This window comes from Mustela erminea, chromosome 15 (assembly GCF_009829155.1).
Source record: "Mustela erminea isolate mMusErm1 chromosome 15, mMusErm1.Pri, whole genome shotgun sequence".
NCBI classification, from domain to species: Eukaryota; Metazoa; Chordata; class Mammalia; order Carnivora; family Mustelidae; genus Mustela; species Mustela erminea.
In genome coordinates this window covers 29,871,277-29,993,172 of record NC_045628.1, presented here as the reverse complement: position 1 = coordinate 29,993,172, position 121,896 = coordinate 29,871,277, and the positions used below count along the sequence as shown (strand labels likewise).

At 40.8% G+C, this 121,896-nt stretch overlaps 1 protein-coding gene and 1 pseudogene across 3 annotated transcripts; both read left to right on the top strand.

The window, feature by feature from the left end:
- The first annotated feature begins 651 nt into the window (after positions 1–651).
- Positions 652–59,554, top strand: SLAIN1 (SLAIN motif family member 1). 3 transcript variants are annotated; one of them, XM_032314654.1, is made up of 8 exons: positions 656–1,440; positions 14,665–14,804; positions 42,187–42,336; positions 43,448–43,597; positions 45,666–46,007; positions 51,835–51,990; positions 56,613–56,898; positions 58,577–59,554. In XM_032314654.1, exons 1-8 carry the CDS (start codon positions 836–838, stop codon positions 58,650–58,652), a joined length of 1,905 nt encoding a protein of 634 aa, XP_032170545.1. In that variant the 5' UTR covers positions 656–835; the 3' UTR covers positions 58,653–59,554. The 3 variants fall into 3 exon arrangements, with proteins under 3 accessions (XP_032170547.1, XP_032170545.1, XP_032170546.1); XM_032314656.1 differs by lacking the exons at positions 56,613–56,898; positions 58,577–59,554 and adding an exon at positions 56,525–56,605 and having other exon boundaries at positions 652–1,440; XM_032314655.1 differs by lacking the exon at positions 42,187–42,336 and having other exon boundaries at positions 657–1,440.
- A 13,195-nt stretch (positions 59,555–72,749) lies between these two features.
- On the top strand, positions 72,750–73,521 carry LOC116574459 (annotated as a pseudogene).
- Positions 73,522–121,896: the final 48,375 nt, after the last annotated feature.

Below are 121,896 nucleotides of genomic sequence, written 5' to 3'. Positions count from 1 at the left end.
CAAACATCGGTGGTAACAGAATAATTTGAATTCGACTCTTTTAGAATAAACTAAACACCCGGCTCTTCAGCAGCGGGCCACTCTCAGGATTTCTTCTTTCTCCTTGTGCTCCTCTCCCACCATTTTGTCTCTGGGTTACCAATTAGTGGATGAATAGCATGGTCTCCAAGTCTTTCTGTTCCACTTTCTCATTTCCCAGCCCTTAGGATAACGGTCCCTGGCCCTCTGGTTCCTCAGCCAGTGGCTAGTGGCTAAGGTCACTGAGCACAAGCTCCTAGACCGTCGCAAACGAGAGGGCGCGGCGTGCACTCCTCCAGGGCAGACACCTGCAGCGGCTTTTTTGGAACAGGCTCGGAGATCCGCACAGTTCGCTCTCCCCGCAGCTGCGGAAGCGCCTGTGGCGGGAAAGTTCGGGCCAGGTCCAATCAGGCACCTAGGGCTAGGTAGCGCGCGGGCGGCGGCCCCAGGACCCCGGCCTCCGCTGCCTGCCCCGCCCTCCCGAGTTCCTCTTTCCCCGCGGCAGGTCCTCCACCGGCCCCGCCCCCCCGGCATCGCCCCGCCCCGCCCCGGGGCCGCGGCTAAAACCCGGAGCCGTCGCGGCGCCCAGGGGACTGGAGGGACGCTCTGAGCATGTGCAGAGCTGTTTGGCGGCGGCTGCCTCGGCCGGAGGCTGGGGCCCGGTGCTGATGCGAACAGCCGGCTCGGCCTCTGTCCCAGCGTGGTGGGCGCCCCGGGCCCGGGTGGCAGGGAAGGAGCCATAGTCTCTCCGCGGCTCGAGGAGCGGGGCGCGGCGGCGCGCACCACCCCGGCGGCCGCGGCGCCTTCGGGGCCCACGATGATGGCGGAGCAGGTGAAATGCGCCTCGGCGGGGGGCGGCTCCGGAGCGGGCTCCGGGCCGGTGGTGAACGCGGAGCTGGAGGTGAAGAAGCTGCAGGAGCTAGTGCGCAAGCTGGAGAAGCAGAACGAGCAGCTGCGGAGCCGGGCGGCCAGCGCGGCCGCCGCCCCGCACCTGCTGCTGCTGCCGCCGCCGCCGCCCGCCGCGCCGCCCCCCGCCGGGGCCTGCAGCCCGTTGGGTCCGCGGAGCCCCCCGGCCGCCGCCGCCGCCGCCTCGGGGGCTCTGGGGCTCGGGTTGGCGTTGGGCGCCGGCGGCGGTGGCAGCGGCGGCTCCAGCCCCGCGTTCTCGGGGACCTACTGCCTGCCCAGCCCGGCGCCCTCCCTGCTCTGCAGCCTGGCGCAGCCCCCCGAGGCGCCCTTCGTCTACTTCAAGCCGGCGGCGGGCTTCTTCGGCGCGGGCGGCGGCGGGCCGGAGCCGGGGGGCGCGGGGACGCCGCCGGGGGGAGCCGCCGCGCCGCCCTCGCCGCCCCCCACGCTGCTGGACGAGGTGGAGCCGCTGGACCTGGAGAGCGTAGCCGCCTGGCGGGACGAGGACGACTACACCTGGTATTGCCGGGCTCCGCTCCTTCCCCCGGAACCCCGGCCTCGGAGGCCCCGGGACGGCGGGGGAGGGCGTGGGCCGGGGAGGAGAGGGGGACCTCGTCCTTGCCCCCGGACGTGGTGGCCTGGCAGGTGCCCAACTGGGCGAGGAGCGGAGGCTTTTCACGGGGGCGGAAACCTGTTTCTCGTAGCTCAGGCTGAGCCAGCTGGGGATGAATGGGTCCCCTGCATCTCCCTGTCTTCTGCTCTGCGCTGATGACTCGGTCCCCAGCTCCCTGTTAGCATTAACTAAAAAATCCGTGCCATCTTTTTGTCACTCAGTCCTGCCCCCCCCCCCCCCCCGTCATTTTTGGGAGTAGCGGGGGATGGGTAGGGGTTGGCCTCAGTCTGCGACTGTTCTGGTCTTTCCTTCCAAACGAACGCTGGGCAGGATTTGCGAGCTCTGCGGTCTCGTCCCGTGGCGTCCCAAGCCGCCCAGGGACGGATCGATCTCTCCTTAGAGAGTCGTGCTTGCAGCTGGACTTGTGCAGTCGCGTGTCCTCCTGCGCTGCCTTTTCGTTGATAGCGTCTCGTTTCAAAGGCTGACTTGCTTTTTGAAATATGCTGCCCTCACGGGCTTTCCTGCCCGTAATGGTGTCAAAAACGAGGGCTTTTTCAGGGAATGGAGTGGCAACATGAAAGTACGGTTACTTAGAAATCAAGGACCTTTCTTCAATTTTTAAAACTGAACCGTTGATTGAAGAAAAGAGAGAAGCAACTTTTTATTTTATTTTATTTTTTTTAGAAACCGTGAGTTGGTTATCAGAAGACTTGTGGTTGGCAGCGTCTTTTCATTTGAAATCTGGCTAGCTCTGTTTTCCATCAATGAGTAACTTTGGGGGGGGTCTGATTCCCTTATTTTTCATGCTCCTTTCTCATGGGGTTAGTCCTTTCATGACTGACTTCTGGTTGGTTCCTTTGCTTTCCTCCATCAGGAGAGGTAGTGGGACATGGTAAGATGAGTTGAAGCCTCAGAGGAGGTCAGACTTAAGTTCCTGCAGGGAAAACGAACAGCCTTCACCTTTCCGGAGCTGCGGCATGAAGCACAGTTGTCCTTTTACCTTGGGTCCTTCTACTTCTGACCCTTCCTGTTTTTTGCAAGCTGGGTTTTCCCTACTTTCTCTGTGGTCCTGTTGCATGATCCCACAGAGGGAATGAGAATGGAGAATCCTACCGGTTTCCCCGTTGAGACCTGTGGTGTTCCCTTATACTCTCAGAACTCTTAATGGTAACGTGCATTAGCTAGTTGGCCTGATTCGGAGAATCAAAACGGATGGAGCTACAATAAAGCATCCTTCTCCTCCTCCTCCTCCTCCTCCTCCTCCTCCTTAGTGCTCCACCTGTGGGCAACTGTGCTGGTTGCTCAAGTTGTAAAGATCAGAACAACTCCCCTCTCTGCGTAGCTTTGAGCCATTCTTTAGAAATGACACCTTTGTGTTTGTGGAGCCCAGGCTGTATTGTAAACAGTTTCATCCTGAGCATGGTACTAGAAAGTGCTCTCATGGCGGTTCTTGGGTTATAATCACTATAAGCCCTTATGCTACTTCCAAATTATGTTATCTTGATTTAGGGCCCACTTGGCCTTTTGTGGAGATACGTGAATGGTAGAAGGCAACTTATTTGTATTTTTGATGGGCATCAATCCTATCCATTAAAAATGTTAGCATTTTAAAACCTGTGATATAGTTATGATTTTATAAGTGTATTCAATTGGGTTGGTATATACATAGCTAATAGAATTACAAATTTTTTTCCATTGAATGGACTTCTACCTATTTATCATCCAGCTACTGCTAGAATTTTGATAGGCAGGCTTTTCATAGTTTAATTTTTGTCAAAATAGTATTGGAATAACTTTGGGGGAAAAATGATCTGCTTAATGGAATCCCTCTGTTAGCACTTGAGATGGTTTGAAGTGGATGTAAAGTATAGCAGGTTCTACTAATTTCACTCATCAAATATTCAGGGGAGTACATAAATCAATGTTCCGACACTTTATGGATGTTTCCACAGACAAGCGGCACACTGTTTTACAGCATGTCTTTCTCAGAAGAAATTTAGGACTAGAATCCCATGTGGAAAAATGGAGGGATAATTACTCTTTGGTGGAATGTAATTAAAACATTTTTAAGGTCACCTGATTTACAGAAAACTTTCTGTCCTGACACCTTATACATTAAAATATTTTTTATTACATTATCTTGGCCTATTGATGAACAAGTAGCAGGCCTCATTGTCCAAGTTGAACCTACTTGTTAATGCTGATGACGCTCTTCATCGCTGTAAACTGTGTACGTCCCTGTCCTGTAGTCTCACAAACAGGGTGTTTTTCATTTGGATTGCCTCACATGTTTGCAGGGAGACAGCTTACCTTTATTTCGCCTGTTAGGAAACAACTGTAGTGGATAATAAGTACCTGATTATTCTAAAAATACTTGAAAATAGTTTTACATTTTCACCGTGGAAGAAAAAAGCCCTCACAGATGTGAGTATGAAGTCATAGGAGTATTTCCTCTTGTCCTGAATTCATTACCATGATTCAGAGTTTAACTGTTAACATTCTGCAGAACCTTCAAGATACAAACATAATTATCCAAATCCTTAAATGCACATCAGTATTTTTTAAACTGCCTTTCACTGAACCTATCTTGGACATCTTTGTCTCCCTGTAACAGTTGCATCATTGTTAAAGTAACAATATTTATTAAGGACCCATGTACTGTTGATGGTCTCCCCTATAATTTTTCATGCATTTTTATCATGATTTTATCCTGATGACTTAAAATTGATATTTGATTATTTAGAACAGTATTTCCCGCAAGATGTCTTATCTTCAGGAAAGAAAGTTCACAGATGTAGATTAATCTTTGAATATTTTAGAAGTTCTTTCATGTAAGTCCCATTTTTTTCTAATAAAACCTTGTAACTCTTCACCTTTTATTAACAACCCCGACAATGCTTGGCTCAAGAATTATGTGTAGGAGGAAAACCGTTAATTGTAGAATCAGTATTTGCTTGATGATAGTTCATTAGTTAATGAATGATCAATCAAGTCTCTTAGGTCTTTTTTTCCAAACAATTATTTAACCAATTATTTAACAATTATTTAACAAGTATCTTTTGTTAATAAAAAACCAAAACTTTGTGAGAAGTATAGTGTGTTCTCCTTTTCATTTTGATGAAAATCTTTGAAATAAAACAGTTGTCTCATTTCTTCAAATATTTATCTCAGTTGAATTTAAATTATTTTTTCTTTAATCTTAGCGTAGGGCTGCTAGAAGTAAATGTCTCAGGAAATTGGATTGTAGTTCCAGGACCTTAATTTTTTTTTTTTTTAAAGACTTATTTATTTTAGAGAGCGTGAAAGCACATGAGCAGGGAGAAGGACAGAGGGAGAATCTCAAGCAGACCCCCTGCTGAGCACAGAGCCCCACGCTGGGCTTGATCCCACAACCCTGAGGTCATGACCTGAGCCAAAATCAAGAGTCAGATGCTTAACTGACTGAGCCACCCAGGCGCCCCCTAGAACCTTAATTCTTAAGTCCAATTGTTATAATCCCATAGTAAACTTCACGTCCTGCTACATGGGCTCTTCAGGGATCGCTACTAATTTGACAACCTTAGCTCTCCAGAAAACCATAGGCTAGAAAGGGGGGGGGTTCTGAATTTCAGGAGCAAATTAAGCTCCAAGGATGGTGACTTTGATACATACTTGGAACATATGCCTGGATGATTTGCCAGTGTGTATGGAAGGATGTTTTCAAAATCACTGTCCCGTGTCACCAAGCTGAGAAGCAGCAGGGTATCAGGAAAAGAGAACAGATTGGTGTGAAGTGGCCAGAGGAGCAGTAAGTTGTTAACTTCACTCTAGACCTTTCCATGACCTATTTCAGCTCCCCTATTTCCTGACTGAGGGACTGAAGTGTGCGGTGAATCGACTTTAAAAGCTCCTCCAGTTATTTACTGAAAGGTTAAAACCACAGTTCAGATGGTTGAGACCGATTCCGAAGTGTGTACAGCACGGCTGTTCTTCCCGAGCTTGGTTATGACCGTCAGCGTGTCATAAGGTCAGTTTAGTGGCTTGACCAGCATTTCTTCTTTAAAAAATGAAGAGCAGTAGAATTTAAAATCAGAAGGCAGCATATCTTGTGATACAAATTTGTATCGATTGAACTTGTTTAAGTTTTACATGTGTGTGCCCTGGGCCGAAATAGTAAATATATTTGTGCGTTAAGGTCACAGTCAGAAAAACTCCATTTTACACCATCTGAAAGCAAAATGGTGTTGAAGAAAGCAGGTGGAGAAGCCCAGCTCTCTGAAGAGGGTAGCACCGGGGAAAGTCAGGTCTTGCGCACCTCAGTCAGGGAGAGAAGTCCATATTCAGAAAATGTCAAGATAATGATATGCCAGCTAACAGAAAATTCAGTCCTGCAGGGCCTTTATTTTAGGGGAATGGCAATTAGAAGAATATTGAAACTTATGTAAAAGGGACGTGGCAGAGATTTTAAAGTTACCCAATGGAAAGGACAGTAGAAAAGTCATGATTATAAAGGGGAAAGAGTGCTATGTACAAATTAAGGAAAATTTAATGAATGAGCTATTCATCTTTCGAGTGTAACACCACGACCCTCGACAGCTGGCTGAAATCCTTGCCAATTCTCCATCAAAGCTGCTGAACACCTTGTACTGTACATATGGCACAGCTAAATTAGACCACCTGAACTGGTCTTTTTTTTTTTCCCCCCATAATTGATTTTCAGTGAAAAGACCAGAGGGTGCTTCACTTTCTGACAATGCTAATTGAAAACCGCAGTGTTTTCTAGAGGCAAACGGAGTGGAGTGAAGTATGTGCTGAGGTCTTTGAAACCCTGCTGTGAGACACCAGAATAGAATCCAGCTCTAACTGTGGAGGGACAGTGGTAGAGTCTGCTGTAGGACAATTCTGTAACTCCCATTTGGGCTTCGTGTGTCCTTTTAATAGCTTAGTGGTTGTGAATTTGCTTTGCGGTGGCTGCCGAGTGTGGCTCTAGTGGGCGCTGGTGAATCAGATGCTTCAGTTCCCCCGAAGATTGATTGATTGCCTATCAGTGCTGATGCTTCAGCTTTCCTTAAAATAGGACTTGTGATGTTTGAAAGCTCTTAAATTACACGTCTGAAAATTGCCACATATTCCTTCTTAGTGACAGGCATGTAAAACATATGCATATGTTTTGCCGTATCATTTGTTTTTGTGTTATCAGAAGGATGACTTTAGAATCAAACATTTACTTGAGAATAACTGATTTTTTTTTTTTTTCTAGATAGTTGTAAAAGTCCTTTGAAGCACTCAGGTGATTATTCTGATGGCAGGTTTGATGTTGTTCCTGTCCTCCCTGTGTTAGCATGGGAGTGAAGTTAAGTGAGGGCATCCAGAATGTGAAATGTATGGAGATTCTACGAGAAAGCTAATTGTTTCTAGTCACATGCCTTTGGAAGGTCTTGATGCAAAGTTAAAGAAAATTAGAGTGTGATGTTTTCAAAGATAGCTTTCCTAATATTTGAAGAATTCTCAAGTTTTAGGTGAGGGTTTTTCTTGTCTCTTGCTAGATTCTAATATAGTTTCATCAGTGGAACTAGAGAAATTGAAAGAGCAGTTTATAAGTCACTAGGAGGTATGTGGCATTAATGATGGCAAAATGGAATACTGTAATGACAACAAATAAGGTGGTTTTTATGACTTTTTGGAAGATTGGAGCTATTTGGGGCGAATACAGGTTTTACCCTGCTTATCTAATATTGGTGTTATGTCACACTCCAGGAGTTTGTAGCTCTGTGATCTCCATCTTCCTGTTTCTTTAGGTCCAGCTCTAGGCCTCCCCATAGAAATAGTAGGCTCAGAGCTATCCTGGGTGCGTTGTTTGGAGACTGACTCTGAAAATGATCCATTGTCTTCACGCTTTGCACAGTGCTTCTAAAGTTTTATCAAAGTAATGCAATAAGCAGAATGTAAATAGCGAGGCTTTTTACAGAAAGCAGGAGCCCTCTATCATTCGGACCTCTGAGTCCTCTGCACAGGCATCACTTGATTCTCATATGGTTGTTTCTTTTGCTCTTTATTTCTGAGCAGTCATTTGTACTATATGATCTTAGACGTCTGTAGACTTGTTCTGGAAGATGAAGACTAAGCTCTCTTCTCCTCATCCCCACTCCACAATGTCATCTTTCCCTTCTCATAATGGTTTTCATTATTTTTGTGTTAAATGCTATGTAACACTTGTATTATGACTATAGTGGTTATTAACTGAGCCCTGTTAATTATATGTTATTTTCCTCTCATCCCTTTTTTCCTCCAAGAGTTACTAATGACCTCTCTTTTCCCCCTTCAATTTCTTTAATCCCTATTATGAATTACTTTTTCAAATACTCTCCTGGAGCCATAAATTCCTTGATAAGGTCATGCATACTTGACAGTCTTTTAAGTCTGTTTTTAACAATTTACTTTGTAATGCCATCCCTTCTGGAACTTTTAAGCCCATTGCTCCGGTCTTTACTGTTTACTTCTTAGGCTGCATGCACAGTGCTGTGTTAATGGGAATTTCTTAGGTTTCTTGCTTATGTAGGACCTCCCATTTTTAAAATTCTTTGTCCTCATATATTTTGTTTAATCTAGTGGGGGTGGGCACAGCCTCCAGTAGTTTTCTGAGAAAGGGCATTATTATGAGAAGGATAATGTGAAATTCTGCTTATTTAAAAATGTCTTTATTCTAGCCTCATGAAAGATTCATAGTTGGGCTGGGTATAATAAGCCTAAGTCACTTTCTCTTATGTTTGAAGGCATTGTTTCATTTTGTTCTAATTTTTATTAGGTTTTAGATATTGAAGTGTCCTGTGGTTTGGATATCTAATCCTTGACTTCTTTTGTAGTGTTTTTTTATCCCTAGTTTTCTAAAATGCCATGTTGTATCTTGGTATGGGCCTCTCTTATTTGTGGTACTGGACATTTATGGGTGTTCTCACTTGAGAATTCAATGGCCTGCCTTCAATTCTCAAAATTTTCTGTCCCCCCCCTTTTAAAATAATCTTCTCTCCATGTGTGTGCATATATATATGTTTGTGTTTTAGAACTTGCAATAATCAGATGTAGGCCCACCTGATGCAGTCATTTAATTTTTTTTGTTTGTCTTCTTTCATTGTAAATCTGTGTCTTTGTTTTGCATCTGGGAGACTGCTTCAACTTGATCTTTCAAACTCACTTACTGAATTTTTTGTATATGCTAAAAGTTTCATTTTCCAAGAATGAAGAATCTTTCTTTTTTTAATATCTTATTATTATTATTTGTGAATGTAACTTTTTCTCTCAGATGATACCAGTTATGGTTATCTCGGATTTTTCATCAGTTCTCTCTGTTGTTTTCTCAGTTCTTCTTTCCCTCTACTTTTGGTCTCAGCTTTCAATTTAAAAGGAATGTTCTAAGTTTCTGGTGTCACTGATTATTTGCACCAAAGAGGGGGGCGTTGAAGTTGATCTAAAGCTCTGTGTGGGTGGAGCTCTTCAACAAGGGTTTGGGTGGGTAGCCAGTTCAACTTTCAGGATGCCTCGGTCTTCTCTTGGGTTCATCTGTCTCTGGACCCAAGTTTCTGTACTCCTGGGAAATAAAAGAGTAACACAAGACAGGTCTAGGAATAGTAAAGGGAAAATGGGACTAAAGTTTGAGCCAGTCGACATGGAGGTGTTCATTTCACCTCTCTGTTTCAGTAAAGTACTTCATCCCTCCTTCAGCTGAATTTGTGCCTGAAGTCAGAGCTTCTGGGCCATCCTCTGGTCTTGGGTCGTGGTGGGGAAGAGGTGGTGGGGGCAATGCTGCATTTGAATATGCTATGAGTCTGTGTGGTCCAATGAAGGAACTATAGTGCATAGACCCTAACAGATAAAGGAAATCTTCGGAGTTCCCCTATAAGCAAAAACAACAAAACGAAACCCCACAAAAAACTACCAGAAAAAAATCCAACTCGTGGGAGTACCTAAAATCCTGAGGTAGACTGGTTGGTGGAAGCTTTGTAATAGAAGGTAAGAGCAGTTCTTATGATGCTAGAGGTAATGAGCAGAACAGTGCTTCACCCAGTGGCTTCTTGGGGCAGGGAGAGGGGTTTGAGAACAAGCAGAGACTCTGGCAGTAGAATGAATTTGTGTGTATATAAAACAGTAGGGATAACTTATTAAAGAAGTCTAAAGATAAGTTCCATTCTCTCTCTCTTTAAAAAAAAAAAAAAAAAGCTAAGTAAATAAGAAAAAGGCACCTGGGGGCACAGTCAGTTAAGCATCCAACTCTTGATTGCGGCTCAGGTTGTGATCTCAGGATCTGAGATTGAGCCCTGTGTTAGGCTCCGCACTGGGCATGGAGCCTGCTTAAGATTCTCTCTCTCCCTGCAATCTCTCTCCCCCTCACCTCTAAAATAAAATAAAATAAAATAAAATAAAATAAAATAAAATAAAATAAAATAAAATAAAATAAAGTTCCATAGTTGACTAGTTTAGTGGCCCGTTTATGTCAGGGCTGTGGCACCTGCTTGTTGTTTCACCTGAATTCCATTCACCTGGAAAGGCTGCTCAAGTCTCGACACAGAAGGACAGAAAATAATTGCTTTTGTAAGATCTTTTTTTAAAACTTTATTGAGGTATAAGTGAAGCGTAAGCTGCATATATTAAAATGTACTATTTGATAGGTTTTGGCATACATATATATCCCCATAAAACCATCACTAGAGTCAAGAGAGTGAACCATATCTTAATGCTCCAAGTTTTCTTGTGGCCCTCTGCATTTCCTCTCTCCTGCTCCCGCTTACTTCCCACCAGGGCACCCAGCCACTGGTCTGCTCTCCCGTCAGTCTAGGTTAGTTTGCGCTTTCTATACTTTCATATCTATGAAATTATATAGTATGTGCCGTTTCTTCATTTGTTTTTGGTCTGGCTGCTTAGGATTGAGAGTTATTTTAAAATTCTTCTGTGTTACATGAAACAGTAGTTCATTTCTTTTTATTGGGAGAACTATTAGATTATACGCATGGAACAATGTTTTTTTTTTTTTTTATCCATTCATCTTTTAATGAACGCTTGGGCTGTTTTCAAGTTTTGGCTATTACAAATAAGTCTTTGTGTGGACACATGCATTCATATCTTTTGGATAAATACTTAATGGCTCTTGAGAGGCTGGAACAGGAATAGGTGTATGTTAACTTTTTAGGAAGCTGCCAAAATCTTTCCCAAAGTGGTTAGGCTGTTTCCTATTTCTGCCAGCACTGTACGAGAATTTCATTTGTGCTTGTCATGCTTGCCGTGGTCAGGCTTTTTAATTTTAGCCATTCTAATAGGTGCATATTAATACTAAAGTGTTATTCTACTTTGCATTTACCTCCTGACAAATGATGAGCATATTTTCTATATGCTGTTCATTCATAGATTTTCTTTGTTGAAATGTCTGTTTTAATTTTTTGTCCATTTTTAAAAATTGGGTTTATTATTGAGTACGCAGAGTTTTTATATCTGTCTACATACAAGTTTTTTTTTTTAATCATATGTGATTTGCAAATATTTTTACCCACTCTGGTTTATCATTTATTCTTCTGTTAGTGTCTTTCAACGAGCAAAGTTGTAATTGTAGTTTTAGTGAAGTCGAATTGATAAAAAATTTTTTTCTTTAATGGATCATATTTTTCCATATAAGAAATTCTATGTAAGAAATATTTGCCAACCCAAAGACACAAAGACTTTTCTTATGGTTTCTTTTAAAAATTTTATAGCTCCAGGTTTGACGTTTTTATATCTCTGTTTTGAGTTAACTTTGGGTATTGTGTAATGTATGGCTCAAAATTTATTTTTTGTATATAGAATTAAATGCAGTCATTTAATTCGTATATTAATTCCTGTCCTCCCCGAGTTAGCATGGGAGGTCAAGCATTGAGCACTCCCATGTGGTGCTTTGGGGGTGCCATAGTGGAATTGAGTGGTTGTGACATTTGTTTCAGCATGATTTGCTCAAAAGGCTATCCTTTCTTCATTGAATTGTCTTTATACTTCACCAAGAATCAGTTTTCCGTACATGTGCAGTTCTGGACCATCTTGTTTCCCCATTGATCTGTTTGTCTTCACTGTCCTCCTCAACTGTCTTCACTGCTATAGGTTTGTAATGTGTCCCACTCACCGGTAGCTCTCCAACTTCACTCTTTTTTTCCAATGTTGTTTCGACTGTTCTAGTGTCTTTGCATTTCCATATGAATCTCAGAAATCAGCTTTCAAATTTCTTCAAGAAGTTTACTGAACTTTTGGGATTTATTAAATGGATACATTTAAGGATAATTGACATCTTAATATTTAGTCTTCTGATCTGTGAACATGGTCTGTCTTCCCATTTATATCTTTAATTTCTCTCAGAGTGTTTTATAGTTTTTAGCACATGGGGCTTGACATCCTTTATCAGATTTATCCTTAGGCATCTTACGGTTTTGGTGTAAATGGGAAGTGAATTTTCAACAATACTGATTGTCCCTAGCATAGACATGCAGTTAACTGTAGTGTGTTCATCTGGTATGCTAGAGTCTTTTTTCCTAAACTCCATCGTTAGTTTGAGTATCTTTTTTGTAGGTTCCTCAGATTTTTTGCAGAGATGATCACGTCATCTCTGAATAAAGATAGATTGACTACTTATATCCAGTCTAAATGTTTTAATTTACTGTGTGATTGTACTAACTAGAACCTCTAGTCCTTGTTTTGTTCCTGATGTTAGGGGAAGAATATTCAGCCTTTCACTGTTAAGAATGCTGTTTTTGTACATACCTTTAATCAGAAAGTGTTTCCTTCTTAATTTGCTGAGAGTTTTGTTTTGTTTGTTTGTTTGAATCAGGGATGGGTGTCAGATGCTTTTTTGTTTTTGAGATTATCTTGCCTTTTCTATGGTAACCTACACTGACTGAATGTTAAACCAACCTTTCATTCCTGGGATAAACCCCACTTCCTAACAATGAAGTATCCCTTTTATATGCAGTTGGACTCAATTTGCTAAAATATCCAGATTTTTGCTTCTGTGCTCATGAGGGATATTGGTCTTCAATTTCTTTTCTCTGTGGTATTTGGTAGAATTCAGCAGTGAAACCTGGGCCTAGGCTTTTCATTGTGGGTATTGCAACATACGTGCATGTGTTGTAGGCAAGCATATAAATGGGTCTTTTGTGACAGCTTTAAACATGAGAAACTTGCCCATGTGCCCATCAGAATATTTCCCATTAGTTTTTAGTGGCTAGAATTGTATCCAGAGCTTGTGCCTAAGCCAGTGATGGGGCAAACAGGAATGCCGCAGGGATTCAGATTGGCTTAGCCATCTGAGATTGGCAAGCCATTTTAGCCATCCAGCCATTGGTGCGTCCATCTCCAGGTGAGGTCTCCAGACAGCAGTACGAGCATCACCTGGAAACTTGTCAGACAGTCACGTTCTTTGACCACAGTCCAAACCTTCTGAATCAGGTAGATTAGACCTGCCTGCAGTCGAGTGTTAGCAGTTTGTGTTTTAACAGCCCACTAAGAGATTTCGATGCACCAGAGGTTGAGAACAGCTGACTTAGGCTAGCCTGAACTTGGGGAATTAGAGTGAGCTATGGGACACTGGACTCTTCAGGGGTCTTTTAGCAAGGTGGGGGGGGGGCTGCTGGTGGTGGAAAGGATGGATTTACATAGGTGGGTGTTAATCTTGTCATAGGAGACTGAGTTGTCCCCAGGAATAAGAATTTTCAACTAATCCATATACTCCTGATGAAAGGAGGTCCATCGTGGTCCACCGAGGAACTCCTGAATGGATGAAACGGTGTTTCAGAATCTGCACCTGTAACAGGAGTTAGCAGACTGTGTCTTGGGGCAAGTTGGCCCTGCTGCATGGTTTGTATGGTTGGTCAGCTAGACATTTTTAAATGACTGAAAAAAAAAAAAAAGGCAAAAGACTACTATTTTATGACTTTGAAAATTATGGGAAGTTCAAGTTTCAGTGTCTCTAAATGGTTTATAGGAACACAGCCTACTATTCACCTTGCGTACCCTCTGTGGTGCTTTGGGGCTGCCATAGTGGAATTGAGTGGTTGTGACAGAGACTGTGTCCCATGAAGCCCAAGTACATACTGGCTGCCCCTTTACAGAAAAAGTTTGCCAACCTCTGATCTGTAAGGATAATTTACTGAATACTACCATTCCCCAACTGTCTTGGGTAACTGAGAAATTATTTTGACAGGTGGGGGTCCTGACTACGATGGCATGAGCGTGAATAGTGAAGTATGGTATTTCAAGAACATGTACTCGTTAGAATTATGGTAACTTTGTTTAAAGGAGTGTTACTTTAGACTTTAGTGTGATTTATAATTATAATCCAGCTTCGTAAATAAGTTAATTACTAGAAGCAGTGATTATAATTCTTTTCTCTTCTTTTTTTAAGTCAGCTAAAAAGATGAACTTTTTTTGTATAACCCTGTGACTGAAAATATGCTATAGTTTACCTCAGCACCATATGTCAGAGAGAAAATCTTTAACTTAAAGTGCCTCATGGTGGTTATTTTGAATTCTGTGTAATGTTATAGATGATGAAAGCAAATTTTTCCTAAAACGTATCATTGAAAGCTGTTTGGCTTTTGTAAGAAAGAAGCACATACCAAGTTTAGTACAGATTTGAGACAGGGTGGGGGCAGATACCTGATTATTTAAGGGTTGAGAGAATCAATGGACTTTCACTAATTTTTAGACTTTTTTTTTTAAAGTACATAAAATTTGCCTAGTTTGTCATGTCATGTTTACATATTAGCCCGGTTCACTTAACATTCTGCTATCAAAGAAAGAGATGAAAGTGTTCATTTCTACAATGAGGTAGTCAGGTCATCATGGTGTCCATTCAGGACATCATGGCGTCCGTTCCAGGCTAGTTCAGTAGCAAGAGCCTCCGATCTCAGACTCTGAGACATAGTTTCTCATAGTGTTTTGAAGTCCTCCTTCCCACCAAGCTACAGAAAGCATTACATTTTATTTGGGGGTATTTGCCTGTTAAAAAATAATTTTGGTATTTGAAGTAATCCAATGTGAGTTTTATGTTAGTAGAAACTGTGAAATACATGTTGTTTTCCCTAGAAGGGAGGTCATGTCCATATACCTATATAATACCTATAATGTAGATTTCTTTTTTTAAGGTTATACGTTGGCTCTTCAAAGACATTCACATCATCAGAGAAATCCCTGAGCCCTTTGCAGTGGTGTAGACACGTCCTAGATAACCCGACTCCGGAGATGGAAGCAGCAAGGCGTTCCCTGTGCTTTAGACTGGAGCAAGGTAATTTCGAACCTGTACATCTACGTTCTCAGACTCTTGCCACTGTCAGCTCTGTTAGTCGCTGGTTTTGGAATTGACACTTCAAAGGAAAAGCCTTACCCCAAGGGGCAGCTGTTGCATGCGATTTGCTCCACACTCATCCCACATCAGACTTTCTCAAGGTAGAATATAGTTTCATGCTTGTTTTTAGTCACATTCTTAGCTTGTTTCAGTTTGTATTGAAAGGTAGGAATGCATATTATTTTTCTGTGTTTTTTTTTTCTTTCTCTATGCAAATATACCAATAAGTAAAATGGTTTAGCCTTAAATTTTCTGGGGACAGCAACAGGTGGTGTGGCTGAAATCCAAGATAGAAAATGGAGGTTTCACTGGGACCTGAGTACTGACCGTTTTGAGTTCCATGCGTATTTAATTGGTTCTATAACTGGAAGTCCTAACCTTTAGAAACTGGGAAATAATCGTCCTATTGTATATAACATTAGTTAACTTAAAGGGCTGAACATAAGTTTAAGCCCCCCCCCCCCAAAAAAAAAGAGAGAGAGAGAGAGAGTACTGTTATGGAAGGAAAAATAACAGAGGAATTCTAGTCCTTAGCTATTTGTCATTTTGTATTTAATTAAGACTATGATCACTGAGGATTTTGCTCATCTCTTAACCTCTCGCTATCTTCTTCATTACTTCGGGCACTCTTTCCATTCCACGGATTCCCTGTATCCAAATCACACTTGAGCTTGGAAATGCAGAGTCCTGCCTTTTCCAGATTAAATAATCAGAGTCCCTGGGGGTAGGGCTGAGGGAACCTGCACTGACCAGTTCACCACTGTGATTGTGGCCCACAGTGAAGTTTGCGAACACTGCCTGTGAAGCCCTTCAGGGATAACGATGGGTATCGAAATCTGGACATGAGACGGAGTATAATAGGCGACACTTCTTGAGCTCTGAATTCTGTGACCGTCGGTACATTCAATTCTTGCCATCCTCTTATTCAGTCTAACCACACGCCTGTGAGCTAGGGACACACTCACTTTTAGGGAAGAGACAGGTGAAGTTGAGAGAAGGTCAGAAGATTACTGGGACCAGCGTGATACCCCAGGGACAGAACCGGAAGCTGGGTCTCCCCAACCTTAAAGATTGTCCTTCGTCGGTCTCTGCTGCTTTTTTGGCACAGTCATAAGTAAATATCAGCAGAAATTTGTTTAAAATATTTGGGAAGCATCAAATTAAAGGGCACATTTTATTAATATTTTAACTAAAGCAAAATGAGGGATTTAGTAAGAAGTTGAATGGTGGGGTAGGAGCAAAGGAGTAGCATTAGGGTAAAAATGTTGGAGACACACTGATCTAAGAGAGCAGCCCTGTGAGGCAGCAAACTCCAACCTTCACTCTGTTCTCGTTTATCCGACTGACACTGAGCGAACCATTAAATCCCCCTGGACTTTAAGGGCTGTGTAGACTGTCTCTAACATCTCTTGATTCAAGGACTGTTCATATGGACATTTTTATATATGAATTTGCACAATTTTATTTGAATATATAAAATTCAAATGAAATTCAGAACTAGAATCCTTTAGTTCAGGGGTCGACAAATTTTTTCTGAAAGGGACCTGATAGCAAGTATTTTAGGCTTTGCAGGCCACACATTCTCTACCATCAGTAAAAAGCAGCCATAGAGGCAAACATTAGCAAACAAGGCTGTGTTCCAATAAACCTTTATCTGTGGATACTGAGATTTGAGTTCTCATGATTTTGTTCCCCATGTGTCACAAAATATTTTTAACCATTTAAAAAAGAACAAACCCATAAAAACAATTTTTAGCTGGTAGGTGTTACAGAGCTGGGGGGAGGTTGGATTGGGCCTCCCAGGCCACAGTTTGTGACCTCTGCTTCATTTGCCCACAAGGAAGAGTTATATACAGAGTTGATTTAAAAAATGGAGGCTTTGTTCAATTTAATGTAATTAATTCTTATTGGTGGCTGCTTTTGAGATTTGAGACTAAGTGCCTGATCAGCTAATTTTCTCTTCATTGACGAGGGGCTGAAGCAGAATGGTGAGGTCATGAGGACATGCATTAATGTGTTTATTCATAATGTAATGTATTTCAGTTTCATATAAGAGTTTAAGTAGAGAACTAGCTTTTCAAAACCTACCTTAGTGTTTTCCAAAATTTGTTTTCTACATCTAAATCCTCTCTTGCTGTGAGACTAAATGCTTTTGTTCTGAAAATCAGTAATCCATTCATGAGATAAGAAGTCACTGTCTACAATAGGTTGTTCTTTGGATGAAATTTTTTTTTTTAAATTTAACTTCTATTTTATAGGGAAATTTTTCTATAGCTTAGAAAGTATTAATCTTACGGATATTGTAAGGAAAATAGCAGATTCCTACCCCAGCTCTCGTGCCCATGTGATTACCCAGATGTGGTTACTTAACAAGAGCTATATGTTGTGGTTTTGCTATTTATCTCTCATGATTCCCATGCCCATGTGGCTGTGGCTTGAGTTGTCAGTTCATTACTTTGGATGTTGAAGGTTTAATTCTTCAAACACTTTTTTCCCCTTACACTTTCTCTCTGCACATCTTCCTTCCCATGTAGCTTTTTACCAGTTTGGGGATACATTAATATTGATCACAATACAAACAATCATATCTCAGCCATGCCGTATTTTTATTGTTCTGTTTCTCTTTTTTGGTCTAACCTTTTATTTTTCCTAGAGTTAATTATGAAAAGACACTTACTTACTGTTTTTGGTTTTTGTCATTAATTTACCCCCAGACGCTCCAAATGAACTGACCACTGGTATAGTGAGGCAAACAAATCCACCAAGGGTGTTAATTGTTTTATTTCCCTTTTTTTTTTTTTTTAAAGATTTTATTTATTTATTTGACAGAGATCACAAGTAGGCAGAGAGGCAGGCAGAGAGAGAAAGGAGGAAGCAGGCTCCCTGCTGAGCAGAGAGCCCAATGCGGGACTCGATCCCAGGACCCCGAGATCACGACCTGAGCCGAAGGCAGTGGCTTAACCCACTGAGCCACCCAGGCGCCCCTCCCTTTTTTTTTTTTTTAACTGTTCCTGCTGGTGTCTCCCTCTGATCCCCTGTCAGGCTCTGAACTCCTTCTCTGCAGGACCCCCCACCACCCCCAACGCCTCACCCCAGAGCTGTCCTGGGAGGACGTCCCCCTGCCCTCATCCTGGGAATTCTGTCCACTCCTTAGTTTAGCCCTGCCTGTGTCCCAGATGCCAGGGCTCCCTTTTCCTTATGTTTCCTCTCTGTGCAGAATTCCTAATCCTGTTGCCTTTTCAGGGGAGCAGGAGAGGAAAGAGGAAATGGGGGAGGGAAAATTTGAGAACCTTCTGTGTCTGAAAATGTCTTCATTATATCTTCAGTCTTGATTGTTCTTTGAGCTGGGTGTAGAATTCTAGGTTGGAGACCTTGTCCAACAGAGTATAGAAGATGTTATTTCATTATATTTCAGCTTTGGGATTGCTGTGGAAGGTCCTGTAACATTCTCATTTCTGATTCCTGTGAGCTTTCTTTAAAATAACTTTTAGGAGCTCCTGGGTGGCTCAGTTGGTTAAGGGTCTGCTTTAAGGTCAGGTCATGATCCTGGGGTTCTGGGATTGAGCCCCGCATCAGGCTCCCTGTTCGTATAGAGCCTGCCTCTCCCTCTCCTCCTCACTTGTGCTCTCTTGCTATCTCTTTCTTTCTCAAAATAAATCAATAAATTGAGTAATAGATTTTTTTAAAGGATTTATTCAAGAATGAAATACCTTTTAGGTAGAATCTCAGACTCTTTTAATTTCTAGTACATGACATTTTCATTTTTTTGTGCTGGTGGGCATTTTAAGCAGAAAGCTTGAGTTCTGCAAAATGTCCTGATTTCTTTCTCTGTAAATCCCTCCTGTCCTCCAGTCTTCTCCTGTCTTTCACGCTAGATACTCCTTTTAGTCAGATGTTGAATCCCCTGGATTGGTGTTCAGATTTTTATATTCTGTCCTGTTTCCTATCCATGCTACTGATGTTCTCTTTTCTTGGAGGTTTTAAAAACTCCTCTTTGAGGGGCACCTGGGTGGCTCAGTTGGTTAAGCAACTGCCTCCAGCTCAGGTCATGATCCTGGAGTCCTGGGATTGAGTCGCGCATCGGGCTCCCTGTCCAGCAGGGAGTCTGCTTCTCCCTCTGACCCTCTCCCCTCTAATGCTCTTTCTCTCTCTCATTCTCTCTTTCTCAAATAAATAAAACCTTTAAAACAACAACAACAACAACAACTCCTCTTTGAACTCCTCTGCTGCTCCTCTGAGCTCCTCCTATTAAGTACAGGCTGTGTGCTAGACGCTTTGTAGGGGATGGGGACGCAGCAGTGGCCAAACAGATGATAAGTCCATGCCCTCATGGAGTCTGCCTTCTCGTACACAGACCTTCTCTTAATCCTCCCGTGTTTGTAAGGGACCGTTATTTGTGTAAAGTATTTTAAATGTAGTCACTTTTCATTTTGGCTTATTTAGGCAATAAAAGTGAAAGAGGAGCAGCTGCTTGGGAAACGGAGGGAGCTGAGGGTCCCAGTATTTTCCTAAACAGTCCTCCTGTTTTTGCGTCACTATAAAGCTTTCTGCCTTCAGTGGTAGGCTGTACATCCAATTCCAGAACATTCCAGGCTCTTGTTGGCTTGTCCCCACTGTGGGCCCCTACAGCAGAGAATGTCAGAACCCAAGTCTGTTACCCAATGTTTATCCGTTTTCCATTTCGAAATGAAGTTCCCTTCTCAGACTGATAGGGACTCCTCTCCTGTCCATCTTATTTGCAGGTTTAGAACACTTGGAGTTTAGCTGTCATTCTAGTGTGTTTTTACGGTTAATTGTATTGTTTAAGTATAACTGACAGTTTCAGGTATACAATATAGGGATTCAGCAATTCTGTACATTTTTCAGGATTTTTCAAGATATGTGTATTCGTAATTCCCTTTTTCTGCTGCACACATCCCCCAACCCTTCTAATCATCACCAGGTCTCTGTATTTAAGAGTCTGTTTCATGGTCTCTTTTTTCTGTATTGATTTGTTTTGTTTTTTAAATTCTATGTGAGTGAAAGCATTTGGCATGTGTCTTTTCTGAGTTTCTTCAGGTAGCATAATACTCTCTAGCTCTATCCATGTTGTTGCAAATGGTAAGATTTCATTCTTTTTATGGCTGAGTAATATTACATTGTATATATACCATATCTTCTTTATCCCTTCATCTATCAGTGGACACTTGGGTTGCTTTCATATGTTGACTTTTGTAAATAATGCTGCATTAAACATAGGAGTGTGTATATGTTTTCAAATTAGTGGTTTCATATTCTTTGGGTAAATACCCAGTATTTACTGGAATTATTGGATCATTGGGTAATTCTATTTTTAAAGTCCTAGCTACAGCAATCAGATAAGAAAAAGAAATAAAAGGCATCCAAATTTGTAAGGAAGAAGCAAAACTTTCACTATTTCCAGATGACATGATAGTATATATAGAAAACCCTGAAGACTCCACCAAAAACTACTAGAACTGATAAATTAATTCAGTAAAGTCGGAAGACACAAAATTAATATGCAGAAATTTGTTGCATTTCTATATACTAATAAGTAGCAGAAAGGGAAGAAAACAATCCCAGTTTTAATTGGCACCAAAAATAATAAAATACCTAGGACTACACTTAACCAAGGAAGTGAAAGATCTGTATACTCTGAAAACTATAGAACATTGATGAAAGAAATTGAAGATGAGGCAAAGAAGGGGAAAGATCGTCCATGCTCACGGATACAGAACCAATGTTTTTAAACTATCCATATCACCCAAGGCAATCTGCAGATGTACTGCAATCTCCATCAAAATACTAACAGTGTTTTTCACAGAACTAGAACAAATAATTCTGAAATTTGTGTGGAACCGCAGAGGGCCCTGAATAGCCAAAGCAATCTTGAAAAAGAGGAACAAAGCTTGTGGTATCACAATACTAGATTCAAGATATACTACAAAGCTGTATGAATTGAAACAGTATGGTACTGGCATAAAAATGGGTGTGTAGATCAATGGAACAGAATAGAGAACCCAGAAATAAAGCCATGCTTTATGGTCAATTAATCTGTTAACAAAGAGGCAAAAATATACAATGGGGAAAGATAGTCTCTTCAACAAACGGTGCAGGGAAAACTGGACAACTATATGCGAAAGAATGAAACTGGGCCACTTCCTTAAACCAACGTGGACATAAACTCAAAATGATTAAAGACCTAACTGTGAGACCTGAAGCCATAAGATTCCTAGAAGAAAACATAGGCAGTAATCTCTTTGATATCAGCTATAGAAACATTTTTCTAGATATGTCTCCTCAGGCAAGAGAAACAAAAACCAAAGTGGACTACACTAAAATGAAAAGCTTTTGCACAGTGAAGGAAGCCATCAACCAAACAGAAAGGCAGCCTACTGAATGAGAGCAGACACTTGCAAATGATCTATCCAGTAAGGGGTGAATATCCAAAATATAAAGAACTTTTGCAACTCAACACCAAGGAAACGAAATAATGCAACTAAAAATGGGCAGAGGACTGACCCCGATAAACGTTTTGCCGAAGGTGGACAGATGGCCTGGCCTGCAGACACATGGAAAGGTGCTCAGCATCCTTCATCATCAGGGAAATGCAAATTAAACCTTAAACTCCTCACACCCATCAGAATGGCTAAAATCAAAAACACAAGAAACAAGTGTTGGCAAGGAAATGGAGAAAAGGGAACCCTTGTGTGCTGTTAGTGGGAATGCAAACTCGTGCAGCCACTGGGGGAAAGCGTATAGAGTCCTCAAAAAAGTCTTGTGTGGTTTTGTAAGAGAATAGGGAGGAATTAATAGTTAGTCTTCAATACCAATTCTTACTGGCTTCCAGTTAAGGGAGTCCTTCGTCCCTGACAGCTAATTAACTGTTACCAGAAATTGTGGTTTTAACTTTATTCCTGTTATAGCATAAATATTTAATTGGGATAATGTGAGCATTCCATATTTTAGAACTTTCAAATAATTCTAATAAAACACCTGTTTAGATCTCATGTCTCTCTTAATCAGCATTTCCAAGTAACAAAAACTTTGAGATCAAGTTTGTTGCCCTTCATTTTAATATAAATTTGCCCCAGGACAGTGACTTTGTTTCACACTGGCTAGAAGGGAACCAGACACCTTAACGATTGCTGTTGCTAAAATAAATAATTTTTGTTTAATTCTTATTGAATTAAGCCTTACAGTTACTGCTGTTACATTTTTAGTTTTGGTTTCCAACATTTTAAGGTGAGGTGGAGTCTTTGCACTCTTTCCTCACTGGCCATCTCTCGCTTATCAGTGTCCTGTGAAGCTTAAAATAGTTTTTACTTATCTTACTGCATTTTGTTGCAGAATGATAAGTGCCTATATGCTCCCCTCCCTCTTCCCCCTCCTGGAATTTAAAGACCTTCGGTGAGACCTTCCACTGCTGTGACCAGGACAGATGAGAGATAGATTTTTTTGAAAGGATAGTTTTCTTCCCTTTGTCTTTCTTTTCCTATCTCTCACACTTCGTAACCAAGGGGTAGGGAGAGTTTCTTCTCTGGGCGTTCAAAAGAGATGGTGCCTTAATTAGAGAGCAAGTTAGCGGTCTCCCTGCTTAAGAAGTAAATTTCCCTGGGAACACATGTGAGGTCGGGCTTGTCAACCTCGGTTTCTGTGGGTACGTTGGATAGCGTTTCTTCCAAGGTTGTCCCTAGTTGTGCAGCTGCTAATGAGTTTATGTGGATCGTGACTTTGGGAAGGGCCCCTGTCTCTCTTCCTGCTGTCAGCCTTCTCGGGGAGGGTCTTCACATAGCCTTCACGCTCTGATAGCCTCGTGACCCTAGGTAAGGTAACAAAACTTGGCAAATCTAAGGTAAGGTAACAAAACTTGGCAAATTATGGGAGTATGTATGGGAAGTGTTCATGTTTTGTTGAGGTTGTGAGAACAGGCTTATTAAAATCCTACCCTTCTGAAGAAAGTTTGTTTTTCTGGAGAAAACGAGACACAGAAAGGAATATTTCGTTATTCAATTTTATTGGAAGACAGCACCTGCATTTAAGAGCTTTTTAAAGATATTGCTGAAGGTGTATACACACACACACACACACACACACACACACACACAACTAATATGTATCTGATGCCCCCAAATTCTCAATTGACTAGGTCAATCAATATTTTAATTGAAAATTAATTAAACTGGAAGTTTATTGGAAGGATGAGATCCCAAAACTTATTTTCTGCTGTTCCAGACTGGTCTTTTCATACCAAATTTTATATTTTATAAGGTCTTCTATATCAAGTGGTCAACACTGTCCAGTTACTTAAGCATTCTCACCCTCTTCTACTTTAATGTTTGTTTTCTATGGTTGTTGTCAGGCAATAAATAAGGATGTTTATAAAGCAGACATAATAAAGGCTTAAATATCAGATCGTTTACTAATACATTTGAAAATGGAAATGGCTTTTTTGGATAATGTACAGAAAGTAATGTTAAAATAATTCATCATTGAAAGTTAAATCTTTTAGTACCTTTTTTTTTTTTTTCTCCAAGATTTTATTTACTTGAGAGAATAAGAGAGAGAAAATATAAGAGAGGGGAGGGTCAGAGGAAGAAGCCGGTTGCAAGAAGCAATCCCTGGACCCTGGGATCATGACCTGAGCCGAATGCAGATGCTTAACCCACTGAGCCACCCAGGCGCCATCTTTCAGTACTTTTTAATCTGCATTGGACCCTGATTAGAATATACAGTCTTAGACATATTCAGTATCTTGGTTGGTTTTTCTCTTTGAAAATGGTCCTAACAATGTTACTTTCCATTTGGAAGCATCTTGTTTTGTGAGCATATTTTTACTTAATCTTTAATGTATCTATGCCTTCTTTCCAACTTGGTGAAGAAGCATCTGAGGATAGGAGCCTGCCCTCGTTTCCTTTTGGATACCGAAACTTAAGAAATTCTCAAACATGATTTAAGTTCTGAATGGGTTTTTTTTAATGATTTATTAATTTGAGGACATTTAAATTTCTTACATGAGCAAAGAAACTAATTGAACATTGATGTTGTAAAAGACATCCAACAAGCCAAGCTGGAAAGAATTACCTGATGGTGCTCAGTAAAATGTTAGTGTTGGCGCCTGGGTGGCTCAGTGGGTTAAGCCTCTGCCTTCGGCGCAGGTCATGATCCCAGGGTCCTGGGATTGAGGCCCGCATGGGGCTCTCTGCCTGGCAGGGAGCCTGCTTCCTCCTCTCTCTGCCTACTTGTGATCTCTGTCAAATAAATAAATAGAATCTTAAAAAACAAAAAACAAAAAATAAACTTAGTGTTGGGGGTGGATATTTGAGTCTGTTTTGTTCGCTGCTGTTGACCCACCCAGTGCCTAGAACAGTTCCTGCCCTGTGGTCCGGACTGAGTGATAATTGTGGAGTGAATGAATATGGTGGGGGCATTTTGATTTAGTAGTTAGACATGGGGCTCACTAGGCCTCCGTGTCCCTTAACTCTGATTAAGAGCAGGTCACGGTCCCACGACTTATTTTATAACTGAACTTTTGTGCCTCTTTAACCCCCTTACCTGTGTCACCCCCACCCCCATTTTTCCTCCTGGCAGCCAGCAGTTTGTTCTCTGTATTTGAGTCTGTTTCTTTGTTCATTTGTTTTGCTTTTTAGATTCCACGTAATAAGTGAAATCATACAGTATTTGTCTTTGTCTTATTTCACTTAACGTAATACCCTCCAGGTCCCCTCATGTTGTTTCAGATGACAAGATTTAATTCTTTTTTATTGCTGAGTAGTATCTGTGTGTGTGTGTGTACACACCACGTCTCCTGTATCCATTCATCTGTCCATAGACGCTTAGATCGCGTCCATGTCCTGCCTACTGCAGATCATGCTGCAGGGAACATAGGGTACATATATCTTGTTGAATTAGTGTTTTTTTTCTTTGGGTAACGTAGAAGTGGAATTGCTGGATTGTATGGTGCTTCTATTTTTAATTTTTTGAGGAATCTCTGTGATATTTTCCACAGCGGCTACACCAATTTCATTCCCACCAATAGTACACAAGAGTTCTCTTTTCTCCACATCCTCGCCAACACTTGTTTTTTCTTGTTTTTTCGATGTCAGCCAATCTGACAGGTGTGAAGTATTAGCTCGTTGTTACATTTTAGTGAAAGAAAGAAAGAAAGCATGCCACTTGTTTCTAGCCCATTGCCTAGTAAGTGGGGACATTTAACAGATTTCACAGGGCTATTAGAAAGATTTCAGGCAGTGTTGAATGTAACATTACTTTGATAAGTGTGAAGTGCTGTGTGATTATGTGGACACAATCCTACTGTGCAGTTCTTTATTCAGAATGTGAACCAGAACGTAAAGGGAATCCTCTTAGTTTGGCTGTTTATACTTTATAGGAAACTAATAGCATTTTTTTCTTTGGGTTGGTGGGGGGGTTTGTTTTCTATACCTGTAAGTCAACATATCTGTTCGAGTTGGGATCCCAGATTAGAAAGTGTTGAGTATTATTTAAGAACAGTAGAAAGTTTAAAGCAGCATCATTAACTATTTCTTTTTCTTCTGCTGCTTCTTAGATCGATATGTATTCCATTTCTGACATGCTTTTCTCTGGTCTTCATCACTTGCCCCACTTGTTTATTTTTTTAAGATTTATTAGAGAGAGCAAGAGAGAACACGGCATGGGTGTGGGGGGGGGGGATTGGACAGCAGAGAGAGAAGCAGACTCCAGACTCTTCACTGAGCCAGGGGGCCTGCCTGTCTGGGGGCTCGATCCCAGGACCTCAGAATCACAACCTGAGTCGGAAGCAGATGCTTAACTGACTGAGCCACCCAGGCGCCCTTACCCCCACCCTGTAGACTGTAAATAACAAACACCCATAGAAATTTCATGAGCCTTAACTCACGTGACACCCTAAACTGAAGTAAGGCTAATTGGGAGCCTTTGGTGAGTCCATGCCATGGGGCTGGGATGTTAAATAGCCAAATAATGATAAAAAAAAAAAAAAAAAAGCTTATCTGAGTAATTTGAAGCACCCAGTATGTGGCTTAGTTAATTTGGGGCCAGTTAATAAAAGCTTATCTTGCCTGAAGATCCTTGAATATCCATAACTATTGAATCAGGACAGGTCACATTTGAGGAGTGTGGGTGTAATTTTCACAAAGAGTGTAGCCCTACACAGTTACTGCCTTGGGTCATGTTTCCTTATGAGCATCTTTCATTTCCTCTGGGATTATATGCTAAGCACATGGAAATAGATACTGCTTCTTAACGGAGTTTTTCTTTTATCTTCCTATGATACTGGTTCCTGTGCTTGCCTTGGTTGTTATGATGTAGCATTCCTCTCTAAACTTAGCCGATGGAAAAGAAAGTTGTCAACTAATCCAGTGCTTTCAAGGTGGTCTTTTCATTTGTTAAAAGCCGTACAGATTGAACTGAAACATTAGGAAGTTATTGAGTGTCTGTCTCCTGGACCCCATCCAGCCTCTCCTTGCCTGGCCTGAGATGCTATCTTCATCAGCTCATGTTTCCAATCTCGAGGTGCTCTGTCAAATTGGGAACACAAAATTAAAACTTACTCTGTGCAGTTCATGTTAGGTAAACTTTGTAAGGGAGTGCCTTTCTAATCGGAAGAATAATCTGGAATCATACCAACATCTGCAGAGATGGGGTCTCTTGACATTTGCTATTTTTTATTATTATGTTTTTAAGATTTTATTTATTTATTTGACAGAGAGGAGCACAAGGAGGCAGAGAGGGAAAGGGAGAAGCAGACTCTCCACTGAGCAGGGAGCCTGATGCGTGGCTCGATTCTAGGACCCTGGGATCATGACCTGAGCTGAAGGCAGAGGCTTAACCACCTGAGCCACCCAGGTGCCCCACTATTTATTATTCTTGCGTGCCAGAAATGGAAGACACATTGTCATGGTTGTGGCCTTTGATGGCATCTTTGCTTTCTCATATGTTCAGAATAGTCCCAAAGCGTGAGCTTCAGTATTGGGAATGATGCTTGGTACAATAAGTAGCAAATCAATAAGGATTGTGGTCCTATGAAATCTGCGGTTTCTATCCCATTATATCCAGCAACATGGGCATGTGTTTGCCAGACACTCCTGAACAGCCCTCTTCCTTTCCTTTCTTTTGCCGATTACATGTGTTTCTCTGTGTTTTCTCGTTGTTCTGTTTTTATTTTGCATTTCTAGCACAAGGAAGTTATTAAAATAAGCAGTAGCTTATGACCGCGCATATAATGTTTGTTACAGGGACTCTCTATCATTGATTGACACGCTGTTTTCTTACCCCGTTGAAGAACAGATAAAGCAATAGGCACTCTCCCACGGTAGTCGATTGCTGCTTTCACAGTGCTCTAGCGATTGACAGGGAAATTTTATTCTGGGAGATGTTCATGCCTGTGTCTTGGGACCTTTACATAAATTGTCCATTTAGGCAAGAATTCGTAGCCTCTCCTTTTCTGCAACACTGGGCCTCGATCCGAGAGACGATTCAGATGCTTCCTCGTGCAGTAAAGGCGCGGGGCCCTGGCTGCACGCAGGCGCCATGCTAGGGACGAGGGGCTCCGTGGTGAGGCGAGCTCAGGACCTTTCCTCAGAGCCAGCGGTCCAGTATCACGGACTGCGCAGGTAGCCGCTCTTGTTCCTTTTTCTTCTTCCTTTCCTTTCAGACAGGCGTGATGGTGCTGGCGGACCTGAGTCTGAGGGGTTTGATGGCCGGGAGACGCGTTCCCAGGGATGTGTGCGACGTCGGCAAGGGTTAGGCTGTAGGAGAGTTAATGCGGGTGGTGGGGGTGCGGGAGGGCGAGCCAGGCTGGCAGCGCACAGGTCTGGCGCAGGGGTGAGACTCCTGATCCGGGAGGAGATGGCAGGCCGTTGTGGGAGTGTAGGAGAGACAGGTGAAGGGAGAAGAAGGGAGCCCAGGGATTCTGCACGTAACGGGGGAGGTGTGCGGCGTGTGCGGGCGCCCAAGGGTTTCCCTCTTTAAGACGGCTTGGAAGCCTTTGCGTAGTTTTCAGCGGAGTGACCTGACCCTGAACGGAAAGTGTCAGAGTGTTAAGTGAACTGTTGATTTTACTAGCCTTTCTTAAGTCTGGCAAGATGTGGAGGATGAAATGGTGATTTTAGAAATTCTTAGCCATGTGAGTGAAGTTGGGCTTTTGAGCATGGTTGTTTGTGTGTGTGTGTGTGTGTGTGTGTGTATTTTGTTTGTGTTTTTTTGAGGGAATTCTTTAATTTAGATACACTTGGAAATGTTTTCTTCCATTAATACCCTGTATTTCTTGTGTGACTTCTTGTGAGCAATGGTCATTTAAAATATGGCCACGCTCTTCATGATACTTAATTGACTTTGAAAATACAAAGCTTTGAGGGCGCCTGGGTGGCTCAGCGGTTAAGCCTCTGCCTTTGGATCAGGTCATGATCCCAGGTTCCTGGGATCAAACTAAATCCCCGGTTGGGCTCCCTGCACAGTGGGACAGTGGGGAGCCTGCTTCCCCCTTTCCCACTCCCCTTGCTTGTGTTCCTTTTCTTGCTGTGTTTCTCTCTGTCAAATAAATATATAAAATCTCTAAAATATATATATAATATGTGTGTATATATATATATATATATATAACACTTTCATCTTCTTGATTACTTAAAATACATGGAGCTTTAAACTTTTATATAGTAACCGGTTTCATACATTTGAGTTTTGGAGCTCTTGTCAGCTTTTATTTGTGAATTTAATTTTTTTTATATTGTAGCTGTAAAATTTTATTTCGAGAAACAGGGTGTGTGTGTGTGTGTGTGTGTGTGTGAAATTCAGATACGTCCTCATCATACATGTGTCTGTATTCATATTACACACGTGCGGTTTTTTTTTTGCGCGCGCCTGCGCATGCTCAGTCTGAGTGTCCATTTTTATGGCAGTTTTAGATAAGCTAAGTTAGATCAGTAAGAGGTACTCCGCTTTAGGAGTTGCTGGCGTGTGCTAAAAGTGGTGACTGCAAGTAGTTGGATGTTTAGTCTTCCGGAGAAACCAGATACCTATTCTTCAAGAAGACCGAGTTCTAAGTGTGGGATCCCTACCCCTGACTGAGAAGCAGAGCTTGAGGGAACTTAAATTTTGATGTCCAACGGTAGACTGAGCTGGGGGGACTAGTAGATGAACTCATAAAGCATTCCACTCCTGCATAAAGACCGCCCTCCTTTGCACTGTTGGGACCCTCAGTCACTCTGCTGCTGCATGTCGAGGCATATCTTGGGAAGTTTGCTTACGGAATAACTCAGGCATTTATGTAGTGTCTGTTGTCCATCTTTTAAGCTGGAGGCCTATCAGGGTAATACCTATACTGCTGCCGAAGTTGTTTGTGCCAGTTACTTATATATACAGATAAGCATAGTCTGTATTCAAAAATAGAGACCAGTGGGCCGAGTCTCATTTGTTTTTTGGGGAAGTTAATAGCATAAACAAAATAAACAGATCAGCAACTTCGTAGGAAATAAGAAGCTAAGGGAATAAAGAGCTCCGTGCACTTAGATTTAAGTGAATACTGCACCTTTAAATAAGAACAGATTACTGGAAAAAAGCAGCAAATCATTATTTGTAGTCATTTTTAACTTCTTAGCAGTATGGAATTGGAATGGACAGGGCTAAGAACCAAGCTGCTTATCCGTATTTGTCAAAAGAGATCCCCCTCAAAAAGAGAAAATATGAGAGAAGTTAGGGGACATGGAGGGCAGATTCCAAACTTTTAATCTTCAGCAGTTCTGTAAGCAGGAACAGCAGACAGTGAAGAGGAAGGAAGAATAAATAATAGAAGAAAATTTCTTTGAGCTCAAAGACAGCTCCCTGGTATGAACTAAGGCAGATGAGAAGAGACCTAAACCCAGACATCCTGGTTGAATTTCCAGGGTTAAAGCCCTACAGATGTTCAAAAAGAAGAGACATTATCTGCAGTGTAATAGACCTCAGGCATTTCATGAGGAATGCTGACTGCTTAGCTGGGAAATGAATACAGTCTCTGTAGTTTTGAGGAAAGGTATTTTTAAACTATGATGTTGTGCCCAGACATATCATCGATTGTGGAGACAAATGGAAGGGGATTTGGGTTTGCAAAGATTTAGAAAATGTCCCATCTGTACCCTGTTTCAGTGGCGGAGGAAGTACAAGGACATGAGATCCATGAGTCTGGAACAGAGTGGCTCTGGAGGTGCCCCAGGAGAGGCGAGGAGCAGGGAGATGAGGAAATGGGTAGGCTCTCAAGGCTTGTGACGTTCTTCGCTCAGTGGTTGGGGGCTGGTGCCAGACAAGTCCTTTCCTTTCCCTGGCCCCTCTGACCATACTCAGCTCCCCAGTGAGCGAAGCTTCCGTCAGAACACTGAAATGCCACCTCTGTGTTGCTTAATGATCACCTTAAAGTTGTCCTGTTCACAGCTGTCCAACAGAACGGGCAACTTGTAGTCCTTGACAGTGTAACAACAGAACTGTGAGATCTGGAGTTGGGAGTGAAACAGAAGAGGGATTTAGCGTGGGCTCAATATCTGACTTTCTCACTGCCACGAATCAGGGGGCAACAAGGTGATACTGGTTTATCTGCTGAAAGTCCCATAGTAGTTACAGAATTGTCCCCAAGTTCCCAAACAAAACTCCGGGAAAGCGGATCTGGGTGGGAAAGGGAACGAGATTCCTGGTTTAGACCTTCGTGTATATTCTAATATTCTTCCATGTGCAGGCATTAAATTAATTTTGGGGGGTTGGTGGTGAGGGAGAGGGAGAGAATCTTAGGCTCCATGTAGAGCCCGACACAGGACTCGATCTCATGACCCTGGGATCATGACCTGTGCCGAAATTAAGAGTTGGGTGCTTAACTGACTGAGCCACCCAGGCACCCCGGTATGCAGGCATTTTAATAAAATCATGCAGCCATTACTTTTAGGGCCAAGAAAATAGTTTTTTCCTTATCTAAGTTCTTAATTATACATGCTTACTCTCTACTGCTTCTCAAGACTAATGGGTCAGAGGCCTTTTCTCCCACGGGACTATAAGCACATGTATTGTGTCCCTTATTGAAACAAGAGTATTTTAGCCCAGGAGATACCGAAGAGCAAGGAATATCCAAATTCTGTTTCTATCACTCTTCGTATTCAGGAGCACACAGGGCTTTCTAGTAGCTTGTGGGGCTCGCATTTCCCAACACACTGGACATGGTCAAGGGCAGGGAGGTTCTAACCGGTGGTCTAGTCTATCTTTCTGAAGAGGAAACACACTGTTTTCAGACATGAGAAAATCAAGCCTGTTTCTTGTAGAACTGGACTGTAGCGTCTTCCTCGACTTACCTTCTTACAGCCATGTGGAGCTTGGAAGTCACTCTGGCTGGCAGTCATGGCTTGACGGTGGCTGGCGTCCAAATTAGGAGCAGCTGTCTAGAATCCGCATGACAACATCGCGTCATTGGCAGATGATTAGGTCACTCTTCTCCCTTGTTCTTTTCAGGTTAAATTAGGACTTTCACAAAGGCTGACTTTTCACATTTTGTGACTATTTTCACTGTCTTTATGTTAGATTAAAGTCAGAGTCATCCAGTCTAAGGAAAAATGGGGTCTCTAAAAGAACATGCCTTTGAAGAGTAATTACTGCTGAAGTCAGTGTGTTTTTAAATCCCCCCCGTTAACTGGAGATGGGAAGTCTGGTCATCTGTGCAGTTGCAGGCAGAGCTTGCTCCAGGGATGGGCAACACTGAATTTGGTCCATGTGTGCTTGGAGCTGGCAGCTTTTCTTTCGTTTTGACCAGTGATGAAGTAAAAACATGTTAGCTGACAGTTCAGAGAAAATTCCCTTTCCAATCCTCATTTTTCAGTTCTCAGACCATTGTCCTGGTTAGAAAACACCCACAGGAGCAGTGGGAAGAGCGTTTGGCAGTCCCAAGACTGGTGAAGGTCTGAGAAGTAGAAAAAGTCCAGTGGTTACATGGTGACGACTGGACACTTGAACCAGCATGTCTTACTTTACTACTAAGACCTAGAAAACGTTTGACCCATTAAATTTAAGATCAAGAATAATTATAAAAGTCGAATCCCTATGGAATAAATGCGGTTAAAACTCCTTCATGGTGAAATCTTATAACTCATTCAAGTAGTAAACATTTATAAATGTTTATCTGCCAGTCACTGCACGTATACAATCCCTTAGTTTCTTTTAAATCTCATACATTTTAAAACTTACTCCTAATTAATTAACTCTAGTATTATTTGTAGGGGTAAATGATCTCTTTTATTGATGTTTCTTTAAGATGGTGTGTATGTCATGTTTTTGTAACTTGTTACATTTTGAATACAACCGCAGGTTTGAATATTGAGTATTACAGTGTTCTGTAATATTTAATATATATTTAAACACATAAAATGTATATTAGCATGTAACACACACCCATTTATGAACATAAGTATGTGTTAACATGTAACAAACACAGGTACACATATGGACATGTAACAAGTATACTAATGGGTACAACTAACTTATCCTGAATAAACGTTCACTAAGGATAGCAATTAGGGAGGGAGGTTTACTAGTTCCGTAGCCTTTCTCCTTACGTGAATATACTGGCAAATGCATAACAGTTGAATCTCCTTTACTTTGTGACTGTCTGGAGAGAGTGCTGAGAACACCTGGTCCGGAGAAGTAGCAGGCCTTCCCAGCCCCCGTGTGCATGTTCATTAGGTCATGGAGAGTGGCGGAGAACTTAATGCTGCTCAAGTTTACCCAATACAAGTAAGGGATCAGATAAGCTGCCAGCCATATGTTCCTGCCCCAGGGGGTTTGCTCAAGCTGGGGCCAAGTCCGCAGTGCTTACTTAATGTGAAGCACATTAAGAGCCCCTTAAGAAGACTTGTATTTCAGTCTGGGCAGTCAGTTTATAAGAGTGCACCAGTAAAATGCTATCTTTACCTACGTTCCCTAATTCCTTTAAGTTTAGCGCAAATATTCGAGCACATCAACGTGCAAGCATTTCTGTAGGCTCTGGCCTCTAGGTATGGACAAACATAATGTGATCACCTGGGAAGTTTATAACCGAGAGGCTGGTTTGTGAAAGTACAGTCGTCTTGCCCTGGTGTTGTGTGGGTTTAGGTCAAAATGCTGTGGTCTAGATAAAACTTCCTGCCAACCTAAGAGAATAACAGGTACTAAAAGATGTGGTGTCCCCCATCCCTTCCCTGATATAAGTCCACACTGTTGCTGGTGTGAGTGGAAGACCACGTATGGGATCCCTCCAGTTTGGCTTAATACTGAGGCCTGCCCACCTGTTGTGTGAAGAAGGAATACAAGCCGAGGATTGAACGTTTATCTTCCCTTTCTTCCTCGGGCCTTATTTTCCAGGACTCGGTGGTAAAGAACACCATTATTTAAGTGTCAGAGACATTACTCTAGAAGCCTGTGGTTTTGAAGAAACCATATTTCTTAAAATGTGGCATTTGGGACATACGTTTCCTCTGAGATGAGACTTTGGATACATATGCGAGCACTGTTGACCTACCCTGATCAAACTGTGGAATGTTCAAGGTTTAGTACTTTGCCTCTGACTGAGCTGGGGAAAGACTGAGTGTGTGAAATTGTCTAGATAAGAAGGTATGATGTAGAAAGCATGCCCTTCATTTTGAGAGGGCAGGTTAAAATGCCCGAGAATTCAGAGTTAAGGAGCAGAATATTTTTAAACTCTCCTTTCTCCTAGTTAGCTTCTAGAACATTCCCCCTCTGGATTTAGAGTATGGTTTTCCTCCAGCTAGCTGTAACTTTTCCGCAGGCTTCTTTAAAAAAAAAAAAAAAAAAAGGCATTATAGTTTGTGAATGCATGCCACAAACTGCAAACTTTTTTCCTGTGCTTGCCACAGCCCTACTACTATTAAATGTCCCACAAACATGCCTTGTCACATGGGAATTCTGCAAGCACCAAGATGTTACATGACTTGCTCCATAGGAGAGCCAGCATGTGGCAGGGTGAGACTCGAATTCTGGTATCTAGATTCTTGAGCCAATCTCCTTATAATCTTTTGTTGGTCTTTAAGTTATGAAAAATTGCAGTAAAGAAGTACACCATTGGCTGTCATTGCTATATTCCAATACCTGAAATACCCTTACAATGCAGTTCTAATTCTGTGTGTTCTCCAGAGTATTATAGAACTGATATGTGTGTTAGTCCAGGGGTTGGCCAACTGGCCATATCTGGCCTTCAGCCTGTTCTTGTATGGCCTGTGAGATAAGAATGCTGCTCATGTTTTCAAATACTTGGAAAAAATAAAAATTTATGACCCATAATTTTTATGAAATTCAACTCTCAGTGTATATAAATAAAGTTATATTGGAGCACGGTCACATTCCTTTTTGTGTAGTCTTTGACTGCCATATTGCTGAGCTGCAGAAGGAAGTATTTGCAACGGAGACTGAATGGCCAGCAGAGCCTAAAATGACGACTAGCTGGCCCTTTACAGGAAACGTTGGCCCACCCTTGTGTTAGCCTGTTGCTGTGATCTCTGATTTTCACCAGCATTGCATACAGCCATCTAGCCCTTCATTTAACTCCCTTTTTCCAAGATCTTACCAAAGACTTCTAAAATTCCCCAGTGGCAGGTGACCTTGCAGTCAGTAGGGTACAGTAGTCACCCATCTAAACAGAAACACCTTTCAAGTTTTAGACTCATCCCTTGTTATAGATCCCGCTGGGCCATCACTTGGACTTCTCCAGCGGGGGTCAGGCCATTTCTACTCCCTGGTTCAGTATTCCAGCCTCTGCCTGTGAGCACGTTTATTGCCTTCTAATTTATGGATCAAGGAGGCCATTATTGTGTTCTCTGTGTTCTCACTAGCTCTGCCTCCCAGTTGCGGGGGAGGAAGTAACCCTCCGTTCTCCCGAGGCCGTTCGCTCCACCTTCGCTCTCTGTCCCATTCCTCCTGATGTCCAGGACCCCGCGTCAGTGCATCCCCTTTTCTGTAGACTATTGTTTTCTCCACTCTTTCTCTTCTGTTCTCGTTCTATTAATATGCTGGTCTTTTCCCTTATCCTAAAACTCTCCTCCCTTGAATTTCATGCTCTGCAAACTACAACCCTGTTTCTTCCTATTTTTATGGCCAGATCTCTCTAGAAGGAGTTATTTTTTTCTTCCTCATCTTATATCTGCTTGACCTTGTAACATGGATTTCGGTCTTTAGCTCCTCTGTTGAATCTGCTCCCCTCAGTGGCCCAGTTGTCCAGCGAGTTGCTGTTTCTTAGTCTTTACCCTGTGGGACCTCTCTGCAGTAATTCCCATATTAACTGCTCTTTCCAGGTTGCCGTCCCTCATTACCTTTAGTGTTTGGGGGCTCTACTGATCCTTGAACTCCTGAATTCTCTCAGTGACCTTTCTTGGTCTCTGTTACTGAGTCTCCCTTTATCCACTCGTAAACGTTCCTAAGTCCTTTCCTTAATGTACGTTCCCGTGGGTGATTCCATTCTTGCCCGTGGCTTCATCTAACATCTGCTTGTTCATGTGCCCCAAATTCTTCCTCTCTAGCTTCTTTCCCGAACTCTCAGCTCCTACATCGCCGGCACGTCGGCATGTCCTGTAACTGTCTCAGACGGCTCATCTCTCCTCATGCAGCGTGCGTTTCTCACACTGCCCATCTTAGCGGATGGCTTCAGTGTCTTCGAAACCGTGGTGTTCGCTGTGGCCGCTTCCTTTCCTCCACTCCCTGTATTCATTAGGGTACCGGTGACTCCTCTTCAGCTCAGCTGTGGCTTCGTTAACATGGTTCTCATCGAACGTTCTGCTGATCCTTCCTGCTACCTTGTGATGTCCCACCAGCTCTGCTGTGAAGCCTCCTAACTGGTCTTCCCGTCATCACTCTCTGCCCGTATCGTCCATCTTCTAAGTGACGATTTATGTCCTCTTCATGAAGCGTGTATCTGACCATGCCTTTCTGCTTCTCAGTCAGAACATGAATTGAATATTAAAGCGCATCCTCTGAGGGCAGTAAGAAGCTGCTGGCCCAGCTCTCCTCCCTCGAGCCCGTGCCTCAGTCCGAACCACATTCGCCATTCCTTGGCCGTGCTTTTTGTCTTTGTCTTGCTTCCCTGGCTTCACATAAAAGTTATTTCTGCCTGGAATGGCATTGTACCCTGCAGGATAAACCCCTCAACCTTCAAGAGCCATGTTGAACATAATGTCTTCTGGTGAAGTCTTTGGACTCCCTCAGAAAGTGAGTCACCATCTTCGCTGCGTGAGCGTACCTCACGGTGCCTTTGTTCCACTTACTCTGTCACGTCACGTGCATATCTGACTGGCCTGCCTTCCGCACTAGCTGGTCTTCAGAAATTGGAGTGGGGGGGGAGGTGAGCAATCATCATATTTTATCCATCTCCGTATCGGCAGCATCTGGTACGTTAGAGCCCCATGGTGGGGGCCTGCTCAAATGAATAGAGAAATGAATTTTATTTTATTTGATTATTATTATCATTATTTTTTAAAGATTTTATTTATTTATTTGACAGACAGAGATCACAAGTAGGCAGAGAGGCAGGCAGAGAGAGAGGAGGAAGCAGGCTCCCTCCTGAGCAGAAAGCCCGATGCAGGACTCGATCCCAGGACCCTGAGATCATGACCTGATCCGAAGGCAGAGGCTTTAACCCACTGAGCCACCCAGGTGCCCCTTATTTTATTATTTTTTAAAGATTTTATTTATTTATTTGACAGAGATCACAAGTAGGCAGAGAAGCGGACAGAGAGAGTAGGGGGGGGAAGCAGGTTCCCTGCTGAGCAGAGAGCCCGATGCGGGACTCGATCCCAGGACCCTGGGATCACGACCCGAGGCGAAGGCAGAGGCGTTAACCCACTGAGCCACCCAGGCACTCTGAGAAATGAATTTTAAAAAGCTGGTGGTAGCAAAGGGGCCAGATTTCTCAGAACAGCTGTGGAGCAGGGAGATAACCATGTGCTGTGTGTGTCTTTGAAAGATATTTGCATCATTGCTGGAGACTGACCTTTCATGTTTTTGGGTTTTGGTTCTTTTAATATTTGAATGAAGGAATGACTCTGGAGGTGCTTTGTAAATATTGGGTGTCTGCGGCTTTCTGGAGAACTTCCATGTTTTGTTTTGTTTTTTTAAAATTTTGGCTCGGGGTAAGTACACAGGGTCTTGCCTGTGAAGATTCCCTTAAGAGTTGGCCAGTCTCTCAAGGAAGACCCTGGGTTAGGCAATGAGGGAGGAGAATATAAATTGGGGTAGCTGAGAGGAGCCACGAGCAAGGAGATACAAACTTATGACTTACTTAGCAGTTCTGTGAATTTTAATACAGCAGATCTGAAATGTGGTTTTAATGAGTTTTCATCAGACTTACTAAGAACTGAAGAAGTAAAACATGTCATATAGGGCTGCTCTAGACTGATTTCTCCACACTTTCTGGGATCATTCTGGCCTTCTCCGCGATGACCCTGGATCTCCTGCTTCGCCTGAGAGAGAAGAGGATGTGGCGGGTTAGACTGAGCCACCGCCCTACAAGCTGCGGTTCTGCCTTTACCCTCTTCCTCTGAGGGGTGAAAGGGTAGAAGTAGGAAAGGTGAGGGCTTGTTTCCTAGAAAAACCTCCTCCCGTATCCTAGTGTGCTCCTGCTGCTGTAACAAAATACCACAGAGGAGGTGGCTTATAAATGGCAGTGGTTTTATGGCTCGCAGTTCTGGGGGCTGGCCCCTGCGATCCCGAGCTGGTGGGGTCCGGGCTTGGGCTCAGAGGGCCGTCTGCCGGGCTGCGCACTTCTCCTGGTGCCTCGTGTGTGGAAAGAGCTTGGGAGCTCCGTGGGGCGGCCTCTGTAAGGCACTCGTCCAGTTCACCAGGGTTCAATCCTCTGGACGAAAGCTTCTCCCAGAGGCCCCACCTGTAATACCTTCCTCTTTGGGGGTTAGCATGTCACCACGCATTTTGGGGGACACAGACGTTCAGACCACAGGCCCTGATTCGAAATGCTCCTGCACGGTTAGAAGCCAGCAGAAGAAGTAAGAGCGCTGCCCTCCAGGACTGACTGCTTCACCTAACTCAGAGGCTACACCGTTGGAAGTGGGATTGATAGAAATTCCATGAAACGCTCTCTTAGCTATTGGTGAACAGTTTCTTTGACTGTAAGAAGTGGTAGCGTTTCAAGAATCTGAGGAAGCTGTGTTGCCTTCTTGCACGGTTTCCTGCCAACTCTTGTTCTCGGCACATCCCCTCACCTTAATGGTGCCACGCAGCGTTGCAGGAATGAGCTCGTCATGAGAGCGCGACCCCCATTTGATCTTGATGTGCCAGTGACCCAGCCATAGCGCCTAGCCCTCAGTGATACAAAATCACTTAGCTGGGCACCAGAAGCTCACACGAACGTGAACACAAAGCTCAACAACTCAGTAGTTATTAGAAAGTATTAAAAAATTGTGCTCCTAGAGGTGTATTTCTTCATGGAGTCTTTAGCTGGGCTGAAAGGTCAAAACTAACTTCTATCTTCAAAGATACTGTGTATATTGAATTATAGTTAACAAGTTTTAAAAGTTGAGCAGAATCATTTAGAGGTTAAGGTAGGAATGGTAAAATGGTTTGAAATAAGGAATCTTAGGAAACTCGGCTTTGACTGTTTACTGTATGCCAGACGGTGTGCTAGGTACCGAATGGCTCTCTCTGTAGGGAGAAGAAAGTGTGAGGAGGATTGTTCCTGGAAAGTATGCTAGCCCTGCCTTATTGTTGAGCTCGTAGCTTCATGGAGCACCAGTCTTGAGGGTTGTCACTGAGCTCATTCGATCAGTTACACCTTTTCCTTTTATATAAATGAAGTCATATTCTTTCCTAAATTTGATTTTGATTCTATGCAGAGACCTATATATTCAACAAAAATTTGAATATTTACTGTGTTTTCTATGAATTTAGGTAAGATATGGAAGGAATGTCATTGTTGCTGGGCACTTTTTTATTAATAGTTTTCAGAGTAGAGACAGAAACTTAGATTCTTTCTTAAACCTATCCTGTCCTTTGTGAATTTGCTCTATATTATCACTGGACCATTTAGCAAATTAAAGTTTCTTTTGGGGGGTGTATTATACTGAATGATGTACAAAAATAGCTTCACAGATTTGTAATTTATTTTTTAAGTCTGGCAACTTTAGAGATGTACCAAAAATAATTGACCATTAGACACTATTTTGGCAGAAAGATGAGGGACCAGTCTGTACATTAATTAGTACTTGATCAGATTTTTTTCAGTAGAAGATGCTTTTTAGAGGAGGGAGGCACGGTAGAAGGTTTTGCTGCCCGAGGGTGTTAGCAAGGAAGCCGGAAACGCTAGAGTGGGCAGCAGGGCCCATTGGTGGGGAAGGGTCCTGGCGAGATGATCCCGTGTGCCTTCCAGGTCCTGTGTGCTGTGAAGAGCCATCGCGGTACTTTAATGGAGGAAAGAAATACAGTTTCAGTAGTATCTGACAGACGCAGCTGTGGTTGTGAGTTCAGAGCAGGCTGGCGGGGGGCAGGCTGGCGCGGGCAGTGGTGGTGAGGGGTAGGCTGGTGGGGGCAGTGGTGGTAGGGGACAGGCTGGCGGGGGGCAGTGGTGGCAGCCACAGGCTGGCTGAGGAGTAGACGGGCGTGCATCTGGTGCAGGGTGGCGAGCATCTCCATCCAGAAGCTGCATGCGGAAAAGAGCGTCCTGGGAGGCAGCTCAACTTAAGGTGTTTGGGAATGAAAACCTTCATTGCGCCCTGGTGTTTGGGCCCAGCTCTGCTCTTCAAGGGTTGGAATAGAACCAAAAATTAGGAGTCCATGCCACCTTCAATTTTGAAAAGCACTGGAGTTACAGGTAGCACTTTGTAGTTGGAGTATAAGGCAACATAACTGCTGTTCAGAACGTTATTAGCGATTTTCTCCTATAACAGCACTGTCTTATTCCAGGTTTAGGGTCATTGCAACCATCACTGAGCCTCTCAAATAACTTCCCATCCTCATATGAAAAGTCCATGAAATTGATCGAAAAAGATAAAATGGCTCTGTAGAAGGTTCTTTTGTTTTATGCTCTAATGCTTCCTGGGGGCACCTCACTGGCTCCCTCAGTAGAGCAGGTGACTCAATGAGTTCAAGCGCCACATTGGGGTGTAGAGTTTTCCTCAAAAAACAAACAAGCAAACATAAAAATGCGTCCTGTTCTAACTTGTGGTAATCCTCCGCTGCAAAGTGAAGAATGACTAGGATGTGATGGCTTCCGCTCCTTTCCCCCCTCCGACTCGCCACAGCCTCGGGCACTGTTCGAACACTGTTGTTTTGTTAGCTTGCCCCCAGGGTAATTCTCCTCCTCCTTCTTAAAACCCTCCCTGCCAAGGACAATGTAGAGCATTCTTTCTTGCAATAGATGCTAATTGTGTTCTTAGTGGGGATCTTGCTGTCAGAGCCACAATCACTGTGCCATTGTGCCGGGAGGCTGGGGCACAGTAGTCACTGTGCCGAGCAGTGAATGCTGTTTACTCGGGATGCGTTGTCGCCCGCATCTGTGGGTGAGAACACGCAGTTACTGTAATTTGCCTGGCAAGTGATCAAACGTCATCTGTTAAGTGAGTTAGCCATCACAAAGAGCTATTGATTTTCTTTTTTAAATATAGAATTTTAATGAGAAACGTGGAGTCCTAGAGATTGAAGGTGTGAGAGCGGCTACCTCTCTTATTAACCCCCATCTTTCAGGTATCTGGGGATGAGGTTCACGTATCTCGAAGTTAGGGGACTGGGAATGCTGGCTCCACGGGTCTCCGTGACATATCAGGGAAGTGAGGTGACTGTGAGTTAGGGACGAGTCTTCTCCGCAATGGCCCCTTCCAGACACTCGCGAGTTCCAAAAGTGGGGTCACTGTGGATGCAGTTTCTTCGCTTAGCTCGTTCACCTCCAGAGGGAAATGATTTTGTTTTACATAGTTGTTGGAATAGGATGGTACTTAAGGCAAGAACTCTTCCTGAAACAAGAGGAAACGTTTTGCTCTTTTAGATCACCTTGGTGATTGTTTGCAAGGATGGTAAGAATCCCAGTGTGGGAGCCGATGATTTTCTCCATCCCCACGTCCCACAGTTTCTCTCTCTTCACCCCACTGCCCATCTGTGAACACTTTTCAGCTGTCTGTGCATCAGCAGTGCTGGCTGAGAGTGGTCTGGGGCCTGCCTGTCACAGCAGTCCCCTGTACACTTGCTTCTCCAGGTTTTGTCCCATTTCCAGCAAATACAAACCCAGTTATTGCTTTAAGTGAAGTTTAACCTCATCTGTATTTCTTAGGTGTTCCCTCCTGTCCTGCTTATTAGTACATGTTGAAATGGTTGCTTTTCAGAAAAACAGATGTTCCTAGCACAGTAATTTGCATCCCTTGAAGGGAGAGTATGTGATGTTTGTTGCTACTTAGGTTTTTACAATTTGAGGTCTTTTTCATGATCACTAGAACTTAGGAATAGCAGGGGCGGCAATTTGGGAGACAGGAAGTAAATGAAATAGGCCAGGTGAAATAATGTAGGAATTAAATCATTTGCCCACTAGAGGTAATATTCCTTTTTGGTCCTTATTTTGAAGTATTGATGTAATAGTATGTACCATCCTGTCTTTCATGTTACATAAGTAACATGTGTTCCAGATAACTGGGAAAATATTTTTTATAAAAAAATAAACAGCAGATCACCAGCTGATCTCTTCACCTGCCATCAGAAATAGCTGTCATTAAATTTTATATTCTTCTGTGATTTTTGTATTGTTTTTCCCTAAGTCTTGTTTTGGACTCATGGTAGCCATTCAGAAAGGCAGTCGTCCTGTTAGGTTTGTCCTGTAAGCCAAGAGCAGGTTTCTATAAAAAATTTTTGACCGACATTTTCTGATACTAAATGGGTTGGGAATTAATTTGAGGAACAAAAAAATATAGGACATATGTAGTTAATATTAACATTCCCCACAGTTTCTAATTTTGACATTTTTAAGACACTGACCTTTTATATATACTATAAAACACTTAAATCCTTGTGCAGAAATACAGAGTAGAAAAAAACATTTCCAATGTAGAAATTCAAAACAAGTTTTCATTATTGCATAGGTATATTGGCTTTAATCAAGCTGATTACTAATTCTTAAATGAAGGTATCCATAGGAATTCACAAATGGCCTATACTTACATATTTCTGCCTTAACAAATGGAAGTCATTTAAGATATCTTTATGAAAAGTTGCTTTGTCTTTTCATTTTTTTTTTTTTTTAACCTCTTCCCTTTCTCCCCCTGACAAATCAACATCTGCTTCCGGATAGCTAACTGCTGCTGTTTATTTTCTGCTTCTGTGACAGCGAGCCGATGGCGGAATCCCTTCTCTTCAAAGGTCTCACTGGCTTTTCCTTACAGTCCTGTTGCAAGACTCAGCCCTTATAGCAATGGCATTAATACTCCCAGCTTCTCTAAAACCTCAAATAAAGCAATACTAACACCTGAAAGAACAGGTAATCTTTCAACTTCTTGACTAGCTGCTTGCCTTGTCAGTCCGTAAGAACAGCATAAATATCCTCTTCCCTGGACAGTGGAGGGCGATCTTGTGCCGGACAGTGTGTGCTGCACACTTTGGGTACAGAGAGGCGCCCAGCAATCCGTGTTTTCGCACCAGTAACGTGCTCTCCATGTGTGTCGTAGGCAGTTTTCCCTTGTTAGCAAAGACGTACTGTCTGGTGACGTTTCTGAATGCCTAACGTGCTTTTAACATTCAGTGTTGAACACAACTTAGGTATTTTGTTAGGATTCAGGAAGATAAGGCTTTTGTGTCTTTGGTTTTTTTAATTTTATTTTTCTGATTACTTTTTTTTTTTTTTTTTAATGAAGACAGGGCGATGCAGAAAAAATAGCCACAGTACCTTTTTGTGAGATGACGTTCTCTTCCTTTCCCTGTGTCCGCACCGCTGTGATTCCATTCCTACAGCCTTTCTCCCTTTGGGTCCTCTTCTTCCTTCGTTCTCTTACCCAACTTGTTGCTTTTTTTTTACTTTTGTGGGTGACTACAAGTCTCCTGTGACTGCCATGCTCCCTCCTTTATTAAGGTTTTGTGTATGCTTCTGTGTATATATGCGGGTCTTTTCTGTGTGATGTTTGTATTCAGAGCATGGCTTGTACCTGTTGGAGAAAAATTTATTTGATTATAATTTAAAAATCTACTGGAGATAAGCATATCTGATTATTAATTGAAAGTGAACATGGATATGTATTATATAATGCCTTTAGATCTCTACTTCTGTAATGGGGTGCGGATTTCAGCACTGGTGACGGATGTTTATTTTCTAATTTTAACTCAGTCTACCCTCTTAACAGTTTTTTCTTGGTGTATAGTACAGAGTGATATTTTTTTCAACTGAAAATTGAATTTGTAAAAACAAATTGTTTATGTGAATTATGGACATGTGAAAGATATGCATATTGTCTCCCTGTTAAATAGTGATAGGTTGGTCCTTTTGGAGTGACAGGAAACTAGAGAAAAAGTTGCTAACTTGATACAGGAAATGTCAAGCATGATGTAGACACTCGTTCTCCAGGCTAAATAATAAACCTGTTTGCTTTGGATTTTAGGTCCCAGCTCCAGGGGCTCCCCTCTTAGCCCCCAGTCCTCTATAGACAGTGAGCTGAGCACTTCGGAATTGGAAGATGATTCTATCTCCATGGGATATAAGTTACAGGATCTCACAGACGTTCAGATCATGGCTCGTCTCCAAGAAGAAAGTACGTTCTTTTTAAATTAGAAAGCTTCTTGAACTAGAGGCTTCTGCTTGGAATGTAAGGAGGCAGGGAGGCTCAGGCCTTTCTCCCCAGGCAATGGGTAAACATTAGATGCTTTTTCTCATACCAGCCCACCTTGGACGTGGGCCAGTTAGGGCTTCTCAGGCCCTCATGGGCATTGGAAGGTGTTAGGATGTACAAATGTATTATATATAAAGACATCAATCAGAACGCATTTGATATAAAGACATTGTGGTGTAGCTGCTATGGAAACTGTTTCTTAAAAAACCGAACACGCAATTTCTATAGGCCCCAGCAAATTGTAGTCCTGGGCACATATCCCAGAACAGCAGAAATTTGTGTTCGCACAAATAGCTGTACATGTTTGCGGTGCTTCATTTATAATAGCCCCGAACTGGTGTGACCCCAGATGCCCTCTGGGCAGTGCCTGATTCATGAAGCTGCGGCGCCCCTTACCCTGGAGTGGCCCCGCGCGCTCCGCCGCAGGAAGGGGCAGACTGCTGGTGCCGGCGGCATCTTGGATGAGGCTCTGAGGAATGATGCTGAGCGAAAAAGGATGACTTCAGACTGCATAATTCCATTTCTGTAACATTTTAGAATGAGAAAATTTTAAAAATGGAGGACAGATTAGTGATTGATGGCATTTACAGACAGGATGTGGGATCTTGGGGGAGGTGGATGCGGTGAAAGGGCAGCACGAGGGTTATTTGTGTTTTGCGAGTTTTTGGAGCTGTTCGATATTTTGACCCTCGTGGTAGATATTTGATCCTACAGGTGATAAAATGCAGAGGACTTAATACTTCCATGTACTGAGTAAAACTGGGAATATCTAAAAAAAAAAAGTTGGGTTTATATCACAATATCCCAGGTATTGTATTATTCTGTAATTTTGCAGAATGCGACTATTGGGGGAAGCTGGGCAGACTGCACAAGCAGTCTCTGTGTTCTTTGAACTGCATGTAAGGGTATAGTTATCTTAATATAAGCTCAATTAAAATGCATTAATGAACTTCTCAGGATAAATAATGATTGAAGAGAAGATAATTAGAAATGGGACAGTTTATCAATTGTTCTGCAGTAGTTAACCTGTCATCTAAGAGTGAACTATGGCAGGGGTATTTATTATAAAGGCATCAAGAGGCACAGTGAGCTGTTGAGCACTGGACGGGGCTAGGTGTGTTCTGGAGTTATCTTTTCAGGTCAGCATAAAGAAGAAACAGCCAACTATCCTTTCACTGAAGCATGACCATTTCCTGCTTTCAGAATTATTCAAGGCTATTATGAGATACAGTGTAATGATTACGGAGAGTTTCAGAAGATACACTTTGAGGGGCAAAGAGAAGGTTTTATGTTACTATTCAGTAGTAGTAAGATAACAACGACTTATTCTGAAAACATATGGCTAAACGATTAATGTCCCTTCCTGCTTTTAAGAAATTGTGGTATTGGTAATAAGGTGAATAACTAGAAACTTCCATTTTGACTCTTTTTAGATGGTTGTCATTTGGGATGACCCAAAACTATTGAAGTGTCAGTATGCTTTGAAAAAAATAGTAATAAGTAGGACAGAGAAGCGACCTTGTAAGAAAATATTTTGTAGCTTGGGTTTTGAACTTTGCTTTGACTTTGGAAAGCTGGGGCTAGGGACAGGAGGAGTTCCTCCCCGGTAGGAGATGCGATTATTTTTATTATCTAACCCATAACATACTATTCATAATGATGATGCGTAGCTTTTCCTAAGTATCTCTCCAGATTTCAGAAGGGATCATTCGGGGAAATTGACAGACACTGACTGATGAACTGTGGCAGTATATCTAGTCTTCTCTGGAATTGGGGGGGTCTTTTTGCAGAACAGAACAGTATAATATTGGACACCTGTTTGGTGGGTAAATGTGTCTGTTTTCTTGGGATTTAATAAACCATGAGCAGGATAATGGCTCTTAATTTGAGTTGTTTACCTGGCACACGTTTTCTTCTGATACTTCATTGCCATTTAATTTTTGCTAGGTTGAACAGTCTCCATAGGTAATACTGTTTCTTGTTGTCCCAGGTCTCAGGCAAGATTACGCTTCCACCTCAGCATCTGTGTCCAGACATAGCTCCAGTGTGTCACTGAGTTCAGGAAAAAAAGGGACGTGTAGCGATCAAGAATATGACCGCTTCAGTCTGGAGGACGAGGAAGAATTTGATCATTTGCCACCACCGCAGCCTCGTCTTCCAAGATGTTCGTCTTTCCAAAGAGGCATTCCCCACTCACAGACTTTCTCCAGCATTCGGGAGTGTAGGAGGAGCCCCAGTTCCCAGTATTTTCCTTCAAATAATTACCAGCAGCAACAGTATTACTCACCGCAAGCCCAAGCTCCAGATCAGCAACCAAATCGGACCAGTGGAGGTAGGTTATATGTGCCCTTTGGACTTTAATGTGCTTTGAGCTTTATGTGTAGTAGGAAATGGCTTTTAGGTCAATGTAAATAATTGGTAAATGTTTCCCCAAACTTACGAAGTAAGTCTTTAGGACCTTATTGGTTTGGTCTAAGTTAAAATCTAAAACTGACCAGCGTCTGATGATGTGTCCCAGATTTACAGACTTAGGGCTTCAAAAAAACACTGTGATGTGGCCACCACAGAATGGGTCATGCGTCGGGGGCATCTTTGTGCGGTGGCTCATTCAGGGCAGGATGGGCAGGGGGTGCTGGTGGAGTTCACAGGGGAGTCCCGTGGAGGCCTCCACGCCGAGCCGTGGCTCCTTCTGTATCCCACCAGCTGAGTGTCCGGCCTGTTCCCAGCACGGAGTGAGGAACGGGAAGTGTACCCAGTGATGCTCATGTGCGTCCAGATTAAGACAAGTCTGGATGTGTCTCTCCCTCAGACGTCTGGAAGTGGGGTCTGTGTAGCAGGAGGGGTAAGGAGGCTGATGCTTGGCTTGCTAACCGCAAGTTGGTCTGCCCCAGTGTCACGTGGCGGTCAGAGCACGTGTCCTCTCCTGTACGTTTTCCTTTCTCTCACTTCGCCGTTTGTTTTCCAGCTCCTTGACCTTCAGCAATGTGTAGGGAGAACAGTCAGGTCCTCTTCTAAGCCTGGTGTGCTTTTACAGTAATGAACAGCCAGACTTCATCCACAGATCCCATTCAACATGGAGAAATAAACCAGATATATAATTATAATTATAGCTTGTAATCATTATATAGCGCCATTTCTGGGCCCAGGAGTGATTAAACAGCTTACTTCAAAGTACTGCAAGGCCAAATACAGATCGTATTTGTGATTACCTATTACCATTTTTTTTAGTTTTCACCTTTTCTTCTTCTGTACTTTTACCTTTCATGCTAACTGAAAGATCATTTGAAAATATTGAACATTTAGTCATAATTTCACTTTGAGAACCTTTAGATTCCAGATTTAAAAGATAAATCGGCAGCTATATCATGTCATAGTAACTCAACTTACTCAACCTCATAATATCAGAAAAAGCAATATGTTTCATGTGCTTAATCAAAGTCAGCCTCATTTTAAAATTGAGGAAAAGCGCCCTAAGAATTGTTGCTCTAAAGGTTGTCAGGTGTCCTCGAACAGCCCAGGCATCCTGCAGATGCCAGCTCTGCGTCTTGATCAGCGTTGCCAGTGGATCGTTGTCTTACCTTAGAAAAGTGGCTTTACCTTACACCAAACACCATGGTGAAAAAGATTAGGTTTCCTTGGAACTGTGCTATGATGGTTCCTGTTAGGAAAGCAGAGACCTATCACCGCTTAGTGTCCTGACTGTGGTAGTTTTAATTTTCCTTATAGCTCTGGTCTCCACATACAAAGGAAAATGGACTACAGAGGCAGTCGTCTGGACTGGACTTGTGCCACCTAGCAGTGAGGGCACAGGCTCACGAGTCCAGTCCCATCCTTAAAGGTTGCTCAGGTCTGTGAACTTTGATTTCTTTGGCTATAAATGGGCCAGATATTACCTCTTCTTAGAAAACTTAGGTATAATTTTGCATCAAACCACCTGGTGCGTATTCTCCCAACCTAAGGAAGAAACAAAATAATTACTCTTATTTTGGAGTATATGTACTGAAGAAAGGGAAAAAGGTTGCCTCCCACCCACTTTTCAAAGAAAATAGGACTCACTGGGGCGCCTGGGTGGCTCAGTAAGTTAAGGGTCCAACTTTTGATTTCAGCTCAGGTTGTTATCTCAGATCAGGAGACTGAGCCCCGCATTGTGCTCTGTGCTGGGTGTGGAGCCAGCTTGGAATTCTCTCCCGCCCCCCCTGTCCTTCCTCCGCGCACGTGTGTGTGTGTGTGTGTGTGTGTGTGTGTGTGTGTGTGTGAGAGAGAGAGAGAGAGAGAGACACTCAGCTGAGCCTTCATCCGTTACCACAGAATATCATTTGAGCAAAAGTGTGAAATATGAATGATAACTTGGAAACTATCAAATATTTTTCTAAATCACCAAAATAGTATGGATAGGAGAGAATGATTGTTCAATCATTGATTCATTTAAAAATAATTAAAAAGAAACCAGAAATGCATGTTTATATTTATTGCTTCCATAGCTCCTACACTACCTAGATTCAGAAGGGAGGGCTCTTAAAAAGTTACCAGAGTATTTATAGGGGTAAAGAATTAAAAGGAGCATATTTGGAATCATTTGCCAGATGTGAAAAATGACTAAATCTTGTAGGATCTTTACTCAATGTAAAGGGAGTTGATTGGGCAGGGATTGTCGGTGGCGTGATGTAAGCACTGTTGGCTCGAGGCCCTCCCTTGCACCCTTGTATTGATTGGGAGGCCAGATCGGATTGGTGGGTAACTGAGTATCTCCCTTCCCAAGGATTCTTTAATCTGTTTTCCTAGAGGGGTAAGTCCTGGTGCCACTTCATTATGAGAAAACTCATTCAAATTCTTGCCTTGGTCTATTCCTCCAGCTTCCTGCTGCGTTCTCAGTACTTGAGGGTAAATTGCTGATTTCTTGTGAAGATAGAAATAGAGTGTTATTTTTGATTCCTTGAATATTAAAGTATATATGATCATTAACATGTTCCAAATGGTTTGACAGAAAAGGGTACTTCATTTCCAGATGGTCCCTGACACAGCTTGGAGGTCACAACTAAACTCCCAGAGGAGTCATGTTCTAAATATTTACACTTGGAAGCCTTTATTTTTAAGAGCGTATTTCACGTTTAAAGCTTTGTGAAGCTGACTTGATGCTCACATGAATAAAGATTGGTTTTGAAAGCCAGATGCGTCTGGATGAACAGATTAGAAACCTAACCACCACATCTAATGCGTGAACCTTGATTGATCATGGTTTAGGGGAAGAAGTTTAAGAAAGACTTTCTTAATGTTTAGAAAATTTTGTGTATGGATTATTAAAAACTGTTGTTATTTTGTTTATATTCATGACAGTATTGTGATTCTACAGAATTTTCTTAGGCGCTTCCTAAGATTTCAAAGTACCTGAGTACAAATTTCAAAGAAAAGAATTGCAGTTAAGGAATGTCATAGTTAGGGACTAACTTATTAAAGTTCAGAATATTAGGAAGAAAATGAATCCCGTGTGCTTCATGGAAGTCAAGGCATCATATTAAAATTGAGGGAGAGGGTCACATGTCAAGATGTCTGCAGCTCTTGTGTGGTTTAACAACCACAAACAAGTGTGTGCTTATATATGGAGATGAATTAATTATGGCAGAATGAAAACAACTAGTATATCTAGGTGGAAAACAGATGTTTATGATACTACCTTTCAGCTAGATATATGGAAACTTTTATGGTAAATAGTTTGGAAACTTAGAACTACAGAAACACAATGTATATTCTAAATAATGGCTTATCATTCTTTCCCGGTGCCTCCCTTCAGCTTAAATATATATAGTCGAAGTAATTTAGTCTTGTACTGAGAGAGGCCCACCTTTCATGCCAGTTATCGTGATATTCAGAAGATCTAAGCGTTGACTCTAAGATTTATCCATTCTCTCTCCTTTCTCCAGCATACACATAAATAACATTTGCAGAATGTATTAAATGCCTCCTACCCAGGGTTAGCAACTTTAGCAAGAATTTGGGAATACGAGGCCTATGGTTGTTAAAAGCAGGTTTCAAGGAGATAATGAGGAAAATGGTCAAGAAATCTAACAGTCACTGGCAGTGTCTGAGCATAATTACTCTAGAAGTATCCACAGGGAGTAAGGACATGGTGTGGGGGTGGTAGGTCCCTCAGCTCAGGGCTGTATAGAAGTTAGTGAGGTCGATATAATTCTTTCTGGTCTCCTATCTTAGTCCTCTCTACAGTTTATTATACTTTTTCATGTTTATGATGTAAGTATCCTTACTGTATTTGTTTAATTTTCTGTCTTTTCCCTAGACTGTCTCAAGGAGGCAAAAGTTGCTGGATAGGGCTACAGAGGCTGGGTCTAAGTGACGTAGAATGAGTAGTGCAGATGGGTTTGGTTTTGTCCTCGGACATGCTTTGGATGAATGTTCAAGTACATCATTCGTTTTCTGATTTAGCTTGAAGGAAAGTGACCACAAACCTGAATGTCCTGACGAGTGTGTCTCTTTGTGCTTCAGGGCCTATACCAATAAAAATGAAACTATCGAGGTGAGTGGGGCATGTGTGAAAAGCACGAGATTATTACAATGGTTGGTGGTCCTCCAAAGTTCAAAATGTTTGAGCTTCAGAATACTATTTTCAATATTTGTTCCATTTGGGAGAAAAAAGAGTTAACGTTAAATTTATTTTAGGTTTTCTTCTTGGGATCGATAGTGAAAAAAAAGATTACGAAACCCTGGTGTAGATTATAAAACTCAGAGTCAGGGACTGTACGTGTCGTACACGGCCCGTACCCCCAGCAGCTACCATGCCTGGCACAGAGTATGTACACAGTGAATTCTGGTGCCCATATTCATTCGCTCCCTCCACAAAGTGGGGACGCGTGGCCAAGTGGAGGGACCAGCGCGTCACGGGTGCCGGGGAGTGGGGAACATTTGGGAACTTGGCTCATCCACTGGGAGGCCAGTAGGCTGAGGGGGGGGAGCAGCAGGAGATAAGGCTGGGGAAGGAGGACAGAGCCCATTCCTTGAAGGGTCTCACGTTGGCCATGTCTAGGGGCTTTCAGATGAAGGTGGGAGAGTAATCGGGAGGTTTTAAGTGGGTGCCTGGGTGTGTGCTTGTGCTCCAGGAAGAGAGCGGGCTGTGGGGAAGATGGGTAGGAGGTACAGGACAGGGTGCTTGGAGACCAAGCGAGAGGGTTTCGTGACAATGTGGCTGGTAAATAGCGAGGTCCGAACCAGATGTAGTGGAACATTCATTAACTGTTGTGCAGAACTGACAGGACTTGGGGGTAAGGGTATAGAAGGGGGGCGATTCAGAGGAGATGGCCCCAATTTCTGGATTAGAGGACTTGCTTGCTTGCTGGTCGGGGCAGCCAGCAGGGCGGAGTAAGTGTGGAAGGAGCTGTGTGTGAAGGGGAGGAAGGAATGAATCCAGTTTTGTACTTGAACGGGGAGGAGGGGGGCTCGGCTTGGTGTTCACATAGATGCTTTGTTTCCTGAGCTTGGGTGAGTGACCCGGAACCCGGACTTTAGTTTGGGGTCCCTGTGTCTTTCCAGGGTGCAGTCCTGCATTGAATTCCCAGCTCCGCCTCACTGAGGTCTGTAGGCGGCTCTCTGCTGCCCCTTTGTGGCGGAACGCAGACTCAGCAAGGAGAATGACTGGAAGCGGTCTCTGGTTCGCGTCTCAGGAGGTTTAGCGGCCGACTCCTAGTTAAAACTTTACAGAACTTAATGGGGTCATAGTGATGTGTTGAGTGGGTATCTCAAAACACATCAGGGTAGAATTTTAATCATTCTTCCCATTTTTATATGCTTTTTTTTGTTAATTAATATGTAACAATTTCTAACTAAGCGGCTGTAAGAGGATTCTCTAACCTCCCTTTGATACTATTTTATCCACTCACTGTATAGAAACAAATAGCTAATTGATTAGCTAATCCCTACTTCTTTTTATGGAATACTTTTTTTTTTTTTTTAAACAGTATATTTGGTAGAACCTTCCTGGAGTTACTGAGTGTGTTCATAGAGAAGGTTAATTCCATGGTAGCTTGTTACAGTTCATAACACACGTGACAATTTTTATCTGTTTATGAACATATATCATTTATGTTTACTTTTGAAAGCTACTATTTTAATTGGCATAAGCTTTATGATTTTTAACTAAAATTCTTTTCTAGACAAGCTCCGGAGAAGTATGCCTAATCTAGCTCGGATGCCAAGTACAACCGCGGTCACCAGCAACGCCATCTCTCCGGTCACCGTGAGAAATAGTCAGAGTTTTGACTCGAGCTTGCATGGAGCCGGTACCGGGATTTCGAGAATACAGTCTTGCAGTAAGTATGATGATTTGTAATTTTTTTTTTTGTAAGTTTCATTTGTAACACATGTTTTTCTTTTGAGGACATAGCAGGAAAGTTTTCTCCTTTTATTTTTTAACTTCATACGATTTAGTATTTTCATGTGCATATATTAATAAATTAATAATTAGTAAATTATATTTAATCTTCACTATCCAAGGATAGCAGTAGAAGTACTACAGGATGATTCATTTGTTCACTCATTGTCTAAACAAAGATAACCTCTGTTTTCCTCGCAGGTCTGCCTCTTTCTAGCTCTATCTGCTCGATGCCTTTCCTCTGAAGAAAGCACACTTGTTCAATCTCGCTGTTACTTTGGTCTTGTTGTTCACCAGTCCAGAGCTTTGTTCTACCCAAAATGAAGCTCTGTTTCAGCATGTAGAGTCTGCTCCCCTTCAGCTCACTACAGTCTGTCATTCATTCTCTGTATGCTTTACCCAGCAGTGAGCAGGCAGTGAGCGTGAAATCTCAGATGCACGTGTTTTTATTTTCTGTGGGCATGTGGTGGTTCAGGTGTCCCCCTCCCATTCCGACTCATGCTGCTTATGTGGGTAGCTGGGATTAAGTCTGAGAATGACCCCTGGCAGGCGGACTGAGGGTCACAGTCCCAATAATGATGTGACCCAAACACAGGAGGCATGAAGTGTGTTCAGAGTGGGCCGACCAAGGGTCATCAGCCAGATGTCTAAATCTGCACCCAGAGTGACTTGAAGCCCTCCTCCCCGAGTCCAGTTTTGGGGTTCAAGTGGTATTTTGCCCCATGGGACCGTTTTTCATTTCAAAATGGGAACATTTACTCAGCTGGAGGAACGGTGCTAACCGGTTTTTATCTGTTGTCTTACTTAGCTCTGCCAGTAACCCTATGAGGTGGTTTCTGTCCTGGCTCCCATTTTGCAAATGAAGAGAAAGCAACAGTAAAAGCTGTGCAGGTGAAGGAATAGAGCTAGAAACTGTTCTGATTACCCTGGAGTTTATGCCTTTAACTGCAAACGTATTCTGACCCCCGTGTGCTGTTCTTTCCCTTTCTTTATGCAGTCTTTGCTGTTTACTTTTATCCTGCAGCGCAAACACCACACACCCTTTCAAAAGGCTCCATTGATGACCTCAATAGATTTCCCCATAAAGTTCCGAAACAGATCTAGGATGGATTCGATTTTTGGTGCTCCCCTTTTTCGGTGTGTCATATTTCACAGTCTTTGTATTTATGGTCCACGCTAGCTCTTCGGCTCCCTCTGGGCTTGGGTCCTAGCTTAGCTGATTTTCTGTGCCCTGTACCTGGCACCCTGCCTGGTATTTGATGAGTTTGCTGGGAAGGTTTGAATGCATGAGTAAGTGAATGCCCCAGGGCTATCTTAGGCCTTGATCTGTTAATACTGGAATTAACGACTTGTGTCAAGACATCGAAGATAACCTACGGAATTTGCTGAGGGTGGCGGGGTGAAGGGAGAGCTGCCACTTGACTGGGAGGCAGCTGGGGAAGCCGGCCAGATAGAGCACGATGACATTGAACTGAGGTGAGCGCACAGCTCTCTAGTTGAGTGCAGGAGTCGATAGTATTAGCGTAGAATGGGAAAACAGAGTCGTGACAGTCACAAATGGTAATGATTAGGAATTTTTGTTAACTCCAACTCCCTGTGGGTTAATAGCATGATTTGAGTGCCCGAACAATGTATATGGATGTCCACAACAGAAAGTGGCCAGTTTTGACTGAAGTGCTCAGAAACTAATGGGAATCTGTCAGAAGGACATAGAAAATGCCTTGAAGTGCCCAGACACCGAATCTGTGATGCTGAGGCCACAGAAAAAAATAATTCAAAAAGATTCTAACCAGTAGAGTAAATAATTACAGGTCCATATTTAATGGACAAAATATAAAAATGGAGAAGGGGAAATTTTTCTTTATAGAATTCCAATTCATCAGTGTAAAAAAAAAAAATCAATGTTTGAAAATCAAGCAGTATAACGAGAGAAGAAAAACCCTTCAGAGCACTGCTGTGTAAGGTCAGTCATACACGTCTGTCAAATCTCAGGATTCTCTTCTCATTTACTTTTATTCTTAAGTGTTCCAAGTGATTATTGTGTATACATTCTGGGTGTATATCTCGACGATCCCTAGTTCTGGGCCATTTTACTTTCTGGGAAACACAAAGGTAAGATAATAATGTTGAAAAGGCAACGTGATACAGAAGAGGGCCACTGGGTTTGCAGTAAAAAAACAAATCTGCGTCTGGGTCTTAATCATAAGTTCTTGAGGAAGTTATATGTTCTTCTGATTCCTGTTTTCTTACTTGTACAATTGGGATTTTATCTTAACTCACATTGTTTTTTTCCACTTCTTTTAAAATACTCAAGTAGTTATCTTGAATAGTTACTGGTTTTGTATATAGGAGAATTTATAGGATGCTTTTCCTGAGTAACTTGTGTAATTTCATTTCAAATGATATGGATTGGGGTCACTGAAACTGTAGATAAATTTTAGAATTGCAATTTTCATAATATTCTTCTGACTCACTACCCTGGAACCCCTTTTCATTTTGATCTTTTTCCATGTCTCCCACCAAAGTGTTTGTAGCTTCTTGGTGGAAGTTTTCTGCCTCATAGTTAAATTAATTCCTAGGTATCTGATTTTTTAAATTTTTTTATAGGTAGTGTTCTTTTAAAGTTTAGTTTCTGCTTTGCTGGTATTTAGAAATAGTTTTTTATTTTGATGCTGTATTCAGAGACTTCGCTAATAACTATTTATCCTGATGGTTATAGAATTTGGAATATATCTTACCTAATGAGTAGATATGAACACTGAAACCTATTTAAGAACGTTGCCCAGACCCGACACTGAAATAACCCAGCCTTCCGTCATCAGCCGAACAAACTGTGACATTCAATATAATGTCATATTATGCAGAGCAGTGCAGACAGCATGGCTGAATCTCAGAATCATGATGCTGAGTCAAAGAAGCCAGAGAACGTACTGTGTAATTCCATTTCTATGAAGTTAAGAGTAGGAGTAACCGATCTGTGGTGACAGAGTGAGAATAACTATCACCATTATGGGAACAGTGAGTGGGAGTGGAGGTGAGAGCCTTCTGGGCTGCAGGTAAGGCTCTGTCTTGGTGTGGCTGGTGGTTCCACAACGTGTTCACTTTGAAAATCGAGTGCTAGACTTAATATACATGAAGTACATAAATCTTAAGTTTTTTAAAAGCGACTAAGCCAAATTCACTTTGGTTTTTTAAATCTAGGCTTTTTTTTTTTTTTTCGTCCTGAGCAATGTAGGCTTACTGAGCAATTAAGAAGTATGGAGGCGCCCGTATATCCCTGTCTCTCCTCTCCTTCCCTGGATTCGCCTGCGAACCTCTCAAGTTAGTTATGTTGCATTAGTTACTTGGGGCATTTGTTACACCTTGACTAGCCAGTGTATCGAAATACTCATGGTAAAAACTATCTAATTAAGGAATTGTAGAATTGGTTGGAAAAGAACTTAGAGATTATCTGTCCACTGACGGAGGTTTTACGTGTCACGGAAACTCGCTGGGATCAAAACTACCCAGAGTCTTGTAAGGACCTTAGTCCGTGTTGAGTTTCGACGGCTATACAGGAGCGTCAGCATTCCTGTGTATGGACTTCACCTGACAGGCGCTTCAGCAAAACTATTTTTTTAAGGAAATAATTTAGGAAACATTAGCTAAAACAAGGGACATTTTTTTTTTTTTTTGTCTTTCTCGCTTCCTATTTTATGGTTAAGTTCAAAATCCATTAAACTACTTTAGAAAATGTTGGGTGTGTAAGTATATTGATGTAGTTTTTATGCATTCTTACCCGGAAGGCTGTTGTTCTCAAGGTAATAATAGTGCTGGTTGGGTGGTTACTAACTGACAGGCACCACTTAAAGGCTTCATGTGGATTAACTCATTTACTCTTTCCACCAACCCTAGGACATCGGTCAATGCCATGACGAAAATATTTAACCTGTAATAAGCTGTTCGTAACCTACTGATGTCACCTCTGTCTTCCCGTTGTCACAGTATTAATTGTCCCCTCATTTTATTTTCATGAAACCATCCCCAGAGCAACCATCAACATCCTAATGTCTTCCCATCGAGCATGGAAGAAACTGTCCTGTGAGAACTCAGGGCTGGTTCCATTCATTAAAGGGAAGGAAACTGTTGTTAGATGGGGCTTCTAGATAGAGTTACGTGCTCAGAAATGTTGCTAATAGACAGGACAGGTGACGTGTCAAGAATGAGAATTTTCAGGGCGCTTGGGTGGCTCAGTCGATTAAGCCTCTGCCTTTAGCTCAGTTCATGATCCCAGGGTCCTGGGATCGAGCCCCACATCGGGCTCTCTGCTCAGCGGGGAGCCTGCTTCTCCCTCTATCTGCCTGCCTCTCTGCCTACTTCTGCCTACTTGTGATTTCTCTCTCTGTCAAATAAATTAATTTAAAAGAAATAGAATTTTCTAGTACTCACTACTGTCTGGAACCCACATTTCAATTCTGTGTGTTCCCTTTCAGACTGTACTGGCCTTGAATGGGAGGTACATTTCCTGAGTTGGGTAGCCATGTAAGTTTCCTCTCTCGCCCCTGTCCTTTTCCTTTCTAGTTCCCTCCCCAGGACAGCTCCAGCACAGAATCCACAGCGTGGGACATTTCCCCGTGTCTGTGCGGCAGCCGCTGAAAGCCACGGCCTACGTGAGCCCCACCGTGCAGGGCGGCGGCAGCAGCACGCCTCTGTCCAACGGCCTCCAGCTGTACTCCAGCTCCGGCATCCCCACACCAAACAAAGCCGCCGCGGTCGGGAGCGTGGGCCGCAGCGCCCTGCCCAGACCTTCACTGGCAATAAACGGGAGCAACCTGCCTCGAAGCAAAATTGCACAGCCTGTTAGAAGGTACGAACCTTTGTCCTCTCCACAGCCGCTTTTGCAGTTTGAAATTGGAAACCGCAGGAACCATCCTCCCTTTCGGGGTCTCCAGCACGCTGCCGTGCATGACCTGACCTCTGACCCCCTTCCTCGGGAAAGTGCTGGGGCGGGGGGCTGGGGTGTCCCTTCCTCCCTCCTCACTTCACTCCTGATGCACCACCTTCGCTTTAATTCTCCAGGTACGCTCCGTCTCTGGGGCGTCCGTGTATTTTCCTTCCCCCCAGTAATTTGCAGGGCCTTTCCCCTCCTTCAGGACTTCGCTCAGATGACCCCTCTGTCCACAAGGGCAAGTCCAGGGGCGGTTGTACCCCCTTCTCCTCCCCCTTTTCCCCCATAGCATTGATCACCATCCGAGGGACTACAGATTCTCCTGACTTCCTAGTTTACGGTCTGACTGTCCTCTCTAGAAATGTAAGCTTCATGGGGACGGGGGAGGGGGTGGTTATGAATATAAAACCCCAAGGCTAAGGACTGTGCCTAGCACAAGATAGAATTGTAAATAGTTGTCAAAAAAGTAATCTTTCATCAAAATAGGCAAATGCATTAGGCAGGCGTATGCATGCACACCCTGTCCCCGGCCTGGCTGGGGACGGCGCCTTGGTGATCCGGAGCTGGGCCTTTGTTAGCTTATGCTGGTAAGGTGAGTGTGGTCCAGCTGGAACTTTCCTTCTTTAAATTTTTGGATTAGTTGCAAAGCACATATCAGACAAGCTCATGGTCACGATGTGCCCTTCTTGAACTGGAGATCTTGAAGTGTTTTAGGTCAATGACAATGGCATGTCAGGGATAGTTTTGGAAGAGGAGACTGTGGAGGCAGTAACCGCAGTAATTGCTCCGGACCAGGAACGAGGCTGTGAGGCTGTGGACCGGTGGACCCGGGGGGGAGGGGGTAGGGGGGTGGATGGGTCACAGTGATGGTATGAAAAGGGGTGTTGCATGAGCAAGCAGTTTTCCCTTCTTTCTGTGGTAATATGTGTAATTATTTTCAGATTAGAATAGGTGCTCAGATAAAAAAATTCAGAAACTATTAAAAGTAAACAAAAGTGAATGGACGCCTAATCCCATTACTCACATAGAAAGCGTTTTGTTGCGTGTTTAATAAATTCTGGCTTATTCTCCCCCTGTAAATGCACATGGTGTTATGTTCATGGCAGACTAGAATCCCATTATTTGATGTGATTACTGAGGTTACTGTGACCCTCCATTGGTCCTTGAATAGGTCTCCAAGCTAAGCTCGTCTCATGGTGGTCACTGCCAGGCTATAGGAGAGGACGTCCTCCCAGATTTAGGCCAACGCTGGGTAGTATTCTTTGCCCGTAAGCTAGGCACATCTTTATTTGTAAGGCTGCAGATTACTTCGTGTGAATTTGCTGTTTACATCCAAGGAAGTACCCATTTGTCTTTAGATAGAGTTTCTCTTTCTCTTTCTGGTTTGAAAATACGCTTGTCCCGGAAGGATATGTTGCAGTTCACACGTAACAACACCCACGGCAGTGCATGTGCTGAGAATGGCGTTTCTAGCCGCGGAGCACGTGGCGAGGGTCCAGTGCACGGCTCCCGGCACGCTCTGGAACATGCCAGTCACGGCTGGCCAAGCGCGGGGACTCCTGGGAGTGTACTCACGGGCCGCTTTCCATCCCCGCAGTTTCCTTCAGCCTCCAAAGCCTCTGTCTTCGCTCAGCGCTCTGCGGGACGGGAGCTGGAGAGACGGCTGCTACTGATGCGGTTCGACGGGCCCCTGGAGCACGGGCAAGGAGTGGAAATGAGGGTCGAGGTACCTAGCTGGCTAGGTAACCGTGAACGTCGGGATAGTCTTTCCCTTCTGCATTTTAACATATTGACTGCATTGTTTTTCAATGGACCAAGCGCCAGAGACTAATGATTGCACTTAAATATTTGCCTGAGAGAATACCGCACCGGTCTGGGAGCCGTGGTCGTGGTATCGTGACACTTAGATCTAGGGGGTTTTTGTAGAACTGCTACGTACCTGAACACTTTTCGAGGGGATGGAGATGTGTCGCTAATACTTTCTTTGTCCTGAGTTTGTTAAAGTAACTTGTTCAGTTTACTTACGTGTTCTAAACATCTTCCCATTACATGTTTGGTATTTTAATACGTTGCATATTTACAACTAGGTTCTATAATTTATGCTTCGAAGTTTACTTTTTTATAGTTTACAGGAATTTTATTTTTTGTGCCTATTTCTTTTTACACCTATGTGAACCACTGTGGAACAACTTAAATTTTGTGCCATAAAAATATTTTTGTGGTAAGGTACTATTTTTTTAGCTCTAGGGATAGATCAGCAAAAATCCACCATACAATTTGAAAGACCTAATTTTATGTTGAATGAGCACAACCTGAGCTGAAGCATCGCAAGGAAGTAGCCAGTTAGCGGCTCTTGTCGTTTTCTTTGTTAATTTATTGTCATACATGGGTTTCCGATTTATAAAGGCATCACGGGCTCATTGCACTTAATACCTGCAGTGTTTGCTACTGTGCCACGATTGATTTTCACTACTTTATTACAGAGGATGAGAAACTGTAATGTTTTATTAACAATGCTTCTGGAAATGGATGCATTTTAAAGCAAATAAATCTTTTTGATAGACCTTTTACAAAACCCATTTGCACTAATGAATGCTTTCTTATGGTATATGACTTAATATTTGTTACTGTGTACACTGCTCTTTTGGAATGTTCAGAAATAAAGACTATTTCAGCAATACCAGGTCACGCATGGCTGTGCAGCATGAGCAGTAAAAACACCATCTCTGTGTTTCACTGTCGTTGTGAGAGCAGGTATTGCCGCTTTGTTCTTAGGCGGAACATCTATAGCTGACACTCACGTTTGTGAAAACTGTTTCTCCAGAATACCCCTGGTAAGAATAGGAGGTTTTGGTTTTGCAGTGAGGTGTAGGTTCCTTTTAGAACAGCCTTCAACTCAGGTAGCCTCTTGCCCAGAAATACTTGCGGATGAACACCAGCCGTGATGAACATTTCGTGGGGGTTCGATTTGAAGTATCGTGCCAGTATCAGCAAACTATTATTCTCTGTTACGTCTGATGTATGTTATAGGAAAACTTTTTTCACCTGAAGGTACTATGGAAAGGTTAGGCAAAGGTTTTAATGTTAAAGATTAAAATAGAAACTTACATATAATCCCATCTAGAACAGCTTTAGCTAACTCGCTGAGGAAATGAAATGTGAGCTAGAGGAGCTGTGAGATACTGAAGAGGAAGGAGTATTTTTTGAGCACTTCTTTAGTGAGAACTGTCCTAGAGATTTCACGTACATTTGTCTCTTCCAAACCACCTGCTTCTCTCCCCATTTACAAAATAAACACACTGAGTCCAAGGTAGCATGTTAACCTTATACAGACGTTTCGCTAGTCTAAAGCTGACTTAAGAATCCAGGTTTAGTGGATCTCAGAAATCTGTTTTCCTCACTGCTGTGCTCTCTTCCTATGAGCACATGTAGTTAGTACATTTTTTTAAAAAATGGATTTCTATTCTGCTAAGGAAATTAAAGGACTAAATTTCAATTTAAATTACTTCTACCCAAAAAAGTCTGTTCAGCTCTTGGGATGAAAAAGAGCTCCGTGCTTTGGATCTCACATTCCAGTTGGCCGGAGACACAGTAAACGATCAAGTGAGTGAATCTCACTGTAGATCCCTACTGCTCCGGAAGGGAACAAAAGGTGCTCAAAGTAAGGGGGGGGGTCGTTAAAGCAAGAGAAAACTCCAGACCGGGAGAGCTCACACTGTTAAATGTCACCTGCCTAGATCTCATTAAGGACTTGACCCTTGCAGATTTGGGAGATGGAGAGTTAGTCCTAAAGTTACTTCACAGACTCTTCCCCTGGAGTTGTCCAGAACACCAGCAGCCTCTCGTATCAGCATCTCTTGGGAACTTACTAGAAATGGAGGTTTCTTACTGGAACTGCCCTCCCGATCCGAAGACGTTCCTCCAGAACCACCCCTGCAAAGGCTTAGGAGGGGGCAGGCCCGGCAGCTGGAGGAGGAGCAGAAAGGCCGGCGCGGCTGCGCAGACGGGCCAGCAGGACAGGAGCGGAGAGGTCAGGGCACTGTGGGCCGCGGTGCGGAGTTTCACGGCACTCTGCAAGGGGAGCTTGCATCAGAGCTCATGATTTGACTTAGGTTTAAATAGATCACCCTGGCATTTGGGGGAGAATAGACTAGAAGATGGCAAATGTAGTTTGAACTGTTTCAGTAATCCAGGCAAGAGAGGCGGAATTGAACCAGAAGGATCGCAACGGGGGTAGTCGAAGTGGCCAGCTTCGGGGTATATGTGAAAAGTGGAGCCATCAGGATTTCTTAATGGATTGGATCTACTCTGTTCACAAGTGGAAACAAGCCCTTCGGGCGGGCAAGGAGAAGCACGGAGTTCCACGGGTGGAGACAGGGAGGGCTGGGACTGTGGCCGAGATCAGCGAAGCAAGTCTGGATGGAGAGGAGGTCTAAGGAGTGGGAGCTGGGCACGTGGGCCTTCTAGCTTAGGTGAGTTCCTGGCTCCCGTGGCTTGGCCTCAGGCAGAGGAAGACCTCTGAGAGCTTCGTATATGGAGGGGAATCAGAGATGGTGTTGGGTTAATGGATTTGAGCAGAGCTTAATCTGTACTAGTTGTCACCGTGTAACCAGTTACCACAAAGCTTGGTGGCCTCACACAAGCTCTCACAGTTGCTGTGGGGCTGGGAGTCTGGCCACAGCCCAGCCGAGTCCTCAGGCGTAGGGTCGTGCCCCAGACTGCATAGGGTCGTGCCCCAGACTGGCCTGGGAAAAGAATCCGCTTCCACGCTCACTCACAGGGCTGTGGGCAGGATTCATCTTCCGTGTGCCGCTGAGCAGAGGCCACCCTCTATTTCTTCTCCAGGGCCCTGTCCTGGGGCAGCTCCCAGCACTGTGGCTGGCTTCATCAGGATGCCCAAGTGAGAAGTTACAGGAGAGTGAAGCAGAAATGCGGAAGGCAGGCTCTCCCCGCTTCATCTTGGAAGCGCTAGCCCATCACTTGGCATATTCTGTTCGTGGGAAGCAAGTCACTAGGTCCAGTCCCCCTTCAGGGTGACGGGTTTTATTATTTTGCTTCCCACCTGTATTTTTATTATTCATGTGGTGATCTAGTTGTCCTAATAACACTGAAAACTCCACCCTTACCCCAGTTTTAAACTGTCTGTTCTTGTAGAATCTCAGAACCATACTTTTTTTAAACACTGTAGCCTTCTAGTAAGTTTTGCCAAACAGCAAAGCCATCTTTTTTTTTCCTTTATTTTAAAGATTTTTATTTATTTGTTTGACAGAGAGAGGTCACAAGCAGGCAGGGAGGCAGGCAGAGAGAGAGGAAGGGAAGCAGGCTCCCTGCTGAGCAGAGAGCCCGATGCGGGGCTCGATGCCAGGACCCCGGGATCGCGATCCGAGCGGCAGGCAGAGGCTCAATCCACTGAGCCACCCAGGCGACCCACAGCAAAGCCATCTTGCTCTCATGTTTTCCCTTAGGAGGGTCTTGGTTATTCCTGTCCCTTTAGCTTGTTCAAAAATACACATGGCCTTGCAGTCAGTGACATTTCAGAAAAACATCCTGTTGGAATTTTGATTGGAATTGCATAGAACTTAATCAGTTTGGGGGAAATGGATTTACAATATTGAGTCTTATAATCCATGAACTTGATCCAGGTCTTTTATTGATTGAAGAATTCTTTCATCTCTCAATTGCTTCATGGAGCGCTTTTGTACTCTTTGCCAGATTAATTTCTAGGTATTTGATATTTTGATGCTTTTGTGAGGGATATTTTTAAAAATTTCATTTCCAGCATTTTCTTGAATGTTTAATTCAACCTTAAACTTATGTCAGTTCTATATAATTTATTGTTAGTCTTTACTTACATAGTCAAACGTATGAGAGTGAGTTTTATTTCTTCCTTTCCTGTCCTATTTTTGCTTTATCTTGACCGTAGTTATCAATGTAATATTAAATACAAATGACATTTTTCTTTTTGATAATTTCAAAAAGAAAGCGCTTTTTTAACCATTAACTTTCAAATTTGTTAAGAGCATTTTTAATTACAAAAGTGAATTTTAGCCATTGTCTCCTTCTATTAAAATATCTCTTCTAGTCTTAATATGCCAACTTGATGATTGTTTATTTTTTAATATTGAATCAACCCTGATTTAGATATGAATCCAAATTGGCCTGGACATTTTATTCCCTTTTAAAGAAAGATGGATTTGATTTATGAATGTTTAGGACTTTTGTCCAATTTTTTGAATAAAATTGATCTGTAATTTTTTTTTTTTTTAAGATTTTATTTATTTGACAGAGAGAAAGCATGAGAGGGGAGAGGTCAGAGGGAGAAGCAGAATCTCCGCTGAGCAGGGAGCCCGATGTGGGACTCGATCCTGGTACTCTAGGATCATGCCCTGAGCCAAAGGGAGTTGCTTAACCAACTGCGCCACCCAGGAGCCCTGATGTAATTTTTCTTAATTCTTAAACCTGATAGAGATAATTTAAGATAATGTTAGACTCATAGATGACTTGAGAAGTACTTTGTGTTCTATCTGGACAAATTTATATAATATTGGAATTATTTCTCCTTTAAAAATCGGTGATAAATCTCAGTGGTGAAGCTATTGAGGCCTAGAGCCCAGGTCATGTTTTAAAAATCTGGTGTTGTGTCTACTTATTATACTTCCACAAGCATTATGAGAAAACCTGCCCCAGTGGTGGACATCTACACCACTGCCAAATTTTGCTTCAGGTCTTTTGAATGTAGGATTTGGTGTATATATATGTGGATATTCTTTATCTTCCTCACAGAGTGAACCTGTTATTGGAAATACTCATTTTCTTAAAATGACTAGGAATCTATTTTTCTGATATTAAGTAGCTACAATAGTTTTTTAAATATCTATAGGATATATATTTTTTAAACCCTTGCTGTCAGACTTTTATCATTGTTATATTAAAATAGCATATAGTTCACTTCTTAACCTAGTATGAAAATCTTTGCCCCTCTGCTTGAGCATTTAAGCCAATAGTATATAAAATGACAGACATATTTAAAAATAAGTTTCAGGGGCACCTGGGTGGCTCAGTGGGTTAATCCTCTGCCTTCAGCTCAGGTCATGATCCCAGGGTCCTGGGATCAAGCCTCGCATCAGGCTCTCTGCTCAGTGGGGAGCTTGCTTCCCCCCTCCCCTGCCTGCCTCTCTGCCTGCTTGTGATCTCTGTCAAATAAATAAATAAAATTAAATTAAAAAAATAAGTTTATGAGTGTTTGTTACATCTGTTAGCTTTCTCTCCTAGTGGTTTGAAAATTATACCCTAATGCTCCTTTGCTGTCTATTAGGAATTAAAATTTTCATCCTTCACCAAAGAAGGATTAATAAAGAATATTAATCTTAACTTTTACCATCCTCGTAGGCAACACAAGGACATTGTTACATATAATCTGGTATCATCCTACACATTAGCCTCCTGACACCTAGTCTCTATATAGGCAATTCAAGTCTCAGAGAGTGGGAAAGAAAAATCATATGTAGATTTGGGGGCTCTCTGAAACTCTAAGAAAACAGAGTTAGCCATGTAAACAATGCAACCAAAATAGGAGATGCCTGTGGAGTGCGTAGTCCTGGTGACTTGGGGAATTTACTACAGGGCACCCCAGGACCTCTTCTACACAAGGCTACTACTGTCAAGACCAGGTGTAGCTGACCTCCCTAATACATGGAAACAAAATCAGATAAAATAAAGAGACAAAGGAAAATGTTCTAAATGAAAGAATAAGACAAAAATCCTAGCAGAAGAGCTACCTGAAACAGATATAAGCACTGTGTCTGATAAAGGACTTAAATAATGGACATAAAGATACTCACTGAACTTGAAGAAAGAGTGAAGAACCTCACTGAAAACTTCAGCAAAGAGACAGAAAACATTATAAAAAGTGAAGAGTTCAATAACAATTAAAATTACATTAGATGGAATCAGCAGTGGGTTAGAAGATGCAGAAGAAAGGATCAGCGATCAGAAAAGTAATAGAAAGCAACCAAGATGAGGAGCTCAATAAATAATAAATATAAAATATGCGAATAGGTTAAGGGGACACAGTGGCATCACCAGGTATCACAATGTTTGCAATTTAGGGATCTTAGAAGGAGAAGAGGGGGCAGAAAACTTGTTTGAAGACATCATAACTAAAAAGCTCCCTACTCTAGGGAAGAAAAAACACATCTAGGCCTCAGAAGCACAGAGAACCTCTAAAACATTAACCCAAGAAGGTCCACACCAAGACACATAATTAAAATGGCAAAAAGGAGTGATAAAGAGAATTTTAAAGCAGAAAGAGAAAAGAAGAGTTTCATACAAGGGAAACCGCATAAGTCTATCACCTGATTTTTCAGCAGAAACTTTGCAGGCCAGAAGGCTGTGGCAAGATACATTTGAAGTGCTGAGGAAAAAAACCTGCAGCCACTTGGACGAGTACTCTGTCCAGCAAGGCCATCATTAAGAATAAAAGGACAGGGGCGTCTGGTTGGCTCAGTGGGTTAAGCCTCTGCCTACAGCTCAGGGTCATGATCACAGGGTCTTGGGCTCGAGCCCTGCATTTGGCTCTCTGCTCAGCAGGGAGCCTGCTTCTCCCCTCTCTGCCTGCCTCTCTGCCTACTTGTGATCTCTCTCTCTCTCTCAAATAAATAAAATCTTAAAAGAAAAAAAAAAAGAATAAAAGGAAAGATAGTTTCCCAGACAAAAGTTAAAGGAGTTCATCACCACAGACAGCCTTACATGAAATATTAACATTCGTTGAGTGGAAAGGGAAGAACATAACTAGAGTATGAAAGGAAAATATTTAAGCAGACATTAATAAAAGTAGTAGATTCATCAGTCATAAAGCCAGTATGGAGGTTAAAACACAAATAGTAAAATCAATTATATCTATAAAATCAGTCAAGGGGTACACAAAAAGATGTAAAATATATACATAAAATATGGAGAAGGGAGTAAAAGTTAAGTGCTGTTAGAATGTGTTCAAACTTTAACCATCAATTTAAGTGTTACTGAACTTGAACACAAGACTGCTATACACATAAGACACTGTACATGAACTTAATGGTATCCTCAAATCAAAAAACCTCTAATGGATCCAAGCATAACACTAAAGAAAGCAATCCAACCACAAGAAAAGAAAAATGAACTGAGAAGAACTACAAAAATAATAAAAACAATTAACAAAATTGCAACAAATACATACCTATCAATAATTGCTTTAAATGTAAAATGGACTACAGGCTCCAATCAAAAGACACAGGGTGACAGAGTGGATTAAAAAAAAAAAAACTATGACCCGTCTATACATTGCCCACAAGAGACTCACAACTCAGATCTGAAGATACATGTAAACTGAATGTGAAGGGCTGGAAAAACATCTACCATACAAATGAAAGTAATAACAAAAAACAAATTGGGGTAGCAATATTTATGTTGGAAAAAAATGTACTTTAAAACAAAAGCAACAACAACAGACAAAGTTAAGTGCGCTAGGCAATGATAAAAGGTATAAAAATTGTAGATATTGCTGCAGTCTCTGCACTGGGCATGGAATGTGATGCAGGGCTCCATCTCCCGACCCAGAGATCATGACCTGAGCCAAAAACCACTGATGCCCAGAGATGCAGAACTTCTTAACAAAATCTTACCAAACAGAATCCAAAGATATATTTAAAAAGTACTTACCAGGGCCATGTGTGGCTCAGTGGGTTAAAAAGCCTCTGCCTTTGGCTCAGGTCATGATCCCGGGATTATGGGATCAAGACCCACATCTGGCTCTCTGATCAGTGGGGAGCCCGCTCTCCTCTGCCTGCCTCTCTGCCTACTTGTGATCTCTGTCAAATAAATAAAATATTAAAAAAAATAAAATAAAAAGCGCTTACCATGATCAAATAAGATCAATTCTAGGAATGCAAGAATGGTTCAATATCAATAAATCAGAGGAACACAGATGCAAAAATTATCAACACGTTGATAAAAACAATTAAAAAACTTAAAAATTCATTTACCACAATCAAGTAGGATTTATTACAGGAATGCAAGTGTGGTTTGCTATTTGCAAGTCAAGCAATGTGATACATTCACATCACATTAACAAGACAAAGCGTGAAAACCACCAGAATTGATGCAGAAAAAACACTTAACACAATAATACATGCATTCGTGACAAGAACTTCCATGAAGTAGGTTGAGAGGAGACATATCTCCACATAATAAAGACCATATAGGATGAACAGAAAGCTAAATCATATTTAATGGAGAAAAACAGAGCTTGTCCCTCAAAGACCAAGAACAAGACAAGAAAATCCATTATCACCAGTTTAATTCAACACAGTACTGAAATTCCTAAATGTACTAGTCAGATGAAAAAAAGTCATCAAAATTGGAAGAAAAAAAAAGGTAAAACTGCCATTAAGCAGATGACATGGTGCATGTTTTATAAACAAAATTCAAACTGCTTCAAAAACTATTAGAAGTGGGGCACCTGGCTGGCTCAGGGATTAAGCGGCTGCCTTCGGCTCAGGTCATGATCCCAGGATCCTGGAATCCAGCCCCGCACTGGGCTCCCTGCTCAGAGGGAAATCTGCTTCTCCCTCTCGCACTCCCCCTGCTTGTGTTCCCTCTCTCGCTGTGTCTCTCTCTCTGTCAAATAAAATCTTAAAAAAACAAACAAAAAAGCCAACTATTAGAACAGATAAATAAATTCAGTAAAGCCAGAGGATATAGAATATACAGAAACAAGTAATTTTTATACACCAACAGAGAAACAGAGACAGAAATTTTGAAAATATCCCATTATCAATTGCACAAACATAATAAAACGCCTATGATTAAATACTAACCAGCAGGGGAAGACTCATGCTCTGAAAATGAGAAAACACGGAGGAAGGGAACTGAGGACTACACATATTGATGGAATGATAGAACATGTTAAAGAATTGCAAGAATGAAAACTGTGAAAATGGCCATACTACCCAAAGCGCACTACAAATCTGAAGCAATCCCTATCAAAACATAGCGTTTTTTCAGAGTACTAAAAAAATAATCCTAAATCTGGTACCAAACCACAAAAATCCTCACACAGCCAAAGAAATCTTGAGAATAAAGAGTAAACCTGGAGGTATCATAGTCCCAGATTTCAAGAAATACTCCAAAGTTATAATTTTCCTGTGTGTGTGTGTGTGTGTGTAATGTTACTGACACCAAAAATAAACACAGATCAATGGAGGGAAATAGCCACAGAACAAACCCAAGCTTATATGGGCAATGAAGCTACAACATAGGGGCAAGGATAGGCTATGGGGAAAGATGGTCTCTTCAACACATGGTGCTTGGAAAACTGGACCACTTTCTGACCCCTTACACAAAAATAAACTTAAAATGCATTAGAGACCCATATGTGAGACCTGAAACCATAAAACTGCAAGGAGACATTTGGCAGTAACTACTTGGACATCGGCCTTTGCAACTCTTTTTTCTGGGTAGGTCTCCATAGGCAAGGGAACCAAGGGCAGAATTCAAATACTGGGACCACACCAAAATGCAATGCTCTCGTACAGCAAAGAAGACCCTCAATTGAATGCAGAGACAACTCACTGAATAGGAGAAGACTTCCGCAAATGCTACATTCCATAAGGGTTGAATATCAAAAGTACTGAAAGAACTTTGACAAGTCAACACAGAATACCACCAAATCGTTGGATGAAAACATGGGCAGAGGGGCGCCTAGGTGGCTCAGTGGGTTAAAGCCTCTGCCTTCAACTCAGGTCATGATCCTGGGGTCCTGGGATTGAGCCCCGCATCAGGCTCTCTGCTCAGCGGGGAGCCTGCTTCCTCCTCTCGCTCTGCCTGCCTCTCTGCCTACTTGTGATCTCTGTCTGTCAAATAAATAAACAAAACAAAACAAAACAAAAACATGGGCAGAGGCCCTAAATAGACATTTTCAGAGAAGACATATAGATGGCCAACAGACACACAGAAAAGTGCTCAACATCACTAATCATCCTGGAAAGGCACATCAAATCCACAGTGTGGTATCAGCTGACAACTGTCCGAATGGGTATAACCCAAAGGGTAGAAATATCAAAAATTGCCAAGGGTATAAAGAAAACAGGAACCCTCATGCACTGCTGGGTGGATCATAATTTGGGGCACCCTATGGGGAAAAGAGTCTAAATATTTTTTCAAAATTACAGAGAAATAATGTGATCCATTATTTCCACAGCCAGACACCATAGGCTTATCCTCATGTTTGGAACTTCAAAAACAAAACAAATCAACCTACCAAGAAGCAAACAAAAGTAGACTACTAAATACAGAGAACAATGTGGTGGTCGCTAGTGGGATGGTGGGCATGGTTTGGGGTAAAATGCATAAATGGTATCAAGGGTTGCAAGCTTCCAGTGAAGAAACAAACACTAGGTATGTGGAAACTACTGCATAGGGAATATAGGCAATAATCTAGTAATAACAATGTTTTGTAACAGCTGGCAACAACACTTATGATCAGCGGTTACTAATGTTCACAATTTTTACATCTTTATGTGTACGCTTGACACCAATAGAACATGTCAATAATTCCATTAAAAAAGTCATTTTATATTGGGTTAAAGAGTGCAATATTGGAAGTGAGCACAGGTTCGTATCTTGTAAAAGGAGCTGTATATACATAGAAATAGTATGTACAAATTATAGAAGTGGCAGTGCTTGGCAAATCCAGGATTGTCTCATTAACTACACTGCAGGGTGCCAGGGAGTATTAGAAGAAAGAAGCTCAGGAATGGGCAGGATGTAGTTTTGGGATGTCCTTTTATCCTATCGAATGCATAAATGGAGAATATCATCTAATACTCTGTTAGCCAGGGTTTAATCCAGATCTCACAAACTATTCCAGTTGTTTTGAAGCAAAAAGCCTTTGATAGTAGAAATTAGCACCTACAAAATTATTGGAAGGATGGTTTGGCGGGGCCAGGCTGGGCCTCTCAGAAAGGCTTTCCTAGCACTGCCAACCAGGAGACAGGGAGGTGGTAAGGGACTGGGATACAGGGAACAGGAACCACTGGCTTCACTAACACTCTTTAGTTTGGTCTGTGAGTCAGACTGCGTGCAGGATGTCATCACGCCTTCCAGATCTGCACTAACAAAGAAACAGTTTGGCGATGGGTCTCGTGTGTCTCACCTGTGCAAACAGTGACCAGATGGGGGATCTCTGCTCATGCTGCCACAGATTAGAGCCCATGCATCTGGCTGCACTTGTTTTTTTCTTTTTCTTTTTTTTTTTTTTATATATATTTTTTTCTTTAAAGATTTTATTTATTTGACAGAGAGAAATCACAAGTAGATGGAGAGGCAGGCAGAGAGAGAGGGGGAAGCAGGCTCCCTGCTGAGCAGAGAGCCGATGCGGGACTCGATCCCAGGACCCTGAGATCATGACCCTGAGATCATGACCCAAGCCGAAGGCAGCGGCTTAACCCACTGAGCCACCCAGGCGCCCCTGGCTGCACTTGTTAACAAAAACATGAGACGTCCCTGAACGCTCACCTTTCACTACAAGTACATCTGATTCATGGACTCTCGCTTGCATCCAGAATCCACTCAGCAAGGAAGTCTAAAAGATGAGGTTTTTAGCTTTATTTCTCTACACTGTAGGGAGAAATACCCAAAGAAGACCCATGTTCACCATGGAGATGACTGTGTTCATCTAATGGACAGTAGACAGACTGGAAGGAAACGATTAGAGAGACACAGAGAAAGTAAAATAGACAGGATTTAGTGACTTATGTAGGCTTTGGATTAAACAGAGCTAAGCCAGTTTATCAGGTCGGGCTGGAAAGATTCATTTAGTGAACACCATGTCCACTGACTGCCTGGAGGGGAGTGAGGGCTGTGAGGTGTCTCCTCCAGTCTCCCAGCAAGAAAAATTACTGGAGGCTACAGCTGGACCAGATCTTTTGCTACGGCATAACAGGTGTCTCCATTTTTCTAGCTCAGATGCCATTTTCCTTATCTCACTGCTGACTGCTAAGCCAATGACTTACTGAGAGAGAAGACTAAAATCAGATCAACCAGATAGTTGTACACCCAGGTTTGTGGCATCATTAGTCATAGGAGCCAAAAATCAAAGTAACCCAAGTGTTCATCTGCAGGTGAAGGGGTAAATTAAATGTGGTATATACATATAATGGAATACTACTCAGCCTTAGAAAGAACAAAAATTCTGACACATGCTTCAACATGGATACGACTTGAGTACATTATGCTAAGTGAAATAAACCAGTCATGGAAAGACAAATGTAGGATTCTACTTAAATAAGGTACCTAGATTAATCAAATATAAAGTGGTTGCCAGTGGCTAGAGAGCTTTTCACTAGAGGGTAAAGGGATTGAGCACCACATTGGGTACCCCAACTTTTAAGACGTGCATCACAGAGACAAGCCACCAAAACATCTTGTTTTTGGAAATCAACAGTGTGCATATCCATGGGACCAACTCTGAGAAATGGCTGCTATAGGACTTTCACCCTTGGCTTCACTCACCCCAGGGATCAGTGCAGAAGCAGCTGATTGAAAGGTACCCAGTCTTATTTTCTTATCTTAAAGCTTTGATCTGAAGACAAGGCATCTAATTTACTGCCCACGTAAGAGTCTGCTGGGGTACCCTCTGGGGAGGGTCATGTTCCCATTCTCCCTCTGTCATGCTCCTGAGTACCAGTTTTTCCCAGGGGGGAGATTTTACTTGCCTCTGTGCTCTGGTTTTCATGTCTGGAACCACAGATTTTAAGGCTGTTGCCCAGGGGAAACCCCTGACTGCCTAGCTCTGCTGGCCCGGGGCCATGGATTCCTGGATCCAATGGGGCTGTAACAAGTAGAGAAATAGTACTTCAGCAGGATACCACACACAGGGCACTGAACACACCTCAGATTGAAGCACCCCAGTCTTTCTAGACAGGGCATGAGGGGCAGATCTGGTTTGGCACACATCTAGGAACATACTGAGGTATTCCCTGGGGACAAAGGCTGGTGGGTGCCATCTTTGTGCTCTCCCTCTGCCTTAATCCAAGTTACCAGTATCTCCCAAAAAGGAATTTGTACACTTTCTGTCCTCCTGATTTGCTGGCTGTCATCTAGGGAACATCTGTATACCACCTGGTTTTGGTGGCCAGGGAGATTCATGCCTGTGATCCCACAGACTGTTTATATGTGCATACTTTAAAAACGGCTACCTGAGGATCAGGTCTTGGCCTCAACATGGGAAACCACTAAAAACAACACTCTACTTGGGCAATCATAGAGGTTTGAGAGACAACGAAGAGCTAGGGCAGGGGTCTACAGTAAGTTCCATCTCCTGCACAAGGCCACTACTTCAAGACTGGGAGAGGTGGCTATTTTATCTAATGCACACAAACCAACAGAGGCAATCAAGCAAAATAAAGAAACAGTATGTTTTAAATCAATGACAAACCTCAGAAAAGGTCCTTAGTGAAATGGAGATAAGCCATTTACCTGGTAAAGACTTCAAAGTAATGGTCATAAAGACACCAAACTCAGGAGAATGAATGAACATAGTGAAAACTTCAACAAAGAGATAGAAAATACAAGAAAGTACTTAATAGAGGTTCACAGACTTGAAGAGTGTAAAGCTAATCTGAAAAGCAGATCAAAGTGGTGGGACTTGCATTGTGGCCATGGATATGTGGTCCTCCTCATGCCTCCTCCCTATCCAAGTCATTGCTCACACTCACTCTCCTCTCCCCATCCCCATGGAGAAGATGGAGCTGGTCCAGAAGGTGAAGCTGGCAGGTCAGGCCAATGAGACCTGGCCACCTGCATGAACGCTATGACTGGGCAGGCATCAAGCTGTCCAATGAGGAGCACAGCCTGCTCCCAGTGGCCTACAAGAACATGGTCAGGGGCCACAGTTTAGCCTGGAGGGTCATCTTGAGCATGGAACAGAAAACCAACACCAATAAGAAGTTGCAGCTGATTAAGGACTATTGGGAAAAAGTGGGGTCTGAGCGGAGGTCCATATGTACCACGGTGTTGGAATTGTTGGGTAAGTATTTAAGAGCCAATGCAACTAATCCAGAGAGTAAGGTCTTCTATATGAAACTGAAGGGAAATTACTTCTGGTACCTTGCTGAAGGTGCATGTGGTGATGACTGAAAACAAATGATAGATAGTTCCCAGGGAGCTTACCAGGCTTTTGATATAAGCAAAAAAGAGATGCAACCCACACACCCAACTTGCCTGGGGCTAGCTCTTAACTCTTCTGTATTTAACTATGAGAGCCTTACTAACCCAGAGCTTGCTGCATACCTGATACACTGCGGAACATGATACACTGAATGAAGACTCCTGCAAAGACAGCATCTTCATCACGCACTTGCTTAGAGACAACCTAACTCATGGACCTCAGCTTAGGAGAAGAATGTGATGTGTCAGAAGGGACAGAAAACTAAATGCGTACAAGGTGTCATCCTTCTTCCCTTCAAGAAACCTTTTTTTTTTTTTTTTTTAAGATTTTATTTATTTGACAGAGATCACAAGTAGGCAAAGAGAGGCAGGTGGGGGGTGGGGTGGGGAGTAGGCTTCCTGCTGAGCAGACAGCCTGATGTGGGGCTCGATCCCAGGACCCTGAGATCATGACCTGAGCCAAAAGCAGAGGCTTAAACCTTTGAGCCACCGAGGTGCCCCTTCAAGAAACCTTTTTACTCATCTCCATTACTTATTCCACTTGGATTTCCTATAGCAAAGAAACCTATTGTTGTGTATGGAATCAATTGTTTATAGTCTTTTCACATTGCAACTTTGGGAAAACTCCATTCCTTGATTTGTGTTTGTTTTGGCCTTCCTGGTATGCAGTTACTGCTGTAGAAAAGCATTAATAGGGGCGCCTGGGTGGCTCAGTGGGTTAAAGCCTCTGCCTTCAGCTCAGGTCGTGATCCCAGGGTCCTGGGGTCAAGTCCTGCATCGGGCTCTCTGCTCAGAAGGGAGCCTGCTTCCCCCACTGTCTCTCTCCCTGTCTCTCTGCCTACTTCTGATCTGTCAAATAAATAAGTAAATGAAATCTTTTAAAAAAAAAGCATTAATAGCTTCATTTCATATAAACATAAGTAACTTCCAAACACTTATATAGAGGACTAAAAATGTATCTTGTATTTAAGTAATTTGAACCAGTTCTGCAAGGGACAGTTTTGTATTACTGTGAAATTATGAAATTTAGTTCATTATAATTTAAAGTGTTCTATGTAACTTCTTAATTTCTAAATTCCCTCACTCTTCTTTGGGGGTTTACTTTCAGTGTGCAACTTTTCCATGCTCTTAATGTATTCCTTTCTGGTAGGAATCCAGAAATATTAGATTGAATGGCAAAGCATTTGGCATTTCTGCACTGGGGCTCCCAGACTGAAATGTGTCCCCATATCATATATGATGGAGGTCTTGTGTGTTTGTGACAACAGGAAGTTTCCTTATTCATTCTTCATTTGCTGCTATTTAGGTTGACAATGTCTCTTCCCAATAAAAGTTCACTTACACCTCCTGCCTTTGTAGTCCAGTATTCACTTTATTATATAATAAAAGTAGCATGTTGCTGCCAGAATGCAATCATTGTTTTTGGCAAATTAAAGTGCATGTATTTATTACTACACTAGAAAGGGGAAATAAAGTACACCACTCCAAGTGTAAAATGTCAGTACTTTCCCATGCAGATTTGTACACATGTGAGAGGGTGTCCAGGGTGTCTACTCCATGTAGAGTTGGATCACTATTATATGTTGCTGATTACTGACTGTAGTCCCACAAAGCTGTGTGAAAATGTTATGCCCTATGTAACAGCAGAATAATATAAGATAAAACTACATTCTATAAACCCCGTCCCCACAAAAATCTAATAGCTAATCTGGAAAAAAAAATGCTAGAGTGGTTTAATAGCAGACTAGATAAAGCAGAAGAAAGTATCAGTAAATTTGAAAACACAGCAATTGAATTTGCCCAATCAGAGCAGCAAAAAGAAAAAAAGAAAAAAAAGAAGCGAAGCTAGCTTAAAAGACTTCTAAGACAAACATAAAACGGAATAATGTTTACATTATGGGGATCTCAAAAGGTGGAGAGAGAAAGAGGCAGAAATCTTATTTGAAGCAGTAATTTCTGAAAAATTCCCTAAACTGGGGAAGGAAATAGATATCCATGTCCAGGAGGCTTGAAGAGTTTCAAATAAGATAAACCCAAAGAGACCCACACCAAGACACATTATAATTAACATGTCTAAAATCAAAGATGAGGAGAGAATCATAAAACAAGCAAGGGAAAAACAACTTACTACATTTAAGAGAATCTCCATAAAACCATCAGATTTTTCAGCAGAAAATTTTTAGGTAGGAGAAAGTTGCATGACATATTCAAAGTGCTGAAAGAAACAAAAAAAGCAACCTTACAACCAAGAATATTCTACCCAGGGGAAGGAGTCAAGATGGTGGAGGAGTAGCAGGCTGAGATGACATCAGGTAGCTGGAGATCAGCTAGTTTATCAAAGCATTTTGAACACCTACAAATCCAACAGGAGATTGAAGAGAAAAGGAGCAGCAATTCTAGAAACAAAATTGGCCACTTCCTGAAAGGTAGGACCTGCGAAGAAGTGAATCCAAAGTGACGAGAAGATAGACCGTGGCGGGGCGGTGGGGGGGGGGGGGCTCCCGGAAAATTGGTGGAGCAACGGAGCACAAAATCAGGACTTTAAAAAGTCTGCTCCACTGAGGGACATCGCTCCAGAAGCTAACTGGGTTTGGAGGCCTTGCAGGGACAGCGTGGTCTCAGGTCCTGCAGGGTCATAGAGGGATCGGGGGTGTCTGAGTATCACAGAACTCGCAGGTATTAGAGCAGGGAAGCCGGCTTCAGAGACAGAGCTGAGGAGTGAGCTCCCAACTTGGGGTTACCTTAAACTGTGACCCGTGGCACAGTCAGACCACTGCTCTTTGAAGAGGGACCCCACAAGTGGCAGATCTGGGGAGATCCCCCCTGGAAGAGCAGCAGGATCCACTGAGTTTGGAGAATCCAGATGGCGCTGTGTGCCAGAGACACAGATGCTCTGTCACAGGCTGGATCAGCTTTGCGCCTGTCCTGAGGCCAGGGAGACAGGAGTGATTGAGCGCTTTTCTCCAAGGGCGCACTGAGGAGTGGGGTCCTGAGCTCTTGATTCCTCCAGGATGGAGATTAGGAGGCCGCCATTTTCACTCCCATCAGCTGGAACAATATGGAAAGTGGTCAGGGAACAAAAGCTCCCGGAAATCAAACCGGAGTTAATTACTTAGCCCGGCCCCTGGCAAGGGTGAGGCAATTCCGCCTCGGGCAAAGACACTTGAGAATCACTACAACAGGCCCCTCCGCCAGAAGATCAGCAAGACATCCCGCCTAGACCAAGGTCACTTAACAAGGAGAACAGCGGAATTCCAGAGGAGGGGAAAGCAAAGCATGGAATTCATGGCTTTCTCTCCATTATTAGAGTCATATTTTATCCTTCATTGTATCTAACTTTATTTATTTATTTATTTATATGCACACAGGGTCTTTTCTTCTTAAAATTTCTGGGATACAGCTTCTTCTAACAGATCAAAATATACCCTAAAACTAGCACAGGGCTTTGTTCTAGCTCCAGCCTGAGCAAATACTTTCCACTTTCTTTTTCTTTCTTTTCCCAACCAAATTATCTTATCAACTCCTTTTTTAGAATTCTTTTTAAAAGTTTTTTTAAATTCTCATCTTTACAGTCATATTCCATCCTTTCATCATGTTTACCTATATATATATATATATATATATATATATATATATGTATATGTATATGTATATATATATGTATATGTATATATGTATGTTTTTCTTTCTTTAAAATTTTGGGAGATAGTTTCTTTTAAGGGACCAAATACTCCCCAAATTAAGTGAGTGGCTCTGTTTTATTCACCAATCTAATATATATATTTTCTTTTAAAAATTTTTTTGAACTTCTTTTTACCCCCTTTCTTTGCCCCATGATTTGGGGTCTCTTCTGATTTGGTCAATGCACATTTTTCTGGGGTCTTTGCCACCCTTTTAGTATTTTATTTGCTCCATATATTATCTGGATAAAATGACAAGGCGGAAAAACGCACTACAAAAAAAAGAAGAAGAGGCAGTACAGAAGGCTAGGGACCTAATCAATACGGACATTAGTAATATGTCAGATCTAGAGTTCAAAATGATGATTCCCAAGATGGTAGCTGGGCTTGAGAAAGGCATGGAAGATATTAGAGAAATGTTGTCTGGATAAATAATAACCCTTTCTGCAGAAATAACTACAATCTAACCAAGCTGAAATCAAAAAAGCTACTAATGAGATGCAATAAAAAATGGAGGCTCTTTTTGCTAGGATAAATGAGGCAGAAGAGAGAATTAGTGATATAGAAGACCAAATGATGGAGAATAAAGATGCTGAACAAAAGAGAGGCAAACAAATACTGGACCATGATGGGAGAATTCTAGAGATAAGTGATACCATGAGATGAAACAACATTAGAATAATTGGGATTCCAGATGAAGAAGAAAGAGAGAGGGGAGAAGAAGGTTGGAATTATTGTACGGAATTTCCCTAATATGGCAAAGGGAATAACCATCAAAATCCCAGAGGCACAGAGAACCCCCCTCAAAATCATTAAGAATAGGTCCACACCCCGTCATCTAATAGTAAAACTTAAAAGTCTTAGTGACAAAGAGAAAATCCTGAAAGCAGCCCGGGAAAAGAAGTCTGTAACATAAAATGGTAAAAATATTAGATTGGCAGCAGACTTATCCACAGAGACCTGGATGCCAGAAAGAACTGGCATGATATATTCAGAGCACTAAATGAGAAAAACATGCAGCCAAGAATACTATATCCGGCTAGGCTATCATTGAAAATAGAAGGAGAGATAAAAAGCCTCCAGGACAAACAAAAACCAAAAGGACTTGTAAACACCAAACCAGCTCTACAGGAAATACTGAAAGGGGTCCTCTAAGCAAAGAGAGAGCATAAGAGTAGTAGACCAGAAAAGAACAGAAACATTGTACAGTACCAGTCAACTTACAGGCAATACAATGGCACTACATTCATATCTCTCAATAGTTACACTGAATGCAAATGGGCTACATGCCCCAATCAAAAGACACAGCATATCAGAATGGATTAAAAAAACAAGCCCCATCAATATGCTGTCTACAAGAAACTCATTTTAGACCCAAAGACACTTCCAGATTTAAAGTGAGGGGGTGGAAAACAATTTGCCATGCTAATGGACATCAAAAGAAAGCTGGGGTGGCAATCCTTATATCAGATCAATTAGATTTTAAGCCAAAGACTGTAATAAGAGATGAGGAAGGACACTATATCATGCTCAAAGGGTCTGTCCAACAAGAAGATCTAACAATTTTAAATATCTATATCCCTAACGTGGGAACAGCCAACTATATAAACCAATTAATAACAAAATCAAAGAAACACATTGACAATAATACAATAATAGTAGGGGACTTTAACACCCCTCTCACAGAAATGGACAGATCATCCAAGCAACAGATCAATAAAGAAATAAAGGCCTTAAATGACACACTGGACCAGATAGACATCACAAATATATTCAGAACATTCCATCCCTAAGCAGCAGAATACACATTCTTCTCTAGTGCACATGGAACATTCTCCAGAATAGATCACATCCTGGGTCACAAATCAGGTCTCAACTGGTATCAAAAGACTGGGATCATTCCCTGCATATTTTCAGACCATAGTATTCTGGAGCTAGAACTCAATCACAAGAGGAAGTTTGGAAGGAACCCAAATACATGGAGACTAAAGAGCATCGTTCTAAGGAGTGAATGGGTCAACCAGGAAATTAAAGAAGAATTTAAAAAAATTCATGGAAGCAAATGATAATGAAAACACAATGGTTCAAAATCTATGGGAAACAGCAAAGGCAGTCCTGAGAGGAAAATATATAGTGATACAAGAGTTTCTCAAGAAACAAGAAAGGTCTCAAATACACAACCTAACCCTATACCTGAAGGAGCTGGAGAAAGAACAACAAGGAATGCCTAAACCCAGCAGGAGGAGAGAAATAATAAAGATCGAGCAGAAACCAATGAAACAGAAGCCAAAAAACAATAGAACAAATCAACGAAACTAGGAGCTGGTTCTTTGAAAGAAATAATAAGATTGATAACCCCCAGAGCACCTGGATGGCTCAGTGGGTTAAAGCCTCTGCCTTTGGCTCAGGTCATGATCCCCAGGTACTGGGATTGAGCTCCATATCAGGCTCTCTGCTCAGCAGGGAGCCTGATTCCCCTTCTCCCTCTGCCTGCTTCTCTGCCTATTTGTGATTTGTCTGTCAAATAAATAAGATCTTTAAAAAAAGAAAAAAAAAAGAAAAAGAAAAGATTGATAAACCCCTGGCCAGACTTATGAAAAAGAAAAGAGAAATGACCCAAATAAATAAAATCATGAATGAAAGAGGAGAGATCACAATGAACACCGAAGAAATACAATTATAAGGACATATTATGAGCAACTATACACCAGCAAATTTGACAATCTCAAAGAAATGGATGCATTCCTAGTGACATATAGACTACCACGACTGAACCAGGAAGAAATAGAAAACCTGAACAGACCCATAACCAATGAGGAGAATGAAGCAGTCATCCAAAATCTCCCACCAAACAAGAGCCCAGGGCCAGATGGCTTCTGAGGGGAATTCTACCAAACAGTTTCTCCTGAAACTGTTTCAAAAAAATGGAAAAGGAAGGAAAACTTCCAAACTTATTTTTGAGGCTAGCATTACCTTGATCCCAAAACCAAACAATGATCCCATCAAAAAAGAGAATTATAGACCAATATCCTTGATGAACACAAACGCAAAAATTCTCACCAAAATACTAGCCAATAGGATCCGACAGTACATAAGGATTATTCACCACAACCAAGTGGGATTTATTCCAGGGCTGCAAGCTTGGTTCAACATCCACAAATCAACCAATGTGATACAATTCATTAATAAAAGAAAGAACAAGAACCACATAATACTCTCAATAGATGCTGAAAAAGCATTTGACAAAGTACAGCATCCTTTCTGGATCACAACTGTTCAAAGTATAGGGTGAGAGGGTACATACTTCAATATCATCAAAGCCATCTATGAAAAACCCACTACGAATATCATTCTCAATGAAGAAAAACTGAGAGCTTTTCTGCTAAGGTCAGGAACACGGCAAGGATGTCCATTAACACCACTGTTATTCAACATAATACTAGAAGTCCTAGCCTCAGCAATCAGCCAACAAAAAGAAATTAAAGGCATCCCAATCAGCAAAGAAGAAGTCAAACTATCACTCTTTGCAGATGATATGATACTTTCTGTGAAAACCCAAAAGACTCCACTCCAAATCTGCTAGAACTTGTACAGAAATTCAGTAAAGTGTCAGGATATAAAATCAATGCATAGAAATCAGTTGCATTTCTCTACACCAACAACAAGACAGAAGAAAGACAAATTAAGGAGGTGATCCCATTTAAATTGCATCCAAAACCATAAGATACTTAAGAATACACCTAATCAAAGAGGCAAAGAATCTGTACTCAGAAAACTATAAAGTACTCATGAAAGAAATTGAGGAAGACACAAAGGAATGGAAAAATGTTCCATGCTCATGGATTGGAAGAACAAATATTGTGAAAATGTTTACGCTACCTACAGCAATCTACATGTTTAATGCAGTCCCTATCAAAATCCCATCCATTTTTTTCAAACAAATGGAACAAACAGTCCTAAAATTTACATGGAACCAGTAAAGACCTCGAGTAGCCAGATGAATGTTGAAAAAGAAAGCCAAAGTTGGTGGCATCACAATTCCAATCTTCAAGTTCCATTCCAAAGCTGTCACCATCAAGACAGTCTGGTACTGGCACAAAAACAGACACATAGATCAATGGAACAGAATAGAAAGTCCAGAAATAGGCCCTCAACTCTATGGTCAACTAATCTTTGACAAAGCAGGAAAGAATGTCCAATGGAAGATAGTCTCTTCAACAAATGGTGTTGGGAAAATTGGACAATCACATGAAGAAAAATGAAACTGGACCATTTCCTTACACCGAACACGAAAATAGACTCCAAATGGATGAAGGACCTCAATGTGAGAAAGGAATCCATCAAAATCCTTGAGGAGAACACAGGCAGCAACCTATTGGACCTCAGCTTCAGCAACTTCTTCCTAGAAACATTGCCAAAGGCAATGGAAGCAAGGTAAAAAATGAACTATTGGGATTTCATCAAGATCAAAAGCTTTTACACAGCAAAGGAAACACAGTGGACAAAACCAAAAGACAACTGACAGATATTCACAAATGACATATAAGATAAAGGGCTAGTACCCCAAATCTATAAAGAACTCATTAAACTCAACACCCAAAGAACAAATAATCCAATCAAGAAATGGGCAGAGGGGGGCACCTGGGTGGCTCAGTGGGTTAAGGCCTCTGCCTTCGGCTCAGGTCATGATCCCAGGGTCCTGGGATCAAGCCCTGCATTGGGCTCTCTGCTCCGCAGAGAACCTGCTTCCCCCTCTCTCTCTACCTGCTTCTCTGCCTACTTGTGATCTCTGTCTGTCAGTTAAATAAATAAAATCTTTAATTAAAAAAAAAAGAAAAAAAAAAAGAAATGGGCAGAGGACATGAACTGACATTTCTGCAAAGAAAACATCCAGATGGCCAAAAGACACATGAAAAAGTGCTCCACATCATTCATCATCAGGGAAATACAAATCAAAACCACAATGAGATACAACAGTACACCAGTCAGAATGGCTAAAATTAACAAATCAGAAAACTACAGATGCTGGCGAGGATGTGGAGAAAGGGGAACCCTCCTACACTGTTGGTGGGAATGCAAGATGGTGCAGCCACTCTGGAAAACAGCATGGAGGTTCCTCAGAAAGTTGAAAATAAGCTACCCTACAACTATGGAAAGAACCTAGATGTCCATCAACAGATGAATGGATGAAGAAGTGGTATATATATATATATATATATATATATATATATATATATAAATTATATGGCCATCAAAAGAAATGAAATCTTGCCATTTGCGATGATGTGGATGGAACTAGAGGGTATTATGCTTAGTGAAATAAGTCAATTTATTTATTCCTTTCCTACCCCCTAACCCCCCCACATTGCCTCTCACTTCCTCATTTCAGGGAGCTCATATGATAATTGTCAATCAGAGAAGGACAATTATTATATGAGCTCCCTGATATGAGGAAGTGAGAGGCAATGTGGGGGGTTTAGGGGGTAGGAAAGGAATAAATAAAACAAGATGGTATTGGGAGGGAGACAAGCCATAAAACACTCTTAATCTCACAAAACAGAGGGTTGCTGGGTGGGGGGTGGTTGGGTTATGGACTTTGGGGAAGGTATGTGCTATGGTGAGTGCTGTGAAGTATGTAAACCTGGCGATTCACAGACCTGTACCCCTGGGGATAAAAATATATGTTTATAATGGGCGCCTGGGTGGCTCAGTGGGTTAGGCCGCTGCCTTCGGCTCGGGTCGTGATCTCGGGGTCCTGGGATCGAGTCCCGCATCGGGCTCTCTGCTCAGCGGGGAGCCTGCTTCCCTCTCTCTCTCTGCCTGCCTCTCTGACTACTTGTGATCTCTCTCTGTCAAATGAATAAATAAAATCTTTAAAAAAAAAAAAAAAGAAAAGAAAATGACGCTCCCTATAATTTAAAAAAAAAAAAATATGTTTATAAAAAATAAAAAATTAAAAAAAAATAAAAATAAAAAAGTAGTCCTTAATCAAAATTCTGGGGGAAAAAAAAAGAATATTCTACCCAGCAAGACTATAATTCAAAATTGAAGGAGAGATCAAAAATGTTTTTGGACAAACAGAAGGTAAAAGAATTCATCAACATTAACAAGCCTTATAAGAATTGTTAAAGAGATTTCTTTAGGTAGAAAATGAAAGAAAGGTGCCAATTAGTAACAGTAAAATGTATGAAAATATAAATTGCAGTGGTAAAGGCAAATACATAGTAAAATTTAGAATAATCTAATGTTGTAAATGTGGTAAATTAATCATTACAAAGCTAATATGAAGGTTAAAACACAAAATAAAATTATTAATGAACTAATTTTTTTAAATTTATAACTTTAAAACTTCTAATAATTATAAGATAAACATGAGAGAATAAAAATGTAGAGTTTTAGAATTCATTCAAACCTAAACTGTTATCAATTTAAAAAAGACTGATTAATGTTTTTATATGTAATCCTTTTGGTAGCCACAAAACAAAAACCTATAGTAGATGCAAAGAAGATAAAAACATTAGAACCTAAATATGCCACCAGAAAGAATAATTAAATCATGAAGCAAGAGGGCAAGAAAAGAGGAACTATAAAATAGCCAGAAAACAATTAACAAAATGACATAAGCACATACTTTTAAATAATTATTTTAGGAGGCAGGATCAAGATGGCAGAGTAGGAAGATCCTGAGCTCCTCTCCTGTCATGGACACCATTACACCTACAACAACTATCTCTGATAATGAATCAAAAACTATCCTAACAGATCATACACAACTAAGAATATAAAGAAAAATGCACATTGGGTGGGCATGAGGGACAGAGACATGGGTTAGTCAGGACCCATATTCTGGTACAACAAAACACAAGTGGAAGAAGTATCAGTTCCTTCCATGAGGAACAAGGGTCTGAGCCCCACACTGGGCTCCAAGGCTTGGGAGACCTGCACCAGGAAGAGGAGCACTCATAACCTCTGGTTTTGAAAACAAATAGGGCTTATGTTTAGGAGAGCTGGAGGGCCATGGCATACCAAGACTTTGTTCTTACAGAGTACACACACTACCTCACTGGCTGCAAGTCCTAGCAGAGACAACAGTTTGAAAAGACTGTGGGTTGCACAAGTAGATCACTGACCAATTTTTGGGTATGTGTCTGCGGGGGATATATCTGTTGGAATGTTCTCTGGGGATGGAAGCATTGGTGAATACCTGTTTTATTTTTTCCCATTTCTACCATTTCTACCTAGCTGCCCTGATGTTGGTGGAGGCCATTTCAGACTCTCTCCATCTAGTATGCCAGCACCACTCACCCCACTTGGCATTCTCCTGCAAACTGACCTTGGCAAATGGTCCACCCAGCCCAAAGACCATCCCAAGTGAGCCCCTGCCTTGCTGGTGCTGGTGCCCACCCCAACCAGCCCTCCACCCCACCACTCCTGGCAGGCAGCCTCATTGGAACTAGAGCTCCTCCCAAGCTCTCCTGTCTTGAGGGACCAGCCACATAACTCTAAATTACCTACAATAGTACAATGGGATCTTGCAGCAAGCCACACCACAGGTCTGTCCTGCCCACGAGCATAACTGTAGCTGTCACAGCTGGGACTCACAGCCAGCAAACAGGGAACAAATTTGATATACTAGTATGCCTACAAAGTCATGGCTGGGCCTCTTAGCGAGGCAGGTTGCTCAGACGCCTCTTAGCGAGGCAGGGGCCACAAATGTTCACCAGAACAGTCATATAAGTCACAGCCAGAACTCAGACAAACCCACACACTAGTTATTCTGCACTAATCGTGAGCCAGGCACAACAGGAGGGTGCACACAGCCAACATAGGAGTCACTGAGCTCAGATGACCAAAAATGTTTGCACTACTGGGCCTCACGAAATATCTTTGGCATAAAGCCACTCTTTGAGACTAGGAGATGTAAATGGTCTACCTAATACATAGGGAAAAAAGGCATTAAGGAAAAAGAGAAGACAGAATAATATGTTCCAAACAAAAGAACAAGACAAAAATCTCAGAAATAGAACTGAATGAGGGTGGCTGGGTGGCTCAGTGGGTTAAGCCTCTGCCTTTGGCTCAGGTCATGACCTCAGGATTCTGGGATCAAGCCCCTCATCAGGCTCTCTGCTCAGCCGGGAGCCTGCTCCCCCCCACCCCAACCTCTGTCTGCCTCTCTGTCTGCTTGTGATCTCTCTCTCTGTGCAAATAAATAAATATAATCTTAAAAAAAAGAAATAAAACTAAATGAAATGGAAATAAGCAATCTACCTGATAAAGAATTCGAAGTAATAGTCATAATTATGTTTACCAAACTCAGGAGAAGAATGGGTAAACACAGTAAGAACTTTGACAAATAGCTGAAGCATATGATAACTGAAATAAAAAATACACTAGAAGAAATCAACAGCAGATTAGATGATGGAAAATACTGAATCAGTGATTAGGAAGACCACATAGTGGAAATCATCCAATCAGAACAGCCAAAAGAAAAAAGAACAAAAAAACAACAAAAAAATAAGGCACCTATAGGACAATATCAAGTTTTCTAACACATTTACATTTTATGTGTCCCAGAATGAAAAGAGAGAAAGACAGAAAAGCAAATTTTCCTAACCTGGTCAAGAAAACAGACATCTAAGTCAAGAAAATACAGAGAATTCCAAGGCACAGGAATGCAAATAGACCAAAACACACTATAATCAAAGTGCTAATAGTTAAATAGAGAATCCTAATAGCAGCAGGAGAAAAATAAGACTATGTACAAGGGAACAACCAAAAGACTATCAGCTCATTTTCGGCAGAAACGTTATAGGCCAGAAGAAAGTGGCACAACATACTTACTGTGCTGAAAAGAAAAAAAAAAAAAGAACACGTCCAAACAATAATATTCTATCAGCCAAAGTTATCACTCGGAATTGAAGGAGAGATAAGGAGTTTCCTAGACAGCGAAAGCTAAAGGAGTTCATCAATACAAAACCAGCATTATGAGAAAGGTTCAAGGAACTTCTTTATATGGAAAAGAAAAGGCCATTACCAGAAATTGGAAAATTATTTAAAAAAACTACAGTGGTAAAAATAAACGCATGATAAAGGCAGTGGATCAACAACCTACATAGCTAGTAAGAAAGCTAAAAGACAGAACTAGTAAAATCATCTGAACCTATAATAATTAGTCAAGGGATTCATGAAATAATAAGGGATAATATACCAAAACTATAAAACTTGAGGGGGAAGATAAAAATGTAGTGCTTTTAGAACACATGTGAACTTAAGCAATCATCCATTCAAAGTAGACTGCTGTGCACATGGTATGTATGAATCTCATGGTAACCACAAACCAAATACCTAAAAATAAAGAGGAAGCAATCCAAGCATAACATTAAAGAAAGCCATCAAGCCACAAGAGAAGAGAGCAAGAGAGGAAGAAAGGAACAGAGAACTATAAAAGAAAACAGAAAAAAACCTATAAACTATAAAACTATAAACAGAAAAAAAACTATAACAGAAAACAATTCACAAAATGGCAATAAGTACATATGTAACAATAATTACTTTAAATGTAAATAGACTAAATGCTCCAATAAAAGAAACAGGGCAGCAGAATACCTGTATGTATGCTGCCTTTAAGACACTCACTTCAGATCTAAATACACACAAACTGAAAGTAAAATGACAGAAAAAGGTATTCAATGCAAATGGAAAAAAAAAAAAGGAAAGCTGGAAAGCAATACTTAATCAGACAAACTTTAAAATAAAGACTCTAATGAGACAAAGAATAACACTGCATAATGATAAACAGATCCATCCAACAAGGGGATATAATACTTATAAATATCTATTTACCTATCATAGGGGTAGCTAAATGCATGAAGTAAATATTAACAGACATAAAGGGAAAGATTGACAGTAATACAATAGTAGAAGTTTTTCACACCCCACTGACATCAATGATAGATCATCCTGACAGAAAATCAACAAGGAAAATAAACCTTAAATGATACATTAGACCAGATAAACTTAATAGCTACATAGAGAATATTCCATCAAAACAGCAAAATGTACATTCTTTTTCAAGTGCACATGGAACATTCTTCAGGATAGATCACAGGTAAATCACAATAAACTTGGAATTTTGAAATCATACCAGGCATCTTTTCTGACTACAAAGGTATGAAACTAGAAACCAATTACAGGGAAAAAGAAACTGGAAAAAACACAAACGCATGCAGGCTAAACAACATGCTACTAAACAACCAATGGATCAAGAATTTAAAATTAAATTTAAAATGCTATAAAGAAAATACCTGGAGACAAATGAAAATGAAAACACAACTTTAGATTCCAAAATCTAAGGAATGTAGCAAAAACAATTCTAAGAAGGAAGTCTATAGTGACACAGGTCCACCTGAAGAAACCAGGGAAAAAACATCAGGGAGCTAGAAAAAGAAGAACACATACAACCTGAAGTTACTAGAAGGGAAACAATAAAGAGTAGAATGGATAAATACACACTAAAGATTAAAACACAAAAAGAAAAAAAAAATCCACAAAACTATGAACTGGTTCTTTGAAAAAACAAAACTGATAAACCTTCAGTCAAATTCATCAGAAAAATGAGACAGGATTCAAATAATAAAATCAGAAATGAAGGAGAAGAAGTAACAATTGACGTTGCAGAAATCAAAGTACAGTAAGAGACTAGTATGAATAATTAAATGCCAACAAATGGGACAACTTAGAAGAAATGGATAAATTCCTAAAACACAGAATCTCCCAAGACTGAATCAAGAAGAAATAGAAAATCTGAACAGACCAATTACTAGTAATGAAATTGAATCAGTAATCAACCAACTCCCCCCAAAGTCCAGTGCCAAATAACTTCATAGATGACTTCTATAAAATATTTAAAGAAGAGTTAGCTTATCCTTATCAAACTATTCCAAAGAATTGAAGAGGAGGAGAACTTCCAAGTTACATGAGACCAGAAGTACTCTAATTAATAAAAACCAAACCATAACACTACAAAAAGGAGAATTACAGGCCAATATCCCTGTTAAACGCTGATGCAAAATTCTCTCTCTGCCTCTGCCTTCCACTCTGCCTGCTCGTGTTCTCTCTCTCTGACAGATATTAAATAAAATATTTAAAAACAAACAAACAAAGGTGCACCTGGGTGGCTCAGTGGGGTAAGCCTCTACCTTCAGCTCAGGTCATGATCTCAGGGTCCTGGGATTGAGCCCTGCATCAGGCTCTCTGCTCAACAGCGAGCCTGCTTCCCCCCTCTCTCAGCCTACCTCTCTGCCCACTTGTGATCTCTCTCTATCTGTCAAATAAATAAATAAAATCTTAAAAAAAGTAAAAACAAACAAAAAGAAAGCTGATTTATTATCAGGAACACAACAAGGAGGCCCATTCTCATTACTTTTTTCCAAATACAGTATTGGAAGTCCTAACCATGGTAATCAGACAAGAAAAAGAAATAAAGACATCTAAATTTGAAAAGAATTAGTGTAATATACTAAGTGAAATAAGTCAGAGAAAGACAAATATAATATGATCTCACTCATATGAGGAATTTAAGAAAGAAAAGAGATGAACATGTGGGAAGGAGGGGAAGAAAAATGGAGAGGGGGTAACAAGCCACGAGAGGCTCTTAATAACAAAGAACAAACTGAGGGTTGATGGAGGGAGGAGCAGGGGATGGGCTAAGTGGGTGATGGGTATTAAAGAGGCCACTTGTTGTGATGAGCACTGGGTGTTATATGTTGGTGATGAATCACTGAATTCTGCTCCAGAAACAAATATGCTGTATGTAAGATTTAAATTAAAAATAACAACAACAACAAAAACCAAACCAAACCAAAGAATTAGTAAAACTCTACTTATATATAGGATAATGCATTCAGCAAATTTGCAGGATACAAGATCAACATAAATATACCTGTTGCATTGATATACACTAATAATGAAGTATCAGAGAAAGAAATTAAGAAAACCATCACACTTACAGTTGCACCAAAAAGAATAAAATACCTAAGAATACCTAATACATGAAAAGACCTGTGCTCTGAAAACTATGACATTGAGAAAAGAAATTCAAGACAACACAAATGGAAAGATAATACCATGTTCATGGAGTAAAAGAAAATTATTAAAATATCCATACTATCCAAAGCAGTCTACAGATTCAGCATAGTCTCTCTCAAATTCCAATGGTTTGTTTTTTTTTTTTACATAATTAGATTAATTCTAAAATGTGTATGGCAACACAAAGCACACCAAATAGCTAAAGCAATCTTGAGAAAGAACAAAATTGGAGGCATTAGTAATCAAAATCATATATTATTGGCATAAAACAGGCACATGATAATGGAACAAAATACACTCCAGAGGTAAAGCTGCATGTATATTCAATTAGCTTACAACAATGTAACAAAAAATACACAATGGGGGAAAAAGACAGTCTTTTCAACATATGGTGTTGGGAAAACTGGACAGCCGCATGCAAAAGAATGAAAGACCATGTTCTTACATCATACACAAAAATAAGCTCAAAATGGGCTAAAGACTTAAATGTAAGGACAGAAACCATAAAACTCTGAAAAGTAACAGACAGTAAGCTCCCAGACATTGGTCTGAGCAATTTTTTCTTGGATCTGTTTCCTCAGGTAAGAGTAACAAAGGCAAAGATATATAAATGAGGCTACATCAAACTAAAAACCTTTTGCACAGTGAAGAAAACAGAATAAAGAATTAGCCTACTGAATGGGAGAAAATATTTGCAAATTATATAACCAATAAGGGATTATTATCTAAAATATATCTAGAAATCACACAATTTAATGTCAAAAAACAAACAACTAATTTAAAAAATGAGCAGTGATCCTGAATAGACATTTATCCAAAGAAGAACCATGAATGGCCAACACAAATGTGAAAAGAGGCTAACATCACTAACCATTAGGGCAATGCAAATGAAAATCAAAATGAGATACCACCTCATATCCATTAGAATGATCAGTTATAAATACAGGAGGTAACAAGTAATGGTGAGGATGGGGAGAAAAGGGAACCTTCATGCACTCCTGGTGAAAACGTAAACTGGAGCAATCACTATGGAAAACACTACAGAGATACCTCAAAAAATTAAAAATAGTCGGTTAAACATCTGACTATTGGTCTCAGCTGAGATCTTCATCTCAGGGTCATGAGTTCAAGCTCCACAATGAAAAAAAATTAAAAAACGAAACTATCATACAATCTAGTAAATCCACTTCTTGGTATCTTCCCAAAGAAAACAAAAGCACTAGTTCAAAAATACATGCGCAAAACAAAAACAAAAAATATGTATGTACACCTATATTCACTGAAGCATTATTTACAAAGCCAAGATATATAAGCAATCTATGTGCCCATCAATGGATGAATGGATTAAAAAAGTTAGCATGGGCGCCTGGGTGGCTCAGTGGGTTGGGCCTCTGCATTCAGCTCAGGTCATGATATCAGAGTGCTGGAATAGAGCCCCTCATCAGGCTCTCTGCTCAGTGGGGAGCCTGCTTCCCTCTCTCTCTCTGCCTGCCTCTCTGCCTACTTGTGATCTCTGTCAAATAAATAAATAAAATCTTAAAAAAAAAAGGTAGCAGACATATATACAATGGAATATTACTCAGTCACATAAAAGATGAGATCTTGCCATTTGTAACACCATGGGTGGAACTAGAGGGTATTATGTTAAGTGAAATAAATCAGAAAAAGACAAATACCACATAATTTAACTCATATATAGAAATTAAAAAATGAAACAGCAGGAACAGACAATAATCCGGTGGTAACCAGAGGGAAGGTGGAGGGGAAGTGTAAATTAGATTAAAAGGTACAAACTTCCAGCAAGACTCAGGAATATAATGCAGTATAGAAATGACAATGTATAACAACTTTGTATGGTGAGAGATGGTCACTAGATCTGTAACTCTAACATATAAAAATGCTGAAGCAGTATGTTATACAACTGAAATATTAGCGTGTCCACTATGCTTGAATAGGAAAAAATAAATGGAAAGGACCTACATTCTCCAATCAAAAGACACAGTGTGACTAAAGGAATTTTTAAAACATCTATATGCTGCTTACTAGAGACTCATTTCAGATTTAAGAATGCATACAGAAAGTGAAGAGCTAGAAAAACATATTCCATGTAAATGGAAACTAAGAGAAAGCTAGGGTTGCTAGACTTCAAAAAAATATACTTTAAAACAAAGACTGTTGGTAATGTCTGCCTGATGGTAGTCTGAGAGGTTCCTTATTTCTTTCCTTTTGATCTACAATAAATTGGACCTCCATAATTGAGCAGAAGTGCTCCTGCCTGGCACATTAGGACACCAGACCATCTGTCTGTGTGCAGAAACCACATGGATTGGAAACTCAGAAGCAGCTACAGAACCAAAGAAACCAGAGTGGTGGAAACAGCTTTAACAAAGAAGTGGAGCGTGAAAGTCTACTCGGACACAGGGGCTGCAATTTGAGGGGACCCACTGCTCTTTCTGAGGAGAAACCTCTAGGTTTTGGGGGAGGGAAAGAGAGAGAAAAAGGCAAAAAAGGGAACTGAAGGAATGGGTCTTCTGCCATCCGCCCCAGGATTTCAATAGGAAGTCTGCCAACTAACCTCTGGTGCCAATTCAAAGATCCTCCTACCAGGCCGTGGGCACACTCAAAGCCCCAGGTGCCATGTCCATGACTCCCTTTCACTGTGTGACAGAATTTTCTCCCTCATGGAAAGTTCTTTTATTTCTCACTTCTGTTTGTAGTTCAGATGTTGAAACACTGCTATCTACTGAGAGCTACTGAGCCAGTAGGATTTCTTTTTATCCAGATTTCTTTTAATAGAAGTATAATTGACACACAATACTACATTAGTTTCAACTGTACAACAGAGCAATTTGACAGGTCTATACAGTAGACTACACTCATCACAGGTGTAGCTACCATCTTCGACATATGCTATTGCAATGCCGTCAACTATATTTTCTATGCTTTACCCTGTGACATTCATTTCATAACTGCAAGCTAGTATTTTCCATTCCCCTCTACCCATATTGCCTCATTTCCCATGGCAATCATCAGGTTGTTCTCTGTATTTATGGAACTGTTTTTGTTTTTTGTTTATTCATTTGTTTTTCTAATTTCAAATATAAGTGACATCATATGGTATTAATTTTTCTCTGTCTGATTTATTTCACTTAGCATAATTCCTTCTAGGTCCATCTTATTGTCATAAATGGCAAGAGCTCATTCTTTTCCATGGCCAAGTAATGTTCCTCTGTGTATGTATATTACTACATATTCTACATTATCAGTTCATCAGTTGATGGGCACTTAGGTCACGTCCATATTTTGGTTACTGTCCATAACACTGCAATAAACATAAGGATGCGTTTATATTTTTGGATTAGTGTTTTAATTTCCTTTGGTTAAATACCCAGCAATGGAAGGAGTGGATAATATGGCATTCCTATTTTTATTTTTTAAGGAACCTACATAACTGTTTTCCACAGTGGCTGCACCAATTTATCCCCACACAAAAGTGCACAAGGGTTGCTTTCTTCCCACATCCTCACCAATGTTTATTTCTTGTCTTGATTCTAACTATTCTGACAGGTGTACAGTGATATCTCTTTACGGTTTTGATTTGCATTTGCCTCATGATTAGTAATGTTAATCATGTTTTCATGCGTTTTTTGGTCATCTACATGTCTTCTTTGGCAAAATGTCTATTTATGTTCTCTGCCAATTTTAAAATCAGATTTTTTGGTGTTGAGGTTTATGTTATTTATATATATTTGATATTGACCCCTTATTGGATTTATCATTTGAGAATATCTTCTCTCATTCAGTAGGTTGCCTTCTCATTTGGTTGATGATCTTCTTTGCTGTGCAAAATCTTTTTATTTTGGTGTAGTCCCAACAGTTTATTTTTTCTCCCCCCCGCCCCGCATAAGGAGCCCTATCTAGAAAAATGTTTTAAGGGCCACACTTAAAGAGATTTTTAAATTATGTTCTCTTCTAGAAGATTTATGGTTTCAGATCTCACATTTAGGTTTTTAGTCCACGTTGAGTTTATTTTTATGCATGGTACCTTTTATTTATTTTGTGCATGGTATTTTTGTGCATAAGAATGTGGTCTAGTGCCATTCTTTTGCATGTAGATGTCCAGTTTTCCCACCACCATTTATTGAAGAGATGGTCTTTTCCCTACTGTATATTCTTGCTTCCTTTGCAGTAGATTAATGGACCATATAAGCATAGGTTTATTTCTGGGTACTCTATTATGTTACACTGATCTATAGGTCTATTTTTGTATCACTACCATGTATTTTGACTACTACAGTTTTGTAGTATATCATGAAATCTGGGATTGTGAAACCTCAATCTTTGTTCTTTCTGAAGACTGCCTTGGCTATTTGGAGTCTACTGTAGTTCCATACAATGTTATTATTATCTGTAGTAGTTCAGTAAAAAATACTATTGGTATTTTGATAGAGATTGCATTGAATCCAGTTTGTTTTGGGTAGTGAAGACATTTTAACAATATTAATTTCAATCCTTGAGCATGGTATAGTTTCCCATTTGTTTGATTAAAAAAAAGTGAAGGGGTGCCTGAGTGGCTCAGTGGGTTAAGCCTCTGCCTTCGGCCCAGGTCATGGTCTCAGGGTCCTGGGATCGAGCCCCACATCAGGCTCTCTGCTCGGCAGGGAGCCTGCTTCTCCCTCTCTCTCTGCCTGCCTCTCTGCCTACTTGTGATCTCTATCAAATAAATAAATAAAATCTTAAAAAAAGGTGAAGATGACACAATGTTTTCTTATATTCAGTGTACATCATCTTGCTGGCTAAGTTCATTCCTAGGTATTTTATTCTATTTAGTACAATTGTAAATGGGTTTGTTTTCTTAATTTCCTTTTTTGCTACTTCTTTATTATTGTATAGAAATGTAACCAATTTCTGTGTCTGTGTGTTGTCTTTTTTTTTTTTAAATACACCAACACACATGCTCCCAACTTTAGCAGTAAGTCTTTTTTTTTTTTTTTCCATTTTTGTATTTTATTGCTTCAAATGCTTCAAACTATGGGAAATCTTTGGTAAAAATAAAGACAATAAAATTTTCACAGTAACTTTCCACAAAGCATTGCACAGCAATGTTCTTTAGTACACATGAAATACTACAGGAATGTTCAGAGTCCTCAGTGAGGAAAGTAGCTGTACAATAGTCATAGTTCTTAATTTTAAAACAAAACTGTTTTCATAAATATTTAAAATATTTCCTAGGTTCTTATCACATATTAACATTTGTATTTTAATCAGTGTGTTGAACTTTATCTTATTATTAAAATAAAAACAATAGTTACAGAAGTATAAGACAAACCAAAACTTGTTCTATAGTATCACCTTCTGGAAAACAAACAAAACTTTTCTAATTACTAACCTGTTGAACTTTTTAGGATCAAAGTAAATAATCTTTTCTGGGGGCACTTGTGTGGCTTCATTGACCTTCAGCTCAGCTCATGATCCTGGAGTCCCAGGATCGAGCCCCATGTTGGGCTCTCTGCTCGGCAGGGAGTCTGGTCCTCCCTCTCCCCCTACCCCTCACCTTGCTTGTGAGAAGTGAGAAGTGAGCAGATTTATGGGGTGCCTGGGTGTCTCCGCGGGTTAAGCCTTGGCCTTTGGCTCAGGTCATGATCTCAGGGTCCTGGGATCGAGCCCCTCATCAGGCTCTCTGCTCAGCAGGAAGCCTGCTTTCCCCTCTTCCTCTCCCTGCCTCTCTGTCTACTTGTGATCTCTCTCTCTCTGTCAAATAAATAAAAAAATCTAAAAAAAAAGTGAGAAGATTTACAAATATTTAGAAACTAAAAATTTCAAAACAAATAAAAATGGAAATACAGCATATCAAATCTTATGGGATGCAGCTACAGCTGTTCTAGAGGAAAGTATATACTATTAAACATGTATATTCAGATATCAAAAAACTTTTAGTAAACAACCTAACTCTATACCTAAAGGAACTAGCAAAAAAAACAAGTCCAAAGTTAACAGATGAGAATTAATAAAGATCAGAGTAGAAATAAATTTAAAAGATCAGAAAAATATAGAAGGAATCAAAGAAGCTAAAACCTTATTAATCAAAAAGATAAAACAAAATTGACAAAGGGGCCTTTAGGCTAAAAAGAGAGAGAGAGAGCATTTAAATTAATAAAATTAGAAATGAAAGAAGAGAAATGACAATGAAGACTGCAGAAACGCATAAGATCATGAGAGACTACTTTAAATAATCATATGCCAACAAATTATAAAATCTAGCAAAAATGGACATTCTAGGAACACACAACTACCAAACTGAATCAGGAAGAAATGGAAAATATGAACAAACCAGTAACAACCAAAATGATTGAATCAGTAATCAAAAATCTCCCAACACAGGGCGCCTGGGTGGCTCAGTGGGTTAAGCTGCTGCCTTCGGCTCAGGTCATGATCTCAGGGTCCTGGGATCGAGTCCCGCATGGGGCTCTCTGCTTAGCAGGGAGCCTGCTTCCTCCTCTCTCTCTCTCTGCCTGCCTCTCCGACTACTTGTGATTTCTCTCTGTCAAATAAATAAATAAAATCTTTAAAAAAAAAAAATTCTCCCAACACAGAAAACCCCAAGACCAGATGTCTTTACTGGTAAATCATACCAAATATTTATAGAAGAATTAATACCAATCCTTTTAAAATGCTTTCAAAATATTGAGGAAAAATGGAACACTTCCAACCTCATTCTGAAAGGCTGGTATTACTCTGATACCCCAACCAGATAAGTCGAGCCCCCCCAAAATTATAAACCAATATCCACAATAAATATAGATGTAAGAATTCTCAGCAAAATATTAGCAAGCCACTGCAGGAACACATTAAAGAGATTATACATCATGACCAAGTGGGAATTATCCCTGGGATGCATGATTTGATTGCTCTCTTTCTCTTCCTTTACATTTGTTAATGCCAGTATTTAGGTATTTCTATGTTTGGTGTATAAATATTTACAAATGTGTATACATATTTACAAATAGATCTCCTTATTATATAATGCTGTCTCTCTTTTTACTGTCTTTTTTTTTTACTTACTTTTACTGAATATATTTGACATACACTGTTATGTAAATTTAAGGCATATGACATGTTAATTTGATACAGTTATATATTGCAGTATGATTGCTACTATAACAATATTTAGCCCTTCTATCATATTACATAATTATCCATTTCTTTCAGTGATTGAGATAATTAAGTTTTAGTTTCTAAGAAAGTTTGATTGTTTGTTATTCTATGCATTTTATCTCTATGGTTATTTAATTACTTATATATTATTTATATAATTATATATATTATGTAATATATATAATAAAATAATAATATAATATCATAATAATAGTAGGGGGCTTTAATACTCAATTGACATCAAAGGATAGACCAGATTATCCAGACAGAAAAAAATCAATAAGGAAACATCCAACCTTAAATGACACATTAGACCAGATGGGTTTAACAATTACATAGAGACACTCAATCCAAAGGAACAGGATACACATTCTTCAAGTGCATGTGGAACATTTTTCAGTTTAGATCATGTTAGGACACAAGACAAATCTCAATAAATTTTAAAAGAGTAAAATTATATCAACTATATTTCTGAACCTCAATGGTGTAAAAATAGAAATCAGTTACAAGAAGAAACTTGGTAAATTTACAAATTTGTGGACATCAAAGAACATGCTACCAACAACCAATAGGTCAGAAAAGAAATAAAAAATGAAATAAAAAAAACTTTGATACAAATGAAAATGGAAAGAACATACAAAAATTTATGGGATAAAACAAAAGCAAGTTTAAGAGGAAAGTTCATAGCAATAAAAGTCTTTATCAAGATTCAAGAAAAATCTCAAATAGATATGATGGCAGGGTAGGAGGATCTTGAGCACACCTTGACCCATAGATACATCAAGGCAACAACTACATCTATGCAAGTAACTCTGAAAATGACCTAAAGACCAACAGAACACATCTTCCACAGCTACCTATAGAAAGAAGGTCACATCTTAAAGGATAAGAGTGGCAGAAACACAGTTAGGAAACAGGTCCCTGGCATGACTAACCACAGAGAGGAGGACATCATAAACATGGATGAGCAAGGGAGATCAGACCCTACAGCAGGTACCCCTGGATCTGGGGCTTTAAATAAGTAGGGCTTAACTCTGGGAGAGCTGGAGGGATATAGAAAACTGAGTGACCAGCCTTAAAAAGCCAGAACTCCAAATAATGGCCTGACATAGCCCAGAAGCAGCAGTTTGAAAAATGCCTGGGGTATATGTGAAGGGGATTTATTAACTAATCTTAGAACATGCTCTAGAGGGGCAAGGGATCTGCAGATTACTCTAAGCACAAAAGTGCTTGTGGGTGCCTTCCCTTTGCCTAGATAGCCAGATGCTTGCAGAGCCATTTCCAACACTCTACATCTACCTTGTTAGTTTTCTCTCCCTACCCCAGCATTTCCCTGTGGACCAGTCCCAACAAACTTGCCCCTTATAGCAGGCATCCTTCCAAAGTGTCTCCTGCCCTGCCACACATGTAAAGCAGCAATGGCTGGACCAGTGCCACTCCAAAGTACTCCTACCTTATGGAATGGGGGAGATAACTGACACATGCAGTTCTTGCAACAGGCCTCTTAGTTATTTGCACAGAGAGCAAGCCCTGCCCTGTGGTGTGTATGCAGCTGTGGCAGAGGCTAATTATGATGAGAGAGGCTGAATGCTAGCCCCACCCACAAGCAAACTGAAATCCTCTGCAGTCAGACCTTTCAACACCAGAGGAAGAAAACCCTGCCTAGTGCCCCAGGATAGGCAAGGCAGGTTATTTCAACCAGCCCAACTCACCAGCATGCCCATAGCAATCATGCCTCAGCTACAACAGGGTACATGCAGGCCCATAAGAGACACCTGTGGAATGCCTGGTTCTGGTGACCAGGGAGGATTGAACTAGAGGGCACCAAGAATGTTTTCTACCCAAGGGCACTATTTTCAGGATCAGGAAAGAGTTAACACCCTTAACACAAAGTTAGACAAAATGAGGAGACAGAGGAATATGTTCCAAATGAAAGAAGAAGATAAAAATCACAGCAGAAGAGTTAAATGAAATGGAGATAAGCAATATTTCTAATAAAGAACTCAAATTAATGGTCATAAATGGTACTAAACTCGAGAAAGGAGTGTCTGAACTCAGTGAGAACTTCAACAAAGATAGAAAATACAAAAAAAAAAAAAAAAAAAAAAACCACCCAGAGATAAAAAAAATTCAGTAACTGAAATTTAAAGAAATATATATACTAGAGGGAATCAACAGCAAATAAGAGGATGCAGAAAAATAAACCAGTAATCTGGAAGGCAGTAATGGGCAACTAAACTGAACATCAAAAAGAGAAAAAAGAACACTAAAAAATAATATGTTAAGAAAACTGTAACATCATCAAACATAACATTATGTGTATAATTGCATTATAGGGATTGAAGAAGAGAGGGAAGGGGCAGAATTTATTTGAAAAAATAACTGAAAATTTACCCAATCTGGATAAGGAAACAAATATCCACGTCTAAGAAGCACAGAACCCTAAATAGATTAACCCAAGGAGGTCCACACAAAGATATGTAATAATTAAAATGTCAAATGTAATGATAGAGAATTTGAAAAGCAATGAGAGACAACAGTTACATATGAGGGAAATCCCAGCAGAAACTTTGCAGGTCAGAAGAATGTGGCATAATATATTCAAAGGGCTGAAAGGAAAAAAAAAAATAAAAACCCTGCAACCAAGAATACTCTATCCAGCAAGTTTGTCATTCAGAACAGAAGAAGAGATAAAGAGTATCCCAGAAAAGATGAAAGTTAAAGGAATTCATGACCACTAAACCAGCCCTACTAGAAAAGTTAAGTGGGGCTCTTTGAGTGTAAAAACCATAATAAGAATAAGAAAAGTAGGAAGCACAAAAGCTGTAAAAATAAGTATATCTGTAAAAATCAGTCAAGGGACTCACAAAATACAAGGATGTAAAGTATGACACGATAGACTTAAAACAGGTGGGAGAGGAGGAAAGAATGGGTTCAAAATTAAAGTGACCATCAACTTAATATAGATTGCTGATGCAGAAGATGTTATATACAAACCTAATAATAATCACAGATTAAAAAAAACAGTAATAGATAATCTAAAAATAAAGAGAAAGGAATCCATGTGTATCACTAAAGAAAGCCAATTAATTGAGAGAGAAACAGAAGAAAAAAAAGAACCACAAAATAAGTAACAAAATGGCAATAAGTATATATCTATCACAAGCTATTTTGAATGTCAATAGATCAAGTGCTCCAATTAAGAGAAAAAGGTTGATGAAATGGATAAAAAGGCAAGACCTATCTAATATGATGCTTTCAAGAGACTCATTTCAGAACTAAAGGCCCATGCAGATTATAAGTGAAGGGCTGTGAAAGCATTTATCATATAAATGGAAGTGAAAAGAAAGCCAGGATAGCAATACTTGTAAGGGAAAAAACAGACTTTAAGACAAAGACTATAAGAAGAGACAAAGAAGGATACTATATAATCATAAAGGGAACAATCACCAAGAAGATATGACAATTATAAATATATATGCATCCAATGTGGGAGTACCCAAATATCCAAGCAACTACTAACAAATACAGAGAAAATAATTAACAGTAATATGATAATAGTAGGGGACTCAATGCTACACTTAAATCAATGGACAGATTATCCAAACAGAAAATAAACAAGGAAATAATGGCTTTGAATGATGCAATAGGTCAGATGGATCTAACAGATACATTGAGGGCATTCCATCCCAAAGCAGAAGATGCATTCTATTCAAGTGCACATGGAACATTCCCCAGAATACATCACACATTAGGCCACAAAACAAGGCTGAACAAATTAAAAAAGATCAAAGTTATACCATGTATCTTTTCTGACCACAATGCTATGAAATTAGAAATCAATCACAAGAAAAAATTCTGGAAACAGCACAAATACACGGAGGTCAAATACTATGTCATTGAACAATAAACAGGTTAACCAAGAAATCAAAGAGGAAATAAAAATATACATGGAGACAAATGAAAATGAAAACACAATGGTCCAAAATCTTTAGGATACAGCAAAAGCTATTCTAAGAGGAAAGTTTATAGTAATATAGGCCCATCACAAGAAGAAAGAAAAATCTCAAATATACAACTTGACCTTACACTTAAAGGAGCTAGAAGAATAAGCAAAACAAACCCGCAGAAGGCAGGAAATAAAGATTAGAGCAGAAATAAGTGAAATAGAAACAAAAACAAAAACAAAACAATAGAACAGATCAATGAAACAAGGAGCTGGTTCTCTGAGAAAAATCAATAAAATTCATAAACATTTACCCAGACTCATTAAAACAACAACAACAAAAACAAGAAAGAGGACTCAAACAAAATAAGAAATTAAAGAATTAAAGAGGGGAATTAACAACTGACACGACAGAAATGCAAAAGATTATGAGAATATTATTAAAAACTATATGCCAATAAATCAGGCAACCTAGGGGAAAAAAATGGAAAAATTCCTAGAAACATACTATCTTCCAAAACTGAATCAGGAAAAAACAGAAAATTTGAATAGACTGGTTAATAGTAGCAAAAATGAAAGAGTAGTAAAAAAAAAATACAAAGTCTAACACCTGATGGCTTACAAGTGAATTCTACAAAAGATTAAAAAAAAAAAAAATACCTATTTGTATGAAGCTATTCCAGTAATAGGAGAAGAAGAAAAACTTCCAAATTCATTCTATGAGGCCAACAGTACCTGGATAACAAAAACAAAGACACTACAAAAAAGGGAAAATAAAGGCAAATATTCCTAGTGAACATAGATGCAAAAATCCTCAAGAAAATATTAGCAAATCCAATTCAACCATATAGTAAAAGAACTGTTCACCATGATCAAGTGGGATTTATTCCATGGATGTAAGGATAGCTCAAAAATGCAAATCAAACAACATGATGTATCACATTAACAAAATGAAAAATACAAACAATATTACCACCTTAATAGATGCAGAAAAAGCATTTGACAAAATTCAACATCGGTTCATGACTTAAAAAAAAAACCCAAAAAACAACAAAAAAAAAAACTCTCCATGAGGTGGGATTACAATATATCTCAACATAAAAAGGCTATATATGATAAATCTATAGTAACATCATACTCACTAGGTTAATCCTGACAGCTTTTCTGTTAGAGAGGAACAAGGCAAGGATGTCCACTCTTGCCACTTACAGTCAACTTAGTACTGAGGTCCCAGCCACAGCCATCAAACAGAAAAAAATAAAAGGCATTCAAATTGGTAAGGAAGATGTAGAACAGTTACTATTTGCAGATGACACAAAAGCACATATAGGAAACCCTAAAGACTCCACCCAAAAAAATTAGAATAAAAAATTCAGTAAAGTTGCAGGATACAAAATATACAGAGGTTGATTGCATTTCTATATAGTAATTCTATACATTAATAATGAAGTAACAGAAAGAGAAATTAAGAACATAATTCCATTTACAATTGTACAAAAATAATAAAATATCTAGGAATAAAGAGGTGAAATATCTAGAACTCTGAAAATTAAAACATCAGTGAAAGAATTTCAAAACAGGAACAAACAGAAAGCTATTCCATGCTGATGGATTGGAAAAATTAATTGTTAAAATGACCATATAACCCAAAGCAATCTAAGAGCTTTGATGCATCCCTTATCAAAACACCACTAGTAGTTTTCATAGAACTGGAAAAAACAATCCTAAAATTGTCATGGAACCACAAAAGACCCTGAATAGCCAAAGCAATCTTGAGAGAGAAGAACAAAGCTGGAGGTCTCACAGTTCCAGATCTCAAGATATACCACAAAGCTGTAGTAATCAAAATACTAATGTATGGGCACAAAAACAGACATATAATCAATGTGGAACAGAATAAAAAGCCCAGAAACAAACCCACACTTACATGGTCAATGAGTCTTCAACAAAGGAGCTAAGAGTATACCACGGGGAGAAACCATCTTTTCAATAAATGGTGTTGGGAACCCTGGACTGCTACATGCAAAAGAACAAAGTTGGATCACTTTTACACCACACACAAAATTAAACTCAAAATGGATTGAAGATGTAAATGTGGGGCCTGAAACCTGAAACCATAAAACTCCTACAAGAAAACATGGGCAGTAATTATTTGACATCATCTTAGCAGCGTATTTTTGGATATGTCTCCTTAGGCAGAGACAACAAACAAAAAGGAATTACACCAAACAAAACAAACAAAACAAAACAAAACAAAACAGTTTTGCACAGCAAAGAAAACCATTGACAAAATGAAAGGCAATCTACTGAATGGGGAAAGATATTTGATAACCAGATAAATGATATTTCTGATAAGGGGTTAATATCCAAGATACATAAAGAATATATACAACACAACCCACACACATAAAAACCAACAATCTGACTTAAAAACGGGCAGAGAACATAAATGGATATTTCTCCAAAGAAGACATACAGATGGCCAATAGCCACATGAGAAGAGTTAACATCATTACTCATCAGGTATTTTCAGATCAAGACTACTTCACACCAGTGAGAATGGTTAGTATTGAAAAGGTAAGAAATAACTAGTGTTGGCAAGGTTTGAGAGAAAAAAGGAACCATCATGCAAACTGTTGGTGGTTATATAAATTTCACAACCACTGTGAAAAACAGGTTGGAGTTTCCTCAAAAAATTAAAAATAGAAATATCATATGATTCAGTAATTCTACTATTGGTATTTATGAAAAGAAAACAAGAGCACTATTTCAAAGAGATACATGCACCCTATGTTTATTGAAGCATTGTTTATGCTAACCAAGATATGGAAGCAACTCACATTCATCAATAGATGAATGGATAGGCAAGATGTAGTATAAACATACAATGGAATATTACTCAGCCATGAAAAAGAATGAAATCTTGTGATTTACGACAATATGGATAGACTTAGAAGATATTATGCTTAAAATCAGAGAAAACATATGATAGGATTTTGCTTAGATGTAGAATCAAAAAAACACAATAAACAGAAAACAAAGTCTCGTAAATACAGAGAAAAACTAGTGGTTAACAGAGGGGAGGTGGGTGGGAGTATCAGCAAAAAAGGTGAAGGCATTAAAGTGTACAAATTTCCAGTTCTAAAATAAATCATGCAAATTTTCATATTGGATAGGCAGTATAATCAATAATATAATATTGTGTGGTGACAGATGTTGACTATACTCTTTCTGTGTGAGCACTGAGTCATGTGGAATTGTTAAATCACTATGTTGTACAACTAAAAGTAATATAGCATTGTATGTCACCCATTCTTCAATGATTTAAAAAAAAAAAAACACTAAGCCAAAGCTTACTAAACTCTTAAAAAAAAAAAGAAAGAAAAATCTCAAATAAGCGATCTAATATTATGTCTCAAGGACTAGAAAAGAAAAAGAACAAATGAACCCCAGTTAGTAAAAAGGAAATAAACATTTAAGCAGAAATAAATTAAATAGAGACTTAAAAGACAATGAAACAAATCAATGCAGCTAGAAGCTGGGTCACTGAAAAAATTAAAAAAATGTTGAGAAAGCCTTAGTATACTCATCAAGAAAAAAGAGAGGATTAAAATAAAATCATTAATAAAAAAAGGATGCATTACAGCTGATACCTCAGAAATGCAAAGAAATCATAAGAGACTATTATGAGGGGCACCTGTTGTGGCTCAGTGGGTTAAAGCCTCTGCCTTTAGCTCAGATCATGAACTTAAGGTCCTGGGATCCAGCCCCGCATCGGGTTCTCTGCTCAGCGGGGAGCCTGCTTCCTCCTCTCTGCCTGCCTCTCTGCCTACTTGTGATCTCTGTCAAATAAATAAAAAAATAAAATCTTTTTTTTTTTTTTTTAAAGAGAGAGACTATTATGAATAATTATCACTGCAAACTGGACAACTTGGAAGAAATGGATAAATTCCTAGCTATATAAACCTACCAAGACTAAAACATAAAAGAAAATTTGAATAGATCAAATACTAGAAAGGAGATTGAATCTGCAATTAAAAAACTCCCCCCCCCAAAAAAGTCCAGAGTTGGCCTCACTGTGAATTCTGCCAAAAAATTAAAGAATTAATACAAATCCTTCTCAAATTTTCCAAAAAATAGCAGTGAAGGAAACTTTTAAATTCATTCTTTTGATATCAGCATTACCTTGGCATCAAAAATAGACAAAAGATACAAGAAAGAATATTATAGGTCAATATCCCTGATGAACAAAGATGCAAAAATTCTCAATAAAATGTTACCAAATTGAATTCAACAATACTTTAAAGGATATGTAACACTGTCAAGTGGGATTTATTCTGGAGATGCAAAAATTGTCAACCTTCATAAATCAATGTGATATACCAAATTAATAAAATGATGAAATCCTGTGATCATTACAATAGATGCAGAAAAAGCATGTAGTAAAATTCAACATTTTCTAATGATAAAAACTCTCAAAGTGGGTATAGTGGGAACATATCTCAAAGTAATAAAGGCCGTATGTGATAAGCCCATAGCCAAGATCTTACTCAGTAGTGAAAAACTGAACGTGTTTCCTCTAAGATTAGGAAGAAGGCAGGATGCCTATTCCCACAACTTTGATTTCAGCAAAATAATGCATATTCTTGCTAGAACAATTAGGCAAGAAAAAGAAATAGAGGCATTCAAATTGGAAAGAAGTGAAACTAATTGCAGATAACATTATATATAGAAAATTCTGAAGACTACCTCAAAAAATGGTCAGAAAAAATAAAGTTGCAGGACACTAAATCAATACATAAAAATATGTTGCATTTTTACACACTAATAACAAACTACCAGAAAGAGAAATTAAGAAAGCAATCTCATTTACAATGGCATAAAAAAGAATAAAATATCTAGGAACAAGTTGAACCTAGGAAGTGAAAGGATTGTATGCGAAAAACAACAATAAAGAAAAAGACACAAATAAATGGAAAGATATTCCATGCTCATGGATTAGAAGAATTAATATTGTTAAAATGTCCATATTATCCAAAGCAATCTACAGATTCAATGCATTCTCCATCAAAATACCAATAGTACTTGTCATGAACCTAGAACAAATAATTCTAAAAGTATATGGAACCACAAAAGACCCCAAATAACCAAAGCAATATTGAGAAAAAAAACAAAGCTAGAGGCATCATGCTCCTTGATTTCAAACTAGATTACAAAACTATGGCAATCAAAATTATATGGTATTGCTATAAAAACAGGGATAACAATGTAACAGAATAGAGCCTAGTAATACATGTGACTGAGTGGCCACATGCAAAAGAATGTAACTGGGATCATTTTCTTACACTATCCACAAAAACAAAGATTTGAATGAAAATCTAGGCACAAAACTGACATCATCCTTGATTTTTCTTTGGTGGGGGGGCGGGGGTTAGACACCAGAAACAAAGGTAACAAAAACAAAAAATTAAAAAAAAAAATTGGAAGTATGGCAAACTTAAAATGTTCTGCATAGCAAAAGAAACCATCAAAAAATTACAAGCAACATAGAGAATGGGAGAAAATGTTTACAGTCATATATTTGAGAAGGGATTACTATCCAAAATATAGAGAGAAATCATACAATGAATAGCAAAAAACCAATCTGATTAGAAAGTGGCAGAAGGGGGCGCTTGGGTGGCTCAGTGAGTTAAAGCCTCTGCCTTCGGCTCAGGTCATGATCCCAGGGTCTTGGGATCAAGCCCTGCATCTTTCGGGCTCTCTGCTCAGCAAGGAGCCTTCTTCCTCCTCTCTCTCTGCCTGCCCTTTTGCCTACTTGTGATCTCTGTCTGTCAAATAAATAAATAAAATCTTTAAAAAAAAAAAAGTGGCAGAGGATCTGAACAGACTTTTTTCTAAAGAAGATATGCAGATGGTCACAGGTACAAGAAAAGATGCTTGCCATTACTAGCCATCAGGGAAATGCAAATGAAAACCAAAACAAGACACCTCATACCTGTTAGAATGGCTCTTCTTAAAAGATAGGAAATAAGTGTTGGTGAGAATGTGGAGTGCACTGTTGGTGGGAATGCAAATTAGTACAATCACTATGGAAAGCTGTATGGAGGTTCCTCAAAAAATTAAAAATAGAACTACTGTATGATTCCGCTCTTCCATTTTGGGTATTTATTCAAAGAAAATGAGAACACTAGTTTGAAAAGATACATGCATCCCTATATTCACTGTAGCATTACTTACAATAGCCCAAATATGAAAACAACCTAACTGTCCACTGATGGATGGGTGAATGCATAAGGAAGATGCAGTATATATACACAATGGAATACTACTTAGCCAAAAAAAGGAAAGCTTGCAACAAATGGAGGAACCTTGAGGGTATTAAGCTAAGTTAAATAAGTCTACCAGAGAAAGGCACAATCCTACTTATATGTGCAATGTGACAAAACAAATCACAACAATAAAATCAAACCCGTAGATATAGGGTTTAACAGACTGGTGTTTATCAGAGGGGAAGGCCGGGTTATGAGAAGAGTGAGAGGGATCAATTGCATGGTGACGGATGGTAACTAGACTTATCGTGGTGTAGTATAGGTATCATATTATTATGCGGTATAACTGAAACTAGTATACTGTTCTACAACAACATGACCTGAATTTTAAAAAAGTTCCTCCCGACTCCAGATTATAAACACAGTTGCTTGCATTTTCTTCTCAGGGCGGTGGGACTGAATCCTGCCTCGGGCTCCACACTCAGCAGGGCTCTGCTCAAGAGTCTCTCTTCCTCTCTCCCTCCCTGCCTGGTGCTTGCTTACATGCATGGTCTCTCTCTCTCTCTCTCAAATAAATAAATCTTTTATTGTTGTTTTTAAAGGAAAGTTGCTGAGTGACTTTAAAAGTTCTCATCACAACAAAAGAAAATGTGACTGTGCGGTGAGGACTGCTAACTGAACTTCTTGTGGTGGTTATTTCCAATATATAAAAGACCATATTGAACACCTGCAGCTAATATATTTTATGTAAATTATACTTCAATAATAAATATAAAATATGCAATATAAGAATAAAAATTAGGAGATATTAGATGTAATAGGGAAATAGGACTGTTAAAAAATTTATTCCAATTCATTCATACTGATTTCTTTATTAATCAGGTAACTAGTCTTTTGAATTTAGCAGAACTTTCCTTACTCTTAACCTAAAATTATGATAAACTTACTGTTATAATAATTATGAGGTCCATTTATTCAGTATAAATGAATAACCTAGTGATGCCATGAAAATGAATAAATAAGCTGCCATGGTTTATTTTCTTCCTTGAAAAAACTTAAGTTTAAGTCAATAATCGATTTTAGATTTTGAAAAGGAAAATGGATTTTTAGCTTAGTATTAGATTTCTGTCCTGAAAAGTAAGGATTAAAAGTTTGAGACTGAGAAGTGAGATTGGACACTGTGTCATTTTGCTTAACTTCTCCTCATTACTAATGTTCTCATGATATGTTGCAATAGTGTTGAGAAATGGGAGGATGTTAGCAATGACTCTCTAAGTCTTGGTTGACATAACCACAAACTTTTTTGGAACCACTGAACATGTTAGACGTTTTTCTCTCTTGCAGTTTCAAATTTTATTCATTAAGAACATCAAATTCATCAAGGACATCATTCCTTATTCATTAAGGACATTATTCTGAAATTCATTAAGGACATCAAATATGTCCATTTTGTCACCCAAATATTTTGTTTTTCCATAAAAAATATGCATCATAAATTGAGTTCATATGCTCTACTGTCCCTTATGATGACCCAAACCTGGCAGGTCCACAACCAGCCAATGGTTATGGTTAGTGCCAATCTCTGAAGAAAAAGGGAAGGAGAGCTATTCAGTGATCTCTTTTAATAAAATCAGCAAGTTTCGTTGGCTTGCAAAGGACCTTGACAATCAGAACTCCTTTAGATGCTGAAGGAATGGTAACTCCCTCCAAGACAGTGATTCCAAATGGCACTCTTATTAGAGCAATTGTACTGAAATCATAAATTAGTACCGAAGTATCTACTACTCCATCAGTTGCAATTCCTTTAAAATTTGTTTAAATTGACCAATAATGCTCACTTCCAACTCTATAAATACATTAAAATTCTGTTAACTGTAAAATTTAAATAACATAACAAATTCTTAACAAAATAATCTTGCCGCACTTATCTGACATAAACTCAAAGTTTTGCAGTTTTCAGTGAAAGCGTCAAGTTGGATCCCCCAAATCTAGAGCAGACTGCAACAGCATAATAGGTTTTGATGATTATTTCTCAATAGTACAAGCCAACTGTATTTGTTACTAATAGGAGGTGCAGATTTTCACATATTAGCATGGAAAGTCATAGAAAACACATTCATAGGTGTCAAAATAATTTTATTTTGCTAGCTGCTATGTCTTCCTTTATGTGGTAAATCGGAGGCTTTCTGATATCTGTAACTAGGAAATAGTTCCAGGAGTTTCATTATTTTTATTTTCTTAAGACACATTTCAGAGACTTCATAAATTCACGTTTTGTGTTTCCAGGTGTCTCGTTAATTTTGAAGTGGGTAAGCTTTCAGTTTTAAGACTATTTTAAAGCTTACACACCCCGATTTGTTATTTTCATTGCACACTGAAGCAATAGGAGATATGAACAAAGAAAGAAAGAAACAGACTCCTAAAAATGGGGAGCAAGCTGGCGCTTGCCAGCGCTGGTAGGAGGATGCGGGACATCAAGGAGATATTAAGAGGTAAAACTTCCAGTTATAAAATTAATCACAAAGGTGAAAAGCACAGCACAGGGAATATAGTCAGTAATATTGTAATAACGTTAAATGGTGACAGATGGTGACTGCCCTTGTGTTGAGTGCTGAACAGTGTATAGAATTGGTGAATTACTATGTTGTACACCTGAAACTAATATAACATTGCATGTTAATTATACTTCGGTAAAAAAACAGGATAATGTTATAAAATATTCCACTTTTTATCTTTTTAGGAGACGCACATGAAATAATAATTTGCTGATTAGACTCAACATTTTTCTCATAATACCTTGTTTATAATTTCAGATCTAGCAATGATGTTTGACCTTGATCAGACCCCTGCATATTACATGCCACATTTGTTTTTACCTTCTAAAAACAAATGATAATCTTAAAGGACAATTACCGCTTGTCTGGGGCAGAAGTCCAGGTTGGGAGGAAGTGGGTTATTTGCTCAGAGTTTCTCGAAGCTGAAATCACGGTGTTGGATGGTTTGTTTTCCTTTCTGAAGCTCAGGTTCATTCATTCACGTTGTTGGCTGAATTCACTTATCTTACACTGATAGGACTGAGGCCCCTGTTCTGCATGTGGGCTGTCAGCCTAGGGTTAGCTAGAGAAGGTCCTACCTGGTCGTGTGGCTCCGTCCTTCTGCCTTAGATCATTCTGGATAAGTTGAGGTTCTTTTAAGGGCTAATTGGATTAGATTTGGGCCATCTGAATAATCTCCCTGTTGATTAGCTCAAAAGTCAACAAGTTAGCAGTCAAATTACCGGAGTGATTCTGAAGTGTTTTGAATGCAAGTGAAATGCCAATAGAGTATTACCCCCACCTTAAAAGACCACCAGAGATGTGAGTCAAAGCCAAACAGCAAGGGTCGTTTATTGCAGGTTCGAACCTGGACCTCTGCGCCTTGCAGGACTGTGATCTCTGCAAGTTAACTATCTATCGTTTTATGGCAGTCAGGGGTGCCTGAGGAATGCTACACATATGGAGGGGAGCGGGTGAAGGGGGGGGGTGCAAGGCGCCAGCCTTTGCTTTGTCCTCAGCCAGCCTCCTGCTCCTTCACAAGCAAGAGTTAATTAGTCCAAAGCCTGTACATTAGGGGGAGCCGAGTTCTGGAGGGCCACCGTGGAATGCTGCTTACCACCTTGGTTTATTATGTTGACGCTCAAATTAACTATTACATGCCCAGAAAATCCAGTGAGAAACTAGTGAAGAAAAGATCAAATGACCTTTCTGGGTAAGACATGGCTTTATCACATTATTCCATCAGTTGAAACTTAACATCACTTGCACCTCACAATTGACCATTTCTTAGTGTGCACGGGTCTTGCTAAGGATCCATGCAGTCATTTCTAATATTTTCTTATTTTCTTTTGTTCTATTTTATAACTTTTTTAGCAAAAGCTGATCATAACTCAAAAAATGGATTTCACAAAATAGATTTCACGATCCATGATTTGAAAAACGTGGTCTCAATCGTCGTATTTTATTTTAATTAGTAATTTTCAAAGTCTTATTTGTAGTAAGAAGTGCTCAAGTATATTTATGCAAAAATAATTATTTCTGGATAAATTAATACGTGCGGATGGGTAAGCAAATGTATAATCTTCAAGTTTGTGGATTATCCTGAAACAAATGGCAATACCAGTACAGTCCACAGGAGGGCAGCATGTGTTCTAGGTATATTTTAGACAGCCGCGCTGTTCTCTAGCTGAGTGCAAATTCTAAGTGAATTATTTACAGAGTGGTGGTATGAGCACTAGAAGAACTCAGAGGACTCACACTGCACCGTCGGCACATGACCTGGACCCTGAGCAGAATCTGGATGGGGGGGAGCCTCATACTTTGAAAGAGATGGGAAGTAAAACTCTGCCTGGTGGAAAAAAACCCAAAACTACCAGTTATGATAGAGCTTGGTGTTCCTGGTTTCAACTGTACTCTGAAATGCATGCTCCTTTTTCTTTTCTCTTCTTTTAAAAAATATCATTGTAAAACTCCACATTCTTCAAAAAACAAGTAAATAATAAAGTTATCATAACTCTTCAGCCTCACATCCCTCCCTTTACACACACTCTCCCAGGTCCCGGAACCTGAAAAGGCAACCCCAGCCTCTCATTCCACCCAGTCACGCAGAGGCTGCTTTCCACGAACAGCCCAGCCAGACCCAGCCCATCCCTCAGTCTTTCTCGGAGGTGACCTGGCGACAAGGGTTGTTGAGCCCGAGTGTCTGAGCAACCCGTGTGTCGAGACTGTTAGTTGAGTGCTTGAAATGGAAGTAGCTGACGTTTGGAGGAGAGTGGTTCAGGACCTGCTACAGGAACAGAAAACAGCATATATTTCTAGAGTTAGAAGCAACCACTGTACTGTTGGAACCGCAGTTCGAATCCCAGAATCAACCATTTTAAACCCGGCCATTTAAAGATAGCTTGGAACAAACCCTCTCATTACTAAAACCCAGAAATGAGCCATCTTCTGGAAATTGGATAAAATATCTCAAATACAGATATTCTCTATTCCTTTGGTCATGGGATAGCAGAGCCCCAGAAAGTATCAACCATCCTAAAGTTAATGAATGGACGCTGCTATCACAGCTGGGACTTCAGTTGACATCAACCAACGGAGGTTTTCTTAATTCAGAATAAGTGGGAAGGGGCAGATTTTTATGGACGCATATGTGAGCATCGGGATGAAGGATGAGTTGAACATTTCTTCTTGTTTATTTTTTTAAAGATTTATTTATTTGCGAGAGAGAGAGAGAGAGTCTGAATGCATAGGTGGAGGAGGGGCTGGGAGAAGGGGAGGGAGAGGCAGAGAAGCGGGCACCCACTGATGCAGGACTGCACGCCAGGACCCTGAGGTCAGGACTTGGGGGAACCAGGAGTGGGCTGCCCAACCCAATGAGCCATCCAGAAGCCCAGAACATCTCTCCTGTGAGTTTCTTTTGTATTTTATTTTCCTATACCTGGAAGGAGGAGACTGATAAAATAATAACTAAAAGGCAAGGAATATGTATGACGGGTGAAAAGATCCAAATATAAGAACACTCACTGAAGGATTTTCATCATAGTAAGAAACAGGAAATAACCTAGATGAGCATCCTGTGGAATTTGGGTTAAAAAAAAATACCACAGGACACAGTGGAAGACTATATGGTGGTTAAACGGAATAAGCTAAATTATATGAGATAACATGGAAAAGTCTGGAAGACATAATATCTTTTCAGGTTTATCGAGAAATAATTAACATAAAGTGGAAATAATATGGAAAGAAGAAAGCAAGTGGTGAAGGACAGATACAAAATGAGAACATTTATGTAAAGGGTAATATTAAAAAATTATAAATTATATATATTTAATCACACAACTTGAAAATCCTTATAAGGAAGGATAAATCCCCAAATCAGGATATTAATTTTCTGGGGGGTGCGAGGAAAAGGTAGTGTAGCTGGAACTCTAATGTCATGTTTAAAAAAATAGAATTCTGAAGCTAATCCAGCAAAACGTTAAAATTCCTTGAAGTTTTATGATAGGCACATAAAGATTTATTGCAGTGGATTTTGTTCTTTCGGGAGGTTTTGAAATATAAAAATAACATTAAGGACACGTGCAAAAGTAAAGATCTAAAACCAGTCTCGAACAGTAACTGTTGTCCAGATACTCAGTTTGCCAGTTCTTAGCGCTTTCAGGTAGAACTTGGGTTAAATTGTGCCTGACTGAGGCCGCGCCTCCTCTGCTAGGGGGAGAATCAGAGCAAAGGAGAGGCTGCAGGACCAGGGCAATGCGAGTCTGGCCACCAGCAGGTGTTCTATTTCCTCCCGGATGGGAGCTCTTCCAGGGGGAGGACACAGTCTTCGGTCTTCCTGTGCCAATCGGGGCACATCCAGCCGAGCGCCAGGGACACAAAGGCCACTAAAAAATCAGTAATGGGAGTTGGGGGAAATTGGAAGGGGAGGTGAACCATGAGAGACTATGGACTCTGAAAAACAATCTGAGGGTTTTGAAGGGACGGGGGGTGGGAGGTTGGGGTACCAGGTGGTGGGTATTATAGAGGGCACGGATTGCATGGAGCACGGGGTGTGGTGCAAAAATAATGAATACTGTTATACTGGAAATAAAAAAAAAAAAAATCAGTAATGTGGTTCCTCTGTGGGGCTCTGAAGCAGGTTCATAGCGACTGGACGCCCTTCCTCATGTCTCTTCCCTGGGGTCCTGGGAGGCGGGTTTCCCATCCTAGGACCCGTACCACTCTGTGGAATCACCGTGCTCTTGTCCCGTTCAGTTCGGAAGCAGAAGGGTTTTGGATTAAGAAAGAGGACCTGGGAAGCCCTACCGAGATCCGTTGCTCTGGATTGCGTTGGGCTCCTCTCCTCACGGGACCATGGACGTCGGGAACAATGTGTGTTTCTCAGTTGAATTTTATTGGAAAAAAACTTGCACTGGCTATTTCTGACTGTGACAGAGCTTAGCACGTTTTCTCTCAAGGCCTGCCATCAAGTTTCTGAGGGTTTTCATGGTCGCTGTCTGTAAGCCGGGGTTTTGAGGGTTCTCTGCGTGAAAGATGCAGGAAGAGTGGCCTCAGGCTGATTCAGGGAAACTAGAAATCTGGGCTCATCAGGCCCATGATACTCATTCTTTCTGGGCAAGAGAAGCAAGGCTCCAGTTCCGCACTGTCTCCTTAGAGTTAAGTACTTATATCCCAGATTAGCTATTGCATGGGAGAGCCAGAGAGGACCCGCGTGCTGTCTGTGTACTCCGCAGAGACAGTTCTGTCATTCTCTGCCTCATTTCTGATAACTATCTTTTGATTCATAGTGCCCAGCTTGATTTTTTTTCCAAAGGATAAAGAAAAACACCCTGGGTATTATAATGCAAGTTGTCAGGCTGGTTGAGGGTGGTGATGGTGGCCAGGAGGATGTGGGTTACACTGTAGGCCCCGCTACCTCACTAAGAAAACAATGATTCTAAAGAATGCAGAGAGATTAAACTCATCCATCTCTTTGTGGGTGGCGGGAAATTATCTCTGTGTGGACAGAGTGGGGGCAAAGGAGGAAGAAATGAAGAATGGAACCCCAGAGCCCTTGTCGTGGCAGGACCATGGGAGGTTTCTGAGCTAAGGGATGGGGGGTGGGGGGCGGGGGGGCAGGTGGCCTGGTGGGCAGGGACCGGGAGGGAAGAAAATGGGAGCTGTCCACTCTCACTCATGCCTCCAGATGTGACATTCGTCAGACTTGACTTCTGATATTCATTGAGAGGAAAGAGAAAGTGACTTCGTTTGTGAGCTCTCATGATCTCTTGGCACTTGACTATTTAAAAATAAGTTTAAGGGCTGGGGCGCCTGGGTGGCTCAGTGGGTTAAAACCTCTGCCTTCGGCTCGGGTCATGATCCCAGGGTCCTGGGTTCAAGCCCTGCCTTGGGCTTTCTGCTCAGTGGCAAGACTACTTCCTCCTCTCTCTTTGCCTGCCTCTCTGCCTACTTGCGATCTCTGTCAAATAAATAAAATCTTTTAAAAAAAATAAGTTTTAGGGGTGCCCGAGCAGCTCAGTAAGCTGAGAATCCTACCTTTTTTTTTTTTTTTTAAAGATTTTTATTTATTTGACAGACAGAGGTCACAAGTAGACAGAGAGGCAGGCAGAGAGAGAGAGGGAAGCAGGCTTCCTGCTGAGCAGAGAGCCTGACTCGCGGCTCGATCCCAGGAACCTGGGATCATGACCTGAGCGGAAGGCAGAGGATTTAACCCACTGAGCCACCCAGGTGCCCTGAGAATCCTACTCTTGATTTCATCAGGGGTCCTGACCTCAGGTTGTGGGATTGAGCCACATGTCTCCGTGCTCAACGTGGGGTCGGCTTGAACTTCTTTGACTCCTTCTCCTTCTGCCCCTACCCCACACCCCCACCCCTGGCTCTCTTTCTCTCTCTAAAGTAAACAAATCTTTAAAAAAAAATAAATTTTAAATGTACTTGTCAGACATGTGATTGTATATTATTATAGTAATTTTTTTTAGAGAAGAAAACCAGACTCGGAGAGATTTCCTTCCCTATGGTCATATGTTTAGTGAATGGGGGAGGTAGAATTTAAATCTAGGTTTGTACTTGAGTTCCAAACTATGTTTATTCTACTATGGACCGTTTGGACCATAAAGTGGATTATAACACAGATGAGAGCATCCACGTGCACAAACAACATTCACTTACGTGTTTTCATTGTGTTTACACAAGAGATTTCCCAAATGGGCTATATGTTCCCTAAGGGGTACACAGGCTGATCAATTGAGAGTATGGGAAGAAAACGTGAGAACCTCCATTTGTACTTTTATCTCAGCTTTTTAAAATTACCACTTTGGATATATATTGTAGTACATATACTATATTACAAAATTTATTTATATCATATATAATACATGTATAGATATAGGATGTGTGTGCTTATGTGTTTCTGCATGTATGAGATACATGCTTAAAATGTTTGGAGAGTGCGGATACAAGCCAGAGTTTGGGAGCTACAGCCTGTGGATCAAATCTGACCCATCACGTGATTTTGTAAATTTTAATGAAACACAGCCATGCTCATTTGCTTTCACATTGTCTATAGCTGAGCTGAGTAGTTGCATCACAGGCCATATGGCACACAAAACCTAAAATGTTTCCCATGTGGTTTGTATAGAAAATGTTTGCCAACCTCAGATTTACCGCAAAGTAGAAGTAGACGATTGTTTTGAAACAAAACTTTGACCTTAAATATAAATTGGTATTCGGGGGCGCCTGGGTGGCTCAGTGGGTTAAAGCCTCTGCCTTCAGCTCGGGTCATGATCCCAGGGTCCTGGGATCGAGCCCCTCATCAGGCTCTCTGCTCAGCGGGGAGCCTGCTTCCCCTTCCCACCTGCCTGCCTCTCCGCCTGCTTGTGATCTCTGTCAAATAAATAAATAAATTCTTTAAAAAAAAAATAAAATAATAAATTGGTATTCGATCACTGCACTGCCTAGAAGTGGATAGAACCCACTGTCTCATCTCAATGATCATGAATCAACTTTTTAGTTAGTGCTTGATATGCTGTTGCCTGAAATCCTGCACCTTAGCAACCTATTTTTGTAAAATAGGTCATGATGAACTGGCTGAAGAATCAGCTCAGAGAAACTAAAGGGAAATGTACAATAATGAACAAAAAAGGATACTTTCTGTAAAAGTAAGCCTGCTTCTACCTGAGATGTGGCTCTCTTGCACACCCCCTCCAATCTACTGAGCAGCAGGATGTTCAGAATTTCAGCTGTGAGCTCAGGCTTGCTAGTTGCTCTTAGTCAGTCCTGACCAACGTGGCCTCAACCCCATCAACAGGAAGTTTCTGGAGTAATTCTAGGATCTGGTCTGCCTGGGGTCCAGATTTGTTCTCTGCTGCCCCTTTGGGATAAAGCTTCAACCACAATCTACTAAGCTAGGGTTGAGGCTACTTTGTAACTGGGAGGCATGACCTTATACATGCAAATATCCTGTTCCAATTGTATGGTGTCTCTCCCCTACCGGTTCTGCACACAGAAACATTCCAGCAAGACTTAACCTCATAGCTAGTTTAGCCTCTAGCACATTCTTTTCAGATCCACGCTCAATTCCGTTCCTCTGACGGTCCATTTTGGGTCTCTAGCTTGCCTTGCAAGTAAGAGCAGAAGGGTTTTGTTTTTTTGTTGTTTTGTGTTTTTTTTTTTTTTTAATTTATTTAACAAACAGAGACCACAAGTCAGCAGAAAGGCAGGCAGAGAGAGAGGGGGAAGCAGGCTCCCTGCTGAGCAGAGAGCCCAATGCGGGGCTCGATCCCAGGACCCTGGGATCATGACCTGAGCCGAAGGCAGAGGCCTTAACCCACTGAGCCACCCAGGCGCCCCAAAAGCAGAAGCGTTTTGCCTGCAGTCTTCCTGAGCAGTAAAATATGAGCTTCAAATATTTGAAATAAGCAGGGTAACAAAACAAACAACTTTATGAGACAAATCAGTCACAGGTACAACATTTCTCAAATAATGAAGCCTCTTGCTGCTGTTAGCCCAGTTCCTCCTGGAGTTCCTAACAGGACAGAGAAGTTCAGAGATTAATCATTCCCCACAACAGTGACTCCTCTACTCGGTGGAGACCGTGGCTTGCGTCGAAACTCCAGACCTGACCGGCTCTTGTCAAGGACCTCAAATAGGGGAATGCTCGCTTGCACTGTCCAATCAGTTCCGAGAAACACGACGGTGCTGCCGGATTCTTCTACGGTGTTACATTCTTCTACGGAGGTGGGGCTGACCCAGCAGCCACTCCTAAGATGTTAAGGATGCCCACAGACTGTTATTGTGCTTTTGGTTTGAACAACCTTGAGGAAAAACTACCCTCGTTCCCTACCATTCTTGTAAAGATTCACCACACCATGAAGAACGCCTCCCAGAAGATGCTTGATTTTGTCCTTGATCTCACTTCTTCCATTCTTGTCACTCCTGCCAGACAGGTCAGGTCCTTCAATGCGTAAGTAAGTCAGATTGTATTTCCTCCCTCATTAAAATCTCTCCTAGTTCCCTATAGCAATAAGTAGAGCTCATGAGACCCTGTGAAATCTGACTTCCACCTGCTTCTCCACACTCTGTGCTCCCCGTGTTTTAGCCCCGTTGGACTTGCATGTTCATTTCTACCTCAGGATCTTGGCAGTTGCTCATCCTTGGAAAGCTCTTCCCCAAGATATATGTGCGGCTGCCTCGATTTCATCAGCCATATCTTAGCACAGATGAGGCCTCCTCAGAGAAGTCTTCCTTGACCACCCTAGCTGAAATAGATATCCCCAAGGACTGCTCATTCTCTTCCCCCAATGTCCCTATTTTATTGTCTCCATAGCACTTATTACTCTTTGAATGTATGTGATTTATACCATTTATGCCATTTTATTTGTTTATTTACTTATAATTTACTCATGTATTTATTCACATCCACTTTCCAATGAGAGGAAGTTCCATGGAAGCGAGCTTCATTTGTCTTCACTGCTTCATGTTCAGACAATAGAGATATGTTTTCAATAAATACTTCCGGGTAAAGTATTGATTGAATAATGAAGCAAGGGCTAGTTTTCTCCACTACTTCTTCCATCCGTTTTTCATCTCCATGCGCTCCTGCATTCATTCTTGCAGTCCAGCCTCAGATTTCACATTACACATTCCAGAAAACCCCCCAAATGGACTTTGACGTCAAGATCTACCACATCTCTACAAACAGAAAACTCAACTCAATAGTCCTATTATTCTAAAGTGCTAACAGAAACTTCCATACCATTAAGGTTTCCACAATTACTAATGAGAAGCCTCCAAAATCTTCTTTGCTAAATGCCTGCATATCCTTACAGATGCATCAGATTGAAAAATGGAAGCGAGCAGCCCATGAAACTTTTCAAGTACTGTGCAAGTTAAGATCACATGGTGGGTTTCAGAGATATCTTCTTTGATTGATTTTTGAGAATTGTGCTACTTTAAAAGAGGTTAGGAAGATACAAAATGGTCGTCAATAACAACTTTTCAAAGGTATCTAAATCATACATTTTTAATTGATTTCAGTGTAATTAGTTGTGCAGGTGTGTCAGGAAGGGTGCGATCAGTGGAGAACCCCACTGAATGATAAAAAGGATTTCTTGTAGGGATTTAAGGTTATGCGGCAATGGGAGCTGGGGAAGCTGCTCGGTGAGGATGCTGTCCTTGCGGCTGAGTGCTGGGCCCAAGTTGGCTGGGAGGTCAGAATGGGAAGAAGAGCAAGGGACACGGAAGGCCACAGACAGAGGGAAACCAGGAGGATGAGCTGGAACTTGTGTCATCTCTCGCTGGAACTCAGGGTGGTCCCTGACTGCTTCCAAACTTCCGACTTTGATGCTGTGGGTGACTGGAAAAGAGCTGGTGTGCTTGGCCATGGAGAAATCTAGAAGGAGCTGGAAGAATTAAAGCCTAGATATTGCTCTGTGCCAAGGAGGTAACCCAGCAGACCCATGACAATGTGTATGACATGAGCCGAGACAATGCCTTATTCTCAACCAACGCTTCCTGTAAATATGGCTGGTGGCTCTCTTCCACCTTCTAAGTCTTGAGTAAATTTCCTTTGGCCAGTCCTAACTCAAACCATGCTGGAAAACAGTTCTGGCTTCGCTGATTTTTTGCAATACTAAGTCACCACTCTAGTCCCTAGATTTTACTAAGCTCTCTATATAATCCACACAGACAAAAATATGTATTTCTTTGAGGCTCATTGATTCCAGATAAGAGCTGGATACTATTCAAGGCTTCACCTTTGACCCCACTTTCTCTTTTGGAGGTGACTCAACCACCTTAACCTTAAGATACTACATTGGCTAATTAAGGGCATTGAGCTAGTATCTCTAAGTGGCTTTCCAACACCATGATGTCCCAACTCTAAGATTTACCTTTTTCTTATTTTTTTTTAATTTAAAAGAGGAGAGTATAGAAAATGCAACCAAACATTGTCTTTGATAAGTGTGACTATTTATATACTGGCTCTTAATCAGTGAAGTTTTAAAATACATCGTACTTTTTAGAGACATGCACTGAACTCTTTGAGGATCAAATGCCACAAAACGTGGGATTTGCTTCAAAATAATAAGGGAGAAAAGGAAGCTCCAGGAAAGAAAGGGAGAAAACATGAAACAATAGACCATAGTTAATAAAAGATGAAGTTTGTTATTCTTAAATGTGGGTAATGGGTTTATTATATTATTTTCTCTACTTTTCTCCGTGTTTGAAATTCTCCATAATAAAATGTTTATTGCAAAATTGCCTGCTAAACAGTTTTGGATGTTACATTTTGGTTTTCCTTATTTTATTTTATAATTGACTATGAAAAATGAGGTCTAGGGTGCCTGGGTGGCTCAGTGGGTTAAGCCACTGCCTGCGGCTCAGGTCATGATCTCAGGGTTCTGGGATCGAGGCCCACATCGGGCTCTCTGCTCAGCAGGGAGCCTGCTTCCTCCTCTCTCTCTGCCTGCCTCTCTGCCTGCTTGTGATCTCTCTCTGTCAAATAAATAAATAAAATCTTTAAAAAAAAATGAGGTCTAATTGCTTCATTGTATGATCTCCAGGAGCCCTCTGCCCATATGATAATTTATATCTACTGGTCTCCATAAATCATTCTTCTCCCAGGCCCCAGGTTGCAAGCTCAGGCCTGGGAACTTTCGTTCACTCACAGGGAAGAAGATGAAAACATTCAATATACAAAATTAATACAATCCACTTGTTTTTAGTGAGGTGCTTCACTTTCGCCCCTGGCAGAGCCTGTCTAGTCCAACACTACCAGAGAATAAGCCTGTTTCACGTTGTTTTGGAGGGAAACCTCAGCCAGCTCAAGAGCTGGGAAGGAGATTTGGAAGTTTGACCTTTCCTTACCAGGATTTCAGTGGATCCTGTCTGACCAGCCCCTTCCGGTATCCCCACCAGTCTGGTGGGGATTGTTTTCAGTCAGAGAGGAGGGTTCTCTGGGCTCTGCTGGGTCCGTTGTAATTAGTCCTTGGGATTGCCACCTTCCAAAATGTTATTAACATATATTGTTTCCTATCATTTCATCTACGATTCTTTTTCTTGTCATTAATTGATAACCTTTTTATCCTTCATTCTAAATTTTAGGGCTTAGTGGGTGCTCGAGATAAATGCACTTGTTTAACCCTGTCCCTTCAGCTGGAAATCTCTGCTGGAGGATGTTAGCCCAGATCGCCCTATTCCTTGTTTTCACAGAACTCATTTCAGCCGTCTTACACAGATCAACCTTCCTCCCTCACGTAGGAGCTGGCTGCGTATCGTGAGCCATGGCGGGCTGGACTTGTGGTATCTGCCAGGCTCACCTGTTGAACCGGATTCCTACTTTCAGAATTTTTTGATCAGTCCTGTCTCTCCTGACACGAGTAATGCTTCATTGGATAGAATTATTATTCTAGACTAACCCAACCCTCTGAGTGAGTATTATTGTCAAAGCATCCACATGCACTACAGAAGACTACACTTATCTGTGTTTAAACGCAAAGCCAGACTAATTCGACCTTCTGGAAGGTTACACTGCCAAATCCTGCTTGAACAAAACAGGCAGCTACACTGTTTGCTCTCGTGTATGTTTGCAGTTCGGCGAAAGGGGACCGTCTTTGGCTCACAGGGATCAAAAATTCCTTCTGGTTATTTTCTTAGGGGTGCGTAAAGCATCTTTGGTGAAGGCGGTGAAGATGTGAAGACGGTCATCAGAGGTGAAGGGGACAGCTCCCCTCCATCACCTTGCAGGGGTTTGGTGGAGAGGGAAGGCCAGGAAAAGATGCATCTAGGGCCCCAGGAAGGACCCTGGGAAGTCTTGCAGGGCCCGGGAGAGCAGAGCAAGTCTCCTGTCTCCTACCTTTGCTTAGGTCTGCAAGCTGCAAACCCAATCCCAGTTCTGTTGACATCCGAAAGGAATCGTGATCCTGTGCCAATTTGCAGAGCTGCTCTTTGAATATACACTTTAACATCTCTGCTTTGGTTTACACTGTTGTCTTCACTATAAAGAGAGTGGTTTAGATTGAGCAATTCAGGCAAAATACTTAAATAAAGAAATCCCCCAAATTCTGTGGATTCCTATCTTTGTGGATTTACTTCTTATTGCAAGACAGGGATAAACTTATGATAACAGCACCTCACTCTCTTCCGCCACTTTTTTTTGTTTCTTCCTCCTTCTCCTCTTCAACTATTTTTTTTTTTAAGATTTTATTTATTTATTTTACAGACAGAGATCACAAGTAGGCAGAGAGAGAGGAGGAAGCAGGCTCCCTGATGAGCAGGGGGTCTGATGTGGGGGTCGATTCCAGGACCCTGAGATCAGGACCCGAGCTGAAGGCAGAGGCTTTAACTCACGGAGCCACCCAGGCTCCCCATCCTCTTCAACTATTAACGTTCATACATTGAGTCCTTTATATTTGATATTTTTTAAAAAAGTGATAAGACATAGTTCCTGTCTTCAAAGAGCTTACAGTCAATACAATAACATTTACTCAGAGGCTGTTATTTAGTGAGAGGAGAAAATGTTTCAAAAAGGCCCAGATTTTCACTTT

Coding starts and splice junctions, on each gene's coding strand:
- SLAIN1 (XM_032314654.1), top strand. CDS start 836: ATGATGGCGGAGCAGGTGAAATGCGCCTCGGCGGGGGGCGGCTCCGGA. Junction 51,991..56,612: donor TTCGAGAATACAGTCTTGCA/GTAAGTATGATG, acceptor TTTCCTTTCTAG/TTCCCTCCCCAGGACAGCTC. Junction 56,899..58,576: donor ATTGCACAGCCTGTTAGAAG/GTACGAACCTTT, acceptor CCATCCCCGCAG/TTTCCTTCAGCCTCCAAAGC.